This window comes from Mastacembelus armatus, chromosome 1, assembly GCF_900324485.2.
Source record: "Mastacembelus armatus chromosome 1, fMasArm1.2, whole genome shotgun sequence".
In the NCBI taxonomy this organism is placed as follows: Eukaryota; Metazoa; Chordata; class Actinopteri; order Synbranchiformes; family Mastacembelidae; genus Mastacembelus; species Mastacembelus armatus.
This window is the reverse complement of record NC_046633.1, coordinates 23,755,665-23,897,585: the sequence shown is the minus strand read 5'-3', so window position 1 is coordinate 23,897,585 and position 141,921 is coordinate 23,755,665. Positions and strand designations below refer to the sequence as shown.

The following is a 141,921-nucleotide window of genomic DNA, read 5'->3' as shown; positions in this document are numbered from 1 at the left end:
CGTTATTCACCCACCCCCTGCCTCTGTCCCTCTCTCCTCCACTCCCTCCCCTGCTCTCTCCTTCTCAATGAGTTAATTAGGCTCATCTCTGGCACCCTCTTGCTAAAGCTTGTGCTCATAGGACCAGCCACAGCACTCCACTGATGATTGGGGTGGCTCTATTTTTAGAAGACAACAGACAGAGGAGAGGCAGACAGCTGAAGGTCATTTTGTACTTCAACTTTGAATATATCTATATCAGAAAAAGAAAGATGGGGAACATTAAAGTCTTGTGGATTTCATAATTTAAGAAAAGAGTTATTCTTATGCAGAGCTCGCAGTATAATCATTTCAGCCCACAAGAACATAATGATTCTTAAACAGTTCACATAAAACCACATAACTGAGGACAGTTTTGTATATTGCAGCGATGCCATGTTGAGGAAACAGACCATTATGTGTCATCGTGTTTCATCAACTAAACTCTTAAAGTCCTTTGAGAGCTCAGTATACTGTGGACTGTATGCATACTGTAACTCACCACATAATGCACCACTGACAACATGGCTCATTCCCAGATAAGCCATCCATATTATAAATGCACATTCTGTGACACGTGTGACATGCTTTGTTAAATTGCATCAGCAACCCAGCGGATTGCCACGGTCGTCATAGTTATTATGACCGCGAGGACAATAGCATCTCAGTGCAGTTCACTAGAAACAGAAGATTACTTCCACGAGTGAAGTGTCTAGTAAATGCTAACAATTCACAAGGACTGATCCCAGTCTGGAGTCTGTAAGGGCAGAATGAGTCATTCTTCATAGGCTACGGAGACAGGAAGCATGGGAATGTCTCCCTCTTTAATAAAGGAAAAATTCTCCAAAATGTGACACTGCCAGCAGAGAAAATGAACAATCTAAAAGCATGTGTATGTGAGTGTACACACACAAGTCCTCTACTTTGACACACACCATCAAGCTGGCTTAGGTTACAGTTCCTTACCACTTTTCCAACGTACCAGCAGTCTACTGTGCGTTAAATACAAGGCACACAGGCTTAATGACAAATCTAGACTCCAGGAAGAGCAGAAACTGTATGAGTCAAACCACCAGGAGTTCATTTACCCTTCTCCTTCTAATAAACAAAGCAATCACTGACAGTCAGAGACACAATTATGAGGTAATTACGCAAAATAACAGATTTTCCCTCTCCACCTTTCATGCTTGTTTCACACGGGTACCCCTACAGATTACAACAACCCCCACCAACCCCTCCTCTCCTGTGCAACTGTTAACCCCCCCAATACTCCCTGAACACATACACGCTCACGTGTCTACACAACATGTGTGACTATACACACACATACACAAAGAAACACACAGATTTATGCAAAAGGTGATTCATGCGAGCATGTGCTCACACACACACACACACACACGCACACGCGCGCACACACACACACGCACGCACACACACACACACACACACACACACACATACACCCATCCCTCCCAAAGCTTGTCTTAATTAGCTGCCAAGTCGTGTCATGGCAACACACTCGTCAATCTCCCTCTGTATCCTCGTAATTAACCGTTTTAAATGGGAGTGTGTAGCAGAGTGACACAGGGTGCAGGTTCTAGTCTCTGCACCACCCCCCTCTCATACAAATCCTTCACTACCTCCCTTACTGGACTTATCGCTCTCCTGCTGCCTATTAGTCTTCCTTCACCTTTTCTGCTTCTTTTATTCTCCAACACAGTCACTGACTTATTTGATTATAGTTATTGAGCCAGGCAGCTTCTCTGCCCTGCCAACTGGCAAACCATCGTGCCCCTGTGCCCGCATGGCTTGTTGGCACAGGCAGTGTCGCTCATTTCACAACACGGTCATTATCATGTGGGCAGCTCCACAGAGAGAGATTATGCTCAAATTGTAAATGAGATCAATGTTGAAAGTGTCATACTGAAAGGAGGAAATGGGAATGTTGGAAAGAGAGCTGCTAGCTGTGTCCTGATGTCAATGCATTAGATGTTGGTAAAAGTGCTAAATTACAATCTGAAGAGTCGGAGCTACATCTCTGAGTCAAACTGAGCCAAGAGTCACGGGAGAATGGGTAACTGCAAAAATGAAATCTCATTTACATAAATGAAATGTAACACAATCTGTCTGAGTGACAATTTTTGTTTCATAGACAGTCCTGCCTCCAGCACTTTCTTTATTTTTGCAGAAAATGAATGAACTCCTTTTAGTTGCTGTATATTTAGAGGAAATGAAGTATAAATCAAAACTTTGCCTGTCCCAACCAAATTTGATCAGATCGGTTCTGCACATTTGTACGGATAGAAAATACAGTTGTCATGTAGAGCGCGGAACAATCCAGACATAATTCCGCAATCAGTCCCAGCAGAGATGGACTTAGAGCAGCATTTGGAGAATAAATGATGTCCAATTAATGTGAGATGGGACAGTAGATTCCCTGCAGTTCTCTGTTCCAGTCTGCGAGGCATCATGGGAGGTCCTTGCTTGGAGCAGGAGTGTAGCTGCTGGCTTTTGCAAGCTGCCCTGAGGGCTTCTCTCTCTCTCCTGCTGCTCAATTACAGCACAGGATGATAAAGCACCTCATGGACCCAGGTTACAGGGCTGCAGGCTCCATGTCAGGCCCTCATCAATATTTCAACTCCTTTGCTTTAAATTGTATTTACCCTTATCTGGACAACGATAGGCCATAGCACACCTCCAGTCTCCCTTCCCTCAGGCAATGGGTCGTGTTCAGAAATGAGCTGTTACACCTGAATGAGAGCAAAACAGAGCAGATGGGGTTTTACCTGAATATGTATTGTGTTTAAGGCTAAACTGTCTCAAAATTAGCCTGAATTTAGCAACAGCTTTAGTATGTCCAGTAAGTGGGGATACAGTCTGTCTCTGGGGACTGGACCCTCAGGCTGCCGTTGTCAGATTCTATCAGCCTCTTGTTTACCTTCCTCCTTTCTTTCTCACTCTTGTCTCTCCTGTTGTCATTTCTTCTCCTCATTCTTCTTTCCAGTTAAAGGTAATAGTTCGAGGCAGATGGCCGCCCAAACTGAGCCCGGTTCTGCTGGAGGTTTTTTCCATTAAAGGGAGTTTTCCTCTCCACTGTCGGCAAGTGCTGCTCAAAAGGGAATTGTTGGGTTTTTTTGTTTCTGTAAAGTGCCTTGAGATGATTGTATTGTGTTTTGGTGCTATACAAATAAACTGAATTGAACTGAATTGATTTCTTTGGACTCATGAACTTCTCTTGACAACTGGTAAAGCAGATAATCTGTCTAAACATTTTGTCACTGTCTATCAAATGACTTGTGTTTCATTGCATGTTGTTTTAGCATCGTCACTGTGCTGCCTGACCTCAGCAATTCACTGTTGAATGTTAGGTTATCAGTCCTGACAGAGGTCACAGCCTAATCAGATCAAAATATCACAAACAACATAGAATGGCTGATGCACTTTTTGACATATTTTGTCTGTGCTTTCCAAAACTGTTACTAATAAATCATTTTAATGCTGTGGTTGAGATTTGGGTAGGATTAGGCACAAAACAACTTGGTTCAGTTAGGTTATGGTTAGTTATGGTCAGTTAAGTTTTTGTCATTTTATTATCACTTCATTTCCATCTCTGCTCCAGATTAAGATGAATCAGATGTCTAGATAAACGTGCAGTATTTTGTTTTGGGGTATTTGCTGAAACAAATGTTTTTGTCTGAAAATGCCATTTAAGAGAGTGAAAGGCAAAAATAAATGGAAGATAAAAGGGAATCACACCCCCCAACACACACTCTCCTGTAGTGGCTGTACCCCCCTTCCTGAGACCTGGCTCTCCATCATGGCTCACTGTGCCCGTTTTTCACAGCAGGTAGCTAATGCTGCTTTTATCCCAAAGTAATATTGGCCTTATCACTCGCGCCACTGCATCCATGCTGAGTGAGCCAGAGGGTGGGGGTGGTGATGTGGGTGAAGGGAGGCGAGGCAGGTGCCGGTGGAATGTTGGCTTGGTGGAACTGATTACGCTTTGCGGCCACAGAGCTGTTGCTCCCTTACACACACACACACACACACACACACAGACACACGCACACAGACACACACACATACATACATACAGGATGAGTGACAACAAACCCACCTGGGTCCTTCTCACTCAGGCCCTTTCTTAGACCACCAATATTGCCACTGATATTGCCTTGGTGTTACATCATTCATGGTTCACACACATGTATACGGTACACACACACACCTACATATTTTCTACAGCTATATACATACATACACATTTCTACATCTATCTTTGTGAGGACACTCACTGACATAATGCTCTCTAACCTTAAACATCACAACTAAATGCATAGCCCCAACCCCTAAACTCTCAACTCTCAGCTAACCTAACCCTAATCCTAAAACCAAGCCCTCAAACAGCCCTTTAATCGTGTGTTAGAAAGTGAGGACCAGCAAAAATGTCTTCACTCTCATGATATAAAACTGGTCCTCACGATATATACAAGCACAGACACAGACACACAGTGAGGGGGAGGGGAAAAAAACATTTTGCCAACTTCTTTCCCTCTATGATTATTTTCTCATTCTACTCCTCAATTACAAGTCAGTCCTGAGGCTCCTCTGCATCCCCTTCTCTCTCAACCCACCTGGCTCACCCTCCTCAACACCACCCAGAGGACCATGTTAAGGTCTCTTGTGATTTACCCTAATAAAAACACACATACGGACAGGCTGTCATACAATAGTGGGGGGACTGTGCAGCATTGGAAGCTAAATGCCACTGATTATTCTGCACACAATGAATTCATATTGTTTACTGTGCACCACATCAAGCTTAATGCACTACACTTGAGCATTCCCATCAAACTCGGGGCGTTTCACCTGATACCTATTTGTGCTGTGTTAATGAAGATATATGGTGCAGGTACACTGATGGCATTTTCATGAACAGCAGACAGCTTCCATCTATCCTGAGGCACCGGTTTACACCATGGCTGTCTGCTCGGTGATTTGGCAACTCCATAATTTTGGACAGAACGAGAAACAGGTATGGGGAATTATTAGATATTCTGCAGTAAACTGTTGTCAGAAAATGAGGGGGAATGATGAGGTAGGTGTTGCCATGCAGCAAAGTCCCACATCTGGACTCAAACCCAGATATCTCTTTCACATGGGTGGCATCTTAACTCCCTCAGTCACCCACACAATGAAAGTTTGGGAAATAATTTACCTCTTTTGTTTCCAATTTCAGCTAAGGGGGTTTTCAGAAGTTACCATGCTTGTAAAATATTTTTATGAATTTGTATTATTCTGGACAAAACTACAAAAATAAGACCAAAGATGATTCTTTAAAAGCTCCTAAAACCTATGGGCTTCTATTTACCTTTTCTCCATCACTTTTTCTTTTTCTTCATTTCTCCACTTTTTATCTCATCCCTTAGTCCTTCATTGCTGTGTGTGTGTGTCTCTCTCTCTCTCTCTCTCTCTCTCTCTAGGTGGTTGTTGCTGGGAGGGCTGGGGTGATGGCTGGCTGGCTGATGGATGCGGCTGAGCGTGTTGCCATGGTACTACCTGGCGGAGAACACTCTGCAGTGGGAGGCAGGCTGCCAATGGGAGAAGAGAGGGAAAAGGGAGGGTGGTGCTGGGGAGGGTGTGTTTGTGAATGGGGTGTGGTGGTGGTGGTGGTGGTGGTGGTGGGGGGGTTATCTAATTTCACAAATACATACACATACTAGCTCAAACAAAACCTTGCAGGCATGCATGCATTTAAGCAAGTACACACATTCACACATGCAAACGCAGACATTCACACACACACACACACACACACACGTACACACACACACACACTTTCCATTCTGTAGAATTAAATCTCACCGCTTCCAGAGATGGTGCAGTTGAATTATTTATGGCTGCCCGTCTCCAGGCCAGGCCGTAATAAAGTTACGCCGAGACTAATTTGCAGTTTGATGAGGTGGGCTTTTAGCGGTGGATCCTAGGCCAACATTAAGTACATATTGTTTTTACAGATTTGATTACCTTTTTATTGTTATTGTTATTAATGCACTGGCTGTGTGCATAGGGTATAACTGAGAACAGCCATCCTGGTTTGCTCTACACAATACAAAACACTGACCAGAGGAGCGGGCCAAAACTGAATGAGCAGTGTGTGGGGAACCATTAGACGTATACAGGATGTAATCTCCTCACTTTAAAAATCCAATAAAAGTGGCAGCTCAACACCTTTTATAGCAACCTGGAGGCAATCCACTTCTAAATACATAAGCCTCAGCTGTGAATCAGCTGTGAATTGGAACTGAGCCATCTGCTTGCTCACACATATACACATTCAGTACATACAGGCATGCATGCACAGACACACACACAAACATGCACACACACACCTCCATAATGTGCCTATGGAAAAGTACTGGACTTGGTAAACTGATGTCGGCACTCACAGATAGTACATTAAGGCAAGAGGGGAAGCTTTACACTAATGGGATGATGGTGTTGGGAATAATAGATTTTGATTGTGATTTACCCAGGCTAAAAAAAATTCAATTTTACACAATTTTTAAAGAACCCCGCATTGCCTGGCAAAGACGACACACTGTAAACCCTGCGGATAATTTGATGGAGTGTTGTTGGGTTATAAAAGAAGGCCTTTCACAAGCTATTAAAGGCTTGAAGCTTGTAAAAATGTTATGCGATTAACATAGAAGGAGAAAAGTATGGCTATGCAACACCTTGTGAAAACTCTATGACATCTCACATTGCTAAACAAGAACAAGACACAGTGCATTTGCTCTCCCATGGATACATGATAATCCTTTGATTAATGGCACCCAGCATATTTAATGCTTAATACTCAGAGTGGGAGCTGACAAGCCAAACAATTAGGTCAATTACTAGATGACAACTATGTTGTGTTGGGTTAATTACCAGTCTTCTATGGCAGGACACATCCATTTGAAGGCCAATGTCATGTAAAAAGCACACATGCAAATTTTCACCTACAGTACAGGGTATGTGATGGGTGTTATGAATGAGCTTTGCTACGTAGCTGTGTATGGGTGTGCCTTTGCATTTTTGCAGAAATAAGTCACAGTAATTTATCACTATTTCACAGATGCACCGGTTGGGGATGAACACACACACATACATATATATATATATATATATATATATATATATATATATATATATATATATAGAGAGAGAAAAACACAGCTATGTGTGTATGTATTTTTAGTATTGTCTAGGTTAATCTCTAGCAGAAAGCATAGACATTTGATATGCAGCCCCTGCTCTCAGACTTTCAGGGGCCACCATCTTTGAAACATATTAATTAATCAAAATTAGGACAATTGAGCTGGTAACCACTTCAGGGGACCCATTACGTCATCATGCCTTCTGCCCTCATTTCTTCCTTTTCCTCTGCAACTCACACACACCAACCTCCCTTGTGTACAATATCTTAACTAGAAACACTGAGGCATGCTTCTTTAATGCTTTAACACACACACACAAACATAAGCAGGACATGCTCGTCTCTATCACACTGCTTTGTTTGTTTGCACAGGTTGACGTAGGAGCAGAAGCGGATGGTGGAGGTCATTTCCATATTCACTTAACAGCGTTGCCTCGCTCCTTTCTGCACTGTAGCTCTTTAATCAAAGCGGGTGGCACTGCCACCGCTCCTAAATGGCCCTGGAGCGCATTTGAAACACACTGACACCAGTGTTGCACTGAAAAGGACATGCTTTTTATCCCCTTAAATAGCTTGTAAAAGGGCCCCATTCACTACACAAGCAGCCGACACTTCCATGCCTCCTCGCTTTGGGCTCTATTGTACCACCAAGTGAATGTGTCAGTGACACTGGATGAACACAGGCATCCTGTTCAACAATATCTTCTGTGTGTGTGTGTGGGGGGGTCAATAGGCTTAGAGTGTGTGTGCATAGCAAATATTTATATTGTTATTCGTGAGCTGGTCTTTTATACTACTTCAGGAAAAATGAAGCTGCTTTGATGCAATGTAAAAAAATAGAAAAGAGAAACCTTATTACGAAGCTATAAAATTCAAGGACATCATTTTAAGTTTCCTTCTGAGAGCAGATACACAAATGTTGACATGGACAGTAATGATACACAGATACCAGAATACACAGAGAAACTACTGTGAACATACACTAAAGCCTCCTCAGCACACAGAGCCTATATGCATGGCAGTACAGTATGAAGCCTGTCATCCATCAAAAGGTATTGCCTGTCCTTGTTAGAAAGTCCTAATCCACTTGTTTCTGCAGTTTATTGTCCTGGTAGTCACCCTGCACTACTACTGTAATGGGCCCAGAGAGCTCGCTACGCACACACACACACACACACACACACACACACACAAAAATGTTGGGCCATTGCCTCCAAACTGTGCATGTGCACGTGCGCATGAGTGAAAAAGAAAATAAATGGAAATGGAGAATCCTCAACAGTTTACCTGAGACAGATGCAATACATTTAACATGAAGCTGATTCAGTGTTTTTAATCTGACACTGTGCCCTGATTCCATTTTAAATACTTTACTAGACTTTCTGTGGTCAGAGCTAATAAATCTGAAGTGAACATATTTCCTATCAACCGTAAATGATACAATATGTGTAACTCTGACTGTAATATAATGCCTATTTTATGGTGGAAAAATAGTTTTTTTGTGTTCTCGTTATTTTTGTTTTGCTTTGGCGATGTCTAACTACATTAGGAATTAATCTAAATTATGCTGCAACTATAATTAGCCTCTTATGGAGTAAAATCACAAGACAGTAACCATCCGCATGACATGTTATGAGTAAAGAATCACATCGTACTGAAGGAGAGTGACAGAGACACAGCAGACAGTCTGTTTACCCTTGTGCTGGGCTCAGAGACTTCTCTGTGCTGCTAGATTAAGTGCAGCTTTCCTATCTGCGTTAATACACATAACCGGGCATGTACAGCAGCTCTACAGTGACTCTATTACTAGATTGTAATGCTTTATACTTCATGTGTATATGTGTGTATTGGTGTTTACTTGTGCATGCGTGGAAGTGGTGGGTGTGTTTGTGTATGTGGGTGTAATTGAGCTGGCGTAAGCACGGTCCTATCAGTCTCTCTCTCTCTCTCTCTCTGTAAGCTCTCAATTAGGTGGAGAGCCGGCCCGTGGGGATCCATTGTTTGAGCAGCAGCAGAAGACAAACAAGACTGCCACCACACGCATGAGCTCCCTGGACAACACTTGAGACTGCTGCAGCCATTCACTCTCCAGCTTCTGATCACACACACATGGTCCCACCTCTAAGATTTACTTGTACTTACTCATATGAAAACATACACAGGCGTGGACGTTGGCACGCATAACCAAATTATGGTGCATGCATAGATGCTCATGTCTGGGAGATGAAAGCATAGATAAACACACACAAACTCATGAAGAATTCACACACAAAACATGAAGTATACACGTACACATACACACAGACATACAGAGGATTGCAGCACAGTACTGCTCTTTTTGGTAAATGGACCAAAACCACAGATCCACAGGGAAAAAATGAGGGCACACGTGTTTACACACAAATTACACCCTGTGGGATAACTTAGCCCCGTTTGTACAACGAAAAGCCACACAGTGTTAGATGATAATGTGCACACCGATCTCGCATTATGCCACTCTACTCATGTTTTAATAACGACTGCCTTGCTGGGACAATTGGCTAGAAAGACCAAAGGGGGGTTGTCCACAAATTTTTGTCAATTTACAGTTGAACAAAGCTATTTGCTGCCTCAGTTTCTCCCTTATCCTTCTTTCCCTTTAGCTCAGTTTTTCTGAGAAAATACAGAGCATCGAGGAAGTCATAAAAGTTTAACAGGGGCTGTAAGCATGTACAGTCTGAATTCTCACTGAGAGGAGAGACTGACTGCTCAGGAAATTATCTAATAGCTAAGAACCACTTTTAGCTTTCATTTTTCATTTTCTGTCTCTTTAATTTTTTCATTTGACTTTTTCATTGGACTATTGCACCTCAAACTATTACAAGGCTCCTGATTTCGTAACATGCTTCATGTGGATTTAGTGACTTAAGAGCAGTCTTTCGCTCATGTTAGGCAGAGAGAACTCATTGAAAGATAAAATAAAACTTATCATTTAGCCTCAAGTCCTGGACAGTACAGCTATTAATTCATAATACAGTCGAGAGTGCAAAGAAGGCTTTCAGTGTCACATTAAAGCGCAGGTATATTTACTGTAGGAATACACACCACCATTTCTATTGAGGGTGTATCTGTTTTTTCACAATCGACGTATAACATGGGCTCACAAATGAGAGATGACAGTTATTCAGCTGAATGGGGTGGCAGCCAGCTCTTTTCCTATCTAACCTATGCGGCAAGCTGTAAAATAGCAAGCGAGCGAACAAGAGAAATAAATGACTTTCTGGACAAAGGCAGCAGCAAAGCAGAAAGCATTTCTCCTGAGGGTAACAGGGAGAATGACAGAGAGATGGAGAGATGGGGGAGACAGAGGGGAGGGGTACATCACCTTGTGCAGCATTGCACTCCATATCATTTGCATGGTTTATACTCTCCAAGGCCCCCACCATGCAAATGACTCATAAAGTAGAAATAGAGAGACTTTGGAGCTGGTGTCAGGAGTGAATTTATATATGATTGCCAGGCGGGCCGGGTATCCTAAATCATTTTCAATTAGATGACACGTTCAATATCGAACCACTGATTTAGAGATATTAAAACTTCTTCCCCCTTATTCTCCACAGAGTTGAAAGCAAGCAAGCCTACATACCACAGCAGGGGTAGGGAGGGCCTACCCCTGCTCCCTCCTTCCTCTTCATTCGTGTTTTCTCATCTTCTTCCTCTTAAAGGTGTATGTCAGAAAGATCTTTTACAGGACAGAGGAGAGGCCCCTGCATATTAAATGAGAGCGATTTGCAATTCATTTCAAATTTACCATGTCATTGTCTGGGTAGGCATATGCAGCACTGAGACAAATAGGAATTGCTATTTGCAAGCAATTGACTTTTGTCATAATTAGAATAGCGGGGTGTAAGTCAAGGTGGCATCCATTTCCAGAACTAGACGAAAACTACATTTAGGGGTCATGATGACATAATGCTGAATTTTATTTCTTTTTTTTTACATTAGCAGTTGTAGAAATACACCTGTAAGGATTGTCAATGAACTAAAATAGCCAGTACTTTTATTTTCATCAACAAATCTCTTGTTAAGCAGTTTTCAGTCTTTCAGTGGGTCACCCTCACAAACAACCTTTATGTGCTCTTTCTTTGCTCGCACATCATCAAGACAAGCATTGATCCCGATCTCTTTAAATAGTCCTGCCTCATTCACATTCTTGTCATGCGGCCCTCTCAACCTTTCTCGAGGCTGTCTTTCAGGCATTCATGGCACCTCACTTAACAACTCTGTAGCATCTGCCTGCACTATATGATAAACCTCTGAAAGTCACCTACATTTAGCCAAGTGCATCAGCATGCTCCTGCTTCTCTTTAGGGCAATAAAGCTGACTGGAATTGACAGAGTGGGGTCCATGTCAAAAGCTTTGCTCACCAGCACTATCAGCACCACCCTATCTTTCCAGTGCTGCACTGAATGCACAGCAACACCAACCCATTTTGCAGTAATAACATCTCTATCTTAATGGACATACACTGACAGAATGTCCTGCAGTAATGCAACCAAATGGCATTTCTACTGCTCATCCTTGTAGTCAATTGCTCACATTTTGCCTAACTTATGTTCCCCACACCACCACCCTCACTGCTACCACCTCTACCCTTTCAGGGACAATAAAACCAAGGTTTAGATATGCATCACCCAATTCTATACTTCCCTCAACATCCTGGCCTCCACGTCAACTTCTTCCTCTAATCCCACCCCCCTCTAGCCTTCGTTTCTCGCAGCCCTACCCATCTCTGCCTGCTACTTCTCTATCTGCCTCTTCATCCCACCACTTCTTCTCTCCCTCCCCTACTCATATCTGTTGTACCGCACCTCTCCAATCTCTTGCTCCATCCTATCAGCACCGCCCGCCCTCCTCCTCTCACTGCTCTCGGTGTGATTGTGTGTGGGGCAGGTCCTCCTAACAGGCCTGTGCAGGGCCGATAACGCTGGTAGCTGAACAATGGGGGAAATATTGTAAAGCCTAATGGAAAGGAGCTGGAGGTGGAGGGGATCAGGGACATAAATCAGCACACCTAGCACTGATGGGGCTTTTCAACAGCAATAAGAGAGGCAATACCTCTCAGAGCACTTTGACACAGAAAGGAGAGGGGCCCTACATACTCCTCCACTTGTCTGGGATTGAAAGAAGACACATATGAAATGACCTGACACTGAGACAGAGACACGCATGCACATGTTAATGCGTACACCAACACTCGTACACAAAATACACTCTTACATATCTGGTCCAAAAGGAGTCCTTGTACATACAAACATCACATGCACACACATACACATGGACAGAAGCACTTTCTGAAGGGCAATGTTAAATAGGCTCTCTGTCAATCTATTGGGGGATGGATGGATGGCGTGGAGGGGATGGCAGTTCCCATAAGCCAGTGCGATAACCAGTGGGGATGGATGAGTCATATTTTACCTTTAATGTTCAGCTATTCACTGTGTAAAGATAATGGAGGGAGCCACTTAGCAATCACAGGCAGAATTAAAGAGCTCCTCTCAGCACCATTCTGACTTACTACAAAGCCTTTCTTATTTCATCACTTCTATTTTTTACCTGCCATCATTTCTAATTATCTAGAAATAAATGTGTTGCTTCTCTATTTGGAAAAGGTGCTGTGTGTGCTGTTTACCCCAGACAAAATGTGAGTGAGTGAATCAGGACAGTGTGCAGCATGTCCATTAAGGGAAGAGGGGATTTTTGCTGTCACTGAAACTTACAAAACTTATTGTGTTAGCGTTCACAAACATACATTAGTGTCACTGATCATCTGTTAAAGGATAAATCTGGTTATTACTCTTTTCATAGATTTGGCCATTGTTTGGTCCAACGCTGGTCCCACTGATCATCTGCCAACACACCAGCTGACGTCATCTCTTGAAATAGATTGATTTTTAAATCGAGAACACTGCAGCAGGTTAGATCCACTTGTACTTTTTTTCTGACCGGACGTCTCAAACCCAAAGGTGATTGAGCTTTCATGCTGAGAGACGTCTGGAATGACCTGTTATATTAAAATTTGGCAGAAAAGAGGTTGCTTTGAGCAAGAAGTGTGAATGCCCTCTGTCAACTGATTGCACTGGAAGTGGAAATAGAAAATAAAGCTGAACAAACATTAAACAAGAGGATAATCCTCCTGAATGAATTTTGGATTAAGCTTCATAATTAGCAAAATTAAACTATGTTGCAGTAAACCAGAACACAAAATTGTTGAGGCAACTTCTAAAATTCATTATTTTTGAGAAAGTAAACAGAACAGAAATAATCTAATAGTGTGAATGACACAGACAGGCACAGGTCATTTAGCACATTTAATCAGTATTAAGCAAATGAACAGACTAAGAAAAGCTCAAGTGCAACACACACACACACACACACACACACACACACAACACACTGAATCTCATCTCATCTCTTATCTTGCAACCCAAAATATATAGCATGGGCCATGATTAGTTATATAAGCAGCAGCTGCCCAGTCTGACCACACCAGCGAGCGAGAGCAAGATTAGACATCCTTCATAGGTCCTAAATCTCCATTAATCATTGCTTTCTATTCACATCCCTGACTCTGCCACAGATAAGAGCTTGGCATAAAAGAGGAACTGGAAAAGACAGAAAGAGGGAGAAAAGAGCAAAGAAGAAGGGGGAGATCACAGACTTGTTAAAAATAATAAGCTGCTACAGAGCCACGTGGAGAGGCCCTGGTGAGATGGGAATTGCTGATTAAATTAAAGGCTCATTAATCAGCCCTTGACCATGACTCCCCCATTTCTCTTGTTCAGTGTTACCCCATTTCTCTTGTTCCGTGCCACTGACTCCTCCCCCTCCCCCACTTGTTCTTCTACCTCCCTCTTGCCAACAGAGGGATCTCCTGCTGAAGGGTCAGGGTTAAGAGTCAGCAGGAGAGGAGGATAAGAGGAGAAAAGACCTGGCAACCTGTTCACATGATTAGCCTGGAAAAGCAACAATCAGGCATCCCTCCTCCTTGACTGCCCCTAATGATACTGACTATAACTCGGGCTGCCAGTTTGGCAACACCAAAAGTCCACTACCTCACACACGCACAAAACACACTTCCTCTTTTTCCCTGTTTTTCATCAACGCACATCCAAACAAATCTTTGTTGGCGACTTGCTAATTTCTGCTGTGATTTGGCTGCAGGTCTGGCAGCAGCGTTGGTAACCTGTTTGGCTGACTGTGGAAGAGGAGTGAGGAGAGGATGAGCGATGACAGTAGACATGAGTAGGCATCACTCTGATGATGAAGTGGTTTTGAGAGCTGAGTGCCTGTTTCATAATGGTGGTGATTATGCAAAGGTTATTAGAACCTACACATTACATCATATCTGCCAGCAAGAGGAATCCCCCTGATTTGCCTTAATGGAGAAAAATGTGTTTTTACAAAACCAATAGATTAGTCAGTCAGCTGATTAGTCAATCACTAAACCAGATTCAGCCCAGATCAGTTGGTCTGATAGGAAAACGATCCCTACTTTTCAAAATATGAAAGATTTGCCCTCTGATACTGTTAGTGGAGAAACACATTATGTATTATTATTACTCAATAAATTCATCAGTTAATCACAAAGCAAATCCATGAATCAATATTTGGTTATTTATCATATGATAGCCAATCAATGTTTACAGTAACTGTCATGTGATTTTTATCTCCTTTCCTTGTGCTTTTTTTAAAAACACAGAGTCAGTTTTATAGCATGTTCTATAACATTCATACAGCTGGAAGACATATTCAGATCTAAGTAACAACACAGCTGCTTTGTAAAAATATTCCAAATTATATTAGATTATTAGTGATGCATTTACCTAATTAGCATTTCAGTGTAGCAGGTTGAGGTTAAACTAATTTTAACTACTATTATTACTTGTTCAATTCATAGCAGTGTATATTTGTATGTTCTTTGCATGTATCATAACCTCTACAGCGACCAATAGCAATACATTTTTTGAAATGTAGTAAAACATGAGTGGTGGAAAGGTGGAAACCTGCGTTAACTGATTAGTCGTATCTGACACATGGCCAAGCTGAAGGGTGAGCAAGCTTGTCAATATTCTGCCAGACACGGAGGCACATTAGCAGTCATTTAGACAACAACAATATGTTGGTGTCCACTGGGTGACTGTAAGGCCAACATTAACTCTGATTTTCCACCAAAGTGAAAGTGAAGCAAACTAGTAAACTTGTGGGCCCTAACCCCAAACTATGAGCTGAGAGAAACTGATAAACACCACAGAGGGGAACTGATCTGAGTAATAACCTTACAGTCATTACATGTCAAATAAAACATGTTACTGTTGTCCTGCTGCCACAATGGACATATGAATTTGTTTTTTTTATAAGACATTCTTCAATAATTGGTGTTTTCATGATTAAAGTCCAGGTTTCACACAGAGGCTAATAATATCTGTGCTGTCTCCAATGAAAGCGTCACAATGAATCTCTTCACTATTATTGTCAGGTGAATGAGTGGTAAGGATTTATCCCACCAAAACAAAAGACCACCTATACTTTCTGCACCTTGCCCTGTGAGGTCCCCGTCTGGATCACCAAATAAATTGGACCGGTGTCCTTGACATATCTGTCAGCATCCTTTTCACTCCTTCTTTGCCCTATCTGTCGCTCTGCCCACTGTCCCCCGCTCGCTCCATCCGCCACAGAGCATTGAGGTAATAGGATTCCTGGGCTACGTGACCCCCACATGTGAAAAGGGCCGACACACAAAGCAAAAAGGGAGCAGCCACTTAAAAAGGAAATGGAATGAAGGTGGAGGAACAGAATAGGAAGGAGGGAGAGGGAGAGAACGGCAGAAGAGGATGATGAGAAGAGCACAGAAAAAACACAAGTGCCCAGCCATGTGTGAAAGGCATAATTGAAAATGTCAAAAGATGTAAGGAATGACAGCAATGAACTGGCTGAGCATGGCAGTGCAGTCTGTCAGTGAGCTACTGCCTCCATTCAGAATAGATTCTCTCTTCCACTCCTCTCCTACATATATTCTCTTTCTAAGGCACGTGCACGCTCATGCATGAGCACACACTTAAATAATTTGCAATTTTCACCTCTACTCATTTGATACCATCCATCCACTTTTGTCTGTGTGTGACTTAACCTCTTCTCTGGTGGGTTTCCCAGCAGAGAGTGTGGGCGTGCAACTACACATGTAGCTAAAGACTTTAATATGTGCATGTGAGCTTATGCATATAGATAGATATGAAAAGGAAATGTGGTGCCAGATCAGCACTTGATCCACACTTCCACCTTTTATTCTCTTTGACATACACACACAGACATATAATCTCTATAGCTTCATACTTAGAATAACACAATGGTTGGATGTGGAATATTAATCATCAGTTAATGGATCAAAATCAGAAATTCATGGAAAATGTGTACTCATGCATGGTTTAAATCTGATAGTGTCATACTGAGCTATGATATTCTATACATTAATTGTTACTATGTTAGGAATGTATGGCAGCATTTACCAAGGGAACTGGGTTGGATGGTGGCACAAAAGGTGCAGGCCTTAGTCATCAGGAATGGTTGCTTTAGGCAACAAAAAGCACTTTGTATAAGGATGGTCATTTTCTGTATTACCAGTACGTTCAACTATCCCCATATAAAGACTAAAACCAACAATACATTTCTACTTGTCTACTTCTACTCAAGGTTAAGTACGTCGGTCTCTAACCTGGATTGCCTCTCTTGTTTATTTCATGACACACAGTTGTTGTGATGAAATGAAATGATTAAAACACATAAAGCGACACACAGAGCTCCACCGGGAGGCATGTTGTCATTACAAAAACCCCAGACCTGAATATTTTTTAAAATGTGGCCCCAAAGGCTCTGAACAGCTGTAGCTCTTTACACTGTCTGAAGTCAACTGCACATGTGCAAGGTCCTCAAGAAACTTAAGAAGTGTGTGTCACTGATGTGTTTTTACCTGTTTTTTAACAAAGGAGGTCTACAAAACAAACAAAAAGCTAATATGTTTATTACTGGTACTGTCATGAGACAGCAGGGATCCTGTCGTCTTCTCCCTTGTCCCTCCCTCTTTTCCCTCTCTCTCTGCTACCGCTTTCCCTCTGCTCTCAGGTAATGGGTTCCAGCTGTGGGAGGCTGATTAGCGCAACTCTCAGTCAACACACTCAGCCCATAAAAGCCCGGATCTCCTTCGGTCTCATCGCCAGTTCGTCCGTCTACTTACCCTGGTAGTTACGTACAGTCCGGCTTCGCACTATTAAAACAATTCAAGCTAAATACCCTCTTCTCTTTGTTCCCAGGCTTCCAGTCCTCCGTCACCTGCCTGGCCACCTCTTCGCCCCCCCCCCGTGCTCCTGCCGGCTCATCGGACCCACTCCCCGGCCCGGGAGTCCCTCCCGTCGCCAAGACTCCCAACGCCGGAACCGGCCTTAATAATCCCTCTCCCTCCGGAGCTCAAGTCACTAAGAACTAAATAAAAGCTTATCGAGCGGTACCTGCTCTTGGGTCCCGAGTGTTTTCTCCTCCCACACCTGACAGGTACTGATTTTAAAAAAGGTTAAAATCTTGCCTTGTGGTACAAATCATTGTCAACCAACCATAATTGTGCTGATAAAAACAAACAAAAGAATTGTGCTTTTTAGACTTATTTACTGAAGCAAATTAGTAATAACTTATAAAATAGGAACATAGTGACTTCAGGTTGTTGCATGGAAGATGAATAAATGGGTTTGAGTTAAATGTGCTACAGTATGTTATGGATATGACAGTGGTACTTCAAAGGTCTGAAAGTCTATCCAATTAGATTTCAATTTAAATATACAAAATTGGCCATAAATTCACTTCTTCAAAATATTTACAACCTCAGCTTGAAGACATAAGACAGAAAGAAGTGCGAGCATCTGATAAGGAATATATATTTCCCTAATTCAAATCATAATCAAATCAAAACAAGTTCAAAATGATCACTTCCCATTAACATTTGCACCAATTCGGTCTTTAAGGGGCTAATTTTCCTTGGAAGAAAAAACATTTTCTCAGTATCATTAATTAAGGAGAAAGAGGGCACTGCATGGCTGTATGGAGATTTGAGAATGCAATTTGCATAGCTTGATGACACGGGTGGAAATCACTATGACACATATAGGCTTTTTGCACATTCATGAATATTCATTTATTCAGAATGCCACCAACACAGCACATCAAAAATAGATGTGCAGGCTGGAAAATGATCCTATCAGAAAATCCATGGGCGATATATAGCGTTCAGCTGCAGTCTTTCACCATGGAGAATCTGCTCAGTGATTTTAAGTTTAAGAGTTTTGGTGTAAGCCAGTTTACACGGCCCTTTGATAACAGAGCTCAACAGAAATGTCATGTAATTTTCATGTCAGAGATACCAGGACCCCCTGCTGTAAAAACACAAAACCCTGAAAGACACACTGCACAACATATTTGTAGCTCCCCCATTCAGAGAAAAATACCACAAGGGCTTTTTGAGACAGTAACACACTGTATTCTGTAGGAATGTCCAAGGTGAACAAGGTAACTCATCTGTGAACACCAACAAGTGCTTCCTTTTGATGAGCTGTGGGAATCAGTTTTGCTTGGACTGTAACGCTGCCCTCCCAAAAGAGATGGAAGGAGAATGGGGGGTGGGGGCAGGGAGCCAGTGATGGAGTGGAAAGAAAGGGAGGCAGAGGAGGGTAGGGAGGCAAAAATGGCTGCAGGGTCTGACGAGTTTATTTAAGACTCAATTAAACATCCAGAGCAAAGGCACCAACAAAAATTAAACCTTTAATGACAAATTATTACGCTCATATTAGGAACTCGCCAAATACGCAGAAAGAAGGTGCTTTGGGAGCCCTTACATATGCGTGTGTGTGTGTTTGTGCGTGCGTGCGCGTGTGCTGACAGTATCAGCTTTAACATGGAGAAGAAAAGAAAAAAGGCTCATTTACAAAAAGACCATTTAGTTTTTTGTGTTGGTTCTCAAATTCAATTCAATTCAATTTTATTTGTATAGCGCCAAATCACAATACAAATCATCTCAAGGAGAGAGAGTGTCTGCCTCCTGAACCCAGACTGGGAGCTGGTTCCATAGGAGAGGAGCTTGATAACTAAAGGCTCTGCCTCCCATTCTGCTTTTGGAAACTCTGGGAACCACAAGTAGACCTGCACTCTGAGAGCGAAGTGGTCTATTGGGATAATATGGTACTATGAGGTCTTTAAGGTATGAAGGAGCTTGATCATGAAGGGTGTATGTGAGAAGAAGGATTTTAAATTCTATTCTATATTTTACAGGGAGCCAATGAAGAGAAGCTAATATAGGAGAAATATGATCTCTCTTGCTAGTTCCTGTCAGGACTCTGGCTGCAGCATTCTGGATTAATTGGAGGCTTTTTATGGAGATATTGGGACATCCAGATAGTAATGAGTTACAGTAATCTAGCCTTGAGGTAACAAATGCATGGACTAGTTTTTCTGCATCATTTTGAGACAGGATGTTCCTAATTTTGGCAATGTTGCGCAGGTGAAAGAATGCAGTTCTAGAGATTTGTTTTATGTGTGATGTGATGTGGGACATGAACAAACTGGAATCTGTCCGATAAATAGGATTGGAACCGTTTTAACACTGTTCCTCTGATATCAGAGGAACAGTCTAAACTTTGACTGAGTCTCTGCGTCCCGGGCCCCACTCTGGATTGTCAAACTTTAGGTCGGCTAAGAAACTCGGCCAAATTTCTAGAGATGAGAGCTGCACCATTCAAAGTGGGATGGATGCCGTCTCTCGCTACCAGACCGGGTTTTCCCCAGAAAGTGGCCCAATTGCCTATGAAGCCCACATCGTTTGCTGGACACCACCTAGACAGCCAGCGACGGAACGATGACATGCGGCTAAACATGTCATCGCTGGTCAGACTGGGGAAGGGTCCAGAGAAAACTACGGAGTCCGACATTAATTTGGCAAAGTTACACACCGACTCAACATTGATTTTAGTGATTGGTCTAATTGGGTGTCATTGCTGCCGAGGTGAATAATTATTTTTCCATATTTACGATTAGCCTTAGCCAGCAGTTTCAGATTTGACTCAATTTCGCCCGCTCTGGCCCCAGGAAACATTTGACTATGGTCGCTGGTGTCTCTAGCTCCACGTTTCTGACTATGGAATTGCCAGTTATCAGAGTTGGTTTCTCAGCGGGTGTGTCGCTGAGCGGGGAAAATCTATTAGAAACGTGAACAGGCAGGTGATGAGCCGTGGGCTTCTGCTTAGGAGTACCTTTCCGTCGGACCGTCACCCAGGCTAATTCTCCGGGCTGCTCCGGAGCTGTCCTTGGACCGCTAACAGACCCTGAGCTCAGTGGCTCCACACCAGCTAACAGGGCTAGGCTAGCTGGCTTTTGTTCGAAGGTGCGGAGTCGCGCTTCCAAATCAGTGATCCTCGCCTCCAAGGCTAACAGAACCTTACACTTATTACAGGTATCATTATGCTAAAGGAGGCAGAGGAATAACTAAACATGTGGCACACTGAGCAGGAGAGAGAGAGAGAGGGAGAGGCCATGTTACTAGCTAGCTAAGCTAACTGGTAGGCTAACAAGCGCTAAGTCAGGAAATAGCAATAAATACCGGTCAAAATAGAAAGGTACTTGACTAGTACCGGAATGTAGCAGTTAATGAATTGTTTAGAGTTTAGTTAGTTTTTAGGAGTGTTAGACTATAGCTAGTCTGTTGGTAGTCTGTAGACGAACTATACAACGCACACACGACACGCTTGCAATAGGAAGTGATTCACTTACCCGGAAACAGTTCCTGGTTGGTTATCAACACACACAATACATATCACTTACTGTATTCCTAAAGTACTGGAAAGAAACAAATAAATGAGACCCAATGAAAAAACTCACACACTGTGTAAAATGTTAATTATAAATTTTGAATTACAATCAAATGTCTATTGTCTTACATGGATCCCCCTTTTGTACAGATGTCAAACAATTATGAGTACTGGAACAAAGCCTGTGTGTTGCACAACAGCGTTTAATAACACTGAAGCAGCCATCACACAAAACAAAACACAAAAACTATTTACTTTCAACTAACATTATCAACATTATCTTTATATTTTAAACAACCTTTTCCTTAAAGGATATGGAGACTAAAGGACATGGTCATTCTTACTCTATTTATGTGCTTGTGTAAGCATGTATGCTGGCATGTGCATTTGTGCTCATGTGGGCACAGTTGTAGCGAGTTCAGCTGCATCCAAACAACCTGTGAGCGGATCAGCACACGGCGGAAATGAACCGGCCAGCCAGCAAGAAAGAGTGCCGACACAGCAAACAACTGTGTGACCACGGACGGCCAGTAATGGGATAAATGACAGGTTGCAAATGTGTCAACTGGAGTGTGAACATCATGTTAGGTATGTAAATGAAGAGGAAAACCTAATGGCTTGGCATACATGGCCCATCTATTCCACAGCAGTCTGCCATAGTGATACAAGCCTTGTCAGAGATGGCTTGTGGTGGCTGCAGCAGCTTACACTATAAATGATGGCTTATGGATTATTCATTACAACCTAGGGAAATAAATTCAATATGTCTCTTGTTGTAAGCTAAATGATAACAAAAGTGTCTTCCCCCCTGAATCATGTTACTCCACCCCCTAAATGGAAGTTTATAGATTATTTTACAGCAGAGTTCAAGTAACGTGCAAGACAATGCATTGGCTGCAAATGACTACAACATGTGCATGTTCCTCAGCTACCACTGACAGCACCTAATTCTTGTATAAGCATATCCAGATCATATATGGAGAGTGACTGGCTGAATGCAGAACAACAACATAATAACCCTGCATCACTATTTAGATTTAATCTATGTGAAATTACAGCAACATAAAAGAATTTCATAGACTTCAAAAACATAGTCCACATTACATAGAACAGATAAATCAACTAAATCCAGTAATAATTGTATATGACTATGCTATATTATAAATGTATAGTATGTGTCTCTAACAACCTCCAAATGTGGCTTAAAAAAACCACTCATGCTCAGTGTGATCACCTGTATTTACAGTTGTCCATCAAAACACCTGTGGTCTCTGGATCTGCACTTTAGATCACATCTGAGCCCTGGACAAATCATAAATAGTGTAGCTTCTATATCTTATTTAGCATCATATTCAAACTAAGATTGCGAATGTGTCTAACCCTGGTCTAGATCTGCCCAGTAAAGCAAGTCCTGTCATCATGCCACATGTTATCATATAAAAAGAACCCATTCCCAAGTGACATGGCTGCTGCTGCTGCTGCTATGTGAATCTGCTGGTCGATATCACATACAGGTTAATCAGTTGGTCAGCCAGTTCTAACACACACACACACACACACACAAAAGTGAGACACTCACACCCTCTGCATTCATCCCATCCACATCCAGAACCCATATTTATCTTTTTGATTTGGCCCCCTTACAGCCAGAGTTTGTTTTTGCTGTATACATAAACAAATGAGAAAAGGCCTGTGGTGGTGTTAAGTGGGTAGAGGAGGGGCAGAATTTATGGCGAATGGAACCTCAGAAACAAAGAAAAGAGAAAAAAAAGTAATCCTCAGAAACAATCAAATAGACATGGCAGCATGCCTCCAGCTCCTCTGAAGAAAAGTCAGCAGCCCTTAAGGTTAAAAAGAGGAGAAAAACCTGATTTCTGTTCCTCTGCATTTTTCTTTGTCCTTCTAGACCTCCCTCCTCCTCCTTTCCTCCTGCAAAACCCCCCTCTTTTTCTAATTTTCCTGAGGACGGAGGTGCCTGCCTGCTTGGCACATGACATTGATTTCCATCAGTGCCTGGAAATAGCCTCAGAGATGTTGCCAGGGCAACGTGCATCTACCTTTTTGCATTTTTGCATATTGCCACTGAGGCTTTTTTTTCCTGTCTCTTTTTTTCAACAGTCGCTCACTGAGCGATGGGATGACAAATGCTCTCAGGTAGAGAGAGGATGGTAGGGGACTAGGGGGTTGATGGAAGAGGAGGAAAGAGGGTCGGGTGGGTGGTGGTTGAGGTGGTGGAGGGAGGAGGGAGCACAGGGAGATAGATGGGTATGCCAGGTAGGAGCAGACAGGGCCTTAGAAACTCTGGCATGTAATGTATGTGTGTGTGTGCATGTGTGTGCATGTGTGTGCATTGTGGGGGGAGGGTTATTGATGTCTCCCCACTGGGGGCTAGGGGGGCCAAGAGCCAAGAGGGGGCAACAATAAAACACCAGAGCAGACACCAATGGACTCCTGCCTCCTAATTAACTACATAAGGAGACTGAGAGAGGGCGAAAGGGGAAAGCTGCGTGTGGAGCGATAAAATGAGATAGAAACAGGAGACAAGAGTGAGAAGAGAGACGATTACATGTAGTGGTTCACAAGCACGGACAAGATGCTTCCCTCTATCTGGAGAGCAAAGCATATTGTCTGTGGTGTCACTCACGTTGTAAGCCTGTGCGGGACATAACGTTCCTTCACTGACAGCGACAGCATTTGTGTGTGTGTGTGTGTGTGTGTGTGTGTGTGTGTGTGTGTGTGTGTGTGTGTGTGTGTGTGTGTGTGTCACAGTTGGTCTTCTTGCTTTGGCCATTTGCAGTTCGGTGGCATAGAGAGTTAGGTATAGTGAATGGGTGTGTAGGGTGGCAATAATTACTGGAGTGTGTTGTGAGAAATGTTGATGTACATATATGTAGAGAGAGAGAGAGAGAGAGAAAGAGAGAGTGAGGCTACCTACATTATTCCTGTACCAAGGTTTGCCTCATGATTTCTCTTCTCCTTCCCTGTGTCAACATCCCAGTCAAAGTGCAGTCAGGAAGAAAATTAATTTCTTATTACCTGATTACATTATTAGGTTTCGCTTGGTGTGTCAGTTAAATATTCCACATCAGCATTTCATCAAATGGTGTATGGCATGGTATAGAGGAGGGTATTGTAAAATAGAGCTATGGGTTGAATAGGGCAGCCCAGGAATACGAGCCAGAACTGGGGGCAGTAAGCAGCTGAGACAAGCCTCCCCATCCTGAGAAATAAAGACTGGCGCTGGCAATATGCTGGCAGAAAGCAATTTGCTCGAGTGCTGTTCCCTCGCTTGCATCCACACACTCTCTCTTTGGAGCACACACACAGGCAATGTGATGCCCTGTCATTTGTTTCACAATGGGTTCAGGAGTTTCACTCAGGTCAGGCACTCACCTATTCGCTGCACCTCTACACAATCACACACCCTAACAAGCTGGGGCTTTTTTACAAATAAGCTCAGGCTGACTGCATTCATCCTGCCAGCCCCCAGATTTGCCTTTCATTCCCTCTCTGCTCCAACACACAAGACGACAGACAACATGACCGATGCCTGCGTGTGTCCTGGCAAACCACCGCTCCCCATCTCAGCAACACACACAAGCTGATGGTGGAACTCAGAGGCCATCAGATAAAGAAAATGAAAAATTATATTCTCAGCACTGCAGGGGCAACAACTGAGATTTTATATGATGCAAAAAAAAAAAAGAAAGACGGATAGTTATTTTGAGCGTAATCTCGTGTTATATAACCCTAGCTTAAAAGTCCTGATAAGTCTTGGAGGGTGTACGGTAAACAAAATTGATCATTACAAAATTCATGAGGTCCAGATATCCTGACTTGGGTCTCTTTCCTCCTGGAGGGAAGTGTTATTTTTTCCCCATCTCTCACAACAAATCTACACATTCAGTGGCTAAGACTTGAGAAAAGGGCAAATTTGCATAGCTTCCATAAGGAAGAAAATCAGATCATATAAATGTAAATAAGGTGAGCTTAACTTATATTTTCCTTGAGAAAACAATAAATTGATAATATGTGGAGGAGCTGAGGTGGATGGAAAGCAGAAGGCTCCAAGTGTCTTGTGGATCAGTATATGTATGACCAGCATATAGCCAATAATGTCACAGTGGGGAATTAGCTTTTCTTGCACATTAGCACAGGCTTGAAATGTTACTGCTGTGGAGAAACAGCAGGAGGCAGTGGTGCAGCAGCTACAGCAGCACCTTCATTCCTGGATTGTTTTTTTTTGTTTTGGTGAAAAACTAAAAACTTCATTTGCGCTGCAATAGCTTGTCATTTAATACATTTAACTCATTGCACAAAAAAGAAATTAAGAGAGTATAGAATAAAAGCGTGGATTATGCAAATGTATGTCACATTCATAGGTTTGACTTTAAGAGAATAAAGCCATAACTCAAAAAATATCTATATATCTATATCCATATCTACAATCCTTTTCAAACAGCTGACTGTCTATTTGCTATTTTCAGAGTATTCAATTGTAATTGTAAATTGCACGTTTTCATAATTTCTATCTGATGATTGAAAAATTGTAAATTGATCTGAAAACTCATTGTTCTCCAGACATGTGTGAGTGTACACATACAGCACACTTTGCATGTTTGTTTTTAGTTTTGCAGAGAGCAGGACTGTCCAGGATTGTCAAGTTCAACATAAGCCTTTCACTACACACAAGCTTTCAGATTGAATATAATGGTGACAAAGAAAAGTTCTTGGCTGAGAAGATACAAGACAAGCATCCTATTAGCCCGCTCTGGGACATGCTGCTCTACCTACAGAGAAAATGAAAGGACAATCTCTCTGACTGTATGTGCACTGCAGGCTCAAATCAGATTATGTCCCCCACCTATTGTGACTCAGAATTTGATCTTTTCATTTTTGTCCAAACAAACATTCAATCTAGTTTTCCCCTTGTTCTGACATACAATGAAAACATCAGACACATACCACAAACTGTAAGAGAAACAGAAAGAAAAATAATCTGGTTTAAGGGGTGCTGTTTAATTCTTTCCTGGACGAATACAACCCAGGGAGGAACAAAATATGATTCACATTATCATGACCTCGAGGGGGTTTCATCACAGAGTGACTGTGAGGATGCCAGCTCGGTCAATGGTGCATGAAACTGCCTTTTTTTATTGCCATGGCATTCAATCAGTTCCTCTTGGTTATATGTCCTTGGCTTTGCAGTGGGGGGCCACCCATTACGGCACTCTCTGCACCTGCCCACATCTTACTACCCAATCCTTTTTAATGCCTTTCCCCCCGCTTGCTTCTATCTCTGCATAAATACAATCAGCCCGGTCAAGGAAGGCAGCACCCCTTGCTCTCTTCAGCTATTGTCTATGATTGATTATGCAGAGCAGTCATAAGTCCACACTCCCATCCCTCCCCATGTCTTTGAATTCCACCGGAGATGGCCCAGTGCCAGTAGATCCTCCCACATCCTTCCCTCTGACCTCATAGGGTGCCCACCCAACTATTCATCAACCTTATTCACCTCTGATGGGGTGACAGTATAAGAAAATATGGGCCAAAGTGTGAAGAAGATAACCTTTTGCCATGCCCAAATTCAAACTAAAAACAACACAGATTCAATAATGCATTCATCCTCATGTAAATTATCACACCACTACTCACTGCTGGCAAAGGTGGAAACCATAAAGAAACAACTGGTTTTTGAGAAAACAATATTTTTCTTTGACCTAGCTCACACGATGGCCACATTATAAACTTTCACTTTATTACTCTGAAACAGAGGTTGCTGTTATCTCAGCAGGCTGGCAGGAGTGCTAGAGCAATGCGCCTGCATTGGCATGCCAAAGCAGCTTAAAGGGTGGTGGGCGGCTATAGTTCATTGTCAATTGCTACTGTTATCATGTAGTGCACATTCACTCACAGTCTGCATAAGTGTGAGTCTTAACTGATGTGCCAGTCAGTCAGCACCATTAAACCCCAAAGCAGTCCCTGGGCAGCCCTTTTGTCTTCGCTATTTGTTCCCCTCAGCAGCACTAAACAGCAGCTCCCACAACATTCACTCCAGCTAAACAACCTCCGCCTCCCCAGAGAGGTATATGTTGTCTCCTCTCCCACCTCCACTGGTGACTTTAATGAAATATGCAGCTGTCTTTTAATCAAAACAAGGCCAATTTGTATAAGGACAAGAAGAGGCGGTGGGCATCCCAACCCCCTCAGACCTGACCCCACCAGAGCTGTCTGTGATCCAGGCAGACGAGCTCCCTGTTATCAGAGCATCAGGAAGAACAGGAGGTGTGGGAGGTTCTGACAGGGGGCGAGGGGAGGGGATGGTTTAGTAGGAGGGGTGGCAGCATAGCTAGAAACAGGAAAAATCCAAATTAAGCAAACGTGCAGATGGATATAGCACATTAGTATACATCATCAACAAACAGGGATGCCATGCTCCATGTCCAGGAGGGGAGTTGGCAGGGCTCAAGAGTAAATTGGGCAGAGGATTAGAGAATACTAGTGGTCCGTGTGTGTGTTTGCATGTACACATATTAGTATTCATGTTAAGTTTGTGATTTTAAAAGTGCTGATTAGACTAGAGTCAACAAGATGATACAAAATACAATCAAAAGCATGCACAGATTTAATGAATACAAAGCTATTAAGGAACAGTAATTAATTACCAACAAATTACCAGATTGCTTTGGAGGTGCTGTGCAGCCAGGGCGGCGATATGTCAGCTGGGCAACTGGCAGCAGTTTTTTCTTTAGGACTGGTTTCACGGCCAAGGACTGAGTACTGGGCAGAAGAACAGTTCTCTTTGGTTCTGTGCGCTTCTATGTAGCTGTGAAGAAGACAAAAGCTGATGAAAGGTGTGTGTGTATGTGTGTTTGGGACTGAGAAAAGCAAGACAGCTAGCCACTAGTGCCACACCGGTACAGACAGGCGCTGGCTCGATCAATGGAAAGGACTAAGACACTATTACATTACAGCGGCAGAAAAGGCAGGATGGTATGCTGGCTTTATTCCTACATGAATGCAATACAAATCACTGTTCTCCTGCCAGGAGTCACGAGTAACATGTCACCACGGAGCAATATGGTGGTGGATACAGTGATGTATTAGGTGATATGATCCAGCTGAGACACATAATGTACCTGCTGTTAGATTTGGCAGGAATTTCACAGTAGTGTGGTGGAGGGAAGAGGAGGATCCATGCCTTCCTTCCTCTGAATTAGTCAGGAGAGAGTTTAAGCCATTTAAGCCATTTACATCTTTCTTAACCCACTGAAAGTGATATAAGATTTTTGTTATTATTCTTAAGGCCTGTGGAGAAAAAAACATAGATGCATACCTTGCCAATCTCCAGCTGTGCCACCATTGCCGACACCATCCTGACACATCAACACCGAAACTCAGCCAGGCACCTGCAAACAGGCCGCTCACCACCTGATAGTGATGAAACACGTTTCTCCATGCTGTCAGATATGAAAGCTTGTCAGATCCACCTTGCTTGAGCTGATATAACTCTTTTTTTATAACTATTTTGCCATGCACTAGTGTTGTTCAATCACTAATTAATTCAGAGGTCCCAGTGCTTCACAGTGTGCTACTACATGTTGACTCACTGCCTGAGCCCAGCAAGCTCAAAAGTGTTATTGAAATACACCAGGGGAACTTTCCTCCTCAGTTTTTATGGGACTTTGTACATATTTTTTTAGAGACTGTGTACATAGCACTACTGATGCTGGCAGTGATACGTCACATATTCACATATGATATTTTCCATAATAATGCAGTACTATTTTGCATTACTTCATTAGGGTTAACAATATATGTTTTTTACATTATGGTTTAGTATTTTATTTTTGTAAGTTCTGCTCATATTTTACTCCAACCAACTCAGACAGGATAGAAAAACTTCATACAAGCAGCAAAACTTAGAACTGCAAAACCTCATAGTCACTTTAAAAACTGTGTTTTTGAAGGACAGTGACAGTGAGTATGTGATGGACGATGTATGGCCAGAGTCAAGGGTGGCTACTTTTCTTTTGAAAGTTTGTTAGTCACATTGTGACCAAGACCAAAATATACATCATGTCTGGTTACACAACAATCAGATAACTTTGCTTATAAAGGATTTATGAGTAGGACCCATGAGTTTTTGGGGCAGATATGATATTTAGTCAGTAGTTTGGTAACTGGGGCTAAATAATTTTACAGATTATTCCCATTATTACACAAACACTTACCAAACACAGGTGCTTCCTGAAGATTTGTACAAAATAACAACAGCACAACCTTTATATACACCACAAAATGGATGAGTCAAGGGGAGTACTGTAGTTTTGCACAACATTTTAGTGGATTTTTAATAATTATTTGTGTTTGAAATACACGTGTGTACTTTGTGTGGTTAATTTTATATTGGAGGTGGTGTAATTTCATCATTGTATAAATGACACTCATCTGTGGTCTATATAGACGTGAGTTGACACATTTTTTAAAAGGTTTATGCAGATGTTTCCAGGAAATTACTTCAGATTTCCATGTTATCGTTCATATTTATAAATCAACTGAAAACATAGATGAGTTCATAGTATCTATAGCACCTGTAGGAGTATTGTGAGTGTCTCTCAAAATTTAGATCACGTTTTTGGTAAGACAAACACGATCGTTGCATGCTTCATCAAAGGTTTTCTATTTGTCTTCTATGTGGAGGCTACACGTGTTGGAAATTTTTCCTCATATCAGATTTTCCACAATCTGCCATTTTAAGAGGCTCCAAAAACACAGTTTGGCTCAGAGAGTCTCTCTCGGTGCCATAAGTTAATCCGTCTGGTTTCTGAACAAATCTGTCCTGGTGTCATACAATGTAAAATGCAGTGCAGAGTCTGCAGAATTTGGCAGAAGATGGGAAATTTGTGGTTACACTCACAGTGTGAGCTGACTAATATCCTACAGATTTTTTTCTGTTTCAATCTGTGTAGCACCTTACTGTCCAACTTATTGTGCGACTTACCAGTGGAAAAAACTGAATGAGATGAAGACATGCTGCACCTGTGAGGACGCACAGATGTCAGCTCATATGTGCCACCAAACTGATCTGATACCTGAGCCTGCCAGTGGACCTGGCACTGCCATAGCAGTGTCACAGTTGTCATTATCGCTTAACTTTATCGTTCAGGATGGCTGTCTGGGAAACAGTTTAGATAGAGGTGTCAATATTAGGTGAGTATTGAATACATGCTGGGTTTTTTAGGAATTTTTATTGTCTCTCACCTCCACATTTGATGGTTGTGACTTTGCTGGTGTCATCCTCAGTGCAGAGAAGTTTCAAACTGATGAATCCAACACAGGGATGGCAGGAAAAGCCACAGCAGGAGCTACAACGTGTAAAAGGGTGACAATGACCTTCCACAAACAACACTGTCAACACATTACAATCAGCAGGGTAGTTGAGAAAAAGTGTGACAGGAGGTGTAAATGAGAAGCCCCATTAAACCAATGCATGTGTGAGCATGGTGTGATGCTCCTGCAGAGCTGCAAATTCACATCTTCTCTCAGTTGAGTTGGGATGCTGTTTGTTTTTACCTATACAAATGCAAACTATTATTAAGAAGAATGAGCTGGTCTAAGTTCACTTTGAGGTTTCAGAAGTACTAAATGACTTTGAAGGTCTTATACCTTTTTAGGATGTTCTAAATTAAATGCACTATGCAAAATGTTTGCTGGCTTATTGCTTAATATAGTGATAATATCTCTGTAAATATTCAAAGTATATTTTGTTTCAAATGATTAAATGTTGATAAAAAAGATTTGGCCCTACCAACCTGATTCAAGGTGAAATCTAAAGGATTATAGCAGTGATATTTAAAACCATGACAAAAACAAACTGAATGACGTTGTTTTTTTTTGTTTTTTTTGTTTAACATTGTGTGTCATGCTCCAATTAATTTAAGCTTCCTCTTCACTGGGACACGCTTCTAATTACCAAACACTTTCTTTTTTTTTTTGCCAATCAAGACAGTCAACTTTAAACAATAAAAATATCAATCTTTATTCTTTGAAATAGCATATCAAAGATAAAACCTTGATCTATAATTCCATAACAAATTACGCAATAACCATACAACAGTAAACAAAGTTTAACCCAATAACTTTCTCTGGATAAAAGACAATTGTTTTCTTTTTTTTATTATTTTTTATTATGTCTTATAAGTACGGAAAATATTTTTTTGCTGTGACTTAAAGAGGCAAAACATATGCTGCTGAATAACTTGGTTAGGAAATTATGATAATGTCATACATTTAGATGGAGTCTCTACAAAATGTGCCTTGAGCTTGTATGAATGCCCACATTTTTCCCACAAATATTAATAAAAATTCAGTGACGTAATTTTATGTATATTATATAGGTTTTTTTGGCACAAATCCTTCCTCTCAATGAAAAGTAAAACATCCTCCTCTCACAAAATGTTTTATGTTTGCAATGTAAAATTTCTAACCATTATCTACTGGCAGGATTAGATGCTATTATTAAAATCCAATGTACAGATACAGACCACGTCTACACTTCACTAGCAGGTTAACTCATCTTTGGCACCAGTTACAGTGCAGCCTAATCGACAGGGCACAACATGCTGTGTGAGTGCAGGCAACAAAAAACAAACACTTTCTAAACCTATAACACCATCACTGTTTAAGACCTGCAACAAATCTCTGAAAGCCAACAACTGGAATGAAATTTCAATCATCATGATTACACTGAACATACACATAAATACCTATGCATAGATCACTCTATATACTGTATGTGCTTCTCTTTAAAACAGAAAAATGGACTTTTATTTGGTTTACAGTCAGAAAGCAATAAACAAATTCCTCCACAACCTCCATCTTATACAATAATTTTAGAACAGGAACAACAGCAATAAAAACACAATAGTAAATGAGCAATGTAAAATGCAAGTTATGACTGTATTACACAACATTGGCATGACATAGAAAGAGACAGGATGGTTTGGCAAAACAGGGTTCTAAGAGGATTCATTCTTTTCCAGAAGCTGCTCCACACCACTATTGCTTTTTTATTTTGCAGTGTGCAGGTGTCAATGATATCTTCCTCTATAATACTATAAAACTAATCTAAATATCTCTATATAACCCTAATGTCTATACAAAACTATACACCACAAGACAGAGCAGACCAGGCCAGTGACACCAACGCTTATTTCTAGGTTAGATCATATCATCTAATATGCTGTAATTAGTTTTGATTTATGCCATTTGTCCTCATCTGGCCAGCTGTGCATAGTTAAATCTCCTGCAGAGATATTCTGTACATCACAGGCTTTTCTTTTTTTTAATCTCAATATGTTTTCCATTAAGCATGATTAATTCTGATCAACATCCTGTGTCTGTTACTTTGCCACTTGCATGGTTGCTGAACTCCACTGCAGGTCTGACAGTGGATAAGAAGATAACACATAAATCCAGCAGCCAAAACTGACTAGTGGGTCACGTACTGTGTGCATTTAGTTTTGTTTCTCCATAACCTGACAGTTTTCATGGTTTACCGTAAACAATCCTGAATGCAGGACCTCTGTACAATATGTGGATCTTGATTTTGCTCATATTTGCACTGATGGATGCAGATAAGGAAATAGCCCACCAATGAAATAGGGTGGGATTTACTCTGAGTCCTGTGTGTTGTAACTTTCTAATAAATTAAAAGATGTGGGTAGGTAGTCCTTCTATGTAATGAAATTGTCTTCACAGCATGAGTGTGTGACTGTGTGCATGAGGGCATGTTCATGTAAACAGAATATACGTGTGAGTGTATGTTTTGTGCCTGATTGGGTCCTGAAATCCTAATTTGGCACCACACAGGACTCTCTACATCTCATGGGACAGCGCTTCATGCTGGACAGCCACTCCGTTGGCCTGCAGGGCACTGGGCTGTTCCTCAGTCTGACCGTTGGTCTTAGGCTGAAGAGTAGGATGCTCAGGTGGCTGACAGGTGAAGTGGCTGTTGGATTCATTTAACCGACGGACACGATACGTCTCATAGTGGATGATGCCTGTGATGTCCTTGATGTTCTGCATGTGTGTCCTGAAAGGAAGAAGGTAATATTACAAGAGTAGTGTCTGTTATTTTATGTGTTTTACCTCAGTGGTTCCCAAATTGTGTGCCTTTTGGACAGGCCAACGCTGCTGAATGATTTGTTCTGTTTTCATACTTTGCATTTTTACTACACTTGTCTGATGTTCTTGGTTTCTTTGTGAATAGGGCAAACTAGCTATCCCACTATGCCAAACATATGCAAGGAAAAAACATCCTACCTTGCACCAACACTGGTCAAATGTTTGGGATCACCTACATTTTTCAATCAAAGTTTCTTCATTTTATATTGACATTTTAAAGACTGAAAGTCCATTGATTAAAGTGATAAATTGCTAGAGGTAAAGAAATGATCCCAGTAGTTTCTACAGGTGTCCAAACGTTGGTTGGACATTCAAAACAAGGAAGGCTTGCTTGTTACTGCACCCTCTGAAGCATTACCAGGACAATACATCAACAAGAAGTAGTGCTGCAGATTGCTATTATAATGGTGAGGAAAAGGCAATTAACAAAAGACAAGGATCCTTCCAGGCTGTGCTAGAAAAGAACGATGGAACGGCAACAGTCTCAGGTTCTCCATGTGAATAGTGAAAGCAAAGAAACCTACAAGTGCAGCATATTTGTGGGATCCTCCACAACAATCTGTAGCACCTTCGGTCCCAACAATATTTGATTTTAATTATAGAAAGAATGTCACAAGTATGTTCGACTTTAGAAAGAGTCAAGAACCAGAAAACTTTTGTTGATAGTGTATATGACCATGGACATATCATATGTCTAAGGAACCACTCAACCCATCTGGTGGAATTTAATTTGAACTGACTTCAGTGGGGAATGAAGAGCTGTTTCCAATTCATTTTCACACAAGACATAGTAAGTGATTACTGATCTCACAGGAGGCTCAGTCCATAACAGTGTTTTTAACAAGTCCCTGCTGTAAAAACAAAAGTCTACAGTGTGCTGGAAGCTCACCTGATGAGAAGGTCTCGCAGGTGGGCAAACTCGCAGTGTGCGATATTCTCAACTATAAGATGAGAGAGGGGAGAGACAAAAGTAAACATTAAATTTATACCTTGACAGACAGTCAGAAATATAATCTTGAGCAGTCAAAATATATTAAGACTTCACAGAGAAACATGCCCCATATATGAAATAGTTTTGAAGTAATGACAAACTAAACATGAGGCCCCTTTTATTGAAGCACACATTTTATTCCTTGCAACACCATGAGATGGCAGTGTTGCTCCTAAGTCAACTGAAGGGCATCCTCTAACATGACATCTCCAGCAATTTTCTTAAGCCAAGATAAGGCACTCCCCCACTTTCAAGTAATTTAATACATCTCAGCTCTCTTCTATATTGGAGAACTTTAAGTGAGACGTTTTAACAAACTCCCTGTGACAAGCTGCTGGTGCTTCTAGGATGGCTAATGCATGTTTGAATTATAGATTATGTCAAGAGTGTAAGAAGAAAAAAAAAAAAAAGGAGGGTGCTATTTATGTAAAGCTTTGAAATCCTGGGACAGGAAATTAAATTCTCTTTGAAAGAGGTAGAGTGGAATAACTTGCCGGTCATGGGAGTGTTGATTAGTACCACTGAGGAAACACACCACTACTTTGTAAGAAGCTACTCTGCTGGTATCTCCACTCTACTCCTGGGGAAGTGCCTTGAGATGATTTGTATTGTGATTTGGCGCTATACAAATAAAATTGAATTGAATTGAATATATATGTATGTGTATATATATGTATATGTATATATATATATATATACACATATACATATATATACACAGTGGAATATATACATTTAAATGCATGTCTGATCGCATCTTCTTCCTTTTTTAAGTGTCCTCTTAAGTAAAATTTCCTCTCAACTTGTTATATACGGAGACTCCACTGCCAGCTTCTCCTGTGAGGCCTAATTTATGATGTTGGTGCTGACAGGCCCGGCAGACCAGCAGCTTCCTCTCTCATGCCACTTGGCTTGACTAAAACGGAGCCATTGTTCTTTTGGCCGGACAGGACGCCATTAGTCCCACAGTCCGTGTACTTCACCTCTCTCACCCCGCAGCTCTGTAGAGTTTAATAACACTTACTGACAGAGCAGCAGCTACAGTGGTGTGAAAAAGTGTTGGCCCTCTTCCTGAATCTTATTTTTTTGTATGTTTGTCACACAATGTTTCAGATCATCAAACAAATTTAAATATTAGTCAAAGATAACACAAGTAAACACATCATGCAGTTTTTAAATGAAGGTTTTTATTATTAAGGGAAAACAAAATCCAAAACTACATGGCCCTGTGTGTAAAAGTGTTTGACCCCTAAACCTAATAACTGGTTGGGCCACCCTTAACAGCAACAACTGCAATCAAGCGTTTGTGATAACTTGCAATGAGTCTGTTACAGCACTGTGGAGGAATTTTGGCCCACACATCTTTGCAGAATTGGTGTAATTCATCCACATTGGAGGGTTTTTGAGCATGAACCACCTTTTTAAAGTCATGCTACAGCATCTCAATCGGATTCAGGTCAGGGCTTTGACTAGGCCACTCCAAAGTCTTCATTTTGTTTGTCTTCAGCCATTCAGAGGTGGACTTGCTGGTGTGTTTTGGATCATTGTCCTGCTGCAGAACCCAAGTTTGCTTCAGCTTGAGGTCACGAACAGATGACTGGACATTCTCCTTCAGGATTTTTTGGTAGACAGCAGAATTCATGGTTCCATTTATCACGGCAAGTCTTCTAGGTCCTGAAGCAGCAAAACAGCCCCAGACCATCTCACTACCACCACCACATTTTACTGCTGGTATGATGTTCTTTTTCTGAAATGCAGTGTTACTTTTACACCAGACGTAATGGGACACACACCTTCCAAAAAGTTCAACTTTTGTCTCGTCAGTCCACAGAGTATTTTCCCAAAAGTCTTGGGGATCATCAAAATGTTTTCTGGCAAAACTGAGACAAGCCTCTATGTTCTTTTTGCTCAGCAGCGGTTTTCGTCTTGGAACTCTGCCATGCAGACCATTTTTGCCCAGTGTCTTTCTTGTGGTGGAGTCATGAACAGTGACCTTAACTGAGGCAAGTGAGGCCTGCAGTTCTTTGGATGTTGTTGGGTCTTTTGTGACCTCTTGGATGAGTCGTCGCTGCGCTCTTGGGCTATTTTTGGTCGGCCGGCCACTCCTGGGAAGGTTCTCCACTGTTCTCCACTGTTCCATGTTTTCACCATTTGTAGATAATGGCTCTCACTGTGGTTCGCTGCAGTCCCAAAGCTTTAGAAATGGCTTTATAACTTTAGAAATGGCTTTATAACCTTTTCCAGACTGATAGATCTCAGTTACTTTCTTTCTCATTTGTTTTTGAATTTCTTTGTATCTTGGCGTGATGTCTAGCTTTTGAGGATCTTTTGGTCTACTTCACTTTGTCAGGCAGGTCCTATTTAAGTGATTTCTTGATTGTGAACAGGTGTGGCAGTAATCAGGCCTGGGTGTGGCTAGAGGAATTGAACTCAGATGTGATTAACAGTTAAGTTATGTTTTAACGGAGGGGCAAACACTTTTTAACACAGGGCCATGTAGTTTTGGATTTTGTTTTCCCTTAATAATAAAAACCTTCATTTAAAAACTGCATGATGTGTTTACTTGTGTTATCTTTGACTAATATTTAAATTAGTTTGATGATCTGAAACAAAGTGTGACAAACATGCAAAAAAATAAGAAATCAGGAAGGAGGCCAAAGCTTTTTCACACCACAGTACTTTCAGGTTTTAAGAAAAAAAAGGTTGAGTACTAGAAATCCTCATCCTTTTAGGAAGAAAAACAGCCTTGTTTTAACTTGAACTCCAAATGTTATAGTTGGTATTACAAGGCCACATTATGCATCCTAATATATTTACAAAGATAATCATTGCAAAATATTTCCAACTTGATTTTTGCACTTCACTATGGCTTTTAATGATTTCTAAAACTTATAAACAATCACCAAGTTACAACTAAGCAGATGTCTTGTCCAAAGAAATAATTCAATGATTTATGTTTTGGCAAATAAACATATATTTTTACAAAAAATTTATAGGCGTTTATAGTTTTATAAATAAGCTACAGTTCAATATGGATGATGTGAGTGTGCTGATGTGTAGTCTGGGAAGGAGACCAGGCCTCTTCACCTGTGTTTTTGTCCTCCAATCATACGTTAACTCTCAGTCCAGACAGATGTCCTCTCTCTTTCTCTCTCGCTGACGCACACGCACACACACGCACGCACGCACGCACACACGCACGCACGCACACACGCACGCACACACACACACGCACACACACACACACACACACACACACACACACAAACATACACTCACGGGTGAGGTAAGGACACCCGCTTCCTAAGAAAATCCTTGGCAGTACAAGTGTAGAGCACAGGCCAAGAAATGTAAACTGTATTAAAGCCATGCAAGTGTGTGTGTGTGTGTGTGTGTGTGTGTGTGTGTGTTTTATGTTCCTGTGAATTATCCCAATGGACACAGAAAGTCTCTGTAAATCTCCTCCTCTGGTCTCGTACATCCCCCTAGCTACAGAGTCAAACAAACGCCTGGTAGTCAAACAACAGACGGTTAAACCAGCTGGCCAGATTTTAAAGCTGCAGTTTGTAACTTTCCATATGTTCAAAATACATCCAAAATCAAAATCTGTCTCTTGCATGTGATTGTATTATCTATTATAGTGAGACAATTAGATGGCCTTGGCACTGTCAACTGAAAGTGTGAATATGGTAAATGGGCCATTTTTTTTTAGTGTTAGACCAAATCCCACCATGCAGATGGACTTTATAATATACTATTAGACCAATCTGGAATATGCAATAACTACATTTTAAAAAAAAAAAAAAAAAAAAAAAGTCAGTGAATTTTAGTTTTAACTCATGCTGGCTCTGGCTGACCTGTGTTTAGGATACATTAATCTGCCTGGTGACTCATTTTCAATTGTCTGTTTGTCAAATCTAACCAACTGTGGAATTTTGTGTGTGTGTGTGCACATGTTTGTGTCTTATCATTTATGTGTTATTACCCTCTATGGTGCCCCATTTTGTTTTCCTTCCCAGAATCCTCTTCCCGTTCACCTGGTACTCCTGGTCACTGCCCACCACAGCAAAAGGGATCATCTCCTGTTGAGTGCAAACACACACACACACACAAATACACACATCATTGACCACATCTTTCGCAATGATTTAGTTTCAGGTCGTCTTATTGTTGTTTGCCTTTGCTGGAAAAAGATGCTTCAATCAACCTTTTGGGCAGATATGGTGGCGTTTAAGGGTCGACTGAAGCAGACACCGAACAATGTGAACTTACCCTGATTTTGTCATTGATCATCCTGTCCTCTGTGTCCTCATCAAACTCTTTCTGAGGGTAAACATCGATCCCATTGGCTCGCAGTTCTTCTCTAATCTGCATAATGATGCAAACAAAATTACATAATATATAGAGCCATAGCACAGCAGGATGTCCGATATACAGCATAATGCAATATTTTCTCAGTTGAATGTGTTGTTGTTAAATCATCATTACTCAGAGAGGAGGGTTTCCATAATGAGAGCTGACACTGAGACTAAATTAGGAGATGTCAGACACAAATCCTTCATCTATTATCTCACTATTCCAGCACTCAGCCAGCAGCCAACACCCAAGTCTATCAGTCACTATAACCACAAACACACTTGCTGCTTGGACTGAACCCTGGTTATATGAAGATATTTAAATTCAGGCCAGATAGTCGAATAGATGGTGCTGGAACCCACTAGAGGACTTAAGCAAATACTTGATTGTGTTATATTGGCTGGTGGACATTAAATGGTTCCTATATCCCTAAGATGGAGGAGTTAACATGTAGGTTAACCACTCTTGGGGGAAAAAAAAAATTAGACGGATCCAGATTCATCCAGACTGATGGATGGCTTATAAAAGGGCCACCCCAATTCTATGTCAATATAATAAGTGAAACACAAACACAGATGCAGAAAAATGGACAGACAAGCTTCTGAGAAGAATAAAAGCACAATTACTACTCCTGACAATTTACACCTGGTCCTTACTCAGACATTTCATTGTTTGTCCTTGGAAGCTTTCTCAGGATTAAACTAAGTGAAATTGGACAAAAACAAACAAACAAACAAAAAAAACAAAACTGTGGATTAGAGGCATCAGACCAGACGCTCACACCTGTACTCACAGAGCTGAAAATTCAATAGAAAAATCCTACTATTGTGTTTGTATGTCAAGTTGCTGCTGGAAAACAAATGGGGGGGGAAACATCTGGCCAAAGAGACTTTTAGTTAATAATCTTCAAGGTCATACAGAGCAGGCAGCCAACCAAAACAGTTCAGTTACAAGCTCAGTGGCATCCTTTCTCTGCCAGGTCCTGGTCCTATCTCTACTTAGGTCTTATTGGATGGTATGAGAGGCATCAGGGGGAGAAACAGTAGCCAAGATACCCATTGTGCTTCTACCCCTCTAAAATGAATACGCTGATAGGGATGTCCGAATCCTTGGAAGGAGGGAATAGTGAGATAAAGGACATGATGGAGAAAGGCAGGTGGCGGTCTGCCTCCTGTGGACTGATAATTATCCAACAGAAACACAGAGGAAGGGATGCAGCAGGCCCCGGTTAAGACTCCACACATTGCAGGTATGATAGGAGAATCATGTAACCAAATATATGAATGAGATTAAATGCATTTAAATTCATGGAAGATATTTTCAGATATTTGTAAAAGCACACATACACACCTACTTAAATTCACTCACACACACTCCTCTCACCTTCTGTTTAAAGTAGTCCCTCTCCTCCAGGGTGAGTGTGTCCGCTTTAGCGATGACGGGCACGATGTTGACCACTTTACTGAGACGCGCCATGAACTCCACATCCAGAGGCCTCAGACTGCAGGATGACAGAGACAACGGAGAACAAATTAAATTCATGCATATTTGGGTGTTAATTGCTTGAATGTGCCAAAATGAAAGAGTACTGTGCTTCAGGACCAAAAATCATCTCACAGATTTTGGCATCTATGCTCTATACACAGATATAAGGATGTACAGCTTATTTTACTTTTTCTTTGTAACACATCTGCAGGTTGTTTTATCCCACTTGGTACAATATATTTTATTTTTGTTCTCTATGACACAAAGAAAGCATCTTTTAATTTGGTGCATCTGTATTTGTCAGACATGTAATGAACCATAGTGGCCACCAGAGGACAATCATGGTCTGTTCCATTACCTTCAGCCTACCCTAGTTTATTACTCCACATACTGCATTAGTAGAGGTTGCAGTTTCTTTTCTTATTCTCAAACCCTTTTCCTATTACTCAATCCTATTTCAGTAAACTGTATTTGAGCTTGCACATTAAATTTAAAGCTTAATGTATTAAACACTTATTTTTAATATTAATGCTTTTGTCCAACAAATGTGGATAAAAGTATATTCTCAGTGTGTGTTTTCTCTTTTCTCCTTTAACAGCCATATGGTCGCCACTGGTAAAGCAGTGATTAGCCTGGACCAAGTATTGATCTATACTGTGTTCGCCAGTGTTCTCTGTGTTTTTTATCTATCTCAGTGTTGCCTGCAGCTGCTCCTCCAGACGGGCTCCCCTCATGCTGTCTGCTCTGCCCTCCAATTAGCCCCAGCCAAGTCAGGCCAGCCTGGTTTAAAGACCCAGAGGCAGCTGCAGGAGAGGCCTGGTTGGCTCTCCACCATGACTGGCAGCCATGTCACCATGAAACACTGGGTGCATGTGTTATAGTGAGAGAGAGGAAAATAGAAACTGAGCAGCACAAAGGCAAAGAGGGATGACATAGTAAGCCATGCATTCAACCAGAGATTGAAAGCATTACATTTTATATTCAGTATTTCCTACTGGAAATATTCCTACTAGCATGTGAAACATCTATTTAGAGAGGAAGGACAGAAAAGAGAAGAAAGACCAGGGGGCTGATGCTCTTGGTTTATATAATACAACAGAAATGATGTAACTGCATACATAAAAAATATGCAAAGAAATGGGAATATACAATGGATCACATGCATGACTGAGCAGACATGCAAACTTTCATGTGTAATCTATCTGCGCACTCTAACATATACTGTGTGGACAATAGATGCACCTGTATGAATGCATATACAGATGTACACCAACAGGAATCCATAAATCGCCTTTATATTTACATAAAGTGAGAAAATATCCTCTGTGGTCAAATGAGAAGTGGAGTAAACAACCTACCACATTGTAAAAAGCGTTGGCTTCTCTTGTTTTCAATAATAGACCAGAAAGCAGCTCTGAGCTGATGAGAGTCAAAGTGCACCCTTCAATTTCTCAGGAAGACATGTTAAATGAGCTAACACCAAGGCTGCCCACAGGGAAAATAGTGCGGCTGACTCTGCTATAATCAGAAATGGCTGCTGAAGCCAAGACTGTGTTCTGCTTCATTGAGCATCGTTCATCTATCTGAAACCACATAAGCAACTAAAAAGCAAATTGCTGACATGCAAATTTCATTTGAACCTTGATAAATCTCACAGCCTTGATAAATACAAACTGCTGTTCGGTATGTTTTAAATGGGAAATCGAGATAATCGAAGGAAGAAAAAGCAGCATATCGCCAATGATTGAAACCCTAAAGAGGTACCAGGGAAGTTCTGTCATCATTTTCCACCCTGTCGGTCTTGAACTGTGGGTACATGGCAAAGGCGTCTGGAGGCTTTGGCACTGTGTCTGTATAATTGGTAACAGGCCTTAATTTAAATCTTCAACTGGCAAAAGCAAAACAGTTTTTAGATTTGTTCCACTAAATTATTTTCATGAATCAGGCTACTTATCCAGCACAAATGGAGCTTCAAATATATTGTTTCTCAAAGGCTTAGAATCATTTTCATGGACTGGAATTGCAGGTATGTGCTGTACTGCAGATCTGTGTGCTGCCCAGTCTGTATCTGAACATATACACACATAGATGTTGTCTATTTAACGATATTCCTCTTAATGCTAGGTCACAACAGTAGACCCAACACTCTGCTTTGTACTCCTGTCTACAACTCTCTGGTTGGCTCTAATAAAGACACCACTTCCTGACAGATGTTTAGCAGCGTTGCTTTTGAAATGAGTGTGTACTTCCCTGTATTCATGTTTCACACTGGAGGGCAAATGTTTGATGATATAGGAACAGAGAGAGAGAAACAAGACAGATTCACAGTGAGGAGAGCAGTTCAGGTGTTGAACTTAACTCTGCAGCTGTGAGCACGAGGATACAGAAACACATTCACGACATACATGCAACATGTGCATGAACAAGTGGTAGCATGTCTACTGCCCACTTAAGTCCACTGCCAACACAGCTCTATACAAAGAGCAACACACACACACGCACACGCACACACACACACACACACACACACACACACACACACACACACACACACACACACACACACACACACACACACACACACACACACACACACACACACACACACACACACACTCTATCTGTAGCAGCAGCTGTGGTGACATGAGCAGATGATGAAAGGGTCTGTCAAACAGCAGGACACCGCAGACACACACACACATCATCCCACACTCACAGAGAAAACATTTAAGTGGACAACTGGTGAGTTACAGCTACACAGCAGTGGATGTATGCAATCAGGTGGTTGGTGAATGTGTGTGTGTGTGTGTTTGGAGGTGGTGCGTGAGTGTGTTGTGTACAATACAGCAGTCCTACCAAGATGCTTGTATGAAACACAGATACTCAGCCTTGTCTGCTGTTTATTTGCATGTGTGCCTGTATGTCCTGATACGCCCTTAGTGCATATGAGGACACACAGCTCATCTGTCCTCAACTGTTTAATTAAATAGGAATTGACTGGACAAAAGTGCCTGAAATCACCAACAGAGAAATGAGGTTTGTAGCTGAAGCAAACGTAACGTAAGTGAAGCAATCAGCCTCCACCTGGTTTCTTAACAAGAGACACAACATGCTTTGCCATGATACCATGAGGGCACTTTGAACATCGCTCATTATGACTATGCAGTGTTGTTATTCCTTTCATTTCCTTGGACACAATCTCAGTGACTGCACACCACAGACAATATTTTTCTTCTTGCGCTCCAAATCTAGTCCAGTGCTGGAACACACACTGATCAAAATATGTTAGTCCCTCACCACTGTCATGTTGGATTCTATCAGGAACACATCTGCAAACCACTTGGATTCCTTTTTTTCTCTCTATTAAACGATGGTAAACATGTTCCAGATGAATAAAAGACACTGAATCAATAATCAAATCCAGACCTCTGAAGCAGCAGTTTTTCCAAATTTTACAATCACACTAGATTACAAGTTGGCTACATATGTTTTACTGGTAAATCATCATCTGTAAGCCTATAATCAACATGCTCAGGTCAAAGTTTTAACTATTTCATATATAATGTACATATAAGATTGCCTCAAACATTAAAATCACTCCTATTCAAAATAAAGTACTGCACTTCTGATATCTTTATAGTGGTTGCATGTTCTCGCTCAACAGTGAGAATTTCTCTGTGAAACCTGACTCCTCAGGTGATACTTTAGTGTCTCTGAGCAGGGAATGAGTTCCACATGTGGTCACCACAAAGACAGACAGAAATAAAGAGCTAGAGAAGGACACTTCCATTGTGCTGTGGAAAGACAATAGGTCAAGGGATGAACTCTCTGAAAGCCTGATTCATCTCTGCAGCTGTGGGAGAAACTGGTGGGATGAGTAACAAAAAAAATGGGGCATGCGTGTCTCTTTGATATGTTGTCATACCAGTGGCCTGTGGGAGGTATGAAGTATATGCAGCAGTGCACCCTGGAGTCCGGGATCCTCTTCTTCCGGTTGATGTTGATCTCCTCCTGCAGGTAGGCTTCATACTGGTCGTTGATGAACTTCATGATGGGTTGCCAGCTGACAACAGAATTAGCCAACAATAAGAACTGAGTTTTTACTCCAACCTAACCCGTTAAATCAGCCCCTTTTCCTTAAAGAGCTGTTAAGCCTTTAAAAATCATTAATATGCACGTTCCCATGACTAAATGAATGATAAAACTGCAGTGTTTTTACTGAAGTGTGGCTGTAATAACTATGTGGAGTGATTAAGTAACAGTAACTTTATAACTCCTCCTGCGGCCTTGATATCAAGTATCTTCAGCTCACCAGTTTTCATTGTTAATCTGATCTCCAAAGCCTGGAGTGTCGATTACTGTCAGTTTCATCCTCACTCCTTTCTCCTCAATATCTGCACAAAGAAAAGTCATATAGTTTGAATTTTTGGACACACAAACACACAGACACATAGAGAGCAAAATAAAAGTAGTACAGAGCAGCTTAAAACAAATTTAGTATATTAATATCAATCTATTTAGGCTGACCATGACTGATGGACTTGATCTCGATGGTCTTGGGGATCCTCTCCTCTGGGTTTGGCTGAACTGACTTGCGGCTCACCTTGGATTTGAACAGGGTGTTCATCAGAGTGGACTTCCCCAGACCGCTTTGCCCTGAATAGGAAAACAGTTAGAGGAAGCAGGAGCACACTGACAAATGATTTTAACCATAGACACAAGGTCAAAGTTGTTAAAGACAGAAGCCTCATTCAATTCAAACACAAAAGTTTCTTTTAGGGGTTTTCTCACCACAAAGAGTGAAAATTAATAAGCACAGGCATTCCTGATATTTGGCTTGCGTGGTACTGTGTGTGTGTGTGTGTGTGTGTGTGTGTGTGTGTGAATTAACTGCAAGCACAGCAAGACAGCTGCAGTGTCAGACGAGCAGAATGAGCAGGTCAGCGTAGATGTATTGTATAAAAAACATGAAGATGAACAGAAACACAACTAATTCAAAAGAATTTAACAACTTTTAAGACAAATCAAATCACCAGTCAATGATTCCCACGTACTGTCTGTCGTCTACTCCAAGTGTAGACAGTTGTAAAATAATAATTTGTAATAATTTTTAACTTTAAGTGTGAACTCACTAAAGTATAAAACTTAAAGAGCCTTTAAAATATATTCAAAGTATTTTACAAAATCAACAGAGTGAGAAATTGTTGGAAATAAATGACTTTGTACATGTGGGGTGTTTCTAGCATCACTTGTTAGTTTTGACCTTTAAATAGCAGTAAATTCTATTGGGACAACAGATGAAAGATGCCTGCAAAAGGATTTGAGTTTTGTTTGCAGATACTATAATTTTGAAACCTTTATGTAAATATCATATAATACAAACTTGTATGTGTTTTGATATTTCTTAAACAAAAAGGTCCCACACATATATCTCCACAGTATGTTTCACATTTTCCTCCAAATTTCTCTCCCGCTCTCCATTCACAGCCCCTATGGACATCCACTGTGGCGTGTGGAGTGTTGCCAGGCTGCCAGGCCCTCTGCAGCACCCAGGGCACCCTTTGGCACCGCTCTTTCCCTGTGTGTCACAAACACACCCTACACGCAGTCTTCTTAGTCACATGCACTCCCCCACGTTCACATGTTTTTTCTCTCCAACACACACATCGCCACACAATGAGACACCCTGGCTGCCCTCTCTGCATGGCGCAAATGAAAAGGTCAGCTGGCTGAGGGCAGGGATTAGGCAAAAGCATCTCACAGAGTGCACCACAAGTGATAGGGCCAAAAGCACAGCTGCTTTAACCTTTCACATCTTTGCCAGCAAACCAAGTGGCAACTCCAAGTGCCAACGGAAACCACGTTAGAATCACAAAAAGTGCCATGTTGTTGCATAAATCTCAAATAAATCTTCTCAGTGTTGTTCTTGTAATGCAACACCTTCATTGAACAGTGAACATAAACACCTGTGAATCTAAAAAAAACTTTAACTGCATAACATTATGACAATCCCATGAACTCCAGGGACTGAATAAAAACGTCGAGCACTGATTAAGCCAAAGACTGAGACCAAGCACAGGTCGACACTGGCCTTGCATTGAGAAATATGACTCCAGTGAGGTGTAAGAACCTGAGATGTTGCTATAGTACTGTATCTCAGGGCTCCCTCTAGCAGTCCAAAATCACTGCGTCTATTCTATTGAAAACCTTTATGCCAGTCTACACAGTGTGACGGTGTTACTTCACAACACAGTGTTAAATATCATCTCACACAAGTTTCATTTCTCCTCAAGGTGATGGAGCCCTACATGTGGATACATGTCAGTGTAAAGTAGAAATGTGCACTCTGCAACAAGATGAAAAACTGAGAAAGATTAAAGGCAGTGTTGTTTCACTGAGGCACATTATTTATTCCCACAAATAAACATCCAATGAAACAAACTGCACCGTCATAACTTTCTCATTAAAACATGTTCTTAATTTACAACATCTGAAATGGCTATGGCTTTTTTCATGGACCGTATGTTGTGGGATGTCTCCTTAGAGCTGTTCTGACATGCTGTCTAGCTTGTGGGCACAAAATCCCACCCTGCAGGGCCTGAAATCAAACTGAGTGTTTTCTACACTAACTACCAACCTGCCAACATGAACAAAACCAAAACATAAACACTGAGGCTTTAGACAAATGATGCTATACCTTAGTATAAAAACAGAAAGAAATAAAAACACATCTTCACATTCATTCCTGTGGGGATAATTTGTGCATAGGTTTGGCCTTGGGTTTGCTCTCTGAGCAGCATTGTGCTCCCTGAGGAGTGCGTGCTGCAGAGTAATAGCCATCAGTATAGCACTTTCTCAGCCTGCCACCCTGTATGTATCCACTCAAGTCAGTGTCTGTCTTTCTTATATCACAGACACACAAAGAAAAACCTTGAAGCAGAAAAAACACCATGCTGGCTGGTGCTTAACAAAAAAAAAACAAAAGGAGAAACAAACATAGTTTAGTTTTTTTGTTTGTATCAGAGGACAGAAAAGAAGCAGTTTCATGGTGAGTGCAAAAAAGAGAAGTAATAAAAAATGAGTTTTTCCTGTCACTGACAATAAACTAAGCACTTCATGTGGTCTTATATGATAAACAAATATCTGTGTAGGTTTATACTGTTGTGTATTTTGGATTGAGAATTGCTACATTGCTTTGTTCTGCATATTGTGTTATTGAAGTCCAAATTGCAAATGTTTATAATGGTTACAATCTGATCTTTCTTGTTGAATTCAGCACTGAGTCAATAACTGATGTGAACGTAAGACATTTGGAAGCAATCACAATCTCCAAGTCCTCTCTTATACATCTGTGTCACTTTTGATTATAGAAGTTTATTCTAATCTAACATTAAGGCCTAATGAAGCTCAATGTCAAGGCCCAGATTTGGCTGGATAGGAAACTATGAGGTCAGACTCACCCACAACCATAATATTGAGCTCGAAGCCCTGCTTCATAGCCTTCCTCCTCATCTGCTCCAGAATGGCATCAATCCCCACATAGCTGAAGTCGCTGCCATGGGTTTTCTCCCCCTTACCCTGAGGGTTGGGGTGGGGAGGTTTTGCAGACTCAGACATGTTGCTGTGGCTCAGATTGACCTCTGACCCTGAGAGATACAAAAAAAAGAGCAGGTATGGAGCAGGAATCAAAGTGATCCTAAAGTTTGTAGATGTCCATATTATGCAGTGAGGTTAAATATACATTCAAAAAAAATGACATTTGAGTATTCCTGTTGACACTGACCATGAGAAAATAAACTGGTAAAATAAAAATGGGGACAGTGACTTCAAAAAGAAACTGTGTGACTCTGTTCACAAGTGGAATCATATAAACTGCAGAAAACAAGCTCAGCATTAAGACCTGTAGAGGATGCTAATCGGAGCAGTTCATTTCCTGTGTGAAACAGGATGCACATAAGTTTCAAATAATTTAAACTTGCTGTTATACAAGATAACACAAAGAGTATACTCCTCCATTTAAACGGTCTGACAAAAACCCAACTTGTGCAAGCAGTGCGACACGTGCATCAATGAACATAAAATATCAAGGTAAACGTTCCCCTGTTCTGTTCAACAGATTATTCTTGTTTTCGTAATAATCCTTACTCCAAAGCACATGCTCAACTATAAAACTAACCAATAAATCCAACTGGATCAGACACACATCTGCTTCCTAATGTTGCATTAATTCTGACCAGCATGCATCTCATGTTAGCAGCACAGGACACAAGTGGAAACCTGACATCACAGAAGGAAATTATGTGCAAGTAGTACAGCTGTAAATTCGGAATGAATTTTATAAAAGAATTCCTAAAGGAACAGAAAATAGACAGATCCAGTTGGTTAAGGGAGCAGCAAACTAACAAATCATGGCTTACCTCACTTTAAGGAGGATCAACCGTTAGAAGACAAAGGCTGTGTGCCAAGGCACTGCTTCAACAAGCACAAGCACACACACACACACTCTCTCAAAAACAGCTCAGTTATGCAAAATGTGCTAGTATGTGCTTGCAACAGAATCACACTGAGACACTCAATGTAGGAGGAGACAACAGTTCTTGTGCTGTGACAGAAACCTGTGGTTGTGTCTGTGTGAGGTTTGCAGTAACAGACACTACAAACCACAAATATATATACCTGAAGCTGAATGGTGACAGTCACTCTTGACTATATCCTTATCTCTTTCTGGGTGAACAGCATGCATGCACAAAGGTACAGGTACAGCAACGGCTGAGGCTTTGTTTGGGGTCTATTATTTTTCTCAAATAACAGGAAAGTGAGATTTGTTCAGCATCCATCTGCTTTTGTTAAAGAACATAGAAACCTTTGTGCTTTTGATTTGTCTGTCGGACATGACACAGCAACAGCTTGCCTGCAACGAGTAATTGCAACATTTTGCCTGGTGGTGATATGAAAATTAATGCTGAACAATAGAACATTTTCTGTTTTAAGTCTCCAGCTCAGAGTTTTGTCTTCATGGGCCGATGGAAAGTTTAAAATAGGGATAGAAGAGACAGCGATTGGCTACACGTCATCTACAGGTTTTCTAGTTGTTACTATAACTTTAAAGTTCAGAGTTTCCATAAGGGAAAAAAAGTTTTCCTCTGTGTCTCTAAGGGACTTTTTCCTGGGTAAGTGTCACGTGGACAAAGGAAGGAAGTACATGTTTAGATAAAAACAGAAACATCTACACACTGAAAGAGGATGAAAGTTAATGGTATAGCTCAATGATTCAGAGTAACCTCCTCTCAACAGAACAATGACAGAACAGGCATGTATATTCATACACACACACATGCACATGAATATGTACACACATAATATCACATACTTGCACATCGTAAAAATCCAAACTCATGGGGGTATTGAGGAGTTAACTGAAAAACTGTTTTCCTCTCCCCCACAAGACAAAAGCTACAGTTTTGCACAACATGCAGAAGAAAGGGGCAACACTACACTTTCAACAGTCTTGACAGCATCCACCAGTGCTCCAACCTGCACATGGAACTTGGAAAAAAAAAATCCATCCATACATGCCCATCATCCGTCAGAAAACAGGTCATAGTTACAGTTTGTGCACAATATTTTTCACATTGTAAGAGACAATTTCCTTTAATGCTAAGATTCAAGTTTTTCAGTATAACGGTAATGCTAACATTAAGTAGGACAGTTCAGTGCATGCTGTAAAGTCAATTATTATGTGAATATCACATTACAGTGGGCTATAACTGATTTAGTGCTGCACCACTGTCCTCAAGAAACCCGACACAGAAAAGCAATGTTCTGGAAGTGATACAATAATCCTGAGGTATTCAGATCAATTTATCTTGAGCCTGTGAGATACATTTGCAAGTGTTGGCATAGTATCACAAAGCGGCCTTTGGCTTACCCTGCACTGAACTCTATTACATACGGAGAGCCCAGTTGCATCAGTAGCCTCTTGAATGACAGAATGCAGATTAGCTCTAATAACGTAGCCCAGGCCTGAAGCCAAGCTGCCTCCTGGGCACCATGACTGTACCAGACCCAGGCCATCTGCTGTCTTATAAGGCTGCTCTCTAAGAATAGAACCATCACACTGTGTCACAGGAAAACACACTTTAAGGTAAGAAAAACAGGCAAATCTAATACATGTGAACACATGCAACAAAAAAGGGGAAGAATCAAAAGCAGTGCCAGGAGTGTCAAAAAATGTTACCCAACAGAACCACCACCCTGCTGCTTTATATTCACTTCTCCTCATATGGTCCGACCAAGCACAGTCAACTTTATCAGCACAGCGTCCTAATGAAACTCCTTTTATTCAAAGGCTGAGAAACGTATTCACTGCTTTTTAATGTCACTCATGTATCCACTTGACAGGTCTGACATTTAAAGCACATCCACAACAGCTTCTGAAGCTACAGTGTTGCTCCATGAAGAAAGCATTAAAAAGCATTTCTGGAAGAGTAACCTCATTACAGATGAACAGAGACATACACTATGACTCAGATCACAGCTCAATTGCCTCAGTCTCTGAACCCAAACCATGTTCAAATGACACCGACCCAACAAATGCATCAACAATAGAACAATATACCAGGCATGTGACACTTTGCTGGAATAAAATTTCTTAGAAACTGCAGCCAAATAAATCCACGATGAACCACCGAGGATGCACCATTTACAGGAAACTGACCTCTGCAGGCGCATCAATGAACTAAACTGACCCTTCAAAACTAAATATTGGACCTGACTCTTATCTCATTTTATCTATACAGGCTGGTCAAACACTTACAGCTTTATTAGAGTGTAACCAGATGTTATGAGTTAAGATTGGCTGCAATAATAAGCCAGACAGCTCAAGTGTTTGTGTGTAACATTTACAGTACCTTTACATTTTTGCAATAATGCATCTGCTCATATTCTGCAGGATAATATACTTTGAAAGACATCCCACAACATGAAAAACTGGTAAAAAATGTCAGTATTTCAAAGGGATTGTATCTTGTGTTATTTCAAAAGTATTGTATTTCGCAAAATGAGCTTCTGTTTGTGTGTGGGGTTTTTTTTTTTTTTTTGTTTCCCGTTTGTCACAGGGCTTCACAGCAGACAAAACCACAGCCTTTACATCCGCACAAGAAATGTTTGTATCTTAAAGGGCCATTTTCTGTGAATTTATTCATCATGAGAGGTAACAGTTGTATAATGACTCTGGATGTTCTCAGTGGCTCTGATAGGAGCTTTGTCAAGTCTGAGAAAATAACCTTTATAATGTCACGGTGATATTATCAGGGTTATGTCAGCTCGAGCCCGAAGGCATCAGGGTTTTCTGCAACAAACTGTCAGTGAAGGAACTGAATCTGCAGGTAGGGAGGAGATAACAAGATCCAGTGTAGAAGCAACACGGGATCCAGTGTTTTTGGAGATTGACCCAAATTCTGAGCTAAATACCTCAATTTATTCTTTCTTTATTTGTTGTTGGAAGTCCAGCTTTCTTTTTTTCTTGTCTGACCTTAATCTTCAGAGAAAAGCAACACATCCTGTCAAAGTCAATATTTCAGAAACTATGCAACATGGGAAGGTTTGGTTGACAATAGCCGCTGTCCTGAAACATCAAACCCACTTTGTTCCTTCCTTAAACTGACCTCTTAACTAACCATCCTGGAAAACTAACGCAATCTTCAGTTTCACTGTAACAGAGACTTCCCGTCCCACTAGGGAAGGCCATAGATTCATACATAACTCAACACTCCTCTCTCAAACCCTTCATTAAAATCCCATCGGGCAATCACAACCAACCCCACATTTAATATTCACTGAGTGAAACTTGAACTTGCTAGAGCCAGAAACAAAGCCTTCATTGTTTTGTTGAAAAGCCTCCTAAAACCCAAAGAAAATTCAGTTCCCATCGATCCACTAACGCCACATCACCACTTTTCAGCCCTGCTTTATGTGAGAAAGCAGCTTTTTGTCTGTAACCAACTCCAGGTCCTGACAATATCAGTATAATAAATGAACTTTCCCTTTTTGCAGGAAGGGAAAGGAAACAAGACAAAGAAATCAGTACAATGATTCATGGCAACCACAACAAAAAATTAGTTACTTAAATGGTGTGGTTAGTGACTTACATTGAACATAAGCAAGTGGTCTACATGGAGAGGGGTTTTTGTAGTGGTAAAGTTGATTTAACTTGAAGATTCAGACAGTTTATTTAGCCATGTTTCAAATACTAAGGTTTTAATGTGCATGCTACATTTATTCTAATTCAGCCATGCAAATATATCAAGAGATGCAAAGAGATATGTCTTCATTTCTGAGGAAATCCTAAAAAAAGAAAACATTTGGAAATGATGTGAAGTTAATCACAAACAAGACAAGGCGCCTCTGAATTGTATTTTATAATATTCATAGGTGAGTAAAGTGTTTCTAACAAATGAAATTTTGTGTTAGTAATAAGACAAACTGCTTGGTTTTCTTCCCCTCCTTCACTTCAGTCTGTCTGGGCATGTGTTTAAAAGACGTCCAAGGCACTCTGGGAAAAGATGGGATAATGTCTGTTCTTCCACTTACACACTGTCACTGACAGATCTTAAACACTGTCTGCGCTTATATTTTTTAACATGGTTCCCAAGAGGTGAAACTCCTAAATCTCTGCCCTGGTGGATTTTGTTCTCTCCTGTGTGTGGGTCTTCAGTTTTTTCCTCTGTCTCTGTCTCGTTTGAAGCAGAGATTACATTTCCACTGGCTCTGTGGTGATTTCCTCTAAAGAGGAAGACACCGTAAACTTGTATGCCTGCTGCTGTCTGGAGGAGACGTAGAAGTCCGAAAATAAGGAGGCAGCAAAAGACGAGCGACGGTCGTAAGGGTGTCACATGAATACAGAATTAACATATGCACAATTTAAATTCATCTAAAAAAAATTTATAGAGTCGTTTTATGAGTATGGTCAGGTATAGAATGAGACACTCAACTGAGAAATATACCATCATGTCTCGGGGCAGAAGCACATAAAACATACCAGCACTCATTTCAATTTAAACACATTACCATGTTCAGTCACATATACATTATGGCACTAATCCATTTAATGGAACACGGTAAAGGCAGGGGCGACTTTCCCTTCACTGTGCAGCCACAGTGCATTTAAGTGAAGTATGGGATGGATCTGCTGTACACTGCTATGGTAAGGGTTCAGGCTGTAAATATTACAAGTATTTGTGGAGACTAGTCAGAACTGAGGGAAAGATAAATGCAGCCAAATACTGAGAGATACCTGAAGAAAACCTCCTCCAGAGCACTGGAGCAGCCAAAACAATGCTGGAGTGGTTTCAGAACAAGGCTCTGTCTGTCCTTGTGCAGCCCCGACTTAGACCCAACAGATAATCTGTGGAGAGACCTGAAGTTGGCAGCTTACAAAAACTTCCTATCCAGGGAGACTGCAAAGATAAACTGCCCAAATCCAGGTGTGTGAGGCCTGTAGAAATATACCCGTGAAGTGGCCTCAGTACTTTCTGAAGCCACTGTAAGTGATGATTGCTTTAGGCCCAGCCTTGCTTGTATTCAAAACACAAGCACAAAACAAAAACACAGGACAAGATTTGGATTTTATCTGTTCCCAAATCACAAGTGCACTGATCGAAGTAGTATAAAAACATGTCAGGGACGACAGTCAGAATAACAACACCATATGGGAAAAAAAACAAAGGACCAGCAGGCACAGGTTTAAATGGGCAAGAAGGCTATGCCAGAAAGATGCATAAAAGCTAATGTTGCAGCAGCACTTGAAATTCTGATTTACTGCTACATTGAAATGTCTTTATCCACAGATAACTTTCCAAAGGGGCTAATATTTTTTTATAAGCATAAGCATTTTTTTTTTTTTAAAAAAGGACCACAGGTCGCTCACTCAATGCACACTGTGCTCTGTTGGAGGGAGATAACATATTGGTGTGTTTACAATAGGTAATGAAAGAGAGGGGTCAAAAGAAGGGGGCTGAGAGGATATAGGAGGTTCATCCAAAAGGAAATCCCTCTCATTCAATCCCCCATCTGTACTCTGCAACCAAAGAAACATGCTGATTAAAAATCCTGACGTGTTTTCCCAGCAGAACAACCCTCTCACACAAAGACAACAAGGCTTTTTGTGAGGTGGACGATGGCACTTCAGAAAAAGCCTCCACTGAACCACTTCATCTGTCAGTTCTGTCACTTGTTTTGGCCAACTGGGAATGCAACCCCTGGCCTGACATGGAGAAAAGCAGGTGGTGTTTCTCTGTTGAAACACAACTCGCTGCATAGAAACTTCTGGTAGGGAAGATAATGACCTGTGCCAAAACATGTCAAAGATAGAAAGGGGGGAGGGGGGAAATAGCTGAGCATGGAGGGTCAGTGAGGTACATAAAGGCCATGACCAGAGAGATGAGACGAAAAATAAATTCTGTAATAACAGTAAAAAACATAACAAGAGTGAGCACAGTTTGGATCGATAGCTGTAAGCAGAGTGTGAGAAAATGAGAAAGGAAAGCACAGCACAGCAGGAAAGACATTCTGGTGCTGATGGCCCACTGTTTCGGTCAGCTCTCAGCTCTGACTAATTGACCACAAGCAAAACTCAACACTCAAACATTTCTGAGAAACATAGAAGGGGAACTCAGATAGATGAGCCGCAGACCCTTCCACAGCTGCAGCAGAGGAACTGGTACAGGGTGAAGGACAAACAGAGCCCAAGGTGCAGTAAATCACAGAATCACCAAGTGTGAAGTGGAAAGGCTGGTTTGACTGTTTCAATGATGGATGCAGTGTAGTGCTTAGCAAAAGGATATGAGAGCTGATTGCTGCACTTGAATATGTTTCTTTTGAAGTCGTGAAATGGACCGGAAATTGAGTCTTTCTATTTCTTCAATGTTTTATTGAATGCAATTTGTTGTCTGAGGTGCATAATTAGAATCAGACCAAGAAGGACAAAAACAGTCAACAAAGTCAAACAACTCGGATTGGGGACCTCAAGCAGACGTTATAGGACAGGTGCTGCCCAACCCTGGTCCTCGAAGGCCCCTCTCCTGTTGTTTTTCAACTATCCCTGTCCTACTCACTGCTGATTACCTGGATCAGGTCTGTTCAGGGCATGAGAATCTGGAAGATACCATCTCAGAGGAGGGTGGAAGTGAGGGAAGAGAAATGGTACCTCCCAGCTTCTGATTGGCTGAACACACCTGATCCAGGTAATCAGCAGTGGGTAGATCAGGGATAGTTGGAAAACAAGCAGGACAGTGGCCCTCGAGGAAAATGGGTTTGGACACCCCTGGTATAAAGGCTTATGTGTGTTTGAAAAGGGCATCGCTGTCAGAATCTGTAGGCAATAAGAAAAAAATCATAAAGTCTTCACTAATTACCAAAACACTGATACGTCTTTACAAACCAAAGTTTTAAAAGAAAAAACAAAACTCAAGAGAAAGTAGAAAGACAAACTATTTTTAGTTATATATTTGTTTATATTTCAAAACTCATGAAGAAACCAACAGATGATATGTTATTAAACCTGTAGCAATAGTAACCCTCAAAATTAAGTACAAGCTGGAAATCGGCTCTAATGTAAACACTGAGGTGTTTGTGAAGCACAAAGACCGAGTTCTGTCATTTCCTTCTCTTGTCCCAGTTTCCAAAACACAGTGACAGGTGACCCATAATGCACTGAGACATAATACCAGCACATCTCTGTAGAAAGAAGCACCACAAACTGGTGTATTCTGCCATCTCCCATCCTCCCCTCCATTGCTGGCAGACCCACGCTCTGTCACCTCTGACAGGAAGTGACGTGTCTGACTTCCTCCCCGTTTGCAATATACACATAGAAGAGAAAACATCCTCCCACTGTGGGCAGCAGACATGTTTGCAGAAATCGTCTTTGATTGCCTACTGCATTTTAGCCTTTAACCACTCCTTACCACAGACAAAAATATAACATCTACAATATTACCTTGCCAATGGAGGAAAAGTAGGCAGATCACTGCAAGATGCTGTACACACATAGATACAATAACCTAAAGGACTATGAAGATGTTGAAAAGAATATTTTCAGCTAAACAGGCTGGTTGTTTACTGTAAAACATGTTCACGCCTCTCCTGCTCTCATCTCTGCTGCCTTTAAGGTAAATTCTTTGGTCAAATATGTTCTACCAACAACATATTGGACAGTTCAGTACACCACAGTATGTGGAACTGTTCAATGCCACTACAAGAATCCAGCTTGCTTTATTTTTCTTGAATATGATATTTTTTGACATGTCTAGTTATAAAGTATCAGGCATTTAATTACAGCCAGGAAAATAAAAACCTCTGAGTGAATTTATTTCATGCTGCTGGCCCCAAAGAATCCTAATGAAGTGTTTATCTGTGCTGACTGAATTATTTATTATCAGCCAGATAATCTGATTAGCAAATGCAAACAATGACTGGTTGGCTTTAACTGGGGCCTACTGTGAAGCATATTGTAATAATGTTTTATGTAAATCACAGAAGTGTCAGCACTCTGACACAGTGGGCGGGAAAATGAACCCAAATTAATTTCTTAATTCCATAATGCTCACTTTGTAATTGGACACTGCTGCAATGACTTGTGGGTAGTATTTTATTCATGCAGAAGTCTCAAAGTGCAAAGTCAGATGTCTCTGTTTTCAGATATAGTGTGGCTGATATTTGCATAGCAAGGATATCTACACCATCTCTGATAACACGTCCACATGGCTCGATTGAAAATGGAGCAGAAAGATCACCCACTGTGCAGGTTTTCTTTTAGTGTTTCTTCTGTGTGATTGTTTAGGTGCAACATCCAACAAGGCAACTTTTCAGCAATTGTAGTACAAGCTCAGTAAAGGCAGATCATGTGATGCATTTGAAGATTTAGAAGATAAACGGTTTTTCTGAGGCTTTGCTGGCCGGGGATATCAAATTAAAGCTAAATGACAAACCACAACCTATTTTTCTTTCACCATAAGCAAGTGACAGGTGCTAGAAGAGTTTTTGTGGATGATCCTGTGGATGATCAAATCCCAGACTGAAAGTATGAGCTGATCAACTCCTCAACTCTTCTTGAACTTGGTAACAAACTCTCTAGAGAGCAGAAGAGATTGCCAAAATTAAATCATGTCAAAACAGCTTAGGTCCATCAGTGCCTGGCTAATCCACTGCACTGGATCAAAGTCAGCCTGGAAAGTCTGTCCAGTGCAACAAGAGAAAACATGAACAGAGAGAGGCTCTGGAGACTTGAGGACTTAGAGAGTCCTGATTGGTTAGCACTCTGTCCCATTATGGCAGATTGATTATCCATGCATGCTCCAGAGCTGAAGACACAATGGGAAAGAAAGAGGAGGAGGAGGAGGGTGGGGGTGAGGGTTTGTGTGTGCGTGGTGGGGGGTGCACTGACCCCCCAAACTCTCCCTGATGGCTGAACAATAGGAACAGGAAAGAATATAGAAAGAAAAAATAAAAGAAACAAGAAAGTTCAAGGTTTATACACTAAATTAGAAGTTTTCTACAGATCTCCTGCCAAAAGCAAACTCAGTCTCCTCAGCCTCGAATTTGTATTTTCCACACAGCACCCATGAGGACACCTGGTAAACTAAACTTTCACAACAGCCTCAAAGCACCAATCCATCTCTCCCCTTCTTTTGTTTCTCTCTCTCTCACCCTCTTCAGCCTCTTCAGCTACCTCCTGCCTCCTTTACCCTTTCTCCAAAGTCATTCACAGCTCTCGCAGCAAAATAGAGAAGCAAACAGAAAAACTGACAACTCACCCAACCCTTTCCTCTCCTTGTCTTCTCTCGCTTCCTCTCTCAATCACAGCTCCAGCTGGTGAGGCTGGGTTGCTGCTCCCCTGGCCACGCCCCCAGCACGGTCATGTGACCATCATCCCAAGTGGCTCTGAAGGCATTTGGCAGCCACACCCCTCATTCAGAGAAAGTGAATGGACACAGCAGGCTACCTCAAACCATGTGCGATTAAGAAAAGTCCACTAGAGAAATAGCTGTGTGTGTAGTTTAGTCTAAAATAAATACAAGATTGTGTTTGTCTATTTGTGTTCTTTTGTTATCCCTGTGTAAAATAGTGTAAAAGGTGCCAGTGTGTGTGTTTGTCCATCTGCTCTCTCCTGCTGCTTTGTCTGTTAGAGGAGAGTATTAGATTGTGTGTGTGTGTGTGTGTGCTGAAAACATTTGGTTGTCTCTCCCTTGAGTCAGATCAAAAGATATTTAGAGACACACAGGATGAAGCTACAGCCTGGATAGGTCACACCATTAAAATCCACCACATCTAAAGCTCATTAATTAACATCTTTACATCTCGTCTGCTTAAGCTACAAAAACCTACAATTTGCATTTCTCTTTGTTATTCTGCCTTTTGTTTTGGATTCAGCAGACACATTCATGAGCTTTAGTGGTGCTGGTAGATAGATCTGGTTAAGCAGCCACTTAACTGTTTCCCCCTACTTCCAGTGTCAATACTAAGTTAAGCTAATTTGTTGCTGGCTCTATGGCCATGTATTTACTAAACAAGCATAAAAAGGTTTCTGTCTTCAAATTACTGCTTACTATTACTTCCAAAATTCATCTTTCATAGAGAAGAATCCTGGTCTAAGAGACAAACATAACCAGGTTTACAGTTTTTGCATGCTCTATACTGCTGTTCCTATGTTTTCTCTAATTTCATGTGCCTATGGTGACCTGCCTCCACTCACCATACAGAATACTCACTATAAATACTCATGTAATCATTGAGCCAATCAAGCTGCAATGAAGTCAACATTGGCTGCAAAACAGATGCAAGTGGTTCCAAACCCCAGATGTTCTCTGGAAATCAGAATTTCTCTGATGTTCTCCTGTGTTCCAGTTTCCCCACAACTGAGAGATTCACATTTATCACAACAAACCCCCATACTGCAAAATCCTAATGGAGGCAGCATGTGAAGAGATGTTTACCAAGAATAAAGATTAAAAATTTGGTTTGAAATTGAATTTGATCTGTACTGACTAGAACAAGAGAGATTTGTTCCTCTGTGATATGGTTCAACTTTTTTTCCATCAGCAACAGGCCTGAGAGTTTTTCATAACATTCAGCACAAATGCTTCCTTCCTGTGAACACTGGAGCTGAATCTCACACTGTGTGTGTTTGTTTTTTTGTGAATGTGACTGCACAGAAGCATAAATGCATTTAGTCATGCAGTATATATTTACTGTATATGATAAAATATGTGCTGCATACTGTTGGAACAAAATTATCACTGTCTGATCTACTAGTTTTCATGTTCAACACTGAGAAATCATAGATTTCAGTAAATGCTGTTATTTTACATTTAGACTGATTTCACACTGACTCTGGGAAGAGATTAGCTTTCCATGTCTACACTGAAAACCAATCCCCTGCTTCTAAGATATCCTGCTGTGTCATTTCTAGAGCCTACAGATGTTTCTCCTTCGCACTATGTATGAACAGCAAACAGGCTTCATAGCTTTTTAATGATCCTTGGTTCAGTATCAGATACTGTTTTTTTAAATGATAGATTTCTGCAGAAATGTAATCAAACCTAGGAATTGATGCACTTGAAGTCAGGATCTATGGCAGGCTGAGTAGGAGGACAAAAACTAAGTGATTTTAACTGTTGAACAGTCTTTTGGGGGTTCTGGGCAGAAATTCTGACACATTCCCACTGTATATCTCTTTTCATCAAAGAAAACACTCGCCATATAGCTGTCACTAAACAATAAACAACACGATTAGTATGAAGCCCATGACCCAAAAATGTCGGAAACTGTGATTTCTTCTTGTGGGAACTAAAGATAAAAAGGAGGTCTGCTGTACCAGCATTATATTATATTTTATTTTATTTTATTACTACAAAAAGCCTAAAAATCTGCTTTGAGCCAAACATATATGTCAAATAAGTTCAGTTAGGACCCAACTAGGAGATTAAAGGAGGAAGTACACAATGATAAAACTAATAAAAAGAACTAAAAAAAAAAAAAAAAAGTATATACTGAACCATACAGTTCACTGTTTACAGTCTTAACAGGCACATCTTAACAAATTTCAGAAATCAGCTTCAGAAAAGTGCTATACAAGCGATATATCACAACAAAACGTCCTTCCATAATGAATTACAAAACTCAGCCAGGAGTCAGAGTTTTTCAAAGTAATGTAATGTGGTTACTCATAGTCTGCAAAGATCAAATTAATGGAGATGAGCAGTGTCTTGTTTTATTTTGAAACACACCGGCCATTTGAGCTCATTTGGTAGCATCCAATCATGCTGGAGGAGAAACTGCAGACTAACATGTCTGGCAAGGCGCCTTAGTGGGGAGCTCCGTGTTTGGCCCGGAGGTCAGGGCTGATTGCTGAAGGCCACCCAATCAGGGCAGAGCACATATGGAGATGATTAGGAGAGTCACCTCCATGACTCAGCAGACCGAGTGACTCTGCGACACATCCTCGCCGAGAGAACTCGAGAGCTGACGGAGAAAAAAGAAAGGGCTAAAGGAAATGGGAGGAGGTGGGATGGGGGTGGCTGGAAGAGAATGGGGGAGAGTGGGGAAAAAGGAAGAACATCTGGCTTGGCTTGAGTATCTATACAGGCAAGATAGCTGGGTGTGCTGGAGACTTCCTGTGGTGTGTGTGTGTTTGTTGCTGTGTTGCTCTGCTCCCCTGTGGTGCACAGGGAGACAGCATGTGTGACGATGGTTAATCACAACAACCTAAAAGTCAACCTCCTCCTCTGCTTAAAGTCACCAACATCTATCTGGAGCAACAGCACTTCAACACATTGATGCTAAATTATTTCACTCCAAGTGTATTTTGAAGACCTGCAGTTACAATAACTCGGGCATGCTCTTGCTTTTTTATCAGGTTTTTGCTGTTCAAACAGAGTAAAAGCTGTTTTTATACTGATGACCACAAAGAAGATAAACTGGGCAGATTTTGTGGTCTGAACATTTGTTTATGGGCAAGTGCTTTCCCAAGTGCTCTCTCTCTGTTTTGAGTCACCAGAGCTTTCCCAGCTGGAGCGCCTGAGAGCAGTCACCAAAGAGAAAGAGAAGGACAAGGAAAGGCTTTCCCCCTCCATATGCTTAAAAGAGTCCACTTCTTCTATGGAAGCATTTTTCAAGTTTAAAAAAATCAAGTCGCCCAAAGGAAATAACTGCTAAGTGCAAAATGGTCCCTCACAGTCAGATTGCTTTCAGCTAAACAATGAGCTCTGTAATAAAACTAAACAAAAAGAAACAGAATGGGACAAAAATGTTCAACCAGCATCTTCAGATTTTTCTGAGAATCCATTTCTCCACATCCACATGTGAAGACTTGATGAGTCTTAATGGAAACCAGTGGTCTCTCCTGCCTCTGCAGAGTGATAGTCCATAACAGCCAAGCTCTCCCACATCAACAAAAGACAAATGAACAAATACTTACATAGGTTTTCCAGCTGCTGGTGGTTGTACTCACTGCAAGCAGAAGCCATTTTTCCTTTCAGCCCTTTTCTGTCTTTTCTCTCTCTCTTGCTACCAGTAGGATTTAACAAACGCTAACTCTGATAAGGAAAAAAAAGCATGAAAATAGTCCCCAGCCTTTAAGCTTTGTCTATGTGAATGAACAAGAGCTAACCTAACTAACTCTGCTTCCCGAAGGACACGCACCAACATGTGCTGTTCTGGAGTTGAAGTCTCCCCTGATGAACAATAAACACAGTGACTGCAGGGGATCAGCCTTCTGGCGAATCCCCGGCCACTCACTGGATCTGTGTGGGACAGGGATGACTCAGTTTCTAAACCCAAGCGAAGACTGAAGGAGCTCGGTGATTAAACTCTGTCTGAGGTGAGTGTATGTCCAGAAACATCTAACCAGCTTAGTCTAATTATCTATAATAGAAAGGTGGCACAGTGGGGCAGTGGATACACCAGTTGCACTGTTACCTCACAGTAGGAAGGTTCTGTGTTCAAACTGGAACCTTTCTGGGCCTGCATGTTCTCCCCTTGTCTATGTGGGTTTTCATCCCAGAGTCCAAAGATATCTAAGTTAGATTGATTAGGGACCAAACTGTCCATGTACACGATAAACGGTATAAGTGATGGATGGATCTATAACAGAAACCTTTAATGTGCAGAGACAGAGAAGCACAGGAAGACAGAAGAACTTCTTCTAGAAAACATGAACCATCACGTTTTGAACATGTGGCGTTATCAGCACTGCACCACAAGAAGCACTTCAGTTCCCCACTGAATAAGTCATTTCAGTTTACCAGACCATTAACACAGAAACTCATCTGATGAAAGTCACCCTTTAGTTTTGTTAACACTTCCTCCATCTGCCTGATGTTCCCCTGTACAATGTTGATGTCTGCACAAAGCACTTTACACCATCGGGGCTCAGGGTGAAAGTTCACCCAAAGCTCCTCCAAGTCTCCAATGGATGATGATGATGATGATGATGAAGATGACGATGTTCTTTTTTGGTGCCAATTATTGAAATGTTAAATCTGATCATCCTTAATGATTCAGTAAAATCTACCTTTACATTAAAAACCAAGGGATAAACCCTTCAGTTAGCAAAGCAGCACTTATGCCTGGAGCTCACTTGGCTAATCCAAAACTTTAATCTGTAGAGTCAGAATTACTTTCCTGCCTTGAACTCTTAATGCTATTTCACAGTAAATGCCAAAGCTTTTAAAACTATATTGCTTAAGTGATGCAGGGTCCTTGTTGAAACACACTTGGACACATTTGAACTACATATGTGCAGCTGACACTCTGGAAACACTGTAAAAGGGACTCAAGCATCACTTCATCACAGCCCAGTGGGCCATTATGTTTCTGCAGTATCATGGTAACTCTAGTCTTTGTGGAGTAAAAATGTCATTTAAATTTTATCTATGTCACATCAAAACACATATTATGACGTGCATCTGTGGTCTCAGGCAAGATTTTTTTATTTGAGGTAAAAATACTCACCAACCCTAATGCACAGAAGAAATGATTTCTTTGAGGGGTCTCTTAGTTCTCTTTCTCTTTGCAACCTCAAATCTTAGTTTTGTATTAAGTCCCATTTTATAGAGAAAAACTCCCAAGCACATTTAGTACATGCAAGACTCTATGCATGTTTTTTGCATTCACTTGGGACAGGTTTGCTACCAAAGTGTTGTAATTGGGCTTCATTGATGGAAAATTTGCACAAGTTAGTCAGATTAACTTAATTTTTGTTCACTAACTAGTGATATGCTACACTGGTCTATCTCTAAAAGTCCAACAGCTTTATAGCCTAAGGTCAAATGGCTAAAGCTGCTGGATCATCACATACTGAAAAGCATAATCAGTTGCTGTAACATAAGGAACAAGACTGCACACTCTCCTTTCATTTTCCACACATGCTCTTCAGACAGACACACACCCTCGCACATGAATCCCCCTGCCCCCTCATCTTCTCTCATGTAGTCATTTCAGCAGATGGCAGGACTGTGGCACGAACGGCCATCTGTCTGCCCCCCCCCCAACAATTAATTCCAGTATGTCTTCTATCAGTGGGCCAAACATGATTAGCAGAGAATGTGGAGACTAGAAGAAATGAGCCTTTCTTATACACTAGAGCCACTATCTGCAAATAGAAACTCCTTCCTTTACAGATGGTTCAATCAAGCACAATGGTTTTATCAAATTCACTCATCTAGTTAAAAGTGTGCACATGGAAAAACCCCAGAATTGACTAAGTGGAATTTCTGGACAGTAATGCATTTTATTTGACTGTGTTTTTGAGTAACACAGTTTCCTAGCAAGTTATTGTGATGTGTTGATAACGTGTGTAATCATGCATGGTGAGTACAGGTAGCCCTGACTACTGGCTGCAGTTCAGTCCTCCTGGGTCAGCTATGTTTGATTAATGACACCGAAAAAAAAAAATCCACTGTGCTTCATAATGGCATAGTGTGTGTGTTTTTTTATTAGTTATTTGAGATGACTCTGGTGTTATTTCTCCATTTTCATGCCCAAGATAAGAGACATAATTTCCCCATTTGTTTCTTGGACAAAGGAACCATGGCAGTCTCATATCTGGATAAACAGGAGGGAGGCTTCACCCAGAGACAGACCAGATAAACGAAGATCATATCAACCGAGACCAAACGTAATCTCAGTTCGCTTCATCATGCTTTGATGGCTCACATCCTGCTATTTGTCAATTATCAAACAGCGATGGAAAAAGGTTGATAAAAGAGGCTTGTGTGTTTCTGTGTGTGCTTAAGTGTTAAAGTTAGGCGGTTGAGTTAAACTATCCGTGCAAAGACAAAGCATGATCATTCTGTGCCCAGTCCAAGAGGAAGTGGACTGTGTGTGTGTGTGTGTGTGTTGAACATGTGTGTACTTTTACATGTATGTAAAAGTAAAATATGTGAATGTGTCGGTTTCATAGAAAGTGATAGCAGAGCAGGCGTTTACTGCAGTTGTGGGATTTGGCAAAATGACTAAAAAGGATAAAGGTCTTTCTGCAGTGGTGGGAAACTTCTTTAACCCTTGACTTCCACCAGATGTTCAGTATGAACTCCAACTTCCGAAAGCCTTATCTAGGAGAGAGGGGAGCTGTGTGTGTGGGTGTGTGAGCATATGTGTGTGTGTTTGTGTATCTGTTTATCTGGGGCAGAAGGGCTGTCCCTTTTCCATTTCTCACAGCTCCTCCTCCTTCTCCAGTGCAAGATGTTTAACAAAAAACACACAAATTCTTTTATGTTCAGTTTTCTACACACAAGACACTGCTTTGAATGAGTGTCTTTGTTGGTGATATATTGGATGATTAAAAAGATATGAACAGGAAATAGTTACACCAGTGTGGTCCAATTTTCTGACCCTGGAGTTGTTGGAGGCAATTTTATCAAACTCAGTCCACAAAGAGGAAACATATTTTACCAAGTTCAGTGTCCAAGCAGACTTTACCTGTCACACACTGCCTCCTAGTGGCTACTTTAGGAAACACACCCATAATGAAAGTCACATTCCAGTTAATGAGAAGTGACACTTGTCACTTCAATGACTGTGGGACATTTGTGAACTGAAAAGGCAAATGTAGAAGTGTTTCAGGCATGCTGACTTCAAGTGAGCAAAGCTTTAAAAGTATTTGGCAGCAAAGCAAAGACTCTATGCTTTAGTGCAAAAACATGTGATTATCTTCAGGCAAAGTGAAATTAGATTTGAGAAAAAAAGCTGTAGTTTTCACTTACATAATTCTGTCTTTACACATTTTCACCTCGATACTAAGATAAACTATTGATTTATTATTATACAGTATATCTAGCAGCTTAGTATAATCCTTTTTGGTTTCCCTCCTCTGTACAAATCCTCTGATGAGTCTTTTATTATGACATTTTAATTGTGTAAACAAAGACTGAAGCAAAGAAAAGAGGAAGGTTATTCTATTACTCAAGGTTGTAATATTAAATCCATGGAAAGAATCTTATAGGTATGACTGCTCGGCCTCATAACTCAGCCACATATACAACTTCACAATGATGTTAGTCAGCTCCTCAGCAATTGCACACAGGCAAAAGCCCTTTTTCCTCTTCTTTGCCTCTTTTTTTCCCCCTCAGGAAAATTAGCTGACAGGTCATACTGAGTAATGGTCTGGGATCAGTCCAGAGTAATTACACTGGGAGAAGATTGACCTCAAATATGCCTGTGCCTGAGGGTACCTGCCTGTGTGTGTGCGTTTGTGGAGGTATGTCAATAGGAGACAGCAAAAGGACAACAAAAATTCACGATGAAGTAAAAGTGTTAGTGTGCATGCATGTGTGCCCTTTCCTGTCCTATGGACAGGCAGAGACAAATCACCAATTGCCCTTAATTGGCTCCTCCTCCCTATTTTCAGAAGGTCAATCCAAATAAAAGACAAATAGTTTCACTTGCTCTTTCTCCCATAATGACTACACCTCAATTAGGAAAACAAATGTACTACAAGGTTTATTTAGGCAATATAAGGATAACTAAGTTGAAATGTTACTATCACTAAACCCCCAGAAGGAAACAAAGAGGAGTTAATAAGTGAAGCTACTGGATTTTACCCAGTTACTAGCTGGCATTATCCCCATGAAAACTACACTATTTATAATCAGCAACTAACAATTTTGTTATTGTAAAAGCAAGAAATTCCATCTTTGGTGTTAAAATAAAAGCAACTGTTTGTGCAGGGTGTAATATATTAATGTTAAACTGGACACAAACCCAATTTTGTTGTCCCTTATTATGTATAATAATTCTGCCACCAGGTTTGAACAAGGGAAGGGCTGCAAATAAGGATCCCCAGCTGAAAAAATCATTTCTTAATTATGAAAGCTGATCAAAGAAATGACAAGAAATGTGCTACCTCTGACCACAGCTAGTTCATCTCTGTGGAGACATGTTAGGCTGAGTGTTTGATGGCCGATGAACAGCAGGCCTTCCTGTCAAGATAAGAATCATGATCTGTCTGAACACACAGGAGCAGCCCAGATACCAATCAGAATGAGTCTAGTGTCTGTAGCCTGAAGTAAAACCGATGGTCGGGTTTGTCATTACTTATCACATCAATTTAAAACATACAGATTCTTTACTCGCTTCTTACACCAATCTGTTTCTAAGGCTTCATATTATATCAAATTCAGGTTCCTCTTTTACATATTTATTTTACATATTATATTTATTAGCTCTTCATTATTAACTAAGTGCTTGTCAATAACTGAACTAATCTATGTAATGAAAAAAAGATGGTTTTCTCCCATGATCCAATAAATTTGAACATGGTCCCATACTGAGCACCTTGAGGGTGTGTTGTACTGTGTATATCAGTACACATGTACAAATGTAAGAACCATGTATTTAATGTCCAAAAATACATGTGAAGCTGCGTGACCTCTACTGACTTCAAGCCCCCAAAATGACGTCTGTAAAACCGACTGATCTACCAACAATTGCCGTTCTCTCGCCAGTATGTGTTCACCACCCTGTTTCTTGCTGACCTTTTACAAAATATCCCAGTGTATCTCACTCCTGGTGATGCTTAGATCAAAGTGGGATAAAGGATACTGGACAGGAAGCAAACTGAATTAGATCACATGAGTCCTGAAAGAGGAAGTTCACTGCAGTGAGGTCGCACAGCAGGGAGAACAATTGCTGACAGAAAACGGAAGGAAGCACAGGATACTCTATGTGCATGTGTGTGTGTGTGTGCATGCAAATGACATGTGATGTAATTTCCTCCTGGAAAAACTCTGTGGACAGGAAAGCTTATCTAGACTTCTGAAAAGTTGACGGCCATATAGAAAAATATAAAAAAACATTAAATAATGGTTCTTCATATTTGCTAATAATAAAATTAATAAAAATACATCACCTTATTCATGCCTAACTTGGACCTCAGTGGGAGGTATGTTCAAGTAGTTCTGTACGTGTGACTATTTTAGAGCCTTATTTACAGACTTGTTTGGCCAACTCTGTTGATCTTGTCTTAGGGCAGAACAGGCTGGGACTAATTAGATCTTCAGCGCCCTCCAGCCAGATCACCCTTCAATTCGACCCCTATTACGGCCTTTCCCTGTGGACAAATAAGTGGCTGCAACCAGCAGAAGAACCTATGTGAGAACCATGTAAAACTTTCAGCACAAAAACAAACTAGCACTTTACGGTCACAGGCAGCATTAGAACATTATGGCAACGTGACACAAAGAGGCAGATGTTGGCAAAAGCGTGACTGCAAAACATCTACCAAATGACATAGTTTACAGCCAGGATAAAGTACAAACCAGTAAACATGTAACATCAAATGGCCAAAATCAACAGGAAAAAACACCCATCATTATATTTCATTAAAAGCTAATTGGCAGTGTGCTTAATAGTGGTATACTGCAGGGACACAGATCTATCCAGATTATTCTTTTTACTGTGGTTTTGCAAGTGTGCAGTCTATTAGCCATTTAATCTGCATACATGACTAAAGCCACACAAAAATTAGGAACATAGAGCAGCATCTATAACTAACAGTGACAATGTGAAAACAATGTGAAATAAACCCACAGAGAATTAAAATCCAAAATCTGCAGCTCACCTCCTCTATACTGAGTTTGAGCTCACAGCTTTCAGTTTGGTTCTCCTGCCTGCAACATAGTGCTTTTTGTTTTGTCTCTTGCCTAATTCTTGGCCATGCACGGCAGTCTGTTGGTTTTAGTGAAAATTTTTAATGTGCACTGCCTGCTCAGCACCAAACAGCAGACAGACCCACTTAGCGACTATAGCTGCGTCAGATCCAAATATTTCCATCAGTAACTGACAGAGATCAAAAACAGAATAAATACTGGGCTAATGTTTATCAGATGGACACAAATACCGCTCCAAATGAATAACAGTGCTGCTCCATAACCAGTAGATGTGCAGATAAGTAAACATATGCTAACTTGTCTGCCATATCAACATAAAAAGCAATTATGCCAGTGATGTTTTCATAACTTAACCCTGTATATGACTGAACAAAAAGTCCATTTTGTCCACTGCCCTAATATGTCACCTATATGTTTCTTAAATATTGTTAATATGCTGGTAAAATATGAGGAAAAAACACTGGGTTATACTTACTCCACATTTACAGTAGCCTAATTGTGTAGTTGTGAAGGGGCTGACTTAATTTGAAAGGAAAGAATCATGTCACAGAAACACATGTAAGCCTGTGGGCTAAAATCTACCCTTCTGCTGCATATACTTTTACTGCAACTGTAACACTAATTACACATTTGACTGCCATACTGCTCTTTTTGTGCTGCCAAAGTTAGGCTTTCGTCACATAATCCCGGCTCCAATGCTGCATTAAGAACAGACATGGATTACCACAAATACAGGCAGACAGTCTGCTGTTTGTACTGACAGACAGGTCCTCAAGGACATGGCTGCTTATATTACTGACAGACAAAGACATCAGACTAATCAAACCATCTGCTCCTGTTACTGGCTGTTTGTTAGAACAAGACAGCTGATACTTGGGTTGGTCTGTTAGCTCAAAGAACTCGAGATATGATATTAGAGGAAATATTCAAATGGATGAAAGTCGAAATAAAATGCAATGTGGAAAAAGGGTTTCTTTACTGAGTGGGGTTTGAATGTAAACTAACTCAAAGGGTGCCCTTCAGACATCACAGAGGAAAAGGTAATGTGATGTTATTTGAGTTTTAGATACCACACTGCACTCATTTTAATCTCTTTTCCACTGATCACACTGTCACCCCCAAACTGGTCTAAGTCTATGCTAAAGCGCTCACACTAGCTAGTGACTAAATTACAGCACCAAAAGGCCATTCTGCTAAAACAGTCTGTCTGGTTTTACACAACAAGCCAACAAGTTCAAGAGAACCAAAGGAAATGTTGCATGAACATAGAGAAAAGAATCCAAGAACATTAACAAATACAACAAACAAGAATCAGCATAGGGATATGTGGCACAAACAAACAAGAAGGAGCTTATCTGGACCCAAATAGTGAACTATTTAAGAACTGTTTTCACTACTTCTTTTCATTGTATATTGGAGCTGTTCAATTGTGTGTGACTATTCATACAAAACTAAACTGTTTCCACAAAAAGTCACATTTTGGCAGGAAAGTAAGGTTTACGTGGATGATGCCAAACACAGCTGTCAAATGGGCAAAATAGATCATATAATCTATTCTCAGTGAGTGAAGTTGTTTTGTTTATGTTCGACAAGCATGTTTTGGCTACGTTTTTACATGACCAAAAAAGGTTTGGAGGATTTCTTTGGGCCTTGACACTCTGCCCAGGATGCAGCAATACAAATTGCAATTCTTTATTTATTCCCAGTCAAGATAGGTAGTGCTGTGGTTGTGGCAATGAAGAAAAAAGCCCCTCAAAATAGAATCAGAGCTTGGGGAGCAGCCAAGAGCTGAACTGAACTTTCCTGCTACTTGTTTACTCCAAGACATGATGTTACAAGACTGTTGTTTAATTAAGAGACTACAACAAACATCATCCACCTAAAGGAACCCTTTCGCTCTCTGTTGCTTTTCAGCAGCAGAAAACACTCATCAAAATAAAAGCAGAGTAAGAACTGGGTGTTGATGATTACCAGTTTTAGTCTCCATCATGCCACCAAAAGAAACCACTGATTGCCACTTTAGGTTTCTCAGGAAAACACAGGATTTCAGAATTGGTTTCAGGACACTGTATAACTGTGTAAAGGCAGACTTACTGTCAGGGTTGGGGGATTTGCGTCCTGCATGGTTAGGCGAGGCGCAGCGGAAGGTTGTGACGATGGTGTTATGGTGAGGGTTGGGATGGTGTGGGTGGTGCACTGCTGGGTGGTGGCCATTGTTCTCTGGAGGAGCTTTGGTGATGCTGATATCAGGTTTACGTACATCCCCGGGACTAGGGGGCTCAAACTTGCGAGAGTGATTCTGCTCAGAAGCACGACTTGTCCCGTTGTTACTGTTGCCCTCATTGCGGCGTATTACTGGGGAGTCAGACGGTGTTTTGGCAAAAGTGACCTCCCTCTTGTGGCTCATCTCTGGGGTTTTGGAGTGGCCAAGAACTTCGGGGCGTTTCAGGGCGCTGTTGGTCACAAAGCGTGCAGAAGCAGGACTAGTGACATTATCCACCTGCTTGCTGGAGGATGATGAGATGTCAATGGAAAGTTCAGAGCGGCGCGACACAGGTTCAGGTGTCTTGGAGCCTCCTCCACCCATGATGGAGCGGGGTTGGGTATAATTGAGGTTGTTATTATTGGTGGCAGGGTTGGCGGTGCCCAGGTCACGGTAGTAGATGCTGGTAGGAGACATGGCGTTGCGGTGAGGGGAGTTGGTAGTCCTGCGGGTGCCAGGTGAAGAGTGGGATGAAGTATCGACATCTTCCACTTCAAAGGATCTCTTCAGAGCTGTAATGCACAAAGAAAACAGTTCAGTGATAGAGTCATTTCACAGGTGAATATTTTTATATATTGGTAGACATATTCTATGACTATCTGACATTTTCTAAGCAATCCCAAACAAAAACCAAAACCAACAATCAGTTAGAGAAAAAGCCAAAAGAGGATGACTGAAATATCAAAAATATCACAGCTACAGTTTAAGCATAGCAATCCTATAATTAAATATCCTGTAGCTGTAGTACGCTATCACTTAGGTGAAACCAGTGGCAAGAAAAAAAGAAAGTTATATTTTTAAGTGCAAATACCATTGCACATGTGTAAGTATACAATTTAAATGTCATCATTCAAATGTCCTACAAGTGTCATCAACAAAATAAACAGCAACAAAGGCAAACTAAATAAAAGTGTTGGTGCTACTGAAAAATGACCGATGCTGCAGTATTCATTTCATTCATTTTCAACTACTTTCTTTTTTATTTTAAGTGGAACAGCTAGCAACCATTAGATATTCAAATTTTGTAAGAGATCACAAGCTACAGATTTAATCTCTAACACTGTATTATATTGTATGTTATCCACTAGTAACCTGCTGTCAACAGTACAGTAAATAGTACATAAATAAAAACTGTCAGACGCCAACTTAAAGACAATGTGCTCAGCTGTACAAGACAAGAATAACAAAACAGGAAGCAAGAAAAAAACTTTACCAGGACAGTTTATTAGTAGGCAGTGCCAACGTTGTTCAAAAAAAGAAATCTGACACTTCAGTGACTGGGCGACATTATATAGTACATTTCTACAAATGAAACATAGCAGAGTAGAAGTATAAAGTATTATAATACGGAAATATTCAAGTGAATGTCAAGACAGACTATACCTAAGTATACCTGATTAATACATAAAACAAACTACTATATTTTGAAAGCATCGACTTGCTGTTTTATTTATTTATTTATTTTTAACTATTTCAAGCTCATCTTTTCCTTATAAATGTTTCTGGGTCAAGACTGCCGTTTATGTGAAGCTGGAACAATATCATAAACTCTTCATCAAAAAGGTCACACCCGTTAATGGAGCAATAAACAAAGTGAAGTGTTTTTCTAAAACACATTAAGAACACTGTCCAAGTAGTAAAAGTCATAGTAAAAAGTGCCTGAGGTTTGAGGGTATCTGCAGAAAGGGTTTTGGTGGCAACACTAAAGAAGCAAGATGCATTACTTCACCTTTCATTTCATCCCCCATCACCAGCAGGTTTTCACTGCAGTGTAAAGTATAACATGTTTAAGCTACTACAGTAAAGTACTAATGCTAAAATTCCAGGGTTTTATTCAGAGCCCTCTGAAGTTTCATGACATGTTATAATTCATGCATCAGCCAAACAACCCTCACCGTCCAGCATTTGGGCAAAAGAGTCCCAAGTTTCCCCGTTTGTGAGCACAACATGAGCACAAGGATCCAGGCGCATTCTTCCCCTCGGTTAGTTGTGACATGAGTAGCTGCACTGTCCAAGATGAAGATACTGAGGGACTGAATCACCCCCTGGCTCAAAGTCAGCTTGAATCTGACTCCTACAATGGAGATGCTGTGCCAGGCCAGTGGCCAGGAGCGGGTATCAAAATGACACATCAGCTAGATCAGTCCACATGCACACACTTAAGAACATCTCCTGTTCTCAGCAATCCAAGACTAAAATCTCACAAAAGTTACTTTATCTGTTTGTGGCAAACATGTACTTGACTTTATGTAACTTTATTCAGTCCTGTTCAAAGTCCCTGTAAAAACTAGTAAGTATGTGTTACAGGAATGTATACGTGTTTATTTTTTAGCGACTACACCCACAGGGAGGAGACCTTGCCCCAGCCCACTGCTCTATGTAAAGCTGAAACTCTGTTAGGGGATGCAATCACATCAGTGCTGTCGACCACACACAAGCCAGCAACACTAATCTAATTTAATGCTATAAGCTGCTTCCTTCCAACATGGTGGATATTTGATATAATTTACCCTTAACAAAAATTCAGGCTGCAGCCAACGTCTTTTCTTCTCGGCTTAGACACTCCAAGGATGTTCTCCTTCACCACAGGAAAAAATGCATCTGCGCTTATATCTTGGAGCTGATGCTGATGTGTCTGACAAATCTCATCACACCTTCCCATACAGCCTTTATCAAGCCCATTAACTTTCTTTGCCATTTTTACACTGCAGGAAATTGGTTTTATAAATGTTGTTGAGGCTGTACATTAATGTGTGGAAAGTGTTAAATGTTCCATAATAAGTACACAAAAGATCTCAGTGTTAAAAACAAAGTAAATAGCATATTCATTATCCAGAAAGGCACCATAAAACTGTTTTAAAACCTAACCTTTGATAGAAACACATATTAAAAAAAATTATATACGATAATAAACCTGATGTCCAATCCCACATTGCCATTGCACTATGTCTTTCCCTAGCACTACTTTCCTCTGTTTTGTGTTTTATGATTGATGAGAGGGAGTCCAAGGCTCTGGCTACTTTAAACTCTGGCCACAGAATAAACTGGTGAGCCAGAATCAGTCTGCAGATTTCATAAAGAGTTGAAGGGTTGTGACGTACGCTTTAGGATATTTAATTTCACCGTCTTCTGGGGGTCCCAATACTTTACGAAATTGCATACACACTAACATCTTGTGACACTTGCTGCAGACTTCTGTTACATTCTGGAAATGTGAGAAGTAAAACTGAATAGGTCAGGGATATCGGACCCGTATCCACACGTGACGAAATAAATAAGCAAAACATTGCTTTGTCAGTGACCTGTTAAGTGATCCTAAATATATATTTCTGTTCTTGTCTGCTTTGTGATTATCTGCCCTCAGGCCTGGGACTAGAGCACAGTGCTTGAATGCTTTGCTTTCAAGCCATTTGTTTGTATTCAGAAACCGTGCAGCCAAGTGTATATGATTAAAGAGCAGAAGGGAATTTGAATCTCTCTTTGCTTTAATGTTGTTTAGGAGTATATAAAATGGAAAAAAGGCATTCAGGGCGTCGCTCAATTGATCAGCTCTTACATAGCACGCTTCCTCTCACACACTCCTGGTTTTTCATGTGGTCAGTGGTGGTGAACTGGAGAAGCGAAGTCTAGTCTTTGAAATTGATTAGTACAGGTTCATGGAGCAATAGGAGTAGTGCTTGTGCACGAGTGTGGGACTGACAGACGGATGAAGGAGTATCATTCCCAGTGAAACAGCATTCCCAGACTATGAGCTGGAAACGAGAGGTCCAGTCTACCTCAGAGGAACCTCATTAACAGCAGCCAGGACTCTCGTCTCCCCACGTTTCTTCGCCATCGAGTGGCCAGTATCTCACAGCGTCTCGTGGAATGATAATGCAGCACAGACAATATAGCTGAGGATTATTTGTGTAACAAAAACAAAAATGGAGGCAGCTGTATCCTGACTTTGGTTCATGGTTATTTGTCCTAATACAGCCCAGGTGTTCGGCTACACTGACTCTTCATCATCAGGGTCATCACTTACACAGTAAAGACATCCTCACCAATAACCTTCAGTGTCAGCTCAGCCCAGATGTACTAAAAAGAGAGTCAGGAGGTAGAAGGAGATAGATGGGGTGGGGGGGCTGGGGTTCAGCTTGAGAAATTGAGAGGTTAAAAAAAAAAAAAAAAAAAAAAAAAAAAAGAGTTTTCTATCATTGATATGAGTGTGCAGCGACAACCGTGAGCAAAGATGGGTGTGCTCATGTCTAACTATATTCCTGCTAGAGTTGAAGTTATGTGATGTTACAGTGCACACTAACTGATGTTGCAAAAGTTCAATTCATCCATCCATTATCTATAATGCTTATCCTGTAGAGCTAGTCCTCGAGTTGTACTGCCCTGCTTTTCTTTCCATTTATTCCTGCCCATCCTGCATCTGATTGGCTGTTGCAGGCAATCAGCAGTCTGTAGGAAAAACATGCTGAAAACAAGGTGACCCCAAATCAATATTTACTGAGACCACCCTTTGCCTTTAAAACAGCATCAGTTGTCCTTGGTACTCCTGTGCTCAGATTATACGGTACTTTGCAGGTGGGTTGTTCCTAACACCTGATAACTGGCCACAGTTCAGAATTTATGCTGCATAACTGTCTTCTGTCTCTTTATGTATTTCTAGACTGAATCCATGACGTTGGAATCAGGGCTCTGTGGGGGCCAGACCAGGACCCCTTGTTCTTCTTGTCTCTGAAGACAGTTCAGTATGACTCACTGGCTGTTTGGGCTTGCTGTCAAATGAATTCAGGACCAGTCACATGCCTCCCTGATGTTAGAGCAGGATATCTAAATGTCTGCGGTGCCTAAAACGTATGCACAGCACTTCAAATATAACAGAAACACTGTTTATTGTTCAATTAACTGTGATTACATTAAGCTACTATTAATGAACCCCAGCACTTCCTAAAATGCTCCCAGGAAAGTGAGGGGATCATGCCTCCTAAAATGCAACATTACTGATGTTAAACAGAGGAAAGGAGCAGAATTTGCATCAACAGCAAAAGCAAACAAAACAATCAAACAAAAGCAGATAAAAATGCGGTTTCTTAGAAAAAAAACATTCAAAATTAGAAACAAAGCACTTCACTCAATTCATGAGCTAAGAGCATATTTTTTAAATTTGTACAGCTCTACTCTGTACTTATAAACACAAATAATTAAATGGCATGAATTTGTAACATAATGACAAAAATATAGCTATACATAATAACAGGAAGCCCACTGTACCTGTTATTAAATTAATAAGGGATATCCTTTATTGTACATAGCCTTGAACTGAAAACCAGTGGTGTAATTCTAACCTCAGGCAATAAGTCAAGTTATCAAGATGGTTAATCTCTGTCAAACATAATCTCTGGTAAAATAAAACCATTTTATTTGCAGTGGAGTATAATTCAATGTGGTCAGACCAGGAAAAACATGACCAAGCCTACAAACTGACAAGACAAGGCCGAACAAATGATAGAATTTCACAGTACGGTATTATGCTCGTTCAGACAAAACCTTAATGCCACACTGTCAAACACACACTTGCTCTCACTGCCCACTGATGGTGTTGGGTTTACTAATGCTGACCAGCAGCAGTACACCTCCCTGTGTCAGATTTACTGTGTGGCTCCTTTCTGGTCTGGCTGACCCCCTGCACCCAGCACAAAGGACTTTGGGGAGTCTTATACTGTAGGTGTTTGGTAAAAAGGGAAGACAAAGGAATTTGGTGCAGAGCTTGGGTTTAAAAAAAAAAAAACAAATTATTGGCAGTAACACAGAAATGTTTAAAAGGCTGCGAACCTGAAGTCTAATTAGAACCAAGAGGCAATTTCACTCCTAATTTCAGAGAATTTGTTTTCATTCCTCACACGGACTTGGCTGACTTACATTTATTTCCTGGGAACGCATCCATAACCATAACCAGTAGCTGCCAACCCCAACCATAACCCATCCTAACCTCACCCTAACCAGAAACCAATTCATCACCTGAGAATTCAATGATTTACAGGAAAGCCAAGTCCCCACAATGTGATTGTCCCCACAGCGTCAGTAATACCAGGCTACACTCACACACTCACACACTCACACACTCACACACTCACACACTCACACACTCACACACTCACACACTCACACACTCACACACTCACACACTCACACACTCACACACTCACACACTCACACACAGTCATTCAGGCAGCTGTTAAAAAGCCGCCTTTCAGGCTCCCCAGCCCTCAACCTTTGACAGGCAGATCCTTGTTAGGCTCCTTTGATCAAGTGCTGGTTAACAATCTCACTCATGAACAGATTGATTTACATTATTGACCAGTGAAGGTAAAAACAGAGTGACTATAATCCACTGATCAGACCTAAGCATACACCTTTTGGACTGTCAAAGTTCTGATAAAAACAGAAAGTGGGGAGAAAAATGTGGTTGGCAACATGGACCAATAGAGAAACAATTACAGATGTGATTAACTGGAGCTCAGTGACCTCAAAGCAGAACTTATTCAGACCAAGCACTTTTTATTGTATGAATCATGCACCCTGACACAAAGAACACGTTTCAGCAAAAGGACAGGGCATTGAAACTGCCAGTAAATTAGTGGGTACAGAACGTAATGTAGAGCTGTCAGCTCTGGCTGCTGTGTGTGTACATTAATGTGATGATGGCACAATTAACAAAGCCAGACTGACTAACAAAGCCTTCAATCGTTTGGCTGATTTATTAAACAATTACATACAATACACAGAAATCCATTTTTTCTATAACTGACCAAAAAAGGCATGTCTCCCATGTCTTTTTTTCCACCTGTGGTTTAATATAACTGTCTTAAAATGAACAGGACCATGGAGAACTGTTAAGAAAGTGTTGTATTTATGCACATAATCCACTCCAACAGACTAAATAGCACACCACTCTCTATGCCAGCTTTAGACAACGTACCATACACAAGCACCTCTCCATCCCAGTATGTCCTCTGTGTCCACATGCCACCCTCGAGCAACAATGTGGGACCCTTACACCAACCAGTCCAAAACCTCGGACTGGAAACGAGACTCAGTTTACATTGGCAAACAGCAGCAGCACATGTATGGCTCTACACAGCCACTCTGGATATACAAATAAGGGCTTATTCTGGCCTTACTCTCTTGTGACTCTTTAGATTCAACAGAGACATTTTTTACCTTTTTGAAAATCATAATTTCGTTTCAGTGTGTGGTTTCTATGGCAGTTTCTAGTGTCCATTTTCCACTGTCATCCCACATGATTCTATCCACAATTCGCATTTTTAGCTTCTACTGCCTGTGTGCATATTTCTCTTCTCTTGCACTACAATGAAATGAAGATTAATTCAGTCACGTGCTTATAATGCACCTCTCCACAAGTTGCTTCTATCCTGGATGGAAAAAGGTGCACACTTACTTTTATTGTTATGGAGTGAGGTTTCAGTTCCAGTTTTGGACTTTTATTTTGGTTAATTTCCTGTGTTTCTCCTGTGTTAATCTTAGGCGGATTTGTGTTCATTAGTTAAGATTAGTTTCATCCGGTTTGTCATTAGTTCTTTGCTCCGAATGTATTCATACCACCTGTGTTTCTTTGTTGGAGCATTAACTTAACATACATGCACTTTTTAGTTTTTGTTTGATGCCCCGCCCACTGAGTGGTGGAGATTGTCCGACCCCCACCGGTCTACATCTCCAAGGTGACGGCGGTCATATTAGTCTCCCTGTTTGCTTCCCTCTACACTCTGTTGAACACGAGAATGCCAGAGCCCGAACCCATGGCGAGAATGCCAGAACCCGAACCCCGCACCCGGCGTCCCATTCTCCAGCATCCCAGACTCAGGCGTATCAGTCGCAAGTGTCCAAGTCTCAAGTGCCCCAGTTCCTGGCTAGCCTGTCAGCTGGTGTGCCCAAGTCCCTGACTAGCCTGTCAGCTGGTGTGCCCGAGTCCCTCAGCACTGCCCAGCCAGAGCACTCAGTGCTGCAGCCACAGTCCGGGCCTCTACCACTGCAGCAGCCAGAAATGCTTGAACCTTGAACCTCGATTTGTGGAGGATCGCATCCCCGCTGAGGCCCCACTCCTGCAACCCAAACCTCAGTGCGCCAATGATAGCGTCCCCGCTGAGGCTCCCCTACAGCAATTCGAACCTCAAGTGTGCCGACGAGGCCGTCCCCGCTGAGGTTCCACACCAACGTCCTGAACCTCAGTGCGCTGACGAGGTCATCCCCACTGAGGTTCCCTTCTCATTTCCGGCTGGACCTTCACCAGAGTCCCTCCTGGCTTCCCAGCCCAAGGGGACCAGAGTCCCTCATCGCTGCCCAGCCCAGAGAACCAGAGTCCCTCTTTGCTGCCCAGCCAGAGTCCAGAACCTCAGTGCGCCGACGTGGCCGTCCCCGCTGAGGTTCCACACCAGAGCCCAGTCCCAGTGCCTCGGCGTCCCGGCGACAGCGCCTACGCTGAGGTCCAGCAACCAGTTCCAATCCCTCGCTATGCCAGCAAAGGCGCCTATGCCGAGGTCCAGCCTCCAGTTCCTGCCCTTCGGCAGCGAAGCGAGACCCTCCACGTTGAGATCCAGCCTGTCCCAGTCCCTCGGTGTTGAAGGCGCTCATGCCAAGGTCCAGTGACCTGCTTTTAAGCCAGAGTCCAGAACTGCAGAGCCAGAACCAGAACCAGAGTCTAGCAGAAGCTAGAACCAGAGCCAGAGCCAGAATCCAGCGCTGCGGAGCCAGAGTCCAGCCCTGCGGAGCCAGAACCAGAGCCAGAACCAGAGCCAGAGTCCAGTGCTGCGGAGCCAGAGTCCAGCGTAGTGGAGCCAGAACCAGAACTAGAGTCAGAGTCCAGTGCTGCAGAACCAGAACTAGAGTCCAGCGCTGCGGAGCCAGAGTCAGAGTCCAGCAAGGCCGAGCCAGAGCGGCACCTATTCCTCTCCCACCTGAGAGGCTGTCCCTTCGAAAGGCCTTGGACCCACGCCTGCCTGAGAGGCCGTCCTCCTGAACGGCCTCGGACCTATGCCTGCCTAAGGGGCCGTCCACCGGGACAACCCCGGACTCTGCCCTGTCGGAACCACGACGGGGACTTCTAGTTCCGGTTTTGGACTTTTATTTTGGTTAATTTCCTGTTTTTATCCTGTGTTAATCTTGGGCGGCTTTGTGTTCATTAGTTAAGATTAGTTTCACCTGTTTAGCATTAGTTCTTTGCTCTGAATAAATTTATACCTCCTGTGTTTCTTTGTTGGAGCATTAACTTAACGTACAGGTGTTTACCTTTGTCTGAGGAGAGCTTTTTAGTTTTTGTTTTATGCCCTGCCCGCCGAGTAACGGAGATGTTTGTTGCCTGTGCCTGGTAAATTCAGGCAAACTAAAGAGGTACTAGTAAGAATTATTCTTAGCTTGAGACGGTACTTCAGGTATTGAAACATAATAACCCATACATCGTCTAATTGTTTTGGCTAATTTGGTTCATTTTTTGCATTTAAACAAACCAAACAGACTTTAGATGTTTCATAGTTTGCATGTCAGTCAATCACAATAACACAAATGATTTACAAAATAAATGACAAGATAACACACTGGTTTACATTTGGTAAACCAGTGGCTGCACCATAAGTATTCAAAACCTACTGGGAACAACGCTAATCAAAATATTAATGAGGATGTCAACTTGTTTTTCTTGCTGTCAGCACCAATCCATGAAGTGTAACACTGAGCATCAGGCCTAAGAGCAGCTGTTATAACCCAGTCTGACCGGAGGAGGAACAGGAAAGAAGTGGGGAAGGAAGAAAGACAGAATGGTAGACGAAATGGGAGAACAAAGGGAAATAATGCCAGAGTCACACCAGCAAACAAAAGGAGAAACAAGTGTGAATATCAAACTAGGGGTTAGACAGACGTTAGGTTTCCTGTCTCCCTCTTAGTGCTTTCAGCTGAAGGCTTTCTGGTGCCTGAATAGTGTGGTGTCAGTGCTGTGTTTCTAATATTGACGTAACTTGGTATAATCAATAACAGATGATAGGCTACAGACCAGCATATGTTCACCTCCCTGTTTTTAACCCAGTAACAAGTAGACACACACATGCACAGCACCCCCAGTCACAAAAATATACTTTGCACATTCATATACAACACACTGTCACACACAAAATAGAAGGATATTGTTGAGTATTAATAATATTGTCAAACAGATCAGGTCTGACAGATGTTGCTGCTTATCAGCATGAATATTATAGATGAAAGAAAAAAAATAAAACAAATTACAAACCTTCAAAATCAGAAATTATTCCATCCAAATGTGGATTAACTCCAGAATCGGACATCTTCTCAGTCATGAATTATCACAAAACTTTCAAATGTCTCCTGGTTAATTCTACAGGGCAACAACTCTCTCAGATCCTGATACTTAACGTATTTTCTGACTTCCCACTAACTTTTCTGTATTGCTGCATTCACGTTTCACAAACAGCGAAAAGCCAAGCCTCCTCCCTTCCCCTCCCCTCCCCGTAGCTAGAAACACACTCCCCCTTCTTCCTCATGTCCTGTGTGAGTCTTGCACCCCCCCAATTGTACATGCACACGCAAGCATTCACGCAGACACCAGACCCTGTCATAGCCTGAGACCCTTTTCAGCCAAAGTGGCTCTCAGGGTCGATTTTCTCATTTAGCCTCTGAGCAGCTCTGACAGCAAAAGCAGACGAGATGTCACACAGTCACTCTAACCACGCTAACCTGCAATCACACAGGACCCCCTGTTACAGCTATGGCTTTTCAAATCGCCTTCAGAAGGGCTGGTTTCACTGTGAAAAACAGTGAGAGCACGAGGCTTCAGTTCAGAGTAAACAACCTCTCCGAACTTGCTGGCATGTTAATTAGAGTGTAGTCACTTCTGCAGGAGTTGCACCGCTGTGACAGAAAAACCTGAGACGCTTCCTGGAGAAAGTTGACATTTGGGATATATGATGGTGCCTCTGGGCAATCAGATGGTGATTCATGCACCAGCCTGCCCTCTGTGACGCCATGTTATCAGGAAGAACATGGGAATGTGAGCTTGGTGGACACATCTGACCAGGTAATCTAGTACTGCTGCATTCCTTTAGGGAGGGACCCCGATGACAAGCTGGCCTTTTGATGTGGTGGGTATGGTTATACTAGTCGTCCTTGAAGCTGCTGTGGCCAATCTGATGACTATTCTTCAGACTGACAAAGAAACGTTGTTGAAAAGGTGTTGATAACGTAAACTAGCGATGAAATAGGAAAGTTATCCTTGTATTTCTTTAACCACTTCCACTGCATCCCTGTGAGACACGTATTGTATGTAGTTTGCATAGTTTGTTTCTTCGACCACAGAAACAGAGCAATAGTGATGTTATTGCTGTAATTACTGATTGGTTATGACTGACCGGCTTTTCACAGCTTCCTGTTTAGAACCACATGTGATTGCAACAGAGATTTGTGATGACTTATCCCTGGTCCTGGGTCATCCACAACAATGATTAATGTGAAAACAGTCAATGTGGATGCTGGGTCTACATAGTTAATCTAACTAAACTAAACCAAGGGCCACAGAAAGCTGGCATATTCACTTCCAGATAGTGGAAAGATACTGTCACATATCAGATATCACAAATTACACGCTGTTTTTCACTCAATGAAAGGCAAAAAGCCACACAAACCATTTTTGGCACTTTCACAGGCTGCAAGTACTTTAGAAATCCAATTTGAACGAACAGCTCCATTTTAAGGCGCACTAATGATGCTAAACCAATCCAACAGTGTCTCAGCCCAACACCTCAGAGGCAACACAGAATAACAAACTGCTATGAAGGTATCTCAGGATAAAAAAAACAGAGTATGGTATATACATTATGCACAGAGTGTATCCTAAATCCATCAGCCAGGAACATTTACTGGGGAGAATATCAGTCCCCTGAGATACTTGATCTCATGTGTTGTGCAATTAAGCTTTGAGTCCATCTTAGTAACAAAGCACACATTGTGCATCAAGCATCCTCGTAGCTATGTACTGTAGTACTGTACTGTAGTAAACCAAAACACAGTGTGTGAAATACACACCTTCTCGTACCAGTTTGTAGTTACAGTATCTAAACAGGGATTCATACAGCTGGCTGCAAAAGACTGAGGGAAAGCTCTAAAACAAGATTTGGAGAAGTGTGTATATGTGTGTGTCCCACACCATGAGTAGCGCTATGCGAATACATGCTTGTGCATACATGTGTTAATGTAGTTCTTCGACTGTAGACGAGTGTGTTTGCATGTGTGTTGGTCTCATGCCCCTGAAATAGCACCGTAAACACAGAGGCCTTTGCACACAGAAGACAGAGCACATAACTGCTTAACCAAAACCACTCACCCCACAGGGGGACTCCAGAGTTGTGCTTGATGTGTATCTTGTTAATATCAGTAATTATGGCTGTGAATGTATGTAATCTCCTTAGAAATACCTACTTTGTTTTGCAAATAATTTAATGTTTTTATCTGCACGGTTGTCAGATTTAACAACTCATTCTGAACTCATCTTTGTGGGATTTGTTATTCAATTTGTAGGTTGAAAAAGACCATGAATTCCCAGTCTTTACAGATTTACAATATCAAGACACAATATCTATCTCTTACATGCAGAAAATGATGAATGGCCCTTGGAACAAATTAATAATGTTGTGTAAAATGTCACATTTGTGCACATCAGTAATTACATCTCCTTGTTTTCTATATTATTATGATGTTGTAGATATCTATAATATACCTCAGATTTCAGTCTTTGTTGCTTGGTCATTTTAAAACAAACAAGAATTCAGCAGAGCCACAAATATTTATTGGCAGGAAGTTGCACAAAACCACACTCTGTTTAAGTGTTGCTTATATTTGTCTAGATGAACTAATGTACGTGGTTTCAGCGTTTATCTAAATGACACCTTTTAAAGATGATCGGTTTGTCCAGGGAGCGTGACAAAATTACTTGTCTTGAAGGTTAGTGGAATATATTCACTTACTGTTGCACAGCCTAAATAACACGCTGTCACTGCAGAAATATTGTGCAGTTAAGCATAGTAGGGAAACCGCTACACAAATCCAGAGAAAGGAAAAATACAAACAACTGAAGATTTCAAGATAAAAACTGTGTGGAATTCACTGAGAGTAGGCTTGTCCTTGTTTTACTCCAGATTTTTCTATGCCACTACTCACATACCATGCACATGATTTCATTTTTATGACAGTTATTGGTTAAAGCTACTATCATTGAAAAGAGTAAGCCTTGGCTGTGAATGTATGTAATCTCCTTAGAAATACCTACTTTGTTTTGCAAATAATTTAATGTTTTTATCTGCCTGGTTTTTTGGCCTAAAAGCAATGTAGACATTTTATGCTGGCAGCCTTAAGACTCCAGTGGTTTTAAGACCAGGATGTTACTCAGTGTGCAGGGGAGCTGTGACATGTGTAACACTGATCTATGAAGTCTATGTGATAGTTTGGTGCAAACAAACAATCCTGGCAGCACATGAAAGTTCAACTGCTGATAAATTGCAAACATGTCACTACGAAGATTAGAGGTTGCGCATTTGGCTTCCTGTCTGTGCAACTGTGAAATATTACAAAGGTAAAGCTGAAGGTCTGCACACATCTCTACTCTTACTTTTAAACATCACATGCTGCTGAAATTTGATTGCAAAACCAATTTCTTCCCTGAAATGCAAAAGAAAATAAAAGATGAAAGTGATAATTCTTTGCACAAAATATATAGAGCCAAGAATCCCTTACTGTGCTAAACTATTTATTTTAAATACTTGACATTTTTAATGAATAAAGTATTTTAATGAATACTGTTTTGTATTGCAATGCTTGAAAAATACATCTCTGTTATTGAGATGAGTTTGGGAATGAAAGCATTGTAGCAACATTTAGAGAACATTTAGTGTAAAGTGCTGTCCAGTTATTATTATTATTATTATGTTTAAAAAGCACATCTTTCATGTGAATTTATGGAAATGTGCTTCATTATCAAAAGTCTATAGTACAATAAGACTATAATAATGAGCAGAAATGTATCCTGTGGCATTTGAGTTCATATTCCTCAGACTATATTAACACCATGAAGTTGAGCTACTTGTAAACAATCACCTGAATGTGCTTTCACAGAGGGAGTTCATTTATCTGTGTTGTTTCACCCCTAGCTTGGTGTTTCCATCATGGTGAATAATGTCACCTGTCAGAAATCCTCCCTCAGGATGACTGAAGGTGGGGCTTCCCACTCAGTTTCCTGTACTCCCTGTGTTGGCTGTTTTCATAGCTCCCTCACTTATCATTAGTAAATAATAATCTGAGAAACAATATGAGGTGAGATACTGGCAGGGCAGGGGGAGGAGAGCTGCAGGGCGTTTACTCATGGAGGAAATCCTGTACACTTCTTTTATGAAACATAGGGAGTTGAGTGATTTCCATGATTTACTTTAACTCTGGGTTAATGTGTGCTTGTGGGGGTTTGTGAGGATTCTGTGCACATGTGTTTCAGGATGAGGGTATACAGGGTGCTGGGTGGACGCATCAGCACCTCTAAAGCTGTAGATAATTTTGAGAAAAGGGGAAATGGAAGACAGATCTTACATTTACTGGATTCAGCTAATAATAAAGGTCACATGCAGTACCAATAAAGTACCATTAAATTAAAGGCCAATTTAAAAGCAACATTCACTCACATTTATACTTGACAGAGACAAAAGCCATCAGATTTGAATCAACAATTGTCCCCAAAGCAGTGTATCAACAGGTCCCATCAAAAACTATCAAGGCTGCAAATATCCCATTTCAACTCCTGGACTCCAACAACTGAAGTGCAGCTATACTCACGATAAATGGGTCACACAAATGCTGCAATTAGTGTCATCTCAACACACAAGACACTGGTTTTCTTCCTGTTTAATTGGCAGAGCACAAAGCAATATGACACAACTATTCCTCTCATTTCCAGACTGAATCATTTGTTTTCTTTTCCCTTTGTTGTATATTTAAAGAATGCGTCACCAGTTAGCAATTAGATCAAGTCAATGTGGTGACCACATGGGACAGTCATGGTAGATGACATGCCATATTGAACACAACGCTGATTGTAATCCTCAACAGGTGAGGAAAAGGAGCTTTGGAGGTGTTCAGTTGCATACACATTCAGGAGCCCAATAATGCCAACTTTGGCTCAGCTCCTGTCAAAAACAAAGTCTGAAGGGCTCTGGGTGGCTGGGGTAGGGGGGCAGCGGCTGTAGTCACGACAACCAATACAAACAGAACCACGCAACATGGGCTGAAAACCAGGAAGCAGCTCAACCCGTGCAGGACTTCCTCAATTGAAATGAGTGAGGGGAGAAGTACTGTCAAAATAAATAAATATAAAAAACATTGAAGCACCTCTCCTCTCTGCTAAGCTGCACTCACCCCCACTGGAGTCGGTCTTTGCTAAATTCCTCCAGCTCCCATTAAAAAAAAATCCTTGTCTGCAAAATATGAATCATCCCCATGGAAAATTTCACAGAACCTAGGGAAATGGTGGTTGCACCAAAGAGAACAAAATGCCAACACAACACTGCCACCAAGTGGTGACCAAAGTAGGTGTGCGGTGTATCTGCACACCTCATGTGGCTCGCTGAGCCCAGACACCTTATTAATGAGTGTCACTCAGCCTGATGGCCAACCTTAACCACCGTAAGATGCTGGATTAGGCTTATCTTCTCAGTGCAGACTGAGCACATATGGGCCTGAGCAGAGGTTTCAGTGAGTCTCGATTAGCACTGAACACACCAGACATTAACATCAGTGAAGAGTTACCGAGGGAAGGAAATAAGAGCCATGCCCGAAGCTGCAGAGCAAGACAGAGTTAAAAAGCTACAGTAGGCAGACTCTGTGTCAGATGTGTCTGCTGTCAGTCAAAAACCCAGATGATATTAACCAACAGACAATCCCTGCCCTCACTCCTAAGAGTAAAGCTCATGTGTCCCAAGCAGAATCTTCAGCTCAGAGTCCAATCATGTGAGGATGGCATGAAGATTTGACTTCATCTATTGACGGACTGTAATGGTGATCAGTACATGGGTCAACTGTAAAACAGACCCAAGACAAGTCACTCACAGCACAGCAGCTACTTTCCACCGGAAGATTATGTCGACTCATTCTGGGAAGTCGTCTTTACCAGCTAATCACATGAGGTTTATTCACTGATTTACTCTGCGCATGTTAATTACTCAGAAATAGTGTAAGTTTGAGCTGTGGTTGTTCAGTCAGTCAAAACAAGAGAAGAAACGTCATGAGGTCTCAGCATCAATGAGCAATACATCAGACAGGTAAAGTGGACATGTAAACACACAGGCAGGGGTCTCAAAACAACTGTGCTCACAAGTGAGCGAGCAAAGCAAACAAAACCAGAGTGGCTTCAAGTCGACTGCTGCCACCACTTAGAAGCTGCTTCCCCTGGAGTCTAACAAAGAAACAAGAAACCCCCCTGAGGGAAAATGTCTCACTGTTAAACTGTCGAACATAATGGAAAAAGCAACAACTTACCAGCTATTCTGTCTCGCTCCATAACTCTACGACTATCTCAAACAGCCACATGTAACCTCTCCTTTTTCTCTCCTACCTTACTTCCCTCCCTTTTTCTTCAGCGGAGACTTCCCCTTTCTCCCGACTTAGTCACCCTGTCGCAACCCTCTCTCTCTCTCTCTCCTCCCTTCTTTTTCTCCCTCTGTCTCCCTTGCTCTTACTTCCAAGTTTTAATGTCTTCAGTCTGTCAGGATAACAAATGAACGAAGCAGACGTCCACAGCCATGTGCTAGTAATATGGAGTCCCCTCTCGCTTGCTTTCATTGCTCTCTCTCATAACTCTCTGTCTCTTAGGCACATATGATGCAGCCATTCCTCCCAAACACATAAACTAATGCTTTTCCTGTTTTCTCCCTTTTCTTTCTCCAACATTCGGTTAATCCCTCGATACTAAAGCTGCTCTCCCTGTGCTCTTTAGCTCTGCTTACACTAAAGCTGAAATTTGTGTTTAGGAACTAGAGTTTAAGCTCATTTCACCAAAGCCCTTCATCAGAAAATAAACTCAATCCACTCATAAGAAGAGCAAATAAGCCCAGCAGCTGAGACCAAAAACCCACACTCCTACTATGTTGTCATCACTTTACTAGTCAGGGTTTCGAAACATACAGAAAGCCACGAAACCAACTGCTGATTGACTATAAGTAGACTAAAGAGTATTCTACTAAGACTGATGAGAAACAGTGTTCTTGTGTAAAGTGCTTCTCAATAAGGACTGTTTACAGCAAGCAAGACAACTTGTCACTTTGATAGGACATGACCTGACATTTGTTACAGACCGAATGCATCACTAATCATTGGCCCAAAACCAGCTTTAAAAAAAAAAAAAAAAAACATCTATGAAGTTACCAGAGAGGCTCTCTGGTCTCTGTGACCCTCAACTTTAAGCTTGACAAGGACAAGGCCACTTAGCAAGCGGCAAAGAAAATACACACACACACACACGCACACACACGCACACACACGCACACACACATCTTTGTTTTTGCTCCAGGAAGAGAAGAAGAAAGCACAGCTCAACAACTTACTTCTTCTTCCTCTTTCTTAAAGGAAACATCCCCCCTCAATACATGGCTTCCAGATTTACAGAAAGCAAAAAAACTATATATGACTAAACATGGCACAAAGCAAACTCACACACACACTCATTTATGTATGTAGGACCTCTGAAACATGCACAGGCAGCTGAAGGCAATAAGAATGTCTTTGTCGGGTGAGACCTGTGTCTGTGTGTGTTTTTAGGGCTCATCAGAGAAAGAATCATCACATTTTTTCGTAATACATACAACATACGTACATGCATGAGCACCCTGAACCTTACACACACACACGCACACACACACAGTGCTCCCATTCCCCTGCAGTCCTGGGGCCTTTTTTGACATCCACCATAGAGAAGTGAGGAGAAGCAGAAAGAGGAAGCATATCAGGGGTATTTAAGTGTAACTACACTCTATGAATTTGGGTAGTTATGGCTCCAATAAGGCTCTCTGACTATGATTGTAAACAATATATAAAGATGTATGTATTGCGTTTTACATACATCTGTCTGGAATGACTATTAGTGTGTGAGTCATATATACTAGGCTATATAAAACATGTCAGTTAGGTTTCTAGCCATTATGGTGACTATTTATTTTCATATAAATATGGAAAGTTTAAAAGGTGCAATGTGAAAATATAGCGGCATTTTGTGGTGAGATTGCAGAATATGAACATTACAGAAAATGCATCCTTCTGAGTACTCCCTCATACCCCACTCCCCTGTTTCCACGTGCAAAGGAGGGCACGGTGGCCGTCAACGTTAAAATAAAACACAATACACTGTCTAGAGCCAGTGTTTGGTTTGTCATTTCTGGGCTACTGTAGAAACATATTGTGTTGACATAGCTGCATCAGTGAAAGGAATGCATCCTTTCACTGGCTCATTATAAGATTAAGAAAATACAATGGTTGGTATTTTCAGTAATCACCCACTAATGAAAACCTATTTATGATAAATATATTCCTTTTCTGCTAATAGACCACTCTGAATATTACACATTGAACCTTTTTTAGGGAGTTAAACTCTTATTATATGCAACTCTTATATAATTTATAAATTTAATTCAGCAGAAGTACAGCCATATGCACACAGTGACCAGATGCAAACTTCTGTTTAATGTTAAAGCAAAGCAGAAGCTGGAACTACAGGATTTAAATGAGACTTCTGGTGCTGAATCCATATGGAAAGCAGGATGCTGGTGCTGCGACAAGTGGGGTTTAAAAATAGAGACGTGTCTCTTTTGGCCTCTGGCTCTTTCTGTCTTGTGATCATTTTCCAAACATAAAAAGCTCCAGTTAATCACAGACTCAGGGTAAAAAAAAAAACAAAAAAAAAAACAAAACACATGAAACACACATGTGCTCATGCATTTGTGGACTTACTCTCATATGCAAAACATACAAACACAAGGTCCCACATACAGTGGGTACGGAAAGTATTCAGACCCCTTTAAATTTTTCACTCTTTGTGTCATTGCAGCCATTTGCCAAAATCAAAAAAGTTCATTTTATTTCTCATTAATGTACACTCAGCACCCCATCTTGACAGAAAAAAACAGAAATGTAGAAATTTTTGCAAATTTATTAAAAAAGAAAAACTGAAATATCACATGGTCATAAGTATTCAGACCCTTTGCAGTGACACTCATATTTAACTCACATGCTGTCCATTTCTTCTGATCCTCCTTGAGATGGTTCTGCTCCTTCATTGGAGTCCAGCTGTGTTTAATTAAACTGATTAGACTTGATTAGGAAAGGCACACACCTGTCTATATAAGACCTTACAGCTCACAGTGCACAAATCTCAAATCTACAACACAGGTCCACCCTACAGTGTGATCCACTGGCCTCTGAACAAAGAGCAGTAGCCTGTTCACCCACACATACATGAAAGCATAATCATATAAACACTTTCGGTCTGTCTGTAAAGCTATCCCTGATTCTCTCTCACACACACAATATGATTTATTTTACATAAAAATTGAGACATGGGAAAATTATTTTGTAATGAATGTTTGTGACATTTTGTTATTTCATTTAATTATTAGTGATTGCGATAATAATTGCACATAACCTACTTTGGTCTTTTATATATGTATATTTTCCATTATTAAAAAAGATAACTATACATTTAAGGCTAAAAATGTTTTCCTTAAAAAACACTTCAATGTGGCTTATTTTGGGTATTATATTTTGCTTATTGTAACATATTATTCCAGTGAGTAAACCTCACATTAATATTTATTATTTTGTGTCCTCAGCTTTTCTCCACAGCTACAAAAAAAAAAAAAAAAAAAATACTTCTACTATTTTCTACTTTGAGCTTAAACTACTTGTCCAAAATGTCAGTACTTCTTGAGGTAAAAAGACACTTTGGGCAGTTTACAGTAAACAAAGCTGTTTGAGCTTCTCCAATTATGTGAAGGACATAATTGAGATAAACCTGATGTAAAGAAGACAGATCCTCACTCGTACCTTTCATCACTTCCCTCTCCCTCATCCCAAGCTGCTCATCACATACAGCCAGACCCTCCCACCGCACGAACTTGTAAAATGCATATGAACACACACGCATGCCTACAAACTCAAAATGTAGTCTGAGCAGATTGAGCTTTCATGACAGCACATCCTCTGAACACACGCGCACGCACGCAAGCATGCACACACGCACACACACAGCAGCTCTCTTCCTTTGGCTTACACATAAAACTAACATGTAACCTATATTTGCACCAGACGAGACAGATGGTCATGAGGCGCAGACAGACACGTGCGCTTGTTCACTCATGCGAAAACAAAACAAAATTGTGTGTTACACATTGATTAAGGTGGATGGTGAGCCTTGGAGTGCACATTAATGTAAGCTGTCCCTTCAGAGCACGACCTTTGTCCAAATGCATGAGTCAAACATGGTAAATTTGTTTTATATAACAGTCAAGAAAAAGAAAAAAAAAAAAAAAAAAAAAAAAACCCTCACCAGCATGCCAGCCAATACTAAAGGGACGCCTGCAGGGCAGCAATGCACAGTGAAGGAGAAAGAAGAGTAGGAAGAAGGAGAAGAGTGGGGGAGCAGTGAAAGGGCTAAATGGAGGGAAAGAAGAGAGGAGATAAGATGAGGAGGAAGAGGAGCTGAAGCTGCTTGTGTCTTCAGGGGTGAAAAACACATTTAAAAGCACACACAAACACACATGCACAAACTCCTATTTCTAGCTTTGTGAGGACACTCATCCACGTAATGCATTCTGAATTTGCACTAAATCAAATTTCTCAGACTAACACACCCACATAATGCGGATGGAAGTCAAGCTACTCCTGCATGTACACACTTTAATCAGACACAAAATGGCCTAAGCACTTTTTCCCAACACTTCCCTTATAAACCCTCTAATAACAGATATCACTGTTTAAGTGTTTTCCTAAAGATATCCTGCAGAAATGTTTTTCTAGGTTATGTTACTGTCAGCTGCTTAAATCAAAGAAAGTATCTTTAATTGATATGTTTGTCATACCACACCAAGTAATGTGGCAACCCCTGATTCCTGCACTTACACATTATACCTGCGATCCAGTGTACGCGTCATTTACATTGTACTTTCAATGTTATTCTAATTTATAGTCCAGCTGTGGATTTCACCATTGATAGCACTTCTGCAACAGAAACTTGATGTATTGTATATTAGTATATTATATCGCTCTTTATTTTTATCCAAAAAGTAATCATCCATCCATCCAGTCCATAAGATACTTACACTGGAGCCCTGAACAGGTCACCAGTCTATGACATGGGTTGACACACGAAAACATTCACACACACATTCAACATAGTAATCACTTACATGATTTCATCTGTATTAAGGTGAGGTAAAAGCTTTGCATGGACAGGACTCTGAGAGAGCTTTCCTTCAAGCTTAAATTCTCTTAACTATCAATCTTCAATGGCATTAGAAACTTCTAGGAGAAAACACAGATATAGTGGTCTCCACATCTTGGTTTTATGCCTCAGTTAGTCTGTGTAGTTCAATTTCGAGGAAGTGCATGTGAGCTATAGGATTGCTCAGATCCACAGCTGGGGTCCATGATAAGCAAGTTCCCTTACTGCTTTAACTTTTTAATGCACAAGAATAAATCTGGATAAAAGTATTCAGACATGCCACAGAAACATCGTCATTTATGCCACTAATGTAATTCTTACAATGCAGACACATATATTCACATACATTAGACAGACATTCTATATAATCCCTAAAATACCCACAAGATCCTCCTTCCTCCAAACCTAACAGCAGAGGTTCAACCATCCTGTCTTCACGTAGGAGATGGTGGAAAAAAAAAAAAAAAAAAAGAGAAAACTGTGATGTGGTGCTCCTAGCCACAGTCTGATGACCTCACCAGAGCACTACGCCGACCTCATCTTCCTCCTTCCTCATCTCCATCATACCCACACACATGCACAGAGAGACCATTTGTGTCCGCTGCTGCTCCAGCCTACACATCCAACCTGGGGCATGTACAGGGACGACACAACTCTTCACATCACTCATCTACACAAGCCAAATTTAGCAGCAGACCCCATGATCTCATGCAAACGAGGAAACACATTTGTGTAAACACAGAGCTCATACCACTTGATCCAGAACGATTTCACTTCGCATTTTGAAAATTATATTCACCTGAATTACAGGGTAAATCCAAAAATCACCAAGATCCTTGCTTCTTACAGCAGATTGCACAGAAGATGCTTTTCAGTAGTTTACAACAGCTGCAAGATTATATTTTAAATCTGGAATTCAAGCTCCTCTCCTGTGGAACCAGCTCTCAGCCTGGGTTCAGGAGGCAGACACTCTCTGTACTTTTAAGGCTAGACTTAAAACCTTCCTCTTTGACAAAGCATATAGTTAGGGCTGGCTTCAGGCAACCCTGAACCATCCCTTAGTTAGTTATGCTGCTATAGGCCTAGACTGCCCGAGGACCATTGGTGCACTGAGCTCCCCTACCCTACCCCCCCCCCCCCCTTCTCTCCCACCTCATGTATATTCCACCATTGAATGTTACTAACCTTGTGCTCTCTCTCTCCCCTAGTTTGTGCTCTCTCCCTCCCTCTCTCTCTCTCTCTCTCTCTCTCTGTACCTTCTGCAGGTGTCCCTGGTCCTGGAGCTGTATATCGCTGATGTGCAGTTACTGGCCCCACCAACCTGTAGTGTCTATTTGTTGTTTATTGTTGCTGTTCTTTTCTCTCTGCTCTATCCACTCACCCCAACCGGTCGAGGCAGATGGCCGCCCAAACTGAGCCCGGTTCTGCTGGAGGTTTTTTTCTTCCGTTAAAGGGAGTTTTTTCCTCTCCACTGTCGCCAAGTGCTTGCTCATAAGGGAATTGTTGGGTTTTTAGTTTTAGTTTTTGTAAAGTGCCTTGAGATGATTTGTATTGTGATTTGGCGCTATACAAATAAAATTTAATTGAATTGAATTGAATTGAATTCTGACAAACAATCATCTTAAACATGGAATAAGCCCAGAGGTTATTCAGACACTATTAGACTGTAAGTACGCATCATTACAGCAATCTGGGAATAAGAAGGTCTGATTGTACCCCCATTTTCCAATCAGACTTCCTAGCCTGGCTTGATGGCAGCCACATGGTCTCACAAACAATTTCCACTGAATCTGAGCGCTGGAGGAGGGAAATGCATGAGAGGTGGTCTGTTGTTGTCTGACAAACTCAGTCATAAATAGGAAACAATGTATTTCAGGTATAAATGGAAGCCGTATCACTCAGTAACACAGTCACACAGTCAGCTTCCTGTCCTCTGGTCTGGTATTTCCACGCTGAGGTGCACAAAACTGCTGGCCAGCTGGGTGAAGTGAATAAAGTGAGCCTGGACTCAATAACTGTAAACATTTATATGCATTCTCTGAATTTGTGTCGGGAAAGACCCTTTGGGATTTCAGTTTACTTATTACACCTTTATGGTTTCCATAGCTCATTTCATAAAATGTTGATAAGGTTAAAGTAAAAACAAGTAACTGCCACCTCTGCCCAGGGTATATGTTGGTATTCTCCCTCACCTGCATCTTGTTGTTGTTGTCTCTTAATTTAGCCTGTCTTGCCCTGCAGTTCCAGCCCATCACATCCTGTTTCAGATGAGCAGCACATTAGCAGAGCACCAAAAACAGCTCTGGTGTTGATAGTGTTCACACAGAATGTGTTGCGCCACAGCATCATTTGCATTTTAGAAGCGCTTGCAGCCTAATTCAGAGTTCTTGTAGCTACATACAATATAGAAAACAAGAAAAAGTGTAAAACTACACTGTGATTCATTCAAGTAAAATGCTGTGTTACCTGGACTGATTGAAATAGGAATTTATTTGTTCCGACAAGTTTCTTTCCATTTTTGTGACGCTACACTTAAATATAGAGGTGTTTTAAGATAATACAAGAATGGTAACAACATTTTAATAAAAAAAATTCCTAGCAATTCATCTAACCGATGCTGAGATATTTCATCCTGGACCGAGAGAATGGACCAACCAACCAACATAAAGCCATGGCACTAACATGGCTAAAAACACAAGAATCTGAAATGAGGAAGAAACTAACTTCCTCCAGTTCATGCAAAACAGTGAACAGCCTATCATAAAATGTTAACAACTGAAGATGTTTCACTGATCATAAAATCAGTAGTCAAAACAAATTGCAAAACTCATGACCAAACGGAGCTGAGTCAGCAAGTGGCACAACTTTCAATATGCTCTGAGATGCACTAAACCTCTTCTCTGCAAGAACCAGAAAGAAATAATGACCAGAACCAATACAAGACCCTTCTACTTAAGACACACACAGTATACACAGACACACAGAGGCACACTCACACGCTTGGTCCAGTCAAATCCAGTTCACAGAAAACCCCATCCCTTTAAGCTATAACTCACATAGGCTCCTCTCTTCCAGTTCTCTGACAATTTAAATCCCACTTTCAGGTCAGTTGGACTGTTGAAGGCTGTAAAAGTGCTAGTAGTGCAGTCTGTATGTCTGTCTGTCCCAGCATGGCTGTGGTAATACTGCTGGCTATTTCCTCCTCACCATAAGGGAATCATTAGATGTGAGATGGAGCTGGCAGCATGCTCTGTAAAATGGGATATCCTCGAAGTTCAAGATCCTTTGCAAGAAAGAAGGGGTCTGTTGTAGCAATCGATAAATCAGGGAACAATGTGTGGATATTGCAGTCACCGTGGGAGTCCTGGCATCTTTCATTTCATCCATCCTGCAGGATTTTTTTGGGGGGGCTTTGAGGGGTTTGAATAAAACCAGCCGAAATGCTGGCTTCATAAAATCATATTAAATTAGTTAAGTCTGTCAGAAGTGCTTAATTGTTGTGTGTAATGTACCTCAGTGTGCTTGTTGTAGGTTAGAATCCTCACTGCTTAACTGTGTGTTAGCTAATTAAATAAAGGTAAGCTTAAACAAGACCGTGGATCAGAGGAGGAAAGCTATGTGATTTAGATGATTATCATGCGGCACAGAGCCCAGCCACATCAGTCCGAGGCCTGCTGCTTTCACCTCTATCTCTGCAAATTAGTCTGAACTGATGGGGAGATGATGCTGGAAAGAGAAGGAAGGGAGAAAGAGAAGAGAGTTCCTGTGGTTCCCTGTGGCTTCAGACCTCTGTAATCAGCATGCCAAGCTCCTGATGTCTAAATCCACAACTCGGACCCAGACGTTCCACACTTACGCTTCGCGCACTCGCGCACGCACGCACGCACGCACGCACACACACACACACACAAGCTCTGCCATGATTTGTGTTCAAGTGGAGCTTGGCAAAGAAACACATCCCAAATAAATACAAAATGACAGAGTGTGTAAAGCATACTGTTTCTACACAGTGTTTCACTGAGCATTATGCAGTGGGCATTACTTTATAATCTTAGTTTTCAGCCAATCAATTACCCTGATTTTTTTTCTACTTTTGCCATTATTGCTAAATTGTGGTTTTAAAAAATGATTTTTTGATAAGATTGTCCTTAACAATGTGACCCAGATATGGGAAGGACAATTCACAGCTGAAAAATAAATTAATCAGTGCTCCCTAGTGGACAAAAGCTGTAATGGAGACACCGTGAGAGAGAAAGTGAAAAAGGTGCCATGATATTTTGGGAAAGCTGTTTTTATGGCATAAAGAAAACATTTTAATAATTTTAATGTAAAGTTAAGCTTAAACAGACCATTCAACAAAGCCTGTCTCACCCAAGCCAAAACATCTTACTTCCTGTGCCACAGCAAATATTCATTAGTACCAAATGGAAAGTAAGATAGTGCACCCATTATGATCAGCCTATGTTTTTCTAATGGCATCTGCTTGTAACATCAGGTGTTTCTCTAATGAATATGCAGAAAAACTGTTCACGGCTGGCTTGCTGCTCATCATGATGAGCAGCAGTGACATGTCCCATTTTCATCCTTATGTTATTCACAGAGGAGGCTTTGTTACGCTGGAAGGTCATTGTCCACCATCTCTATTTATAGCTGACACAGTGGCAGATGATGTCACAGCATCGCATTTATGTGCCCATGCATGGGACTACAAGGGACTAGTCACCAGAGAGATGTGTACACTGCTGAGGCATGGCTCAGCAACTTAGCTGTAGGTCATCCCAAAGCTGACGTTAGTCAGATATGAATTTCAGCTGTGACGAGAGAAAAACAGAGATAAAACCCTGACAGAAAGAGCAAAAACCATGTGTCACTTCCTGAAGTGGGAGGAAGAGGATTAGGATAATAGTTGTGGAAAAGTTTAGCCAAGGGGAGAAAGGTTCAGAGCTCTCAATGAGAGAAACGTTTGTTGAATAACTGGTATCTAAGGCAGCCCACTGGGGCTAAGACCATGAGCTTTTCTAAAGGCCACTTCTGAAAGAAGACTTACAAAGGTAGTCCAACACTTCTGAAGGTGATAAGGATTATATGAAATGCAGAGCTCAAAAGCTTGACTCTTAATAGACACCCAATATAGCAACGTCTCCACAGACAGCTTTATTATCGCAGGGAGTAGTAGTGAATGTGGTGGCATTGCAGGCCAAAATATGACTCAGACTGAAGGGAATCTAGCTCAGCTGTCACTGAAGAACCATTGTTAAAGGGAAATAAAGAGCTGTATTGACTTTCTCATCTGCTGCTCCTCTACGGGACCTGCTGCTGGGGTTCAGTGGGAGGATGGATGACATGATGGATGCTGCAGTGTCACAGCACTTTTAACAAACCAGTTAAACCCTCTGGTCCCCTGAATTTGCCTGTGCATGGTTGGAAAACCAATATGTCACCACTGAAACAAAACAATCCATTGCAAAGAAAACTGCACCCTAACATGAGTGATAGCACTTTGTTAGCTGGGACATCAGATCATTTGAATCCCTTTAAAGTCCTTTAATATTTCTTTACTAACTCCTGAGCAAATTATCTGCTTTTTAAATGATCAGCTATGTCCACCAGCAAGTCCCTATCTGTGTCCACCTGTGACTGGTGCTAAACATGTAGGGTACAGTGGGTTTGTAGAGCTTCTAGACTAAAAACAGCTGCCTATTGTGACTGAAAATGATCCTATGAGATGAATACTGACCCCTTTAACACTGTTTTTACATTTATTTGACACACTGATATTATAAAACAATACTGATGATTGATATTCAGTAAATAATACTGAAAACTGTACCTCTCGATAGAAACGCTAACATTTGTATCAAAGTGTTTTGATGCAGATCTGAAAGTGGCTGATTCTCATGAGAAGAACATCCTTTGTACTGCAAGTCCTAATAAAACTGAGTTAAGTCAAATACTGAAGTGTGTGTGGGCCAAAATCTGTACGTGCCACCCACTATGTATAATCCAGCTGACTAATCCTAGCCATTACTCCCTCTGAGATGTTGACTCATTTTAATAAGTAGTCATTTCCGTGTAACATTGACAGAGATGGGAATGTGTCCTTAAGACCTCCAGCACTGTGCTAATCAGTTTATGTTCTGGGCAGCAGTTCTAATGTGACACCCTAAAAATACTGCAGATGTTAAAAAATGTAAAATATTCTTTGTCAACTTCACTGCCACCACATGTGTCAGTGTCTCAACATCAAAAATGCTTCCTCAGTTTATATCAAAGTTAGAAAGTCCAACAAATCCACATAACCAACCCCCAGCAAATGCTCACCACAAAAGGGCCTTTTCAAGCTGAGGACAAGTCTGTTTTCAAAAATGACCCAGCCATGAGAATATATAGCACAGCTGACTGTGCTCTCTCATGCGTAGGAAAATAAAAAGAAGAAAAAATGACTCCGCTGGGTCTTCCTGTTCATTCAGGGTCACATTACATGAAACTACAGAACAACATGTGCATATCCAGTTCATTAGGTCCAAACAAGCTCCATGACTCACTGGACTCTCATAGTCCACCACAGTTTTGTTGGTGATCTAAGAAAGGACAAGACAATGCTCCCACTTGGAGAGTAACATCTAGCATGGGTGACTTGAGAAAGCAGCGATATAATACACGCTTCCCAAAAATGTGTAAGTGTTATGGGATACTGCTAAAAAATTATTTATGAAGTTGCTTTTGCAAGCAGTTTTTTATTTTATTACATGTATTAAAGTATTGCACTACTTTTATGGGGCTTGGTTTAAGTTCAATACATAGAAGAATTGGGGGAAAAGCTTTTCTAAAAAGGATCATAACTAGGAGAGTGTTTTGTTAATTCAGTTTTCTCAGCTCAGCCAGGAAATGTGCCAGCCTGACAGACACTTTGACACCTCAAAATGTCAAGATAAAAAAATAAATAAATAAAAAACTGGAGCCACTGAGTTTGGAATTCAAGTAGACTGATCATAGGGTTTGTCTTTTCTTAGAGAGAGATAAGACTCCCAGCTGGTCTAATGGTCAAAGTGTGTAAAAACCTCAGAGCTCAAATTTCCTCCAAGCCTCCGCGATCATATGCTGACATCTGGACTTGCTTTGTTTTCTGGGAAACCTGTGAAAAAGCAATGACATATCGCCTGAAAACTGTTATCACATTCCTAAAGTGACTGACCCTCTGCGAACCTCCACAGCAGCCTGACCACCTACCAAGTTACTGATCTGAAGACAACAGTAGACGGCTTTACAGCATTTGTGTAGTGGTGCCGTGTCAGTGCAGGTGCAGCTCTGAGGATCTCCAGAGACTGACACTGTCAGTTAGTGATAAGGCTCCTTAAACAGGCCAGTCCTTCACCTCTGAGTACGACCACTCCCACATTTCTATTCCCTAAAAGGTCAAACACTGATTCCTTAAGGCTCCAGGCTGCTGCTCTGTTGGCGACATTGCTAAACATGTGGCTAATACTTTTTACTTTTCTGACAGTAAGACAACAGATGATCAAATGTGGACCCTGCCTAATGTTAATGGTACAGACAGATTGCAAATTCAAAATACAGACTTGAGATCTGGACCTGAATAAGGATAACTTGAGAGCTGTAAAACGTTAGTGACTTTAGGCCAACAGTCTGTAGGCCTTATATCACTGAATATGATGTTACTGAACATAAAACTTACAACCTATTTGCAATTTGATCATTTTAATAAATTTGAATAAAATCACTTAAAAACTGATGTGGACAATGTCTTTTATGGTACCAATGAATATGACCACTTTTCTATGAAGCTTGGGGTTAAATATGCATCAAGTTTTCAACACAAGTCTCAGCAGCATCAGCTTGTGCCACATTTCTGTTTAATGTGGAGCACTTTATTTTCCTCCCCAGAGCCCATCTCATGTTCCTAAACGTGGAGAGACGTGGGGGATTGCACAGATGGGGCCAAAGCGTGCGCGCGTGCGCGCACACTCTCACTCACTCACTCACTCACTCACTCACACACACACACACACACACACTCACACACACACACACACACACACACACACACAGTGCATCCATGAGGAGAGCACAGCCTGAAGGGGCCAGTGCATCCACACAGAAGGTCAGACTGAGAAGGACAGATGATGATGCACATCAGGCTTTAATAACCAGGGGACCCTAAGGTGCTCCCCTGGGTGCTGTACGCTCAGCCATAAAACAAACACAAGAGGAGGCAAGAACAAAGTGAAAGAACTTGACAAGTTGGAAAGAGATAAATAAGAAGACATGATAAAATGTTGTCTTTCTGCAGAAAGATAACGAGCATTTTAAGCATCACATCTATTGTAAACTGACTTCATATATATCCTGTATATTCATATAGAGCCTGCATGGTCTTACTCTGACAGGAAAATCATCAAAATAATATCATAGATAAAGGCTGTTATCACAGTTTGATATTTCACATAAATTCAGATTTTCCATAATGTGATATCACACCGTCATCAGCTATAACAATATAAAGTCCTTTTCAGTATTTCTCCCCCCACAAACATATGTACCTGAATTTGGAGTCTTCTTCATACTCTGGGTTTGCCAGTGGTCGTCTTCACTCAGTCTCACTCGGGAACAGCGGCGCTTCGGTTCTCAGAGGAAGCCTGGCACCGTCTCACGAACTTTCCTGTGCGTTTCGCTTTTGGTGCGCGATGGGACAGCGTGACTGCAGGCAGCGCAGACCCAGATATGCCGTGTGATCCGCTGATCCTGGACGATGCGCTTCAGCAGGATGCGAGGAATCTCGAGACCGCACGAACATGATGAAAAGAAACGTGAGCGCACGAGGGGGAGGGTGGATCAGGGCACTGACGCGCCTTTGCGCACGTATCCCAATTGGAGACGAAGCTATCTATTCTCTGCGAAGGGAAAATCTTCAGATATTTGGCATCAGACTTATCCTGAATATACATATGCATACATACATATGTATGTCCAGCTGTGACATGTGACCTGACTGAGGAGAAGCTGCATGACATTCAGTGTACCTCATCCCATGTTTTAATGCAATGGGTACTTTATCATCACTCTTCATATCAGCTCATACACTGAAACTGCAGTGAGATGTTGACTGACAGGTGCAGTTTACTGTTCACTTTAAACGCGCACACCTGCAGTGACTGTAACCAATCCGGAAACACGTGGTTGAAGCTGGTCAAGGAGTGAGTTTGTTTGTTTGTTTTTCTCTTCGTAAACAACAACAAACCAACTCTTGGCATTTTTCTCTCTCAAACACCCCTCAAGCACAAAACTGGGCAACTACGCGAACCTGTTCAGATGTTCTCCCGGAAGCTCGGTTCTCCTTCTTGGTTCCTGTCAAACCACACGCTGAGGTTGTCGTAGGCTGCGGTAAAGTGACTGTGCAATGCTGCTCTCTGTTGGTCGCAAGTGGGAAAAAAAAAGGGAAAACAGAAATTGAAATGCACAGGTGGAGCACTGAGGACCACAGTTGTTTCCCAACTATCCCTGCCTTATCTATGCTGATTACCTGGGTCAGGTGTGTTCTGCCAATCAGAAGCTGGAAGCTACCAATTCATTCTTCCACCCTCATCTGAGATGGTATATTCCAGCTTGTGATTGGCTGAACACACCTGATCCAGGTAATCAGCAGTGGGTAGTGCAATGATGCAGAAAAACCAGTCCATGCATTTGTTACCTCAAGGCTAGATTACTGTAACTCATTACTATCTGGATGTCCCAGTGTCTCCATAAAAAGCCTCCAGTTAATCCAGAATGCCGCAGCCAGAGTCCTGACAGGAACTAGCAAGAGAGATCATATTTCTCCTATATTGGCTTCTCTTCATTGGCTCCCTGTAAAATATAGAATAGAATTTAAAATCCTTCTTCTCACATACAAATCCCTTCATAATCAAGCTCCTTCATACCTTAAAGACCTCATAGTACCATATTATCCCAATAGACCACTTCGCTCTTAGAGTGCAGGCCTACTTGTGGTTCCCAGAGTTCTCAAAAGCAGAATGGGAGGCAGAGCCTTTAGTTATCAAGCTCCTCTCCTGTGGAACCAGCTCCCAGTCTGGGTTCAGGAGGCAGACACTCTCTGTACTTTTAAGGCTCTCTCTCTGTTCTCTCCGTGTACCTTCTGCAGGTGTCCTGGTTTTCTTCCGTTAAAGGGAGTTTTTCCTCTCCACTGTCGCCAAGTGCTTGCTCATAAGGGATTTGTTGGGTTTTTTGTTTTTGTAAAGTGCCTTGAGATGATTTGTATTAGTATTTGTATTGTATGAATATAGTGATTTGGTGCTATACAAATAAAATTGAATTGAATAGAAGAGTGTAGGGATAGTTGGAAAACAAGCAGGACTGCGAACCTTAGGAAAATGGATTGGACACCCCTGATATAAGTGGAACACTCATGGTGGTCCTGTCAAATTTAGGTGCTTCTGTCATGATAGAGAGAAAAGGTGCTTATTAGCAGGAACTTCCTGGAGCATCTCGGTGGATTTTTTCCTGCTATGAGGACATTACAATGTCATGAAGAAATTATATAGTAAAGACATTTCAATACATCTTGTGTGGATCTGAGTCAGTATTAAGGGCAGATCGTCCAGAGCAGGGACTCACCAACCCTGGTCCTCGAGTTCTACAGCAGGGCAGTATATATCATGAGGACCAGGGCCAGAGACCCCTGCTCTAGAGATTAAAACTTAATTTTAGAATGTGTTTTATAACAGGGCAGGATAAATTATGCAAAAACACAAACAACAGAAAAGATGAGACTAGCAACAAGTAAATCTGTAGTTTGTTACTGTGGAGCAAGTGGAGCAAGTGTTATATGTTATATCATAGTCTTCTGCTTTTTTTATGAATAATTGTTAAAGTCATAAAACAGCAAAAGTCCAACCCAAAAAAACATAATCAGTCTAAGGTTCTGCAACTAAAACTGTGGACTGTGTAGATGCATTGTACACCCTGTTTAAAATAACCAGAACTATTTGAAAACAAAGATGTACCTGATGTGAATTATTTGCATTTGAGATTTCAACATAGTTCAGATTCACCTACAAAAACATGTTTCAAAATGCACGATCAGTAGTCTGACATTGTCAAATATAACTGCCCAGGCCAAAACAATAGTCTGACGTTTGAGTAGCTGAACCTATAAATAAAATAAAAATGTTATAAAGTGCAACAACAAAAATGTTCTCGAAGTAATAATTCACTAAAGCATCATAACCAGTAAATAACTGGAACTCTACATTGCCAACAATAACGGGACCTAATATTGAAGCTCACATGCTGGTTGGATTGTAACAGTCATAGGGGTATTGATATCTTATTGATATCTTATTGATATGCTGACTGAGACAGACAAACTGGTGAGTATACAAGCGTCCCCCAGCAGAGGGCAGTGTCTCTGCTGTTCTGCTGGAACTGATGAAGTGTCAAATGTAATGGACGACTTGCTGCAGTTTATATGATTCAAAAAAAGATTCAGTAAAGGATCAAATTAAGGATGAATAATATTATTCAACAATTAGATCAGTAATGAGTGAGCAGCCAAGTCAAGCACCCGTCAGTGGACTGAGTCAACAGATAAACAACAGATAGATAAAATTAACAATGTCATTCTGAGCCACTGCAGGTCAGATATATTTTAGATCATTTCTAGACCTCATGAATTCAACTAATTCTGACATTTTCTGTATGAAGAACCTTTAAAAAAACCTACAAAGGAAACAACATAAAACAAATTACAGGTAATTTGAAAGCTCCATCCACATCTACAGACTTGGGCATTTTAGGAAATGTAGCAATTAAAAATCAAATCAAAAATTCACTCTAATTTTATTAGGATTTTAATGTTTAATAATTTTTTGTAGCAGAACAGAATAATCTTTCAGAAAGCATCAGGGTGTGCTCATTCTTTCTTTTTTTCCTTTCTAACGTGTCTGTCAATACAAATGCAGTGTAGAAACTTCCCCTCCTGTGGTTATGTTGGTTTTGTTTGAAGGCAGCAGACTAACTGTGGTCAGAAAAACAAGTAAAGGTTGAACGAAGACTCTTTCAGGGACGGGGGTGTTTTTATATATATATATATGAGTAAAACTGCCTCCAGCAGGTAGTGGTGGAATAATAAAGAGCTGTTTACACCAGGACCCCAGTGATTATTTTGTTTTATTTTGTTTAACACATGCATGTAACAGTTTAATCTGTTCAGACAGACTGGGACACATAAGCTGGTGGGAGATTGGCTTAAATCCGGTGGGTTTGACACAATGATGAGAAAGTAAGTCAAAAGGAAGTAGAGGTCATTCAGCTGTTACTGTCTTCAAGCTCGGTTCTCCAAAAACCCACTTTCATCAAATCCCACTGTATTATTTGTGTGAGTTTCACTTTGAGAAACACTCATGAGAACTGCATCATGTTTACAGCACATGCTCCACATTTTCAAAAATTATCAGTTTATTCCCACAAATCAAAGTTTGACATTTTGCAATTCAAAAAGACCTTTAAATGTATGAAAGGTCAAATGTCAAATCAAATACTGAATTGTAAAATATTATTTTTCTTTGTTTTACGGATCTTGTTTTTGTCTGTGGTTTATTGTGCACACATTTCCTGCTCTTTACTGACAAACAAATTTCCTACAGAGATGATAAAAACCACAACCAGACGCAGTACAGGTGTTGATGTGTGGTTAAAGTGAGCTGAGTTAAAAATACAAATTTAAGTCAATTGTGTGTGTCTTCTGCATTGAATATTCTGCATGTGTATGTAATGTGAGCATGTGTTTGTATGTACTTTAGGCATGTTTAAATAGCACAGGTACAGAAACTGCAAAACTCTCTTTGCCATCACAGCATGTGACATAGTTGCTTGACCGCTTTACAAATATGATGTATGATGTTGACACACATTCACAGCACAAAGCATATACAACAGGAATGACAGGGAGCAGCTTATTTGGGTCAGAAAATATGAAAATACTACATAAAACATTTTAGTAATTGTCATTCTAATACTTTTTATTTATTATTAACTGGATTACAGTGACATCCTTATGACCATTAAGAGTTTTATCATTTACTGCTGTTTATATTTTATTTATATAAGATTTGTTTTCATATGCTATGTGAGAACTTACAGAGTACTTACACATGGATATTAGTCCAAGTGGTAGTTTACTAATTCACTTGATTCTCTGGAATGAAATTTACAAAGTTTATGCCTTTAGCTTAGAGCAGCGTACTGTACATAGCTTTCTAAAACCAACTCCGTATCTTTGTCTTCTCTTTTCTTTAGGTCTATATTCCCATGGTCATATTTGATATTTGACTTTTGTTTGCTTGCTGTGCTTTATTGTTTCTTCTCTTCACTCTAATTGTGCTGCCTCCCATCATGTCTTATTATATCTTATCTTATAATTCCCTGCAAGCTCAGTTCAAATGATGTTAGAATTTATTCTAATTTACCCAGTGTCCAAGTAAAACTGTCAAAACCAAACAAACAAACATTCAGTACTAATAATATTAGAAATGCTTTGAATTTAGTGACAGTTTCACAACAGTGAACCATTTTCAGGACCCACTGTTTAGCTGAACACATTTTATAGCTTTTATGTCTCATGTATACTGATTTAAATCATTTAAAGTAAAACCTGAAACAAGTACATCAGCCGTTAATAACAACCACATCAACAAGCCAATAACATTTGATCAGGCTCTGAAGCCATTAGATGATGCTGGTTGGCCTTGCGCATGACTTCATAGACATTTTCATTGGAGACCTGTGGGTTATTTCTTGCTCTTTGACTTTTAGCCCCATGTTTCACCTGTTGGTAGGGAAATATCAGAATAGGTATTGTCTCTGCCCTGTGAAGGTATGTACACTTATCAAAAAATGCCTCTAAAAGGATAGAGAATGCAAAAGTTTCTTATGTAAACACATTTAAATAAGACTTCACAGGTATATTGTGGTCATTATTGTGTAGATGTACAACAGGCGCATAATATTCCTATGACTGACATGAAGTTAGGATTTATGTGTAAGTGTACAGAGTATGTTTTGACGCCAATATGTGAACCACCATACACTGTTTCCTAATGATAAGCTAATTCCTGAGTGGTTGAGTGTGGTAAGCATTAAATCAGTAAAGAATCTGATTTATTTAAGGACAAAAAGAAAATAGATTTATTAGTGTTGGAAAAATATACAGGTACAGAAGTATAGTAAGTGTGAAGAAGCTGCATTAACATCTGCATTTCCACTGCAGGAAGAGCATGTTGTTGTTATAGATGTAATTAATGATGAGTTTGAAGAAAAGAATAAATTCTTGTGTTTATGTTTTTCATTTATGTAGTTTTGGAGGTTAACAACTGTGTTCATGTACCTTAACTAATATGTGCAGATACTGGAGGAAAGCACTGCTGAAGCTTACAGAGCTAGATGGTTCCCTTTTTTATAGTTCTGGTACCAAGGCAGCGTGAAGAGAGGCCTGAACTTACCATCGGGAAGATGATCATGACGAGGAACAGGGTTACCAGCATGCTGCAGACACAGGCTGCGATCGTGATTAACGTCAGTGGTGGACATTGCCCATCAGCAGGCGTATCAGTCACTTTTGAAGGCGTCGGAGAAGGCATCGGAGAAGGCACCGGAGAAGGCACCGGAGAAGGCACTTGAGTAGAAAAGACAAAATATTGTTTACACCAAATAAAATGTACAGCTTTCAATCAATTAACATCATAGAAGTTCTACCTAGTGACAGTATCTGTGGCACAGATTTATTAATTCCTGAATTTTAGATTTAATTGGATTGATTTAGGTTTATCAGTTTATGGAAATTGTAGAAACTGTGTTTCCAGATGTATTACCAAAAATCATCAGCCAAATTTGAATAGTCACAATAAACTAGAAAGTGTTTCCTTTCCAATGATACGAAGCTCATCAATATAACCCTTAAAATGTAAGTAAACAGCTAGTTTAATTTGAGTATGCAGGTAATTACGGTAAATATGTATAAAGAATAGTCCACCACTAATGGTTCATTAATCTGATCTGTTAGTAAAATACAACATTTGAAGCAGCTAGACCAATATATGGCATTTCTGCTAGTTCTATTGGCAGGTTCTCCCACCTCTGCAGATCATTTCTGGAGCTCTGATACAGCTCTGTTAACTGTTATTCGTCACCTTCCTGACAAAGGTTCTTCTTTGCTGGTCACTCACTTTGGTCACAGGGTGAACTCTAGGAATAGTTCTGCTGTTTTCCAAACTTTTTTATTTTTCAGAATGATTGAGGCCATTGTGCTCCTGGGAAGTTTCTTAAAGCTTCAGAAAGGGTTTGGGAAATTGATTTTTGTCCCGACATGCAGGGTGAACTGTGGGACGTTACAAGTCTGTAGCTGTAGTCATCAAAATCATTAAGTGAAGTGAAAATGAGAATCACATACATAGTACTGAAGTTTTTAGAAGAAAAATAAAAATAAAGAGAAACTCACCTCTTACAACAAGTATGTAGAGATTGCGTTTGTCTGTACTGTCAACACTTTGCTTGTAGTCACAGAAGTAGAGACCAGAGTCTTCCACAGTCAGATTGCTGATGGTGAAGGTGTGGTTCCTCGGAGATCCTTTTGTCTGAACCCTTTTTAAGTATCTCTTTCGTGGGGAAGTGTTTTCAGGTCCTGGACTGAAGTGATAGTAAAGCACCTCTTCCTGCTCCTTCAAAGTATGATACAGATACATGCCAATATACTTGCTGCTGGACGATCCTGCGCAGGAACACTCCAAGGTGACATTTTCACCAGCCTCTCGGAGTATTGTAATGTGTTCTGCTGTAAAAAACACACACTGAGTGTTTGGACTGTCTAATTGTAACCAACAAGAGACAATATTTTTAACACAGTGACAAATTACACATTTATTTCAGATAAATACATTGTCTATTTTGTGGTTATTACTTTATTGTTAATATTGATTGAATGGAATATGTCTCTGCAGTCTTGAGGTGTTTAAATCCAAGTTCAACCATGTAAAGCACTTTGTAATTACTCTTTCAGCTGTTACAGCCGTAAAAATGAAGTTTACTGTTATTACTGTAATGACCACAGTCACAGGCTGATTTAAATTCCAACAAGATCTTTTAAGAAAAAGTAAATGGACGTACCTGCGTTGGCACAAAGACAGAACACCAGTAGGGATAAACAGAGCAGCAGCATCTTGCAGCACTGACTTCACAGACTGTTGCTGTATCTCACCTACAATAGAAAAACAGACATCCACCACAAACTGTATTTCCTGTGCTCTTTGATCTGGGGTGCTGGTTTATTTCCTTATAGTTCTTGGTGATATGCCCTTCAACTTGTCCAACTGACTAGACTGCTATGACACTGAAAAGGAAACCAATCCTGAAACGGTCAAAGATTTAAAATGATAGGAATTAACAAGGGCATTTATGAAAGAAACCAAAATAATATAAATTTGGATAATTTTGTCTTCTTGTTTTTACCTTCAGGGATTAATAAAGTTTATCTTATCTTATCTCTCATCTCTATATCTGATTGTACTTTGAGGTGGGAACATGCTCTGGTGTGAGTTATTCTAAATACAATAAAAGTCAAAAAAACCAATTTGAATTAACTATTTGTAAATATATGCAATATGTCCAGTCCACATTTTCAGGTATTAACAACAAACTGAGCTTCATAAATCTACTGCACATCAGAATGTCTGTAATATAAAGTAGAGTTAAAGAAATTACAAATTAATTTTACTGAGTGTTGCTAACTTGACTGTTGATAATATAATATAAATACAATATATAACTAATGCCTTTATTTCAAATTTTTAAACATGCATTTAATAAGTATTGCTCCAATAATTAAGCAATTGTCTTATTTGGGGACATGTTTTGACAGTGGTAGATTTAAATATTGCAATTTTACTTTGGCATTCATCTGAATTTCATTAGTAGGCCTTTGTGGAGGGCATTTGGACATAGCTGTTTTAGTTTTGCCTAGCTGCTTTCATTTAAATTTGTTTGTATTATTACTTTTGTTATTATTATTGTGTATTTGTACCTGCCTCACTTTTACATTAACTGGAAAGCACTTTGGGTCAACTTCTGTTGTTTTTAAATGTGCTTCTTCTTCTCTTCCTTTGGGCTGCTCCCTTCAGGGGTCGCCACAGCGAATCATCTGCCTCCATTTAACTCTATCCTCTGTATCCTCCTCACCCACACCAACTATCCTCATGTCCTCCTTCACTACATCCAAGAGCCTCCTCTTTGGTCTTCCTCTAGGCCTCCTTCAAAAATTGACTTGACTTGACTAATGCACATGGGTAAATAAATTAATACCACCTTCAGCTGACTTAGAATAGAAACTGGCTGGGCAATCATGTATTTGACATTCAGTAAAACCAGTTCAAAAGGGGAACACAAGACTCAAGAGTTACTTTTCTACATATCAAATGTATCAACTCAACCCCAATATAGACCAGACCCCATGGACAAACAAATACGAACAGCATCTCCATGCATCAAAAGAAAATACTGGAGGAGGGAGGGACTGTATGTCTTTAAGCCTCACTCTTAGTGCTTATTGGAAACTTTAGGCCTACATGTATTTCCGTCCTGTGCAACGTGCATGCTAGTTTACTCTGATGTCTTACTGGAACACTTAGTGGGAAGGGGCCATCATTCATTTTACCTGTGACTTTTCTGCTTTGACAAGTCAAAATGTTTTCTATGATGAAGGTCTATTCCACCATTAACCCCAAAAGATCTGATCCAAATTCGTCAGATCATCTGTTGTACTATCCATCCTTTCATCCATCATGGAGCCAGTCCCAGCTGGGTACACCCTGGACAGATCACCAGCCTGTTACAGTACAAACACTTAGAGAGAGATAAACACTCACATTCACACCTATGACAAGTTACAGTCACTAACTTACCTAACCACCACCTCAGTTTCCTCCCACAGACTTCTCTGAATCAAGAGAAAACCAACGAAGGCACGGGGAGAACATGCAAACTCCACACCAAAAAGGCCCAGATTCAAACAGGATTCAAACCCAGAACCTTTTTGTTGTGAAGTGACTAATCAGCATACTGCTCCATTTGTTGTATCCCCTCATCATATTCTGCCTCACAACAGTAACACCACCCTCTGGTGGTGGTTCTAAAAAACTGCAAAAGGGTTTTTGAATCTGTCCAAAGTGCTGGCATAGAGACAGAGATGTAAATGTGAAAGTGCTGAACTGCCATTGAAGTTTTTTCATAATTTATGAGCTAAAATACAGAAGTAACTTTTGATGCCAGACTGTCCAATATGATGATCGCCATGTCTGAAGACTGTAAACTGTTCTTAGTGAAAATAGTAACTCAGAGAAGCATTAACTGACCTTGTCCTTGTTGCAGTTTGATGTAATAGGGTGACAGGTTAAGCAGGTTTCAATTAAGAAAAGAAAGATTATCAACAATAAATATTATCGTTTACCAGGGATAAAAAAGCTGGAATACCTCAGTATAATAAAATACATTATAATAACTGCCTGCTTGCTTTAAACATGTAAATCATTTATTTTTCATCTGATGGGTCATGCACACAATAAGTGTAGAAACATAAGGGTCATCTTCTTTTAGTTATGATCAGTTATGACGTTTGTCTTAAACTTCAACCCAGTAGCCACATAACTCTGAATATTCACGTCTAACCTGTTCAGTTCTTATTGTACACATGACGACATTCACAGAAAGTAAACAGCATTTCTCAGTGTCTCAGCCTTTCTGATGTTTATTTATAAAAGTGAGCTAAACTTCCTTCCTTTTCATCTCTGCAAGGAAGATGGGTTTCTTAACTCATTGTGCAGACTGCCTTTTAATACGAGCTCCAACAGTTAGAAACAACACCCCCCCCCCCCCCCCCCCCACTAATTATTTACAACAGAACTTTGGTTGCAGCAGCCCACTCAATGCTTCAGTTTCCTGAATGCCTACATGTTTTTAAACTACATTTCTCTGCATACTTGAACTCCATTTTATCCAAAGTATCACTCTGGGTGTAAATAAAGATTCAGTTATACATACACCTGTTCTGTGAAACATGCATTGCGACCCGTGTAGGGAGCAGCTGAAAGGAAAAGAAGATGTAATCTTTTGTAGCTTTTGCACAGTAATTAGTTTACAAGCCTACACGTGCTGTTTAGAAAAGCTTTTATGCTAACGTTGTAGTTGGATCATGACATTTTGCATTCTTAGTTCATGAAATGCACAAAAGACATTAGTAAATGGATCCTCTCCTATGGAACCAGCTCCCAGTCTGGGTTCAGGAGGCAGACACTCTCTGTACTTTTAAGGCTAGACTTAAAACCTTCCTCTTTGACAAAGCATATAGTTAGGGCTGGCTTCAGGCAACCCTGAACCATCCCTTAGTTAGTTATGCTGCTATAGGCCTAGACTGCCCGAGGACCATCAGTGCACTGATCTCCCCTACCCTAACCCTAACCCCCCCTTCTCTCCCACCTCATGTATATTCCACCATTGAATGTCACTAACCTTGTGCTCTCTCTCTCTCCCTCTCTCTCTGTTCTCTCTGTACCTTCTGCAGGTGTCCCTGGTCCTGGAGCTGTATATCGCTGATGTGCAGTTACTGGTCCCACCAACCTGCAGTGTCTATTTGTTGTTTATTGTTTCTGTTCTTTTCTCTCTGCTCTATCCACTCACCCCAACCGGTCGAGGCAGATGGCCGCCCAAACTGAGCCCGGTTCTGCTGGAGGTTTTTTTCTTCCGTTAAAGGGAGTTTTTTCCTCTCCACTGTCACCAAGTGCTTGCTCATAAGGGAATTGTTGGGTTTTTAGTGTTAGTTTTTGTAAAGTGCCTTGAGATGATTTGTATTGTGATTTGGTGCTATACAAATAAATAAAAAAATTGAAAGGAATAAATTGGGAAAATGAAGAAATACAGTGTCATGAAGCTATTTCAGGAATATGTGCTCCTGTTTAAGAGGTAAAACTTTCATGCAATCACAGATGTTTCATGATTTCAAAAACCTCTGGGACCTATTGATTGATTTGTCTCTATATTTGTTTATTAGCATTGCTGCTAGAGGTTGCCACTGCAATGATACATTCAAGTCAGTGTAAAACTAATTAAATACTTCGCTTCTTACACTACAACACAATCATGATCATAAGACTTTAACAATTCCCATTGGCAAAGGTTTGTAAAGTTAGTCGAACATATACCAGCTGCAACATTAAGTGATGTACACAATAATGCATCAACAATTATGATCCAAAAATGGAACAAAAGGTGCCATTTTGCAAAGTGAGTACTTTTTGTTGATGTTTATCTGTTGTTGTCAAACCATTGTACCAAAGTTGCTGACCTATTTTAAAGGAGTAGTTCATCAACCACTGTTTACTGTGCCACAAAGCAAACAACATCAGCCTGAGATGATAGTGTTACACAGCTTTCCTTAAAATAATAAATGAAAAACCTGGAATAAAATAAAAACAATGTTGAAGTTGTTTCTGGTTTTATAGCTTCAAGAGTGTGCAAAGATAATTAATCATCACTTTCACTTATTCAATTCATAATTAATTTAATAACATAAAAAGATCAGAAATCGCAAGTGCTAATTAGAAAAAAAACCAAATACAAAAACAGGACCAAAGGTCAAACATAAACATTTTTCAAAAACTATATACTGAAAACAGTGCTCATAGTACAAACGAGTTCTTAAATTATCAGAATAAGATCAATAGTTTACAATATTTACACTGATGTTTTTCCCTTCTAAAAGCACTTCCCATAACTTTGTGTTAATTCAATTCAATTCAATTCAATTCAATTTTATTTGTATAGCGCCAAATCACAATACAAATCATTTCAAGGCACTTTACAAAAACTAAAACTAAAAACCCAACAATTCCCTTATGAGCAAGCACTTGGCGACAGTGGAGAGGAAAAACTCCCTTTAACGGAAGAAAAAAACCTCCAGCAGAACCGGGCTCAGTTTGGGCGGCCATCTGCCTCGACCGGTTGGGGTGAGTGGATAGAGCAGAGAGAAAAGAACAGCAACAATAAACAACAAATAGACACTGCAAGTTGGTGGGACCAGTAACTGCACATCAGCGATAAACAGCTCCAGGACCAGGGACACCTGCAGAAGGTACAGAGAGAACAGAGAGAGAGGGAGAGAGCACAAACTAGGGGAGAGAGAGAGCACAAGGTTAGTAACATTCAATGGTGGAATATACATGAGGTGGGAGAGAAGGGGGGGGGGGGGGGGGGGGGGGGTTGGGGGGGGGAGCTCAGTGCACCGATGGTCCTCGGGCAGTCTAGGCCTATAGCAGCATAACTAACTAAGGGATGGTTCAGGGTTGCCTGAAGCCAGCCCTAACTATAAGCTTTGTCAAAGAGGAAGGTTTTAAGTCTAGCCTTAAAAGTACAGAGAGTGTCTGCCTCCCGAACCCAGGCTGAGAGCTGGTTCCACAGGAGAGGAGCTTGATAGCTAAAGGCTCTGCCTCCCATTCTGCTTTTGAGAACTCTGGGAACCACAATGCACCTCATGTTACAGTATGAAGATTAATTGTGTATTTTCTGAGCATTTTGTTGAGGCCTGTCCCATTATCAAGCACATCTCACCTCAAAGTCAAGATTTTCAAAGTCTAAAAAAAAAAAGAAAAGAGTGGTGATTAAGAGATAATATGGCAATGAATCTACAAACTGCAGCTAAATGTTACATAAAGACAATCCCATCAATCACAGATGTGATTTCACCTTTTATACAATCACACACAACTTTTCAATATTTACAGGTGGCTGGAGGAGATCATGTGACACATCAACCACAAATATTTAGCTGTAAAACATTTGCAGTGGTCAGAAACAGGGAGATGAAATTTGCAGAGTTTAAATGTTCTCAGGCAGGACGAGATACCACTGGCTTTGGATTATAAACAATGAATTAATCCTACCGTTTCCCAACATATACAGTAGCTTACTCCACCGTGTTGCTGAACCTGTGAAATGCTGCTCTCAATAATAACTGGAAATAATACATTTTAATTACCTCAGACTTGGCTGCTACGGGAGTTTTTATTCATCCCCTGAAGATCACCTGAAAAAGGGGTCAGCACCAAACACTGAATGAAATATGGAGTGCATGTGGAAACAGTAACAAGTGAGTCTACATGCTGTGATTTAGATGTACCTTTGTCAGCATCTGGTTCCTATCTACAAACCTATTGATGGTCTCCTGCAACAAATGAAAGATTTTACCCAGAGTTAGAGAACCATCATCATATTAAGCAAGTTCATGCAAGTGAGTGTCCCAAACATTAGTCAGTTGTGACTACCAGTGGGTGGGCCCTGTATCTACAGACAGCTGTGTGAGTTATGGGTTGAGTACCGAAACGGATGTGCACAGTAGTGTACACAAACTGCAAACAGACCTTTGCTTTTAGGGGTTTGCAACACAGGTCAACACAGAAGTGGCAACAAAACAAACATTGTTCACTTATTTTATGCTTTTATATGGACAAAACGTTATTGACTTTATAATTTTCTTTGCTTTCTAATTATTCATTCTGTCTGTCCTGGAATATCTGAGTCCTCAGACAAACTGCAGTTAAACAATGTTGTTGCTTTTGTCCTGCAAATCCAAAAGAAAAACATGAACTAGTGGATGATATTAAAATGGTGCAATCATCCAAACAAACAAATAGACATCATCACGCATTTATTAATCTCCTTTCTTCATATGAAATGAATGTGTCTCTGATGTGTCTAAGAGCAGTGTGGGTTCAAAACCTGCCTCTCTGTGCTCTGTTCTTGATATAAACTACATTACACCAGCAAAAGCTCCAAATGTTTGATTGTACAGTTTCATAATTATGTGGTTACTGAAAAAGATACTTATTCTGACCAAAAACATAATTGGAGGCTGTGGGTACTTACATCGAGATCGCCTTTTAGAAATCAGCAGTGCCAGCAGCAATCCTATGATCACCGATCCAATGACCACCGTACGGGCAACAAAGTGGAATGGCAGTTCTGTTCTGCTGTTCTCTTCTAAAAAACCAAACAGAAAAATAAATATTTAATATTCTAGTGCAAAAGAAAGATATAAGTGCTTGTTAAAATCAGATTTGCATGTATTAAAGGTTCCCTGTGTAATGTCTGTGAAGTTATCTACAGGTTGAGTCATGGTGACTGGACTTCTAGTTGTTAGGTTGAAACATTTCACTACTCATCACAGTGGCTTCATCAGTCTAAGAGAAAGCTGGTATGGAAACTCCAATTTGTCTTCCAGGTTGGTTTGACTCCACCTCTAGACCCATAGGCTCATTGGGTGAGCTATGGAAATCAGGTGAGAGTCATTAGACCCACACTCTTGAGTTGGTTTCTCTTCACACCTGGTCTGAATAGGCTTGTTAGGTGAACAATAGAAGTGATGCCTGATGTGGATGTTACTTAGGGTAGCCACAAGTTTTGAGGGCCGTCTTCAAGAGTGTGTCCTCCTTTCTCTTGGCCTCCATAGAGGTAGGGATGTTGTTTGTTCTGTGGCGTAAAGTCCTGATGACTCCTACTTTGTGTTGCTGTGGGTGATGGTAGTCAAAAAGAAGGTATTGGTCTGTGTTTGAGAGCTTCCTGTAGACTTCTATCTCTAGGTTACCATCAGACCCGATGACAACCTCACAGTCCAAAAAGGCTAGCCTGTTTTCTTTGGTGTCCTTTCTTGGTAATTTGATGTTTTCGTCTACTGAGTTGATGTGATCTGTGAAGGCTTGAACTTTGTGGGTCGTGATTTTCACCCAGGTGTCATCCACATATCTGAACCAATGGGTCGGTGCCATCCCTGTGAAGGAGCTGAGAGCTTTCTTTTCCACTTCTACCATGTATAGATTGGCCACAATGGGTGACACAGGGGAGCCAATGGCACATCCATGTTTCTGTAATTCACCTCTGTATGAGAAGTATGTGGTGTTCAGACACAGGTCCCATAGCAGGCAGATTTGGTCTGGGTTGAGGCTGCTGTCTTCTTTTAGTTTTTTCCTAACAGATGTTAAAGTATCTGCTGGGGATGCTGGTGAAGCGGGATGTCACATCAAAGGATACCATAGTTTCATCTCTATCCAGTGTTAAATGTCTGACTCTGGAGGCAAATTCCTCTGAATTCCTGATGTGGTGGTCTGTGTGACCTACCAGTGGCCCTACCTGTGTAATACTTCAGCAACATGCATTTAATGGTTCAACAGTCAGGTCTGTCTGTTTTACCTTCTAGGCCAACAAAGCTCCTTTCAGCCCTTTATGACCCCCCACAGTGCAAACAAGAAACATGCACTAGTTGGCTCTGATATGTAACTGTGGCTGAAACTACTAAAGGGCATTTCATGCTGTGCAGCAGGACTGAGTGATTGTTGCTTAAGGTCATATACCTTCAATTGTATTATTTTTGTTTATCACATCTGATATGTCAAATGTGGTCTCAGCCTCTTTGCCTCCACTGGCGTTGAACACCTGGCAGATGTACTTGGAGAAGACGGATCCTTGCAGCAAAGTCAGCTCGCTAGATAGTTGAAACAGACCACTTGTTGTCTGCTTGGCCTCCATTTTAGCGCTTTTTGTCCAATCTGTGTTGTACTCATCAAACCAGCGAATTTCACCTTTTGGGTAACCACCATCAGATTTACAGATCAGGGAACCACCTGTGTTTAAAGTGATTTTCTCAGGAATGGAGCTTATAGTTGGCACTTTGTATTTGGCTGAAACAGGAAAATGGAAAGCAAATATCATCAGGCTGAACAAATTATTTGTTGAGGATGGTATTTGACAAGCACTATGAAGTACAACATGTGTTAAGTAAGATAAATGATCAAGACACAGGCTAATGTAATTATTTCTGGATGTGATTATTTGTCATACAGAAACTGGAAGTAAGTAAAGACAGTGAACTGACACTGGAAAATCCCCTGACCTCTAAACAATTTTCATTCCATGAAAATTAGCAGAATTTCAAATGAGTTTACAGGGTTGGTTCTTAAAATATCTTTTTTCTCTCTGTACCAAATCAAAATGTTTCACTGATCAGCCATGGCTGGAGGATCTCACCTGTGACCTTAAGGTTGGTGTCACTCATGTCATCACCAGTGTTTCTGATCACCATGCATGTATAAGCTCCACTGTCCACCACCTTAATGTTGGTGATGAGCAGAGATACATTCATGTTCCTGTTGTTCCAGGATGGTTCAGCAAACTGAAAGCCTGGCTGTGATGTAATTTCTTCTTTGTTAAACATCAGGACGGGTTCATCAACTCCCTCTTTCTTCCAAACAACCACCCGGATCTGAAAGTCTGATAGTTCTTCTGCGTGTTTGACATTACAGTCCAACAGAGACTGCTGGCCATACTGTCCCACGCTTTCAGTCGTACATTGTACTTTTACAAATGCTGCAGGAAAAAGAAGAATGGTTTAAATGGATGAGAGAGAACATCTGTGACATCAGCATTTCACACTAGATTCGATCAGATTATAGTAGATTTTACCTGCTTTTGTGTGGATTAAGATGACAAATATAATGGAGTACAGAGTCAAGATGGACGCCATGTTCATTTACCTGAAATAATAATAATAATACACTACTTTATATGGTGATCAGCTAAAATGTTTTAACTCCCAGGGATCTGCTTTTGAGAGGCACCTGACATAAAACAAAGACCAACTCCACTAACAATGAGCACAGTAAAGCGGCAAAACATTAACCTTCAGGTGAACAGTAGAAGAACTATTATAGACAGTAGTTTTATTACTGTTGTTATTCCTTATCATTTACTAAACTCTGCACATCAGCTTGGATAAAAACAGCACCATGGGTGGCACAAAAATCAAGTATCAAGATCTATTTATGATGACAGGGTTTTTACAGTTATGACTAAAATAAACAGAAATAATGTTTTATGGATGCTTTCTTTAATTGTTGCCCTTAAACTATTTAAGTGCTCTTTTTTATCTACTCATGCTTATTTATCCCTTCAAAATGTCATTTTTCAAATAACATGACTTATTTTAATTTCAAACATCTTTGTGATAGTACAACCATTGTCACATATTGGACATTGTTTTTAACTTAGGTCTCTTAATAATCCATCTGTAAAAACTACACAGTTTTATTTAAACCACCACTTACAAGTTTATTTAAGTGTTGCATTAGTGTTCTTTTAAAATAGGGTAGTATTCTTTCAATTTATTTTGTATGTACTTATCAAAGATACAGTGGGTACGGAAAGTATTCAGACCCCTTTAAATTTTTCACTCTTTGTGTCATTGCAGCCATTTGCCAAAATCAAAAAAGTTAATGTACACTCAGTACCCCATCTTGACAGAAAAAAACTGAAATGTAGAAATTTTTGCAAATTTATTAAAAAAGAAAAACTGAAATATCACATGGTCATAAGTATTGAGACCCTGTGCTCAGTATTGAGTAGAAGCACCCTTTTGAGCTAGTACAGCCATGAGTCTTCTTGGGAATGATGCAACAAGTTTTTCACACCTGGATTTGGGGATCCTCTGCCATTCTTCCTTGCAGATCCTCTCCAGTTCTGTCAGGTTGGATGGTGAACGTTGGTGGACAGCCATTTTCAGGTCTCTCCAGAGATGCTCAATTGGGTTTAGGTCAGGGCTCTGGCTGGGCCAGTCAAGAACGGTCACAGAGTTGTTCCGAAGCCACTCCTTTGTTATTTTAGCTGTGTGCTTAGGGTCATTGTCCTGTTGAAAGGTGAACCTTCGGCCCAGTCTGAGGTCCTGAGCACTCTGGAAGAGGTTTTCTTCCAGGATATCTCTGTACTTGACCGCATTCATCTTTCCTTCAATTGCAACCAGTCGTCCTGTCCCTGCAGCTGAAAAACACCCCCACAACATGATGCTCCCACCACCATGTTTCACTGTAGGGATTGTATTGGGCAGGTGATGAGCAGTGCCTGGTTTTCTCCACACATACCGCTTAGAATTAACGCCAAAAAGTTCAATCTGGGTCTCATCAGACCAGATAATCTTATTTCTCATAGTCTGGGAGTCCTTCATGTGTTTTTTGGCAAACTCTATGCGGGCTTTCATGGGTCTTGCACTGAGGAGAGGCTTCCGTCGGGCCACTCTGCCATAAAGCCCCGACTGGTGGAGGGCTGCAGTGATAGTTGACTTTGTGGAACTTTCTCCCATCTCCCTACTGCATCTCTGGAGCTCAGCCACAGTGATCTTTGGGTTCTTCTTTACCTCTCTCACCAAGGCTTTTCTCCCACGATTGCTCAGTTTGGCTGGACGGCCAGGTCTAGGAAGACTTCTGGTCGTCCCAAACTTTTTCCATTTGAGGATTATGGAGGCCACTGTGCTCTTAGGAACCTTGAGTGCTGCAGAAATTCTTTTGTAACCTTGGCCAGATCTGTGCCTTGCCACAATTCTGTCTCTGAGCTCCTTGGGCAGTTCCTTCGACCTCATGGTTCTCATTTGCTCTGACATGCACTGTGAGCTGTAAGGTCTTATATAGACAGGTGTGTGCCTTTCCTAATCAAGTCCAATCAGTTTAATTAAACACAGCTGGACTCCAATGAAGGAGCAGAACCATCTCAAGGAGGATCAGAAGAAATGGACAGCATGTGAGTTAAATATGAGTGTCACTGCAAAGGGTCTGAATACTTATGACCATGTGATATTTCAGTTTTTCTTTTTTAATAAATTTGCAAAAATTTCTACATTTCTGTTTTTTTCTGTCAAGATGGGGTGCTGAGTGTACATTAATGAGAAATAAAATGAACTTTTTTGATTTTGGCAAATGGCTGCAATGACACAAAGAGTGAAAAATTTAAAGGGGTCTGAATACTTTCCGTACCCACTGTAAGTCAATTGGCAAAGGTGTAACTATTACATATAAGTTCACTTATAGTTTACTACACAGTATACTAGTATAGTGGGGGGTTGGACTGGTCAGATTTCCCAACATGCTCCAAGGTTAGAAACTGTGTTTGACCACTAATTCTTGTTTGTGTTCACATTGTTTGGTTATGTTCCTTCTGTTGTGTGTGTTTGAAGGAGTGTACATGTTCTTATTTAATGCAGTGTTGTAGTTATTTTTTACCTGCACCCTAAGTGTTACTGATGTCAGGACACATCACCAGCCCTTTTGTTGTTCAGCAGAACCACCACTCTGATTGGACTGAGTTTTTTATGAACTTAAAGGAAGCGGTTGAAAAGGCGAAACTGTCATAGTTTCCTATTTGAGGTAAGTTAGTTTGCTAGTTTTACATCTAAAGAAGGGAGATAAACATTAGGCAAAGTATATTTCAAAGTTTACTTTCCTAAAAATTGGACTAAAAGCAAATAACTAGTATTAATAAGTTCAATTCACAGTAGAGTTGCAGTTCAAAATGAAAAAATTATTACTATTTGTGTACTCAAAGTTTACTGGTCTTACATCTAAAGTGTACTTAAAAGTATACTTTTATAAACTAAAAGGTGGGCCAGTTTAGTCCCAAAAATAGTACACTTACTAGTACATTGATATTAGTATACTTAATACATAAAGTGTAATGTACTTAAAGTTTACTTTATAAAATAAACTTATAGTATACTTTTTAGAGTGACACTCAGGGATTTGAAGTAACAAATTCTTTCTTAGCTGATTCTGACCTATGCTCAGTCTTGTGCTTCTAGACCTGAGCTCGACCTTTGACATCAATGTTGACAATAGCATAGCCCTTGGGTGGTTTTGATCCTATTTACCAGATAGATGGTTTTATGTCTTTATTAATAATTTTACATCCTCAATCTCTGAGGTGTCTCCTCAGGGTTTATTTTTAGGTCCAATACTGTTTTCTGCCAATGATAAATATAAGATATATATTTCTGTCAAGCCCCATGATCCTGCTGCATTAAATAGAATTATTATAAAGCACAGTGAAGAACGGATGTCAACACATGATGTTTGAAGCAATAGATACATGTTATACAGCCACATAACAGGATGAGAGTCCACTAAAAGCTCAACAAAACCAATTTCAGGAAAAGAAAACACAATCCAAACAACATACAGTTAAATGGGCACATATCGAAAACAAGATCAAGGTGCAAGACCAAAAATATGTTGTGAACAATTTCCTAAAATTTCATATTTTAAATTAAATAATTAATTATTAGTTTCATTAAATGTCATGCCATTGCAATATGCTATGTACCGTTTGAAAGTTAACACTAAGCAGATTTCAACTGTACAAATCCTGTTTCTCTACCACTAAAACTCACTGATAGACCAAAGAATTGCAGAAATAAATGTCAAACTATGAAGTGATGATTATGAATTTTCTTACCTTTGCTGTTTTCTGATCATAAGTTGTTTTTTATATAAACAAAGCTTTTTCTGTAATACCCTGCCAAAATAAATAAGGTAGGCTGAGTCCATTACCTTATTTAAATCCCTCTTATAAACTTATTTCTAAAGAGCAGCTTTACTTCCTTCCGTACTTAGCGACAACTTAATTTCTTTAACTTAACTCTATTTTAAGGCAACTCGACTCATTAACGTTTTGTTTCTTTGGAAAACACTTTGTCCTTTGTAAAAAAAAAAGCGCTATATAAATAAAGCCATTAATTATTAAAACATGTTTAAAATATGCACAACAATAATGTTATTTCCTACTCACCGCTTTGCAGGGACATCGATGTATTTCTGGATGGGTGAATGAATAGTGGTCTGACTTCCATAGCGCTCAGTATTATGGAAGCAGGTGCCACTGCAGATGCCGGAAGTGCCAGTAAAGATGCCACTACATTTCAAGAGGTGCCACGGCAGCTGCCACAGGATTTTAAGAGGTGCCGCGACACTTTGGCACTAGTTAACGGCACCACGAGTGGCATCTCAGAGTATATTTGTGCCGTGTATTTTGCGCAATGTTAGCGGCACCAGAAGTGGCCGCCGGAGATGCCACTGGCATTTTTATTGACACCCCATGTTGCATAAGCAGCCACACTGTTATTGTCGTCCTTTTTTAAACTAAATAAAAAATGCAAAGGCACATTTCACTATATAACCTAAATATAACTTTGTTTACGTAGCCATTCCCACGCCTCCCCGATGGTTTTCCTATTGTTGTTAAGGTGACACTCATGTCTGTTAAAGATGGCATAAGCTGCAACGTTTTCTGTGATTTTGTTTTATTGTCAGTATTTGAAGCGACATGATATTGAAAGTGCTAATACAGGAATAGACTGGTGTATGACTTCTTAACCAGTAGGTGGCGCTGTAGTAAAAATGTATAGCAATGCGAGGTTAGAGTTTGATGCTTAAAATAAGACAAGGATCAAACATTTTTATATACGCTAGAACAGCGAGGACAGTGGAGACTAGGCTTTCTTGTCTTCTCAGCAGTCAACAATCAATTAAATGAATAAATAAATAAGTTATGTTTTCCATATGAAAGTATAATTGTCATTTATTATGATCTTTGAATTTTTAGTCTACACTTAGTTTCTGTATTTTCTGTTGTGTGCTGTGAGGTTATGAATGTTTGTCTTTATGTGACTTCAGTTAACATTGGACTAATTGGTGTATTAGCCTGTAGCCTATGATTATTATTCCCTGGTGTGTTAATGTGGGTATTGCAATCATCAGTCCAAAAAACATCTTGTGACCAGCATATATCAAAGATTATGTCATTTTGTACAGTGAAGACAATACACCGGCAGCTCAGTGGCCACATACATGTCAACTGGACTGGCACCTTGATTACAACGGCAGCTATTTTAGTGTTATATACAGACAAATGGAGTGGCATCAGAGCTGACATACAGACAGACGTATGGGCATTTCAAGAGCACTGGGTGCTGCTAACTATTGGCATAATGCCAAAATACAGTGTCACCTCCTACAATGCAGTGGTAGATGCAGTGGCACAAAATTGAGCCTGCTGTCTCTCTTTAAAAAAGTCCAAACTATAAAGCTGCACTCAAACATTTTGACATGGAAATGCAGATTAAATCCATGTCAGAGTCCGACCGCACAGGACCTCAACGACACCTAGGTGAAGGTGGGTTTCAGTTCGAGTCCCGGGGAACTTCCTGGCACCAGGCCAGTGCTGTGTCCGGTGCCCGCGGCTGAGTTACCGCAACAGCACCTCACCTGGCCCGCACGTGACCTCTCGTGGAAATATCATAGGATGCATGTCTCTTTGTAATTTCTATATGTTGTTACTGGTTGAAAGTCTATTTTAGTGTGTTCCTTTGAATTATTCTGAGTTATTACTTTGCATAATCACGTATCACGTGCTTCCCCCACAGCTTCGTGACGTTTTTACCTTTTCATACAAAAGCAAGACGTCGCCATTGTTAACTGTGTCAAATCAATCAGTGAATTATTTTTAACAAGTTGCTTTATCTTTCATTGATTCCCCAGCAGTACAAGTTGCATGGACATTAACAGATTATCAATCATGAAACAATGAACTGAAAACCAGGGGAGGTGAGGTGGCAGTATACAAAGTTCAGGTAATCAAACACAGGTGAAAGCCTTCAGGTGACCAAAAGCAGCATGAAAAATGTATGTGCAGGCCTGGATTATTTGACATAAAATGAAAATAATCAGTGGTCAGAAAAGAATAAATTGGGCAAATGAGTAAATACAGTGTCATTAAATGATTTAAAGAGTTTAAAAAAAAAACCAAAAAAAAAAAAAAAACAGCATACTGACAAGAAATTGTATGTGAACTCGGACTGAACAGGTTTTCTTCATTACAATAAAATGTGATCTGATCTTTGTCTAAGTCACATCAAAAAGACAAACACAATGTGCCTAAGCTGATAACACAAACAATTCTAATTTCTCATGTCATTATTGAGCACACCCATTAGAAAAGTTTCTCCCCTCACTAAAACAAAATAAATCCTTCCTTTCTGAACTTCCTCCATTGGGTTATTTGCAGTTCTGCAGACACTTCCGATACAGCTTTATGGCAAATCTGAACTCTGGAAGATTTCGATCACATTTGCCACAGTTGTCATCCACAAGAAGCTAATTATATTTATAGTAGGATTTACTGTCAGTCATATTAGTCTGTGGATCCCAGATGGTGCTGAACTTGAGAGTTAGGCTACTTCATAGAACACACTTTTTTTCCTTTTAATCATACCATTTTACAATTTACAAAGAATTAAGGCACTTAGAACAGTACATTATCCTGGTTCATGGTGGTAAAGACTATAAGAGATCACAGGAACAAAAAGACAAAAATAAATAAAGACATACAAAAATAAAAACATACAATAAAATAGGAAAATTGAATGTGAGAGTCTATTTTTAATGGCATCAAGTCCAGTAAAGAAAAGAGCTTCAGCACTTTTTAGCCTTATAGTTTATAAGAAGCTTGAGTTCATTCTTTCAGTTCTCCTTGTGGGCCTTTGTCATCTATAAATGAAATGTTTTTAAACAGAATCAAATTATTTAGTTATCAATATACACAATGTAATATGTCACCAAATGGCTGAGCATTCATACACAAATCTTTATTTAGATTCTTGGACAGACCACTCTCCAACCCTGACCTATCATCTGCATGGACACATATTATCCTAAGGTGTTTACTGTCTTCTCCTCACTATCCCAATAATATTACCAGTTACATTAACCTAATGAGACTTTCAGCTTCATCAGATTAATCATTAACCAGTTGAAACTAATCATTTCAATTGTTTGTGAAAACATTGCAATTACCTCAGATTTTGCCGCTTTGGCAGTCTTCATTCATTCCCTGACGATCACCTGAAAAGAGTCAATACCAAACAATGAATTAAATACGGAGTGCATGTGAAAACAGTGACAAAAAACTGTATTAGTGAGTCAACATGCTGAGATTAAGATGTACCTTTCTCAGCATCTTGTTCATATTTAGCAACTTGTTGATGACTTCCTGCAAGAAATTAAAGAGTTAGAAAACCATCACAACATTAAGCAAGTTCATGCAAGAATAGACAGTGAGTGTCTCAAACATGAGTCAGGTTAGGTTGTGATTCAAATACAAGTGAAATACAAAATGCCCAGTGTAAAACATGTGACTGTACTTCCGAGGACACATTTAAAGGCAGAGGAAAGCCAATATATTCTGATGCCGTGTTAGTGCAGAGACAGTGAAGTTTCACGTGCTCCAGTCAGGAGCATAAGAAGGATTTGTTTCATGTTATCTCAGGCTTTGAGGCCACTGACTGTTGGGTTCAAATATATTTATATTTAGAAAATGCAGGAATTAGTTCAAGTCTATGGAGGACTTCTTGTTTGGATCACTGTTCATTGAGCTCCTGTCACCTATCAAGCACCCAAACCCTGTTTTTAACATTGGTATTTATTCGACTGGGTTTGAACTTTAACAGCAAGTGTCGAATAGCAAACGCTGTAAATGTTTGATTGTACTGTTTCATAATTGTCGAAAAGTGAATTTGGCTTAGATCCACTGATCCAGCACTTCTGTCTGGCATATTTGCTTTTTGTGCAAAGAAGGTGGGGATATGTTGGGCCCGGAAGCATCACACAAATTAAGTCTTTTCCTAGAGAAGGAAGGCTGCAAGGAGGAGCAATAACATGGCCACTTGCCAGGCGTTTTTTTCCACCTTCCATTATTTTTGCTTTACCAACTGTATTACTACTTTCTTTTAGCTCTAATTGTTTACACAATGTCAGTGATGAAATCCCATGTTTGTGTTACAAAATACAGTACCATCAGAAATTAATATTATGATCCAATATCACAGTTTAGCATAAATTACTTTCAGTAAAACTGTAGCCCACTGCCCTGTACCATTTATCACAGTTTGTCTGTCAGAATATCAGAGCCCTCAGACAAACTGCAGCTGAACAATGTTGTTGCTTTTGTCATGCAAGTCCCAAGGAATAAGCTGGATGTTACTAAAATGGTGGCCTTGATTAAAATAAGAAGGACCAACCACCACACACCAGCAAAATCTGTAAATATTTGATTGTACTGATTCATAACTGTTATGTGATTAATGAAAATTATACTTAATTTGACTAAAAACCTAATTGGAGGCTGTGGGTACTTACGTCTAGATCGCCTTTTACAAACCAGCAGCACAATCAGCAATCCTACTATCAGTGATCCGATGACCACCAGAGGAGCAACAGCTTTGGAGGATAATGTGTCTTTTTCTTCTAATGAAATAAAACAGAAAAATAAGTATTTACTGTTCTAATACTGAAGTGAATAAAGATAAAAGTGCTTGTAAAAACAAGGTATGCATGTACTGGAAATTCCCTGTGTAATATTTTAGCAAAATACATTCACTTTGACACGTTGTTATTGTGAAGTGTGTATCAACCATCTGCTGCACAAATGTTGGTTGTCTATCTAAGCATAAAACAAACATACTTTAGTATTGTGGAGGAACTAAATTGCTGCTAGTCTACAAATCCTCCAAGTTTTCTGAAGAAATCTATATCCAGCTACTGTTATTTTAGTGGTTCAACAGTCAGGTCTGTCTGTTTTACCTTCTAGGCCAACAAAGCTCCTTTCAGCCCTTTATGACCCCCCACAGTGCAAACAAGAAACATGCACTAGTTGGCTCTGCTTCCTCCAAGTTGAGCAATCCTAGTGTTTATGTAATAGTTGTGTTGCTTCAAATTCTGGGTAAATCATGACTTTATATGTAACTGTGGCTGAAACTACTAAAGGACATTTCATGCTGTGCAGCAGGACTGAGTGATTGGTGCTCAAGCAAGGACACATACCTCCATTTCCTTCATGCTTTTCACTTGTCACCGGTATGTTAAATGTGGTCTCAGCCTCTTTGCCTCCACTGGCGTTGAACACCTGGCAGATGTACTTGGAGAAGACGGATCCTTGCAGCAAAGTCAGCTCGCTAGAGAGTTGAACCAGACCACTTGTTGTCTGCTTGGCCTCCATTTTAGCGCTTTTTGTCCAATCTGTGTTGTACTCATCAAACCAGCGAATTTCACCTTTTGGGTAACCACCATCAGATTTACAGATCAGGGAACCACCTGTGTTTAAAGTGATTTTCTCAGGAATGGAGCTTATAGTTGGCACTTTGTATTTGGCTGAAACAGGAAAATGGAAAGCAAATATCAACAGGCTGAACAAATTATTTGTTGAGGATGGTATTTGACAAGCACTATGAAGTACAACATGTGTTAAGTAAGATAAATGATCAAGACACAGGCTAATGTAATTATTTCTGGATGTGATTATTTGTCATACAGAAACTGGAAGTAAGTAAAGACAGTGAACTGACACTGGAAAATCCCCTGACCTCTAAACTATTTTCATTCCATGAAAATTAGCAGAATTTCAAATGAGTTTACAGGGTTGGTTCTTAAAATATCTTTTTTCTCTCTGTACCGAATAAAATGTTTCACTGATCAGCCATGGCTGGAGGATCTCACCTGTGACCTTAAGGTTGGTGTCACTCATGTCATCACCAGTGTTTCCGATCACCATGCATGTATAAGCGCCACTGTCCACCACCTTAGTGTTGGTGATGAGCAGAGATACATTCATGTTCCTGTTGTTCCAAGATGGTTCAGCAAACTGAAAGTCAGGATGTGATGTAATTTCTTCTTTGTTAAACATCAGGACGGGTTCATCAACTCCCTCTTTCTTCCAAACAACCACCCGGATCTTAAAGTCTGATACTTCTTCTGCATGTTTGACATTACAGTCCAACAAAGACTGCTGGCCATACTGTCCCACGCTTTCAGTCATGCATTGCACTTTCACAAATGCTGTAGAAAAAAGAAGGATGATTTAAGTGGATGAGAGATAACATCTGTGACATCAGCATTTCACACTAGAAATTCTCCGATTATAGTAGATTTTACCTGCATTTGCACGGATTAAGATGACAAATACAATTGAGCATAGAATCCCAGTGGAGGCCATGTTCATTTATCTGAAACAGTAATACAAATCAAATAATAATAATAAAATTAACTATTTGATGTGACTATCAGCCAAAGTCTAACATATCTTAACTCATAAGAATCTGTTTTTGTGAAAGAGATGAGGCATGTGACATAAAACAAAGACCAACTCCACTAACAATGAACACAGTAAGGCAATAAAACATTAACCTTCAGGGAAACAATAGAGGAACTATAATTATTATCATCATTAGTAGTAGTAGTAGTAGTAGTAGTAGTATCAATAGTTATTAACTAAACTCTGCACAGCAGTTTGACTAAAGAAGATAACTAGCAAGAAGTGTGAAAATAATTTTGGAGTTATTAGTTGTACCTGCAGTGCTACCTTGGTTTAACCTATTTCTCATTTTTTAAACTATAAAAAATCCATTAACAGAGTTTTTACAGAATGATAAATGAATTGAAAAGAAAAAGTATTTTCCTCCTTTCACTGAAAACAACTTGGTCTTTCAAAATATAAAATTTTGTGTATAGTTTGTTATCATAGATCAAAAACTTTCAGTTTTTAAATCTGATCCTGTCTGTAAAAAGGAATTATACTGTATGTTTCAGTCAAAAAGAAAACGGCACAAAAAAAAAAAAAAAAAAATCGACCAGAACAAAGTAAGTCTGAAGATTTGCCTAACATGGATAAGAAAAAAAATAACATAATCACCATGATTCTGGTCACAGTTATCTAACTCTATTACTCATTAACTTCAGAAACATGTTGCATTTTTTGAATTTAAAAAAAAAAAAAAAAAAAGTCTTGTCATGTGGTGCAAAAACCACCACTGTAACAAATCTTGCACATAACATGTTTTTGATCCATGTTGATTGCTCAAATTCTAACCATTCCCATAAAACGCATTTGGTTCTGTCTGCCATCTACACTTGGGACCCAGGAGGGTTGTAAGTGAGTTTGTTATTCAGGACACAAGACAAAATAAGCAAAATGGAAAGTGGTTTTTGTGACTTGCATTCTTTCTAAACCAGCACCCAGGCTGCTCCAGAACAGGAAAATTTGAGTCCTTGTCAGGAATTATAAACGTACAGTCTAAGTGTAAAATGTAAAAATTATGGACCAATGTGTTTTTATGCTACCTCAAAATTTTAAAATTAAATTATTTCCAAGTACAGAATTTGCATTTCTATTTGGGACTCCTCCAAACTTTTAAAGTTAAAACACATTTTTTCTCATCCAGCAGAGTGCAGTAGGACAGTAAAATACATTTTTTACACAGTCAAAGCATCGAATATACACACTGCCAATAGATTTTGTTTAAGGCTTTGACTGTCAAAACAGTCATGCAAAATATACAACTGCGGCAAATCGAAACAACGCTGCGTTTTACCGAGGGCATTTGAACGCCACACTTGTGACAGAGCAAAGCCTGAATTTTTACCAACAACAACACCACAACAATCTCTGTGTTAATTACTTTAAACATAAAATACAACATAAGCGTAGAGCATTTACCGGACACTCACAGCGTTACGTTAACACAACACAACACACACACACACAGCGTAACCATGACGCTGTAAACACAATGTCTCAGAAAGTCTTATTATATGAAAGATACTCGAAATCTAAACAACAATAATGTGATTTTATAGTCACCGAACTGATACCGATGCATTTCTGGATGGGTAGATTGTTGACTGAGCTCAGTATTTTCTTTTCTTTTTTACTTTCGATTTTATCTATAGAAACGCATGTCCGGTTAATAAAGTGCGTTGAGTTTTGTCAGATGAGCCGATTAAAACTCAACAGACTCCATTAAACAGACTCGTACCAACATTTCCACCACACTGTAACGTTACAATTCTACATTTTGACATGAAATATAGAAATAATCTCTGAAAGAGTAGGACAAAAGATGGCCTCGTCACATTTCCGCGTTCTTTTTACTGGTCCAGTCAACAAACAGGATATTGACAATTGTCAAGTCTCTAAAGAAACAACCCCGACAGCCAAAACGGTAGTGATACCACAGTCTAAGCCTGACCCCGTACCAACCTCTCAAAGCAGGAATATCTGTCTCGAGTCCACTTCACCAGGCCAAAAGTCAGCTCACCCTCCCAGACTAACGTCACACGGTATTGGGTGCGTTTATGCTGAGCTCTGCCTAGACCTCGGGAGCGCGCACGACCAAACCGAAAACTCCCAACTAATGAGTGGAGGGAGGATGGAGGGTGCAAAAATAATGGAATATAAATAACAAATGGCAGACTCCTCAACTTTTGGCAAAGATGGGTGATGCACTTATAACCAGACAATGCAATGAGCGAAACACCACAATGTGTTGCCCAAAATCTCAACGGAACCTTCGCTGTCTACATCACTGTTCTTGTCACAACTCCACAGCACTCTGCCTTTCCCCATTACTCTCCGATCCACAGGCTGGTCACAACTCAGTTTGAGGTTCTGTGTTCAGCACTGTAGTATTGAATCCTGTTAACACCAACACCATTATTCAAGCTTCCAACATGTGTTTTGTTGTTCGTTAAACTGCAGCCAGTTATATTCCCCTTGTCTCTCTCCCTAATAAGCCTACCTGAAAGTCAGCAGCCACTTTCTCTGGAAAACATAGAGCCAATATTTTACATTGACACTTGCATAGCAGTACGTGTAGCACATGGAAGCAGCTTTCCTTAACGGTGACTGTATTGCATTTGTATGCATTGCAGTACATTTGTGCAGTAATAGTATGGAGACATGAATGTGATTATTCTTATGCCAGATGAAGACATAAATTAGGTATCACTGTGCAGGACCCACCTGTTAATCTGGTGAAGTATGTGACCTAGACCTGTAACATCTGAATGCTTTGTCTTTTACAGTCCTCTTACAATGCACAAAACAAACAGACAAATAGACCTTAGGAGAAAGACACAAAGTGTGGCCATTAGCTGTGAATGTAACTTCAGGGTTAGACCTTGAGATGTTTCCCATGAGATTACACCATGAACACAATCGCAGTAATCAGACATTTCTAAGAGGGTCTGAAGTGAACGAAATGAACGTTTACGTCTCCACACTTGAAAACGCTTCGGCTATAAATGGATTAGGTACTTCTCTCTGAATTATCAGTCACTACAAGAGTCCATGCATGAAGTGCAATTCATTATTCATATGTAAAATAGACTTCGGGTAAGTGTTCTCAATATCCAAGTCTTACCTTAGACAATGAAATAAGGATAAAGGAAGTCAGGGGCCGGGGCCAGTCACTAGGACTTTCACAGTAGAAACCCTGATAATTTTATGACAACAGTCTCGCTAACTCCTGGACACTTCCACCAGCAGCTGGTCTCGGGACACACACGGCGATTTTTAATGAACCAGAACCCAAACATTTTAAATCCTCGGACGGAGACGGACAGTGTGAGTCTACACGGTGCTGACACACACACCGAGCCCATGCTAAGGTACGTTAGCCATTTAGCTGTTAGCTTAATCTTGCCTGTTTAGCTGCTCATCGGTGGTGGGAAAAGTACTCAGGACAATTAAAGTAATAATATCACAGTGTAGAAATACTCTGCTACAAGTAGTGATGGGCAAATGATACCGAGGCTTCGGAGCTTGTGTCACTCTTCCTGAAGCGGAGTGATTCGAAACACTGTGTCGAGGCTTGTATCAAAACACCAGTGTCACGTGACTGATGGCGTCATCACTGTTTCGCTTTGCGCTTCATTGCTTCAAAATGTTTCAAAGCTTTTCATTGGCTCATAGTCTTTCAGTGTGTGTCATTGGCTCATAGTCTTTCAGTGTGTGTCATTGGCTCATAGTCTTTCAGTGTGTGTCATTGGCTCATGACAGCTTGACAGGTTTGACAGATGTGAGTGGTTTGGTGCCATACCAGCTATATAAGACGCATCATTCTGCTTCAGGATTTGGAGAGTGAGAGTATTTTGGCAAGTTTCACGGCGAGTCCCACCAATAAGCGACGTTCTAAAGTTTGGGATCATTTTGATCTCAAGAGGTCTGAACTTTTATTGCTGTCATGGGATTGAAACAGTGCCAGTGCTTCATTCGTGCTCTTTAGAGGTTGCTATGGCTTCAGTTGTCCACCAGATGTCACCGTCACTGAAGTCTCGAAGCTTTGAATCTTTTTCGGCACAATTGTCAGGAAAGCCTCAGTGCTTCATGAGGCTTCACTTGCCCATCACTAGCTACAAGTTAAAGTCCTCCATTAAAATGTTACTTGAGGAAAAGTACAAATGCTTATGTTTTGAAGCTGTTACTTTTTGTACTTAAGTGCAGAACTTGAGTAAATGTACTTTGTTACTTTCCACCACTGCGGCTCATTATCATCAGGACTTTTTAAATACTTGAGAGTTTTAACTTTAGTTTATCCCACACACAGTATGTTTCAGTTAGCCCAAACTTCAGCTGCCATGAGGCCTGTGCTAATCTAAAACTGTTCTGCTATCTTTTAATTTATTAAAGCTACAGGCACTGAACAGTTTTAATGGCTGCACCATACTGATATATGTTTTTATGTTGCACTGATGCTATGTGTGTAATGTTACATGGTTGTTTTCTTTTTCTAACACATTTTGCTGTTTGACCTCTACTTCTCTCAGGTCATAGGTTCCAGTGCCTGTAGCCCTTCAATGTGCATGTAGCCACCGGTGTTGAGAGTCCAGCTTTGTCAGCAGTGAAGGTCACGTACCCCAAGACAAGACTGCAGATGGTATTTGGGCGACAGTGTGAGGATGAGATAAAGCACAGCTAGAGCTGATGAGTGGGCAGCACCAGGCCCATGAAGCTGCTTTCACTAAACTTATTGAGTCCTGGATTTCAACAAGTGCATTACATGACCTGAAGTCCTGGTGAGGTACAGCTCCTGGCAGAGGGTGTTTGATAAGAGGGCTCTTCAAAATCCACATACAGCAACTTAGAGAATGCATAGACAGAGGAAGAGCACCTGAAAAGGAGACAGCCTGTTGGCAAACACTACACTGAGGCCACATACACTCATGCAACATAAATGTACTGTTAAATGTAGTGTAATGTTAATGTACTGCAGGACGAATGATTGTTCCCACAGCTGGAACATCTGGTAAATTTATTTTTAGGCACATCCTATCAGCCCTAAAATTGAAAATGGAATATAGTCCAGTATAGTATTAAAATCTCCCACTAAGAATAACATGATTGTCACTAAATATGGTAACATTTGAGATAATTGGTCTGAAGTCATTGGACTGTTTCCATTAATCATCAGTGGTTCAATGAAATAGAGCTCTAAAGACTCGGTGCAAAATTAAAAGTAGTTGGTTTAAAAGTAGTGTAGTTTATCATACAATGCAATGTTGCACACTTCCATGAGTCCATAAGTGTAATGGAACAAGGCAACTAGATTTTCTCACATTTACTGTGCTATATTTTTATTTCATTACAGGTACAATGACGGAGCCAATGTTGGCTCAGTGCTGCCGATCACTGATTGGATGTCGTCAGTGTGTAAACATGATGCTGCAGGCAGGAGATTCATGTGCAAAGTGCAGAGGGTACCTGTCTCCTGAACGAGTTATTCAAGTGGCAGGACTTTCAGAGGTCCTGCAGTTGGTGAACAACCTACAAACTGCTGATTAAAACCCTGGTTCTATAAGTCATATGGGGATTTGTTACACAAGACTTAACTGCCGTTCTTTTAAAATGTGTTGGTTTTACCACTTATTGGATGTGCTAGAGCTACTGCATGGGTTATTTGTGAGTTAAACTCAGGTGTTAAACTGTTACTGCAGATTTGCGCACTACATTGACATGTCCCTACTTTTTCATTTTTTATATCTACATTGTTCAGTAGAAAGTATATTAATAAAATGCTTGAAGCATACAACATGCACAAGCCTCCCTTCACATTTTGTGTTGAAATAATTTCATAATATATCACCGTTCTGCTCTGCGACCTGAGTGATTACTTGGCTAGCAAGTTTCATTCACCAAATCTTTATAAATGTACAAAGTGTTTCATTTGAACTGCAAAAATCATTTTATCCTCAAATACACACGAACAGATTAGCAAGCAAGCTAATGTTAGCTAATGTGTTTGCTGACAGTCGAGCTAACAGTATGGCATCAGCTAATGTTAACATTATATTAAGAGTTAACATTAGCTATATCACGACATAAAAGTAGGCTCTAAGTCATATTAATAATTATTATTATTGTCAGGAGAAAGACATTTATCATCTTATTTAAAAGTTGCCGTGACTTTGTAGTTTTGGTGATGATGAATTGATGATTGGCATCCTTTTTTTTGTAAGCAATTTTATTGGATATCAAAGGTTGTACAAAATACAGACCTACATGTTTAATTTCCAAACACATTAACATTGAATGTTTGAAACATTTAAACAAAAAAGAAAAGTTCTGTATCGCTAACAAAAGGTGAAGCTAGAAGGTTTTTCTAGCTCTAAAGTGGAATTTTCCATTAAGGTTATAGCTCTGTGAAAAGATGGGCTGAAAAAGGTTGCTGGATCATGTGGACCACTTCAGGCTCACATATCATATCATCACATATTTACCCCAAGGGGATGAATGCTGTTTTATTATTACTTCAAAACGTATTAATTCAAATATTGGTGACATTCGGTTCACAATGCAACCACAGGGGGCCACAATCCAGTGTCTTCATGTGCCAGTCCCAAGTCCAGGTAAATGCAGAGGGTTGTGTCAGGAAGGGCATCCGACATAAAATTTAAGCCAAATCAAACATGTGAATCACAAATATGACTTCCATACCAGATCGGTTGCGGCCTGGGTTAACAATGACCACCACTGGTGCTGCTGACCTACAGGGTGCCAGTGGAAATTGGACTACTGTTGGTCGAAGAAGGAGAGGAGGAAGGTGTGTTCATGGGCAAAGAGAGAAGAGGAAGGGAAGGAGTGTAGGACTTAGAGTAGGGACTTTGAATGTAGGGACTTTGTCAGGGAAAACTAGAGAGTTGACTGATATGATGGAGAGAAGAAAGGTGGATATCTTGTGTGTTCAGGAGACCAGGTGGAAAGGTAGCAAGACCTATAGATTAGGAGCAGGATTCAGGCTGTGTGGATGGAAAGAGGAATGGAGTAGGACTTATCCTGAATGTTCTGGAGGTGAAGAAAGTGTCAGATAGGGTGATGAGTCTGAAGCTGGAAGTTGAAGGTGTGATGTTGAATGTTGTCAGTGGTTATGCCCCACAGGTAGTATGTGAGTTAGAAGAGAAGGAGAAGTTCTGGAGGGAGGTGGATGAGGTGATTCAGGGTATCCCTAGTGGTGATTGGGGCAGACTTCAACGGACATGTTGGTGAGGGAAACAGAGGTGATGAGGAAGTGATGGGTAAGTTTGGTATGCAGGACAGGAATGCAGAAGGACAGATGGTGGTAGACTTCTCAAAAAGGATGGAAATGGCTGTAGTCAACACATTTTTCCAGAAAAGGGAGGAGCATAGGGTGACATATACAGTATTGTTCAAAATAATAACAGTACAATGTGACTAACCAGAATAATCCAGGTTTTTAGTATATTTTTTATTGCTACATGGCAAACAAGTTACCAGTAGGTGCAGTAGATTCTCAGAAAACAAACAAGACCCAGCATTCATGATATGCACACTCTTAAGGCTGTGCAATTGGGCAATTAGTTGAAATGGGTGTGTTCAAAAAAATAGCAGTGTCTGCTGTTGACTGTACAAACTCAACTGTTTTGTACAAAAAAAATGGCATGTGCAGAAGAGGTTACAATTTGCCAAAGAACACATCAACTGGCCTAAAGAGAAATGGTGGAACATTGTGTGGACTCATGAGAATAAAATTGTTCTTTTTGGGTCCAAGGGCCATAGACAGTTTGTGAGACGACCCCAAACTCTGAATTCAAGCCACAGTACACAGTGAAGACAGTGAAGCATGGTGGTGCAATCATCATGATATGGGCATGTTTCTCCTACTATGGTGTTGGGCCTATTTATCGCATACCAGGGATCATGGATCAGTTTGCATATGTCAAAATACTTGAAGAGGTCATGTTGCCTTATGCTGAAGAGGACATGCCCTTGAAATGGTTCTTTCAACAAGACAATGACACCAAACACACTAGTAAACGAGCAAAGTCTTGGTTCCAAACCAACAAAATTAATGTTATGGAGTGGCCAGCCCAATCCCCGGACCTTAATCCAATCGAGAACTTGTGGGGTGATATCAAAAATGCTGTTTCTGAAGCAAAACCAAGAAATGTAAATGAATTGTGGAATGTTGTTAAAGAATCATGGAGTGGAATAACAGCTAAAAGGTGCCACAAGTTGGTTGACTCCATGCCACTGTCACGGGTCGGCTGGATCCACCTCCCTGTCAATCACAACGAGACACCTCCCCGGAGTATTAGTCACTCATTTCGCACACCTGCTCCTCTTCACGCCAGCACAGTTAAAAGCACCTGTCTCACTCAGTTCCATGTCCGATCTCGTTAGAGAATGCCTGGACTTTGCTCGACAAATACACCCTACGGAAAATGCCTTATCTGCTCCTTACCTGTTCCTGAATCCCACGCCACGCCAGTTCCTGCCCGCTGTTCTCTCTGCTTTCCTCCTGTCCCCTGCACCTCTCAGCCTCTCCCAGGGTTCGTTAATAAAGGGATTGAAATACGACCCTACTCTGTGTCCGACTGAATCCATAACAGCCACACAGATGTGAAGCAGTTATAAAAAACTGTGGTCATACAACTAAATATTAGTTTAGTGATTCACAGGATTGCTAAATCCTAGAAACAAAAACATTTGTACAAAATGGTTTTGAGTTTGTACAGTCAACAGCAGACACTGCTATTTTTTTTAACACACCCCTTTCAATTAATTGCCCAATTGCACAGCCTTAAGAGCGTGCATATCATGAATGCTGGGTCTTGTTTGTTTTCTGAGAATCTACTGCACCTACTGGTAACCTGTTTGCCATGTAGCAATAAAAAATATACTAAAAACCTGGATTATTCTGGTTAGTCACATTGTACTGTTATTATTTTGAACAATACTGTAAGAGTGGAGGCAGGAGCACACAAGTTGATTACATCTTGTGCAGACGTTTCAACCTGAAAGAGATAAGTGCTTGCAAAGTAGTGGTTGGGGAGAGTGTAGCCAGACAGCATAGGATGGTGGTGTGTAGGATGACTCTGGTGGTGAGGAAGATGAAGAGGACAAGGGCAGAGCAGAGGACCAAGTGGTGGAAGTTGAAAAAGGAAGAGTGTTGTGTGGCTTTCAGGGAGGAGCTGAAACAGGCTCTGGGAGGTCACGAGATTCTTCCAGATGACTGGGCAGCTACAGCTAAAGTGATCAGGGAGACAGGTAGGAGGGTACTTGGTGTGTCATCTGGGAAGAGGAAAGCAGATAAGGAGACTTGGTGGTGGAATGAGGAAGTTCAGGAGTTTGTTAAGAGGAAAAGGTTAGCTAAGAAGAAGTGGGACATTGGGAGGACAGAAGAGAACAGACAGGAGTACAGGGAGATGCAGCGTAAAGTGAAGGTAGAGGCGGCAAAGGCCAAACAAAGGGCATATGAGGATTTGTATGATAGGTTGGACACTAAGGAGGGAGAGGTGGATTTGTACAGGTTGGCGGGGCAGAGAGACAGAGATGGGAAGGATGTGCAGCAGGTTAGGGTGATCAAGGACAGGGATGGAAATGTGTTGACAGGTGCCACAAGTGTGATGGAAAGATGGAAGGAATACTTTGAAGAGTTGATGAAGGAGGAAAATGTTAGAGAGCACAGAGTAGAAGAGGTGACTGTTGTGGAGCAGGAAGTAGCAAAGATCAGTAAGGATGACGTGAGGAAGACATTGAAGAGGATGAAGGGTGGAAAGGCAGTTGGTCCTGACGACATACCTGTGGAGGTATGGAAGTGTTTAGGAGAGGTGGCAGTAGAGTTTTTGACTGGGCTACTTAACAAGATCTTGGAGAGTGAGAGGATGCCTGAGGAATGGAGGAGAAGTGTACTGGTGCCCATCTTTAAGAACAAGGGAGACGTGCAGAGTTGTGGAAACTACAGAGGAATAAAGCTGATGAGTCCCACAGTGAAGTTATGGGAAAGTGTAGTGGAGGTTAGGCTGAGGTCAGAAGTGAGCATTTGTGAGCAGCAGTATGGTTTCATGCCAAGAAAGAGAACCACAGATGCAATATTTGCTTTGAGAATGCTGATGGAGAAGTACAGAGAAGGCCAGAAGGAGCTGCATTGGGTCTTTGTAGATTTGGAAAAAGCGTATGACAGGGTGCCGAGAGAGGAGCTGTGGTTTTGTATGAGGAGGTCTGGAGTGGCAGAGAAGTATGTTTGAGTGGTGCAGGACATGTATGAGAGCTGTAAGACAGTGGTGAGGTGTGCTGTAGGGGTGACAGAGGAGTTCAAGGTGGAGGTGGGACTGCACCAAGGATCGGCTTTGAGCCCCTTCTTGTTTGCTGTGGTGATGGACAGGCTGACAGATGAGGTTAGACAGGAATCTCCGTGGACCATGATGTTTGCAGATGACACTGTCATTTGTAGTGAGAGCAGGGAGCAGGTGGAGGAAAATCTAGAGAGGTGGAGGTTTGCTCTGGAAAGGAGAGGAATGAAGCTTAGCCGCAGTAAAACAGAGTACATGTGTGTAAATGAGAGGGACTCAAGTAGAACGGTGAGGTTTCAGGGCGTAGAGGTGAAGAAGGTGGAGGATTTTAAGTACCTAGGGTCAACAGTCCAGCGCAACGGAGAGTGTGGGAAAGAAGTGAAGAGACGTGTGCAAGCAGGTTGGAACGGGTGGAGGAAAGTGTCAGGTGTGATGTGTGACAAAAGAGTGTCAGCAAGAATGAAAGGAAAGGTGGACAAGACAGTGGTGAGACCAGCAATGTTGTCTGGTTTAGAGACAACATTGCTGGCAATGAGTGGCACTGAGAAAAAGACAGGAGGGAGAGCTGGAGGTAGCAGAGCTGAAGATGTTGAAGTTCTCTCTGGGAGTGACGAGGATGGATAGGATCAGGAATGAGGACATCAGAGGGACAGCTCATGTTAGATGTTTTGGAGAAAAAGCCAGGGAAGCCAGATTGAGGTGGTTTGGACATGTTCAGAGGAGGGACAGTGAATACATTGGTAAAAGGATGCTGAGGTTAGAGCTGCCAGGAAGGAGGCCTAGAGGAAGACCAAAGAGGAGGTTCTTGGATGTAGTGAAGGAGGACATGAGGATATTTGGTGTGGGTGAGGAGGATACAGAGGATAGGGTTAAATGGAGGCAGATGATTCACTGTGGCAACCCCTGAAGGGAACAGCCGAACGGAGGAGAAGAAGAAGAAAGTGACATTCGGTTCACACCCTGAATAGCCCATGCTGACTGTGCGATATGTTTCCCTATGATTATCCACATTTGTTTCATAATATTTGGGACATATTCATCATTTACCCCATGAGCCACTGGGCACATCCAGATTAAACATTGACAAAGTCATGCTTCTTTTTTTTTTCTTTTTTTTAAATGGCTCAAATTTGATTTAACCAGATGCCGCATGGGCTATAGCCACCCCATGGATGATCAGCCCACCAGCAAAATGCCCAGTAGCCTAGGCCAGATTGTAAGTCCAGCTCCGGACAGTATACACACTTAAAAATTCTATATACATTCATATCCACCACAAAACAGACAACCCCAGCACATATACACAAACACCCACACACACTCATAGACATCCCTTTTCTACATCCGCTTACTGAGCTTAACCTTTTTTTGACATAAAATGTAAAATCTTTGTTAATAATCAGTCTTTTCCTTGAGTAACATATTTTGTATGGCCACACAATTAGGACACAATTATACACAAAAGCCTTATCAAGAGAAAACAGCCAAGTGAGTATTGCATATTGCCAGTTTGCAAATTTATTGTTCAAAACACACCTTCACACACTATTCTATTACATCTTGCTTTAAACTTTGAATACAAATACAATAATAAGGTTGACCAGCAGATGTCACTATTTTTAACTGTGTCAAATCAACACAGTTACTTTATCTTGCCTTGGTTTCTCCACCATTACAGGTTATATAACAGGGATATTGCAGGCACAAACAACCAGCAATCATGAAGCAATGAACTGGAAACCAGGGGAAGTGAAGTTGCAGGTATTTATACAAAGTCCAGGTAATCAAACACAGGTGAAAGCCCATGAGGTAAACAAAACCAGGAAGTAAAGGAGGGGAAGACAAAGAGAAATTGGGGGAAGTGGGAAAACTAAAATTTAACAAAATAAATAATAAAATAAATGAAAGGTCTGGGGCAGGAAGTTTACGTGAGTCATGACAATGTCCATCTTATCATGGATATGTATATATCCATAAGTAGGCTACATGAATTGGACATTATCTGTGCAATGTAAACTATACTGGCATTAATGATTCTGATATAAAGAGGAATGACATAGTTTTGAAACATCTGGCTTCTACATATTCCACTGCTACAGCATTAGATTCATGATGTGGGCCTCTTATTGTACGCATGACTGGATTCTCAGAAAGTGGACAACATGTTTATTTATTAAAGCAATCTAAACTTCCTTCCTTTTCATTTCTCTGCACAGAAGATGGGTTTAGTAACTCAGTGTGCAGACTGCCTTTTAATACAAGCTCCAACATTTAGAAATGATTCCTCAGAATCAACATCCCCCCCATTAGTTATTTACAACAGGGACATTCAGAGAACCAGTTGTAACAATCAGTCTTGACTGTATGTTTTAGTTGTAGCACCTGACACAATGCTTCAGTTGTTCACAGGTAAATGCCTACAGTACATGTGTTTAATCTGCTGTCTCTGCACACTGTGGTATACCTACACATGTTCTATGCATATACATTCAAATATTCTGTAATCTGTTGTGAAATTTTCACAATAATTTGTCCAAGAGATGGCAGGACTGAGATCTATTTAAGCTTTGCATTGACTGAATACTGCAATATTCACCAAATGTACTGACAGTGGTGGAAAGTAGTTACATTTACAGGACAGTACAATTTTAAGGTATTTGCAGTTTCTGCAACTTCCTAAATTTCAGAAACATGAATAGTTTTACTCCACTACAATACTTTAATTTTAGTTACTGTTCAGAATCAGATGAATAAACAAAATGATGTATGATCATAAGGTTTTCTTCATTTTAGTAGGGAAAAGGATTTAAAATGACCTAAACCTTTACACAATAATGCATCAAGTATAACTTAACTTAATTCCCTTACTAGTCCCACAATTACCACCCTAGAGCACACACACACCCAGAGCAGTGGGCAGCCAACACTGCGGTGCCCGGGGAGCAGTTGGTGGTCTGGTGCCTTGCTCAGGGGTCTCACCTCAGTCATGGTATTGGGGGTGGACAGGGCGCTGGCTATTCACGCTATGCACTGCTTACCAAATTCCTGCCAGACCTGAGACTCAAACACGTGACTTTCAGGTTACAAGTCTGACTCCCTATCCATTAGGCCACGACTGCCCCCTATTTTTAAATGGTGGTATTTTTATCAGTCTGGGATGTGGCTCTGCTGCTGAGCTAAATGTCATAACAGTTCATTACATCTGTTGTAAAATTTTGTTGTTGTTCTCTACTGTCTATGATTATATACTATGTTATCAGGTGATGACAACAGCAACTTTCCACAAAGTGGACAATAAAGTTTATAACCTAACCTAAAGAGTCTGTTCAGCATCCACCACTGTTTACTGATACACAACCCAAACAACATCAGTCTGATGTGATAGTGCTACACAGCTTTTAAATGTTGAAATGGTTTGTGGTTTAAATCAATTTTCAAGAACAGAAAGAACATGGATGGTTCTAAATATTCAAACAACAAAATGAAGAATCCA

The 141,921-nt window shown here is 40.7% G+C and overlaps 4 protein-coding genes across 10 annotated transcripts; all 4 read right to left on the bottom strand.

Moving 5' to 3' along the window:
* Positions 1–31,123: 31,123 nt before the first annotated feature.
* On the bottom strand, positions 31,124–100,800 carry septin9b (septin 9b). 5 transcript variants are annotated; one of them, XM_026302523.2, is made up of 11 exons: positions 100,653–100,800; positions 70,388–71,068; positions 47,588–47,773; positions 44,655–44,783; positions 44,440–44,521; positions 44,053–44,190; positions 40,026–40,143; positions 38,559–38,654; positions 38,272–38,368; positions 34,185–34,236; positions 31,124–33,203 (listed from the first exon to the last, which is right to left on the bottom strand). In XM_026302523.2, exons 1-11 carry the CDS (start codon positions 100,672–100,674, stop codon positions 32,987–32,989), a joined length of 1,818 nt encoding a protein of 605 aa, XP_026158308.1. In that variant the 5' UTR covers positions 100,675–100,800; the 3' UTR covers positions 31,124–32,986. The 5 variants fall into 5 exon arrangements, with proteins under 5 accessions (XP_026158308.1, XP_026158307.1, XP_026158306.1 ...); XM_026302522.1 differs by lacking the exon at positions 100,653–100,800 and adding an exon at positions 87,141–87,267; XM_026302521.2 differs by lacking the exon at positions 100,653–100,800 and adding an exon at positions 80,845–81,014.
* A 3,467-nt stretch (positions 100,801–104,267) lies between these two features.
* LOC113127655 (uncharacterized) lies at positions 104,268–108,620 on the bottom strand. 2 transcript variants are annotated; one of them, XM_026302327.1, is made up of 4 exons: positions 108,268–108,620; positions 107,603–107,935; positions 106,608–106,780; positions 104,268–105,934 (listed from the first exon to the last, which is right to left on the bottom strand). In XM_026302327.1, exons 1-4 carry the CDS (start codon positions 108,317–108,319, stop codon positions 105,797–105,799), a joined length of 696 nt encoding a protein of 231 aa, XP_026158112.1. In that variant the 5' UTR covers positions 108,320–108,620; the 3' UTR covers positions 104,268–105,796. The 2 variants fall into 2 exon arrangements, with proteins under 2 accessions (XP_026158112.1, XP_026158113.1); XM_026302328.1 differs by having other exon boundaries at positions 107,603–107,932; positions 108,268–108,390.
* A 5,701-nt stretch (positions 108,621–114,321) lies between these two features.
* Positions 114,322–121,887, bottom strand: LOC113128831 (butyrophilin subfamily 2 member A2-like). Of its 2 annotated transcripts, none has more exons than XM_026304424.1 (6): positions 121,468–121,600; positions 117,658–117,728; positions 117,223–117,561; positions 116,550–116,876; positions 115,069–115,182; positions 114,322–114,367 (listed from the first exon to the last, which is right to left on the bottom strand). In XM_026304424.1, coding segments are annotated over exons 2-6 (849 nt in total). In that variant the 5' UTR covers positions 117,725–117,728; positions 121,468–121,600; the 3' UTR covers positions 114,322–114,365. The 2 variants fall into 2 exon arrangements, with proteins under 2 accessions (XP_026160209.1, XP_026160208.1); XM_026304423.2 differs by lacking the exon at positions 121,468–121,600 and adding an exon at positions 121,801–121,887 and having other exon boundaries at positions 114,323–114,367.
* A 2,363-nt stretch (positions 121,888–124,250) lies between these two features.
* LOC113128830 (butyrophilin subfamily 2 member A2-like) lies at positions 124,251–130,215 on the bottom strand. Its single transcript, XM_026304421.1, has 8 exons — positions 130,099–130,215; positions 127,995–128,065; positions 127,560–127,898; positions 126,888–127,214; positions 126,204–126,311; positions 125,014–125,058; positions 124,863–124,910; positions 124,251–124,556 (listed from the first exon to the last, which is right to left on the bottom strand). Exons 2-7 carry the CDS (start codon positions 128,059–128,061, stop codon positions 124,864–124,866), a joined length of 933 nt encoding a protein of 310 aa, XP_026160206.1. The 5' UTR covers positions 128,062–128,065; positions 130,099–130,215; the 3' UTR covers positions 124,251–124,556; position 124,863.
* Between the last annotated feature and the right edge of the window lie 11,706 nt (positions 130,216–141,921).

Excerpts from the sequence above, each read along its gene's own strand:
- septin9b (XM_026302521.2), bottom strand. The coding sequence starts at position 80,911 with ATGACTGAGAAGATGTCCGATTCTGGAGTTAATCCACATTTGGATGGA. Across the intron at positions 44,191-44,439 it reads CAGATTAACAATGAAAACTG|CTGGCAACCCATCATGAAGT; the intron begins GTGAGCTGAAGA and ends TTCTGTTGTCAG. Across the intron at positions 34,237-38,271 it reads AAAATGGGGCACCATAGAGG|TTGAGAATATCGCACACTGC; the intron begins GTAATAACACAT and ends CTCATCTTATAG.
- LOC113127655 (XM_026302327.1), bottom strand. The coding sequence starts at position 108,319 with ATGCTGCTGCTCTGTTTATCCCTACTGGTGTTCTGTCTTTGTGCCAAC. Across the intron at positions 107,936-108,267 it reads CTGTCTTTGTGCCAACGCAG|CAGAACACATTACAATACTC; the intron begins GTACGTCCATTT and ends TGTTTTTTACAG. Across the intron at positions 105,935-106,607 it reads TCATGATCATCTTCCCGATG|GTGAAACATGGGGCTAAAAG; the intron begins GTAAGTTCAGGC and ends CCCTACCAACAG.
- LOC113128831 (XM_026304423.2), bottom strand. The coding sequence starts at position 117,724 with ATGAACATGGCGTCCATCTTGACTCTGTACTCCATTATATTTGTCATC. Across the intron at positions 117,562-117,657 it reads CTTAATCCACACAAAAGCAG|CATTTGTAAAAGTACAATGT; the intron begins GTAAAATCTACT and ends TTTTTCCTGCAG. Across the intron at positions 116,877-117,222 it reads CACCAACCTTAAGGTCACAG|CCAAATACAAAGTGCCAACT; the intron begins GTGAGATCCTCC and ends TTCCTGTTTCAG.
- LOC113128830 (XM_026304421.1), bottom strand. The coding sequence starts at position 128,061 with ATGAACATGGCCTCCACTGGGATTCTATGCTCAATTGTATTTGTCATC. Across the intron at positions 127,215-127,559 it reads CACCAACCTTAAGGTCACAG|CCAAATACAAAGTGCCAACT; the intron begins GTGAGATCCTCC and ends TTCCTGTTTCAG. Across the intron at positions 126,312-126,887 it reads AAAGCATGAAGGAAATGGAG|AAGAAAAAGACACATTATCC; the intron begins GTATGTGTCCTT and ends TTATTTCATTAG.